We start from the raw sequence: 144,179 nt of genomic DNA, 5'->3' as shown, positions 1-144,179 counted from the left end.
TCTATGTTCGGGGCCAAGGCATTTACCTCAGCCCCGATGGATTCACCACTTGCCTCAAGAAAACTACCCGAGCTACTTGCTAGACATATTTCACTAAGGAAAAAAAGTAGACAAGGAGACTAAGACAGAGCAGGCGACTTACATAGGACCGAAGAGGGAAATGAGGTGACCTCGAAGACAAGGGCAAATAGCATCGACTTGGGAGCAGACGCGTGACCTTAGGAATTCGATAAGGCAAAGAGAATGAGACCCCAAGGCCCTATTTATAGCAATTGTGGCCGATCCTGGACGGTCTAGATCAATGCGATCCGACGGCTCTCGTGGAAACCGATTGCACGCCTTCCAAGGCCGAAGTAAGTTGAGCACGCTGTTAGCACCCGATTTTTGCTCGGTCCACTGCCTGAGCCTCCAATTCACCCCAAACACCTAATCAAACCCTTCCAACCTCTCCAAAACACCCAAAAACCCAAAGACCCAAGTTTTACCTCGAGAGCCCTCAGATCCACCATTAAACCTACATGATACCTATCCGATGGCCTCGATAAACCCTACTCACACCTCAACCATTAGATCAGACACAACCATCAGACCCAGGATCTCCCAAAATAGTTAATCATAAAATTTTACCTCAAGATTCCCCTGTTTACCCCCTCATCAAACGAAGATTCCATTTTGACCATCCTCATCAATATAAACATCTAGGGCCCAGATTACCTTGATCTTGACACATCCAAACCAATCAAGCCACAACTTTAGACTCCAGACACACCAAAACACCTTCCCATGAAGTTTTAACCCTAGATTCCCTCATTTTCCCTTTTATCACACATAAATTCCTCTCTAAAACGTCTCATTGACCTAAATTCTTTCAATCTTGGCCCTCTAAGACTGATCAGACCTCATCATCAGATCCCGGACACCCCCAAATACCTAGATATGAAATTCCAGCCCAAAACACCTTCGTTTACCTTCGATCACACAAAGATTCCATTTTGAGGCTACAGAGTGACCGGGTTATAAATCTGCCCAATCCGGGCCCAGTTGGGCCAATCTGACCCCACTAATCAGCTCAGGCTACCCAAAAACCCTAGCCTATAAAAACTTATACAAAGATACCCTCATTTACCCTTCCACCTAAAAAGATTCCATTTCAGTCGATCTTACTGAACCACACATGCACGTTTTTGGCCCAAAAATCCCCACCAATGAACCAGAAGACCCGGTTTGACCCTCCTAAGCCCAGTTTGACCCTTTTTTTCAAAATTACCAAAATACCCTCGAAACCCCAATATTACCAAACTGCCACTAGCCCTATTATAAATGCTAACCTAAATCCCTGGTTTGAGCTTATGAGAGACTATTCAATGTTCACTCTCCCCCACCCTTCGACAAATAGCGACGGGTCGGCGGAAATCACTCTCCATTGATCACTCTCTCTTACCTTCTTCTCCTTCTCCTTCTCCTCCTCCTCCTTCTCCTTCCTTTCACCCCATTTTCTCTCGGTTCACCTCTCGTCATCGCCGTTGTAGGTTGCAACAGTGATAGATCTGGACACTTCTTCCTCCTTTGGACTGAAACAGAGCAGCGGCCAATTAGCGGAGTGGTGGTTACTTCAGACTGGCCTCACCCACTCTTCTTCTCGTAATCTCATAAGGGAGATGGCTTCAGAGAGTTACTGTTCATCGTGAAGAGGTCGTTGCTTGGAGTCAGATTTTTGTTTTACTTAGTCTGATTTTCTGTTTTAATAAATCCTAGTTTTTAGGGATATTATTAGTTGACCTATTCCATTGCTTTGATAATCACGTAGCTAAGATAAGGCTAACGAGTACTGATTTTACGCTTTTTATTAGACTTGTAAATGGTTATAAAAACCAAGTACAGTTTCAATAAAATGGTAAGTCATTCAGTTCATTCTGTTGAGCTCTTGTTATTGCATTCGATAGTTGCATTCAATTGTCTCTAACACAGTGGTATTCGAGCCACATTGGGCCTGAGAGAGGAAAGCTGCAGTCTTTTGATTGACTTGTAAACACAGGAAAGTTTGAGAGAGATGATGAGTACAAGAGAAGGTTCTTTCGTCCAACCAGCCATTCCACGTTTTGATGGTCATTATGACCATTGGAGCATGCTCATGGAAAACTTCTTAAGATCCAAGGAATACTGGAGCTTGGTCGAGATAGGATATGAAGAACCGCAAGCAGGTGAAGCTGTGACAGAAGCGCAACAGAAGAGGCTCGAAGAGATGAAGTTAAAGGATATGAAGGTCAAGAATTACCTGTTTCAGGCAATAGACAGAACAATTCTTGAGACTATCCTACAGAAGGACACATCGAAACAAATCTGGGATTCGATGAAAAGGAAGTATGAAGGGAATGCTAGAGTGAAGCGGTCAGTCCTTCAAGCTTTGAGAAGGGAATTCGAGACTCTCGAAATGAAGTCAGGTGAATGTGTTACTGAATATTTTGGTAGAGTTATGTCAGTAAGTAACAAAATGAGATTTCATGGAGAGCAAATGCGTGATGTCACCATTGTTGAGAAGATTCTTAGGTCCTTGACAGACAAATTTAACTATATTGTTTGTTCTATCGAGGAATCTAAGGACACTGACACACTCACCAATGATGAATTACAAAGTTCATTAATTGTACATGAACAAAAGTTTCACAAGAATAATGGTTAGGAGCAAGCTCTAAAGGTGACCACAGATAAGGGAGTTAGAGCAAGAGGACGTGGTATAAACAGCTATAGAGGAAGGGGAAGAGGTAGAGGGCATCAAGCCTTCAATAAAGCCACAGTGGAATGCTACCGATGTCATCAACTCGGTCATTTTAAGTATGAGTCTCCTACATGGGACAAGGAGGCCAATTATGCCGAGTCGGATAAGCAAGAGGAAATGTTGTTGATGGCTTACGTAGAAAGGCATGAAGGAAAACGTGGTGATGTATGGTTTTTAGATTTGAGTTGCTCAAATCATATGTGTGGAGATGCTATGATTTTCAATGAATTAGATGAAAGTTTCAGGCAACAAGTAAAACTCGGGAATAATTCCAAGATGACAGTAAAAGGAAGAGGAAATGTCAGACTACAGTTGAATGGCCTCAACCATGTCATCACAGGAGTCTTCTACGTGCCAGAGTTGAAGAATAACCTTCTGAGTATCGGACAGTTGCAGGAGAAGGGGCTAGCCATTCTCATTCATGGCGGAATGTGTAAAATCTATCATCTAGATAGAGGTCTAATTATTCAAACTGCTATGTCAGCAAATAGAATGTTCATCTTGCTAGCCAATACACAAGAGAAGAAGGACGCATGCTTTCACACAAGTGCACAAGATCTCTCTGACTTATGGCATCACAGATATGGCCATTTAAGCCATAAAGGTCTCAATACCTTGCAAACCAAGAATATGGTATGTGGACTACCTCATCTTCCTTTTACTACTGTGGTGTGCACTGATTGTTTGAACAGAAAGCAACACCGAAACTCCATTCCTAAGAAGAGTGCATGGAGGGCAACCCAAAAACTGCAGCTCATACATGTAGACATATGCGGTCCATTGACTCCCACATCAAATAGCAAGAAAATGTATGTCTTATGCTTTATTGATGACTTTAGTAGAAAAAGCATGGGTTTACTTCTTTGTTGAAAAATCAGAAGCTTTGAATTCATTTAAATGCTTTAAGAAACTTGTTGAGAAGGAGACAGGAATGTATATCAAGTGTTTACACACTGATAGAGGGGGTGAGTTCAACTCAGAGGAGTTCAATGAGTTTTGTACACAGTGTGGTATCAAAAGGCAGCTTACCAATGTATACACTCCACAATAGAATGGAGTGGCCGAGTGAAAGAACCAAACAATGATGAATATGGTTCGTTCAATGCTCTCAAAAAAGGAGATCCCCAACACCTTCTGGCCTGAGGCAGTGAATTGGGCCATATACGGGCTAAACAGAAGTCCTACAGTGGCAGTCAAGAACATCACTCCTGAAGAAGCATGGTCCGGTGTAAAACCCACAGTGGAACATTTTAGAGTCTTCGGGTGTATGGCACATGTTCACGGGCCAAACGCCAGGAGAACTAAACTAGAGAACAAGAGTTCAAGATTGTGCTTTTGGGAGTTAGTGAGGAGTCAAAGGGCTACAGGCTGTATGATCCAATGGCAAAAGGGGTGGTGACTAGCAGATACATTGTATTCGAGGAAAATAGACAATGGGAGTGGGACACTAGCTATGAGGAACAAGTGTTGGTAGATCTTGAGTGGGGTGATGACAAGAATGACACAGATGATGAGCATGAAGCAGAAGGTGATGAGAATCTTGAAGCTGCTAGTGAAGAAGAAGTTGTGGGAGATGAAAATCATCCAGCAAACACATGAAGGTCTGATGTTAGAGAAAGAAGGGTCAGTCAGGCTCCTATTTGGATGGAAGATTATGTCAGCGGTGAGGGACTATCCGAGGAAGAAATTGAGCTCAATATGGCTCTTGTTGCTTCTACAAATCCCATCAACTATGAAGAGGCAGTGAAGAATTCAAAATGGAGATTGACAATGGATTCAGAGATTAACTCAATTGAAAAGAATCAGACTTGGAAACTTACTGACTTGCCAGTTGGTGCCAAAACCATTGGAGTAAAATGGATTTATAAAACGAAGTTGAACGAACTTGGAGAAGTAGACAAGTACAAGGCTCGGTTGGTAGCTAAGGGTTACTCTCAACAACAAGGGGTAGACTTCACTGAAGTATTTGCTCCAGTAGCTCGTATGGATACAGTGAGGATGATAGTGGCACTTGCAGCGCAAAAAGGTTGGAAGATTTAACAGTTGGATGTAAAATCAGCATTTCTCCATGGTGAACTCAGTGAAGACGTGTATGTGGAGCAACCAAAGGGCTATGAGAAAAAAAGGGAGTGAGCATAAGGTGTATAAGCTGCATAAAGCTTTGTACGGTCTAAAACAAGCTCCATGAGCTTGGTTTAGCCATATTGAAGCTCGTTTCATTTGAAGGCTTCCAGAAGTGTCCAAATGAACAAACTTTATTCACCAAGAGGAGCAGTGAAGGTAAAATACTGATAGTAAGTATTTATGTGGATGATCTGATTTACACTGGTGATGATGAGGATATGATGTCTGATTTTAAGAATTCTATGATGAAAGTTTTTGACATGACTGATTTGGGGAGGATGAGATTCTTTTTTGGCATTGAAGTGTTACAGAGACCGGATGGCATTTTCATCTATCAAAGGAGGTATGCCACTGAAGTGTTGAAACGTTTTGGGATGTTTGAGAACAAGTCAGTAAGCAGCCCGATTGTGCCAGGCTTCAAAATGGGTAGAGATGTTCATGGAGTCACAGTGGATGAGACGTATTTCAAACAAATGGTGGGAAGTTTGATGTACCTCACGGCAATTCGTCCAGATATAATGTTTAGTGTCAGTTTGATCAGCATGTACATGGCAAAACCCACTGAACTTCACTTACAAGCTGCCAAAAGGATTTTGTGATACTTGAAGGGCACTGCAAACTATGGGATTTTGTATAAGAAGGGAGGGGAAGAAGAACTGCTTGCTTTCACGGATAGCAACTATGCAGGTGATATAGAAGATCGTAAAAGCACATCTGGCTATGTGTTTATTTTAAGCTCAGGCGTAATATCATGGCTGTCCAAAAAACAACCCATAGTTACGTTGTCAACCACTGAGGCGGAATTCGTGGCTGCTGCTGCGTGTGCCTACTAGGCAGTATGGATGAGAAGAGTGTTAAAAAGGTTGAGTCAAGAACAGAAGGGTTGCACCACTATCATGTGTGACAATAGTTCAACGATCAAGCTTTCAAGAAATCCAGCTATGCACGGAAGGAGCAAGCACATTGGTGTGCGGTTTCATTTCTTGAGAGATCTTATTAAAGATGGTAAAATTGAACTAATCCACTGTGGAACACAGGATCAGGTGGCTAATCTGATGATGAAGCCGTTGAAGTTAGAAGCATTTCAGAAACTCAGAAAGATGATGGTGTTAGACAGTTTCATATGCCCTTAGCTTCAATCAAATTGATGTACTTTATGAGTTTATTGTAAATGAATAAAAGTGCATATTTGATTCATGTTCCCTTGGTATGTTTCTGTGTAATACCCTTAAACTGGACATTTAATGAGACTCGTGTTAGTTTAGAATGTTCACAGCCAATGGGTCGATCTGGGGAGGCCTATCCTGACAAGGCTGACACTGTGGTGCCACCAAGTCGGTTGGTGTGGCTTGTCTCAGCTACCGAGGTGAGAACAGCCCGGTTTGACTGATTCTTGTATTTCCTTTTATCAGTATTTAATTTTAGCTTATTTTCTTGAATAAAGGATTTAATTAAAAATCAAACCCTAGACCCATTCGAACCAAGATTGGTTCAAAACTGTTTGGACCTGTTTAATCAAGGCTGAAAGTCAGCCCTAATTTTCCCATTAATGGGCCTAAGGATTGATGTTTAATTAAATGGTTAATTCGGCCCAGCCTATAAAGGCCCAATTTTAAATAGTTAAAACTGCAAAAGCCCATTTTAAAGGATAAAGCTATATGGGCCGAACTGGGTAACCCTAATTCAGCCCATATACCTAGATAATATTAATGGTTAATATTATGGAATTTTAATGGGCTTCCAACGGGCCTTACAGATAATTAATTGATTGGATCAATTTATCCCTGCATGATATGTATGGATGTGTGATGTGCTGCGTACATGGGCCATAAGTACTTTGCCCATGCTCATTCGACAGTGGCTCTTGCGCACATCATGGTTGAATGCACATCATTGCCATGGTGTCCCTTTTGGTCATTGGATGAATTCCCTCAATGGTGGCCCCCACACCTCATCAAGTGGTCACGTGCGAAACCCTAGCTAATTTAAGGCTCACCGAAATCTGGTTTTATGAAAGTTAGTGGGAGCCACTTTGGTTTGACCTAAATCAAATTAGGGCGTAATTTTGTTCCCTCCAACTAATATGAGTGCATGTGATAGGGAGATTCATATGATGAACTCTCTAAAGGCCTTCCATCATTAGCATGAGGATGGGTCATTCAGTAATGAGGAAACACACCAGAAAATGGGCTATCCATTTGCTGTTGGGCTTGTCTGAATGTTTCATAAGATGATAGGGGCGTCATAGACCGATGTGGCAGGGGCTTCACCAGAAAATGGGTACTCTCTCACGGTACCTTGGCGTTCACGAATATGATGGGTAAGCACTCACTGGAAAGGTTTACCTGAAAACGACTCTAAACCTTGTCTGACAGAGGCCAAAGGGAAAACTCATATGATGAGTGGATATGATCCTTCACAAAAAGGTGGTGGGGTTATGACGCTGAAACAGTTGCCTCCATGCACCCTATGTGATTTCCCATATTTCCAGAGACAACCCGTAGTCTCCGTCACTGAAAAGGAGGGAAATCTCAGAGATGAATAAATGGAAATGGATCGTAGATTAAAATCCATATCTATGAAATAAACATGAATCAAATTAGGTTGTGGACTGATGTTTGCTCTTTTATCAGAAAATGGCAAACGGATCTTTTGCAAAGCTTCTTGATGACAACAAGCTTAAGGGCCCAAACTACGCCAACTGGTACAGGAACCTTATGCTGGTCCTAGCTTCAGAAAAGCTGGACAAAGCGGCAAAGAATCCTGCCTCGGAGCGTCCGTGAGACGGGGCTTCTGAGGCCCGAAGGAGAGACTATCAGAAATGGGAGGAGAAAAACACCCTAGCCCAGTGTTACATCATCGCTTCCTTGGACAACCCAATACAGAGGCAGTTCGATCAGATCGAACTTGCCAAGGACATATTGGACAGCCTAAGGACGATGTAAGAAGAGCATAATCGTTCTACTCGGCAAAAGGTCTTGAAACAGTTCATGACTACTCAAATGTCCAAGGGCCAACAAGTTCACGACCATTGTCTTCGGATGATGGGTTACATCAACGAACTGGAGGCTCTTGGATCCGGGCTAGAGGGTGAGCAAAGAGGAAAAAATTGAAGCTAAGCCTTTAGAAATGTAGAACTAAAAATTTCAAAAATTAAAAAAATTTCTTTCCATTAAAAGAAATTCCCAAACAAAAAAAGTTGAGGAAACTGATGGAAGAATATTGAATTTTGTAGAAATTGGTAACAAGTGATAGGAGTCAAAATTGGTCTTATTTGAACATTATCGAAACCGTTTAGAAATTGAAAAATACTCCCAAGTTTTCCCCTGTAAAAATAAGAAGAGAAAGATTGAGAAATTCTTCAAATTGTTAGAGATAGTGGACTACCCTGAACAGTGTTTCAAAAAGAAAAGAGAATAAAAGGTCAATGGACACCCTAGACTTAGTAACCAGATCTCTTTACCTAAGTTAAGTGTCGAGATTCGCATCAAACAAGAAAGGGAATGCCAAAGATAATCACCTAATACTTAGTAATCGGGTCTCTTCACCTAAGGCAAGTGTCGAGATTTGTGTCCAACGGTGGAAGGTAACAATAAAAATAAGTGCGCATATCAAGTTCAGGGGTAGAAATCCACTATCTAAATTGATAAGAAGAATACCCGCCTAATTTTAAAAATCAATCTCAGTTTATCGAGACAGTCAGCAAATGGAAGGGTATATAAGATTTTTAAGCCAAATTTCTGTAATGTTCAAAGCAAGACAGTTTTACCCCTTAAGCCCAATGCCGATCTATACAAAGTTTGAGAATTCTAAAATCAGGATACTTGGCCAATTTTGTCAAGGATGATCTTGCATTGGGAATGATCTCTTTACTGAATGTAATTTTAAGGGTATATAAGATTTTTAAGTCAAGTTTCTGTAATGTTCAAAGCAAGACAATTTTACCCCTTAAGCCCAATGCCGATCTATACAAAGTTTGAGAATTCTGAAATCAGGATACTTGGCCAATTTTGTCAAGGATGATCTTGCATTGGGAATGATCTCTTTACTTAGTGTAATTTTAAGGCTGCATTACTAAGGGACTAGAAATTGTTAAGTTGGGGGGTGTGATAACTCTATAATTTGATGCCTTAAGTGCATCATTTCAAAGCTATTCTAGGCCTTAGAATAGTCAAAATGTCCCCTTTTCCCAATTAAGTTAAATATTGTGATCTTGCATTCGGAATGATCTCTTTACTTAGTGTAATTTTAAGGCTGCATTGATAAGGGATTAGAAATGGTTAAGTTGGGAGGTGTGATAACTCTATAATTTGATGCCTTAAGGGCATCATTTCAAGGCTATTCTAGGCCTTAGAATAGTCAAAATGTCCAATTTTTCCCAGTTAAATTCAATATTGTGACCTTTGAGAGTCTCTGTGCAAATCTTGGGGAAAAATGGGGAAGTTTCAAGGCTGAAATGTAGTTTTTGGGAAGCTAGCGTGAATTCCAGTTAAGAGAATGGGTGTTTTTGTGAAAAAACTGAGCATAGGAGGGCGCCTCCTATCTACTAAACCCAGAATGGTGCCCCTCCTACTGTATTAGCATACTCCCGTCTCCCTAGTAAACCCTAGGGCACCTCTCCACTCATTCTTTTCATCTCTAACAAACCCTAGCCACCCCTAACTGCCCAATCCTCTCCTTCCATCCCTTCCTAACATCCAATCTCCACCCTCCATTCTAGGGCACCCTCTTTGAAGCGCATTCTAAACCTGGGGTGCCACCTAACTACTAATCCTCACCATTCAGCCTTTAGTCACTAGATCTCAGCCCTCTATTTCACTCTCTATTTCAGCCATTCATTCTAGGGTGCCACCCACTCCTTTTAGTCTTCACCTTTTAGCCCTAGGCGCCTAAATCTCTACCATTCAATTCTGGGCACCCAAATCTCAGACCAACATTATATTGGGTGCCCTCTCCTTCTCTTCTTAGCCTCAGGATCACCTTAGAAAAATCCTAACCCTCAACTCTAAACCCTAGGGCGCCCATATATCTGCTAAAACCCAACTACTGCCCTTTATCCACCATTCTCTATAAAAAGGACCCAAGGGGTCCTAGGAAGGGGTTGGATTTTGCCCCCAGGTAAGACAGAAGGTTGTTCTTGAGAAGTTCAAGGGTAGAGGAAGAGGAGAACACCCAGGCAAGAGGAGGGGTTCCTGCTTGCGATTCGCCTAGCCACTATTGCCACCTCTGGATCCGAATCCCAATCGATTTTCCATTAGTTTCAGATTTACTTTATGTTCTTTAATTTCCAGTCCTTACTTTTATTTTTGCAATTTACTTTTATATATTTTAATTTTTGTCTTCCTTTCTGCATATCTAAAATTCGGCCAAGTAAGACGGAAGGCCTAGCTCAAGGAATTCGAGGGTTAAAGGATAGATCTAGAGACTGCTACCACTAGCCGAGTTGCAGACATTCTATTTAGTTTTATTTATTTCTTCCATTTATTTATCTTTTTGCAAGTTTCACTTTCAGCATTGTTAGAATTTTATTTTAATGGATTCTAGTTTAATTAATTAAATTTTGTGTTTTTGCAATCTTGCTTCCCTATGGATATGACCCCTTTCTCACCACTAACTGCATTTGTAGTTATTTTGAGAATTAGAAAAATTTATAAATGTTGAAACTGGTGTTCCAAATTGGTTAACAACATGCTTCCCGAGACACCATAACCTAATAGTTAATCTCATGATTTCTTTTACTTCTTCTCTTCTTTATTATCAATTTTTTTTTTTTACCTCTGAAGTAATGGTTTGGCAGTAGTTTGGTTTTGTTATTCATCCTGCTTGTTTTAGAAGATAGATTTTAATTTGGTTGAAGATCTACTAGGATTCACAGTTCATTTGGTTATCTTCCTCTCTAACTATTTTATCGAGCCATTTGCTTATAGTTTTGTTGTCTGTCCTTCCCCCTTTACTATGATCATCTTTAGGGATTAGGCTTTTCTTCGAAGTTTAGAAGAATGATCATAGTACAGAAAAGGAGTTTAGCTGAAGGGATCAAGATTGACATGAGGGGAGGAGATGGTAGTAGTGAGTAGCATAGATCTGGAATAAAAAGAAAATAATAAGAGAAATAGTGGTAATGAGAATAAGATATTGGAAGCCTGGGTGGTCCGTTTGATGGGAAGAGTATTTGTAGATTAGGAAAGGGGAAGAAAAAGACATTTAGAGGAAAAGAGTAAATAGGTCAATAATTTGTAAATGAAAAATAAGTAAATAGCCCAACCTATTGGACTCAGGAGAGGGGTGCCTAACCCCTTCCCTCTCCCATCCATGTCTTACCCAGACTGGTTGGAATGGTGCCTTGGGTTTTGGAGTCACTATTAAAACAAAGCATTTTGAAAATCATTCGCAGAGGTCCCATCACCTCCATTTCTTAAACTGATGGTTGGAAACTCCAAATCCAGCCCAAGTAGCAAGTGAGCCGGTTTTTTTCGATGCTCACACATGTGTTTTGACGTCCGTAGAATTTATAAACCTGTGTGGCATCCGCGCGTCCCCAACATGCGATCTGGTTTCCCGATCGAGCCGGGTGGGTTATCGTGGTTTGACCGCTAGACCAAACATCAACTAGAGGGGAACCAGGCCAAATCCACCTGAGCTTGTCATGAACTCCCCTCACCGGTTCAGGACCCCTGGCACGAGGAGTGGGGCAATTGATGAGGGGTGATTTGGCCCGACCTAGTGAGTAGAGGACACGTGGACACAACTTAACACTTAAATTGTGAATCAACATTTATCACCACCTCAGCACCACCTACCACCCCGGGTGTCTCGGGTACCTCAGCAATGACCAAGATTCGGGTAGCTCGGGGTTGCCTAACTTACTGAGGTGACAAGCTAGACTTCTAGAAGCATGTTAGTCGTCTCTAAGCTCTTCGAGATCATGCCACACGATCGGGGGACTTATCCCGCCCGAATCGGACGAACACGATAGGCCTTATCGGCTAGCATGTTATCCACCTCCCAGGGTGGAACAGACTCCTAACGGTGCGGGCCGAGGATCTCAGAGGTGTTTTGTGAGACCCACGACAACCTAGTTATATAAGGGCATCAACTTTTGAGACTCAAGTACGCACGGTTTACTGCATTCTAGATCTCATATTCACTTGCTTTCAGTTCGTAACCAAGTTAGTACTAACTTAAGCATCAGAGTGACCACGTCGGGTTAGCCACCCCGGGTTCTCTAAGTACTTCTTCCTTGCAGTTCAACTGGCTAGCTAGGTGAGCTATCATCTAGCTAGGAGCCACCAGATCACGCACCATTAGTAACACCACTATCATTGAATGGAATGATGCGATACCGTACGTGGCATCACAAGTTTTTGGCATTTGCTTTGGCAGTGGACATAACCTCCACTGTAGGTTTTGTAATAGTTGCCCTTATGTTATTTTTAGGGTTTTCACATTAAATGTCCAACTAACCAAACCGGTCCGACCCAACCCAAGTTGGTCAGTTTTTCAAAACCACCGATCGGTTTCAAATTGTATGAGAAAATAAGCTGACAACTCGGTTCAGTTTCGGTTTTCATACATGAAAACCAAAATTAAACCGAACTGAACCAATCCTATATATTTAAGTAATTATTAATTAGTCCCTACCCTATATGTTAAATGTTGATATATTTTATTTGTGTTTTGTTTGAACATTAAAAAAATGGTTATTTATGATAAAAACTAAAAACGTAAAACCAATACAAATATAATACAATGGTACAATATTTAATTCAGTTTTGTATAAATTTAAATATATATTGACGATAAAATCAGTTTTACATAAAAATTTAATTAATTTAAATATATATTTTGATTTTGCATAAAAACTAAAAAGAAATAAACTTAAATATAAATAGATATTTAGAAATAAATATTTTAGTTTAATATATATATATATATATATATATATAAACCGACTAAACCAATAAACCGACCCTTCATGTTTGGATCAGTTTTGCTTCATGGTTGATCAGTTTTAATTTAATCAATAAATAAACCGACTAGGTTGGATTGATTAAAGAAAATGACTCAAACCAACCCAACAATACCCCTAGTTATTATAACCTTCATCGCAAATTTTGCGATGATTTCCTTCACGTACTTACATTTTACCCCTCTGCTTATTAACAGGAATATTCTATCAATAAACATAGGTTGTATTTTCCCGTTTTTCTTTTAGGTATGTTCTAATTAAATCGGTCTGGCAATTTTGGCACTTCCGTTCTTAATATTAATCCCTCGCTTATTGATAGAAGTATTCAATCAAAAAGTACAATTTATTATTATGGAGTGTGTTTGGCAATTGTTCATGGCGTGATGATGAAGGACACAACCATGCGGATTTCATGTGTTGGAGAGTTTAATTGGTTATATGTCTCTTCGTATATCATGGGGGATTTGTCATTTAAATTTGACAGGCTACGTGTGGGATATATGACAATGGGAGAATTAAGTGTTGACAACAGTTATCATGGGGACTAAGGGACCATTGTGTAAATACTGAAAATCTGCAAACCTACTTGAGAATACCATGGGGCGCACCAAACAGGTTATGGTACCATGAGGTGCATTGGCAAGTGTCATTAAAAGGATAGTTTGGGGGCAAAGGTTTTCTCCGTTTCGAAGAACATTACATTTCCTCCTTAATGTTTCTCTCTCTTTGTTCTTGTGCTTTTTCTCTTACCATATAGGACCCTCATCCAGAAACTAAAAAATGACCTATGCTCCAAAATCCAACCTTGCAATAAGAACACTTTAATCTGTGTCTATATTGCCTAAGCAATATTGCATTAAGGAAAACCCATAAAGTATGTTGTTGAAATATGATAGTGATGCCGCTTAATCAGAGGTAGTGCATGAATCGAGGATGGCAATCAGATTATCCTTGTTGACAGGTTGGGGCCAAGTTTCAAGGATGAGGCTGTGTTTCAAGACCTGTAATCAAGGAAGAAGTCAGAGGCCCGAGGAGTTATCCTTGGGTAAGTACTCCAACGCTCAAGTCAGTAGGAGGGGGTGGATGGTCGGGCCGAGCTATAGGGATGCTGGTCCGGGCTAATTAGTAGAATGGGTGCTAGAAGTTGGGGGTCCTTTACCTTGAGCATGGAGTACCTTTTTATAGCCAAAGGGTTCGTATCCTGGTCGGAGTAGGGTTCCAGGGAAATTAGGACAGTGCTCCCCGCTGAGGTTACAGGGGGTAGAGTCTTACTCCTTGGCGGAGTTGAATTCCCATCCCTATCCACTAGGCGAGCTTATCCGTGAAGCGCGTAGTTGACATGGTCAATGGGATCATGGTAATGCCGTAGCTCGGCCGGACATCGCCAACGTGGCCGAGCTGTGATAGATGGTTGTGGGCCTCCGGGCCAACTTAGCCATGTCTCCAACATCACTCTCCCAGTTCCAAAGTCGAGGGATGAGGTTTCCTAGGTTTGTTGCCTGGCTGAGGAACTTCCGGGCATGCGTATCGCCTGCGCCGTGTCAGTTGTTGCTAAGGAGTCCTCCGATTGCCAGCTGTAGAACTTAAATGAGAATCAAAATTTCCGTTCCTGAACCACTCCCCCAGTTCTGCTATTGAGGAGGGGGAGTGCTCGGCCAAGCTATTGCATGGCCTTTTGGCCTTGAAATGACCTAGTCGAGGACTTGAGTGGCCTAGCCGAGGATTTATGTCGAAGGCTAGACCGGTGCGGCGGGTCCCTGCGTCGAAGGTTGGATTAGTATTGTAGTCGAACCAGCGCAATTAATGGGCACAACCACTGCCTGTCGAGGGTGCCGCTTCAGTTTCTGAGGCTTCCTGTCATACGTTATTGGTCGCACCGATTGGCCTTCCAAGGCGATATCAAAGGTGCTTTATCTGCACCATTGATTTCTCCACGGTCTGTGCCCCTGATGGTTATAAAAGGGAAGATGGGGGGACCCCCTATCCTCAATATTGCTTGCAAGAAGGTGTTTGGCATTCATTGCTCGGTAGATTGTTCAGTCATATAGTTCGGCAGATAGTTCAGCAGCTAGCTCGGTAAATAGCTCAGCAAATAGCTCGGCGTCTAGTTCAGTGGCTTTCACTCTTTAGCTCCGCAAATAGTCCGGTATGTCCTTTTCATCTCATCGGTCCTCTTCCTCTTTCGGGCTCTCCAGTAGTTCCGGTTCCAGCTCTTCTCGCAGCTCAATCTATGAGCCTGAGCTGAGAGATTTCGTGGCTGCCAAATTTGAGGAGGCTGAGGCTGGTCCCTCTTGGATGGAGGCAGAGCTTCCTCTTTGGGCAGGTCGCCAGTTCAGTACCACGCCCTACGTCTTGGCGCCTGGGGATATGGCTCAGATCCGAACTATGCACGCCATTCCCGCAGAATACCAAATGAGGTGTCTGCTACCCGGGGAGATGACCACTGATGCTCAGCCCAGTGAGCTGTGTGTTTATGAGCACAGCTTGGAGGTTAGGCTAAGGTTCTCGTTGAGCGAGGGGTTCACCGAGGTGCTAAACTGGTACAGGGTGTTGCCAGTGCAGCTGATGCCAAACTCCTTTAGGTTCTTGCTCGACCTTATGTCCTATTGTGCTATCCGCGATATTGAACTAACCTTGGGGATGGTGAGCTTTATGATCAAACTAAAACACCACCAACAGGGGTATTATTACTTCTTCAACCGACGGAATATTTGGTCGTTGGTCGGGGCCCCTTCTTCTATGAAGCATTGGAAGGAGTTGTTCTTCTTTGTGCACATCCCCGGGGGTCTCCCTTTTCTTGCCATGCTGCGGGAGCTGAGGATGACTCTGCCGCAGCCCCAATGGTCGGCGCTTACTTGGGAGGAGATGGCCACTGATGCTCAGCCCGTTGGGTGACAATCTGGAGATGCTTGGGGTTCCCGAGCAATTACTACAGGGAATCATGACAATGTCAATAGCTCAAGAATCCGTCAAGCCGGTAGTGGAGCCTTGGAGTGTGTGCTGCTACGGTCTACTACCCAAGTAAATCATCTTTTCTTATTCCTTGTGTTTCACTCTCTTTTTCGGTACACTTATCATGTTCGTTTGTAGAATACTTGTGTGGCGGTCATGCTGGTTGATTGTCTTTGAGACCTTCGATCATCGTACGAACGGGAGCACTCCGAGTACCTGTGGCAGAAGGCCTAGTTGATCGAGCTTTAGGCCGCTGGGGAGCGGTCGGCTGTGCTGGAGAGAGAGGTGGCTGAGCTAAAGGTATAGTTGGCCAAGTAGGCTAGTTTCGTCCGGGAGCTGAAGCGAGAGATTGCCGAGCTTAAGGTTGAGAGAGACAGGTTGAGGCCGGAGGCTGCTGAGGAAGATGTCCATGAGTACAAGGCATTGGAGGAGATGCAACTACAAATGGACGAGTACACCAAGGCTTCCTTCAAGGTTGGGTTTAATCTCTTATGACGAAGGATCCTTCACCGCCACCCAGAGTTGGCCATTGAGTCACAGGGTTGGGGTGCCTTTGATCTGGATTCTCCGCAAGGATCCACCGAGGGAGCTGAAGATGAGGTCGAAGCTGTTGACAATGCTACTGATTCTACCACCAAGGATTGATCGGTTGCCTTCTATGTTTGTTATTTTTTGTGTTTGTTTTTTTTTGGGGCTTGGTATGTCGAGCCTTGAACGATGTAATGAACGATTTTTAGTTGAATATCAGTGTTGCTTTGTCTGATCATGTGTTGCTATACCTCTATCTTATATGTGTCGGGTTGTTGTGTGTGTCAGGTTGGCTACGCCTCTATCTTGTGCGATTTTGTTGGCCAAGGTATAGTCGACCAAGGTGTAGTTAGCCGAGGTATGGTCAGTCGGGCTATGCCTTGGCTTCCCCACTCTTACGTCGGCCGAGGTTTAGTTGACTGATATGCCTCAGTGTCCCCAGTCTTGTGCTTATCGAGGTGTGGTTGATCGAGGCATAGCCGGCTGGGCTATTACTTGGCATCCCCAATCTTGTGCCGACCGAGGTGTGGTTGTCCGAGGCATAGCCAGTCGGGCTGTGCCTTGGTGTCCCTAGTCTTGTGCTAACCGAGGTGTAGTTTGCTGAGGCATAGCTGGCTGGGCTATGCCTTGGTGCCCCTAGTCTTGTGTCGACCGAGGTGTGGTTGTCAGAGATCTTTCGACTCTCGAGCTCTCAGCCATGGGATGCTCAGTTTCTGGTCTTGGGGGCCTTTGGGGCCCTTCTAGGGCTAGTCGCTTCCCAACTAGCTCAGTCATTAAGCCGATAGTTGTGCGGAGTTTCTCGATCGCCCTCAGGCCTTGGTGGGTGGGGGTATTCTTCCTCCACATTTAGGCTAAGTCGTTGTCACCTGAGTCAGCTAGCTTGATTGGCAATACGCTGCCGAGTTGGGTGTGATGGGCTCAGTTGTTTGGGGATCGGCGGAGTCAACTCAGTTGGTAGTGTGACTTAGCATGTGTGCATGTGGTGTGTGCGGTGGGCGTGTGTGTGCCTTTGGGTCGGAGAAGTAGCTCAAAAGGAGACTTTTATTGCTTGTAGGTCTACTGGTAGTACATTTTGAGGTTTCACGAGTTCCAACTCCTCGGTATCAGACGACCTTCGAGGTCTTTCAGTCTATAAGTATTCGGTCCGAGGACTCTGGTGACTCTATACGGCCCTTCCCAGTTTGGTCCGAGCTTTCCTTCCTGTCTTGAATTCGCGTCTTCTTACCTTAGAATCGTAATGCCGTGCCATCTTTTGTTGTTGTGCAACCATCTTTACATGTGCTCGGTCCCGAGCTTCTTCTACTAGGTCCAACTCCGCATGTAGATCTTCGTCATTCAGCCCCTCGTTGAAGAGCTCGGTTCGAAGGGTCGGGGAACCTATTTCCACGGGGATCATGGATTCGGCCCTGTAGGTCAAACTGAAAGGGGTCTTCCCGGTGGCAGTCTATAGGGTCATCCTGTAGGCCCAAAGAATGCTCAACAGCTCCTCAACCCACCTTCCCTTGGCTTGATCTAGGCGTGTTTTCAGGCCATGTAGTAGGATGTGGTTGGTTACCTCGGTCTGCCCATTGCTCTGAGGTCGGTGCACTACGGTAGTCCAGTGATCGATCCTTAGGTTGACACAGAAGGCCTCAAACTTCTTGTTGGTGAACTGTGTTCCGTTGTCTAGGATGAGCACATGCAGGATACCGAAGCGGTAGACAATTCCCTGCCAAAAGAAATTTCGGGCATTGTGGACAGTGATGCATGCTAGATCTTCTTCTGCGCAACCGTAGTGGGGAAGGGCCGAGGATGTCCATTCCCCATTGGGCAAACGGCCATGGGCTGGTGATCGGCTTCAGAGGGGCCGCATGTTGGTGATTGAGATTAGAGTGACGTTGGCAACTATCACACTTTCGGACTGACTGGGCGGCATCCTGTTTCATCATTGGCTAGAAATACCCCTGCCGAAGCGCCTTATGGGCTAGTGTGCACACGCTAGGGTGATCTCCCCAAATGCCCTCATGTATCTCCCTAAGAACATAGTCTGCTTCGGCTAGGGGGAGACACTTCAGGTATGGAAGCATGTGGGAACGGCAGTAGAGTTGACCCTGTATTAGGTAGTACCTAGCCGCTCCGTGTTGGAGCTTTTCACTTCTACTCGATCCTCCGGGCGAGTGTCCTCTCGAAGATACTCGATTATGGGGTCCATCCAAGATGGGCCATGCTGCACTAAAAGGATGAGGATGGCTGCTGGTGCGATGATCGGCTGAGTCAGCGTGTTTATCCAGATGGATGAGTCAAGGTCATTTTGTGGCGAGCTATCCAGCTTTGAAAGGGCGTCAGCTCGGACGTTCTCAGCTCGAGGGATCTATCAGATATCAAAATGCTCGAGCTACTGAATGAGCTCCTACACCTTTTGTAGGTAGCTTGCCATAGAGGGAGTTTGAAACTCAAACTGACCATGGATTTGGTTGACCACGAGCTGTGAGTCACTAAAAGCCTCTATTCGTTGGGCCTCGAGGTCCAAAGCAAGGTGGAGCCTAGAAATTAGGGCCTCATTGTTGGATGCTTTGAACTCAAACATGAGGGCGTGTTCCAACACTACGTTACCCGAGCCGAGGAGGATAAGGCCAGCGCCGCTGCCTTGCTGGTTTGACGAATCGTCTACATAGAGAGTCCATACTAGGGGCAGTGGGGCCAGTTCCTCGGTGGTAAATGTACATTCTACGATGAAATTTGCCAACGTTTGGGCTTTGATCGCCGGCCGGGGTGGTATTCTATGTCGAATTCACTTAGATCCACACTCTACTTGACTAGGCGATCTGATACTTTCGATCTTTGTAGGACCTACTTAAGTGGCTGGCTAGTGAGTACTCGAATGTTGTGGGCTTGGAAATAGGGTCTGAGTTTTCTGGCAGCGGTGATGAGGGCCAAAGCCAACTGTTCAAGATTGGAGTATCGGGTCTCTGTGTCGCTGAGAACCTTAATGGTGTAGTAGATCGGCCTCTGTACCCGGTCCTCTTCTTTGACCAGTACTGAGCTGACAGCCTCATCTCCGGCCAAGGGGTAGAGCAATAGCTTGTCCCCTGGACTCAGCTTAGTCAGGAGGAGCAGCAGCTCAGGTACTGCTTCAGTTCCTGGAAAGACTGCTCACACTCTTCTATCCAATAGAAGTCCTTTGGCCATTTGAGGGCTTTGAAAAAGAGGAGGCACCGGTTTGCGGACTTGGACATAAACTTGCCAAGGGCGGCTATTCTCCCGGTGAGTCATTGCACCTCTTTGTGGGTCCGGGAGGATGGCATGTCAAGGATGGCTTTTTTCTTCTCTGGATTTGCTTTGATTCCTCTCGGTGTTACCATAAACCCCAAAAACTTGCGAGAGCCAACCCCGAAGGCGCACTTGGTTGGGTATAACCTCATCTTGTACTTTCTGAGTGTGTCAAAGACTTTGTGGAGGTCAGCCAGGTGATGTTCAACCTTTTTGTTCTTCACGAGCATGTCATCGATATATGCCTCCACGTTCCTACGGAGCTATTCTTTGAATACCTCATTCACCAGCCACTAATAGGTGGTGCTAACATTTTTGAGGCCAAAGGGCATCACCATGTAGCAACACAGGCTGCGGTCAGTGATAAAGGTTGTTCGGTCCTTGTTGTCCGGGTCCATCTAGATCTGGTTGTAGCCTGAGAAGGCATCCATGAAGCTTAGGAGCTCATGTCTTGCTGTTGTGTCAACGAGCTGGTCAATCCTTGGCAGAGTAAAGCTGTCTTTGGGACAAGCCTTATTTAGGTTAGTGAAGTCGATGCAGATTCTCCACTTTCCATTGGCTTTCTTCACCATCACTACGTTGGCTAGCCAACCGGGGTATTTAACTTCTCTAATGAATTTGGCGTCGAGCAGCTTCTGTACTTCATCAGCGACTACTTGCCACCATTCTATGGCGAAGTTTCTCTTCTTCTGCTTTACAGATCGGTAACGGGGGTCGACGTTCGCTGATGTGTGATAACTTCAGGATCGATCACAGGCATGTCCTCTACCGACCAAGCAAAAATTTGAATTGTTGTAGATCTGCAGTTCAAATCAATGTTCTGAGATGGAGTGTAGTCCAAAAATCCATTTTTTTGTTTGTATTTCCATTTATTTGATCTCCTTATTTTATTAATTTTTAATTTTATTTTTCATATATTTGTATATGCTTTTTTTTTCAATTGTTATATCTTTTTTGCTTTTTTGTTTACCTTTTATATTTTTTATTTTATCAATACTTTTGACTTTTTATTTTATTTTTAATTTTTAGGAAATTTTGATTGTTTTACGAAATTTATGTTTTGTTTTTCTTTCCTTTTCTTTACTTTCCTTTTCTCTTATTTTTCTATTTTTCTCTTTTTCATGTTTTTTCTTTTGTTGATTTTTTTTTAATTTCAAATTTCATTATTTTATTATTTTGATTTTTCACATATTTCTAATAATTTATTATTTCCCATTGTTATATATATATTATTTTATTTTATTTGGATTTTTTATTATTACTTGACACTTTATTTTTGGACTTTTTTATTTTTTTGTTATTATATTTTTACCTTTTCACATTTTGTTTTTCTTACATTTTTAGATTTATTATTATTATTATTATTATTATTATTATTATTATTATTATTATTATTATTATTACTTTTTTTTATTTCTATTCCTTTTTTCCTTTTCTTTTTTTTTGTTCATTTTTTAGTTTCTTATTTTATTATTTTTAATTTTATTTTCAATTGTTATATTATAACTTTTTTGCTTTATTGTTTTAGAAATTTGTTATCTTAATATAATTTTACTTTTTATCCATTTTTCTTTACATTTTTATATGTTTATATCTTATTATTTTTTTCCTATTTTCTTTTTTATATAAAAACTTCATCTTCAAATTTTTCGCTCTTTTGATTTTTTTGGATTTTTTTTTGTATTTTTGACTTTTTATTTGATTTAAAATTTTGGGAATTTTGATTATTTTATATATTTTATATTTTATTATTTTTCCTTTATTTTTTACTTTTTTCATTTTTCCCTTTTAAATTTTTCTATTTTCCTCTTTTTCAATTTTTTGGATTATTTATTTATTTATTTTAATTTTTTATTTTCTTGTATGTGTACTTGTTACTAAACTTCCTACCTCTCTTTTGTGAATTTTTTTCTTTCTTTTATGATTTTTTAAATTTTTTATTTTACTATATTTTTTTTGTTTTTTATCTATATATATTATCCTATTCTTCTATTTATATTTTTGTTTTATTCGACACTTGACAATTTATCTATGGTTTTATATTTTTATATTTTATATTATTATTTTGATGTGGGCCCCACAAGGGGTATGCAAGCAAAGTAATGTGGGTAGCTGACATCCTAAATGACTAGGTTGACACTTGGAGTGTGATGCATGAGGGGAGGGTTGACACCTAGACTCAAACAACTCCAACAAGGTTGCTAGCCTTCAAACCTCCACTCACAGGACAAATGGGCTTCTCAAGTTGGTCATTCGTTGAAAACCATCAGCTCGACCAATAGGTACTTAGACCTCGTGGCTTAGGCTTCCGACCCTCTCCTATAGGATGACAGGATCCTACATATAACGCGGAATGATGCGCAAAGTGTACATAAGTAAATAATGAAATAATAGAAATGGAGCAGTGAAGAACTATCAAACAAACATAAAGAGATAATTGTTATTTTTCTAACAAATATAAGCATGCAATATATACAAAATAGCAATAAAGCCAAATGGGCCCCACCTATGGTCCAAGAACTCCCTAATGGAGTCGCTAGTCTGTGAACATCAAGAAAACATCTCACTTGGGTTGGATTTAAAGTCACCACCCATCAGTTATAAAAATGGAGGTGATGGCACCTTCGAAAGTAATTTTTAAAACCGCTTTATTTTAATAGTGACTTCAAAACCTGAGGTATTGGCTACACTCGTCCAGGTAAAACTTAGATGGGATAGGGAAGGGGTTAGGCACCCCTCTCCCTGGTCTAGTAGGTGGGGCTCACATGGTAATCCCAAAAAGGTTAGGTTTTTGGACGTTTTGGGTTGATTGGTGGGGTCAGATTGGGCCAATTAGGCCCAAATCGGGCAAATCTAGAAAAGCACTAGTTCAGTCAATTTGTTGTTTCGAAATAGAATCTTGGTGCGATGAAGAGGCAAATAAAGGCAGTTTTGGGTGAAATTTCATATGGTAGGTTTTTGGACAGTTTGAGGTGATTGATAAGGTTAGTTTAGGCTAGCTGGGCCCAGATCGAAAAGATTTGGAATCCGATCAATCTGGCATCTCGAAACAGAATCTAGGTGTAATGGAGGGATAAACAAAGGTGTTTGGGGCTGAAATTTTACAAGTGGGTATTTGAAGGTGTTTGAGATCTTGTGGTAATGTCTAATAGGTCTAGGGGTCAACATCATAAGAATTTGGGTAAATGGGATGATATAGAATAAAATCTTAGTTTGATGAAAGGGAAAACATGTGAATCTAGGGTTAAAACTTTATGGGCAAGTCTTTTGATGTATCTAGAGTTTAATGGTGTGGTTTGATTGGTTTGGTTGTGTTAAGATCAAGGGAAACTGGGTTCTGAGTGTTTATGTCAATCAGAGGCATCAGAATGAAATCTTCACTTAATGAAGGGGTACATGAAGGAATTTTGAGCTGAAATTTTGTGGTTAAGTATTTTGGGTTGTTTGGGGTTTAATGGTGGTGTCTGATCTATATATTAAGGTATAAATGGGGGTTGATTGAGGACATTGGGTGGATTTAGGGGCTTTGGGGCTGAAAATTGTGATTTTTGGGTGTTTCAGAGAGATTTGATGGGTCTGATCGGGTGTTTGGGTAAATTGGAAGTTTAAGCAGTGGACCAAGAAAAAATTGGGTGCTAACACCTAAGTCACAAAAGTTCTTAAAAGTTTTTACCATTTTTACCATATTATAAAACAAAATTCATGACTAGAATGTTCAAACAGTTTGAGGCTACTACTTAACTTATTTTACATATCAAGGCAAAAGGTGTACGCCTTACAAAATTTGAGGCTACCACCCTACAGTTTCTTGTAGAGGCTACCAAGGCCAGGCAAATTTCGACCGCCTTGCCTTGATGCATATGCCTCACACCTCACCTTTAATGCCTTTTAAAACCATGGGCACATCACAAATCATTAATTTCTCCACTCCACAACATATAGATATTTTTGGCTTACTAGCACATCACCAATTACATGTATAGATTGCTCATAGCACATGAATTTTTTTCTCACTTTTACATATCACAAATCAATATTCCTAGCTCCATGGTAGTTTTATTGCTGCAATAGCACATAATTAATCAATATTTTCATCACTACATAGCACATGAGTTTTTTACCATGCTAGCACATCACAAATAACCTGATTTCTTCGCTCTATAGCACATGGATTTTTTGCTACATCAACACATCACAAATCACAAATCACCTACGTTCTTTGCTCTACAATACCAAATTTTCCTGCCATGTTGGCACATCACAAATCACCTGTGTTTGTTATTGCATAGCACTTAAAATTTTCGCTATGCTGGAACATTACAATTTTTAATCGAGATCTTATTATTGCTTTCATCGCCACATGGCACATTATTGATTTAAATTTCAAGTTTTCTCACCTCAAGGTGTATAACTAGCCTCACTCCAAAAGAGCATCCATACTTGTTGGAAAGGGCACTATTACTAAAATCAAACAGCCTTCAAGATGGGGTGATGCTACATGGGAATCATCCTTCCTCACCTCGACCATCTTCCTAGCTTACCCTTTCAAAAAAATCTTCGTATGCTTTTCTTTGTCTTTTTTGTTCCATAACCTGCTACCTCACAACAAAGAAGGGCAGCTGTTAGCATCCAATTTTTTATCGGTCCTCCTCTTGAACCCCCTAATTTATCCCTAAACACCCGATCAGACCATTCCAATTTCTACTACTATAACACAACAATTTTCTTCCTTCTCTCTCTCTCTCTCACACACACACACACACACACACAAACACATACACACACATCCCCCTACACCCTCTTCTCTCATCCTTAATCCTCCACACCTCATCATTGTTGCAAGTTGTTGCAACAGTATATTTAAGTCTCAACTACCACCTATCTCACCCTCTACCACCCTTTTCTCTTCCCCCTATTTGTCTTTTATCTCTTTCTCTCTCTCTCTCTCCCCTCCTACACCCTCCTCTCTCTTCCTTATCCTCCATCTTCTCCATCATTGCAAGTTGTTGCAATAGAAGATCTAAGTCTCAACTACCGCCTATCCCATTCTCTACCACCTTTTCCTCTTCCCCCTCTTTGTCGTTCTCTTGTTCTTGTTCTCGTTCTCATTTTCTCTCTCTCTCTCTCCCTCCCTCCCTCCCCTACACCCTTCTCTCTATTCCTTATCCTCCACCTTCTCCATCATTGCAAGTTGTCATTGCAGCAGTAGATCTGAGTCTCAACTACCACCTATCCCACTCTCTACCACCTTTTTCTCCTCCCCCTCTTTGTCTTTCTCTCATTCTCATTCTCTCACTCACTCACTCTCTCTCTCTCTCTCTCTCTCTCTCTCTCTCTTATTCCCCACTTTCCCTATTCTTCATCTCTACAGCAAGATCTAGACCGTCAACAAATGTCTTTCTTTGCTTTCCATCTTCAATGAATTGACAAAAACCCTGTATCAGTCATTACTGCCTAGAAATTCCTAACCTTTGTGTTCCCGTAACTAGCCTGTAACACCAAGTCTCATTTCATCTTCAACCTTTATATTTTCAAATCTTGATTCTTTGGAACAAGTTCTCGATTGCAAAAGATCCCTAGTTCTAGGCCACATCACAAACTTTGATTCGTGAGAATTCAATTCGGTAAACCAAAGTTTACTCGTGGATTATTGGTATGTTTTGTTTAATATTTTATGATTGGGCTATTTAATATAAATTTGTTTTTTGATACTTTCTTTGTTTTTAGGATACTGCTAACTGTTATTCAATGTCGTTCTTGGTGTTCTTAGGAAGTGTTGAAACAATAAAATATAAATATAAAAATGATAATACAAATATAAATAAGTAGATAAATAAATGAATAAATAAGCAAATAAATGTAAGAACAAAAAATGAATGAAATAAAAAATGATGATAAAAAAGTAAAGAAACAAAATAATAATAAAATACATATCTATAAAATATAAAAATATAATAAAAATAAAAAATAAATAATAATATAAAAATATATACATAAATAAGGGTGAATAAGAAGTAAAATAATATAATAATAACAATGTTTTAAAAAATGAATGAGATAAAACAAACAAGAAAAGATAAAAGTAAATAATAAAAATATGATAGGCTAAATAGATAATAAAAATGACAAAAGGGGGGAGTTTCTTATGGTAATTGTTCTTGCTTGCTTCTTGCAAGTACCTTGGACTTTTTTTTTTTGTTAAGATTAAGAATTTTGCAGTTATGTATGTGATTGCCTTGGGACTATCATGTGGCCCCCACTTATTGGACCTGGGGAAGGGGTACCTAATCTCTTCCCTCTCCCATCCGAGTCTTACCTACATTGGTTTAGCCAGTGCCTTGGGTTTGGTGTTACTATCAAGCAAAAATGATTTTGAAAGCAACTCTTAGTGGTCTGATCACCTCCATTTCCTTCAAATGATGGGTGGTGATGCTAAATCAGCTCAAGCTGTTTCTTGAGACTCACACATCACATGATGGAACCAAGTTCATCATGTAAAATTATTCATTGAGTTATGTCTTAGTTTGGAGGTAATACTCTACAATACACTCGAACAGTGAATCTTAAAGATAAGTTACCTACTTTACTTATCCTGAAGAAGAAATACCTTATTAAGCTTGTGGAAATTGCAAAAAGACTTGAGGTTACTATATAGTCGTTTCTTTTGTTTTATATTTTTTGTTCTTTTATTTTGGCAAGAAAGCTAATTGAATTAGTGATTGAAAGAGAAATTCTGGATGAGCCCTATGTGCAAGGTCCGTTAATGATCATAATTTAAGATACATATACAAAGAATACACATGTTATTTGTTATACACACTATAAATTTGAAGATGACTAACCGCTAAAATGGTTTTAAACTCCAATAAGGGGGATGACCCAAAAATAATCCATTCATCATGTGAATGTTTAGTATAAATTTCATTATAGCAGAGTTGGAACTTAATAAATACTTTCCATTTAAAATCTTCCACTATAGATGAAAGAGCAAATGCTCTCATTTAGGGTCAATTTTGGAGTGAGTACAACTGCAAATATGTAGAGTGAAAAGTCAACATGATAGATAGATAGATAGTAGAGAGAGAGAGAGAGAGATGGTTCCCATTCCCCCTTATCTCCTTTCTCCTTAAACACTCTCTCCTTTCTCCCATACCCCATCCCTGCTCTCTCATTGAGTCTCTACCTTGATTCCTTTCACCCTAACTAGGCATCTAAATAAGCCACGTGGCAAGAGAGTTCTCAAGACAAGAAAGAGATATTTGTTTCTCTAGTGTCTAGCCTAGCCAAGTGGCACCACTATCATCCAATTTCTCATAAATTATCTCTAATTCCAATTTATCTCCTAAATTATCTACAATTTAGTAGAGAGTTTCTCACTTAAATTATCTATAATTCCTATTTATCCTCTTCCCTACTTTTCACCTATATCTATCCAAAGATAGTTTGAATTAAAAATTTAAGAATTATTTAAATGTTATAATGAAATTATGTAATAACTTAAAAAATATTAAAAATACAAAAAATAATTATAATAGATTTAATAATATCTATATTATTAATAATTTTATATTTTTCTAAAATTCATAATGAAATTATGTAATAACAATATAAAATACAATTTTACAAATTATTCAATTTAAGAACTAAATAATTTTTTAAAAACCTTAAATAACAAAAATTATTTAAATGGAATTAAAATATTTAAATGGAATTAAAGTAATAAATTTCAAAATTTCAAAATAAAGTGAGAGACTCGAAAATCATATAGCTAGAACTACAAAGAATAAGATGGAGCAGAGGGGGGGCATTGAGAGGTCTAGGGTTTCTTGGAACACACTCTCCAACTGTAGTTTGTAAGTTTGCATTTTTATTATTTTCCTTTGATTGGCAGGTAGGCACTATAAATTTGCGTTTTGACATTTTTCATGTTTTGGTGAGGAGTATTGGCCAGTTGGCAATGAATCTCTGATGTTGGTTCATAAGGCTACAAGGCCATGCATGGATGAGCTTGAGGACTAGATGCAACACGAGAATGGAAAAGCCCAGGTGGGGGAATTAGAGGGAAGAAGAAGAAGAAGAAGAAGAAGAAGAATGAGAAATCATTGGGCATACACTCTATGCTTTGCCCCTTGGTAGTCCGGAAGAAAGGAAATCATTGGGCATACACTCTATGTTTTGCCCCTTGGTAGTCTAGTCTACAATGCTTGCAATCACTCCTAAAAAATTTACAATCCTTAAATGTTGGAAAAATGGGGTCACAGAAACTTGGAGGAGAAGCTTTGAGGCATGTCTAAAGGCATTTGTTTTTAGAATGTTATTTGTCCCTACTCATTTTTACTGAGATTGCTATTGGGTTACAGGCAAATCCATTCCCAGGATATAATAGAGCCTTGGGTGAGAATCTATAACCAATAAAGTTGAAGAGTATCTGAAGTAATCTTATGTGAGACAGGAGCATATTGAGCTGAGGGAGACAAGAGTGATTTTTGAAAAGCTTGTGTTCATTTGCTTGATTCATACTCCTTAAATAATTTCTAAAGAGTCATGGAGCATATGAAGACATTGGTTTAGAAAAGGCTCATTGAACAGTCACAATTTCAAACATTGTGACTGTTAACTTTGAAATCTACAACAAACCTAAAATAAAGCTGAAAACAACTGATAAATAAAAGAAAAAAACAGATTTGAAAAACTCCGAAATATGCAATTCAAAACCAACAAAACATAGAACTATAGAAGATGTGTGGAACTATCTCTAAAATTAACTCTGCAACTATATATCTTAGCTCATGTCTGCAATGTTGAAGAAAGTAAGAAAGAGGGAGAGACCGGTGGACTTTTGGAATACTAACATTTGAAACCAAAATTTTATGCACAAGATGCTTTGGAATTCCAAACATCTCTTGAGTGTGATTGGAGACGTGCTGACCTGGCATAGATTCTCTGATCAGTTATTTAATTTTGCAAAGAACCATTTGATCAATCATTTACTTACAATGCAGATGGGAACCCTTAGATAAAAATAAAAAAAAAAATTACAAGAAAGAGAACACACGAGCTTTGAAGCACCACAGCGCAACTGTGCTCCCAAAACAACTTGAGTGCAATAGGTCAGCACAGTGCCGTTTAATATATATATATATATATATACGGTGAAGTGGACAACTTCTTTTTTTTTGAACTTTTTTTTGAACTCACACAGGCATCTTACACCGACCTTTTACAGGTATATCCTAACATCTTCCGTATTTATAAGTTATTATTCACGGGGATATTCCCAATGCACGGTGATGTGCCTATGTGTGAGGAACAGATCACGTTCCGCTTTTAAAAGGGTTGTCGTTCAGCCGTAGCAAGTTTATACCAACTCAACCAACGCACTGGATCTGAAGTGGACTTTTCTCACCCAATTCTCAAAGCCACTGACATTGTGACATTGCCGTAAAGCCCTCCCAAATGGGCACTTCGCTGAGTTCGGATCAGTCCTCTTCCGGTGCTTTTCGTTTTTCTTGGCGGGAATTTGGTGAAGCCAATCCTCTCCCTTCTCTGTTGCAGGGTTTTTCTACTCCGAACTGAATCTGTGCTTTGGTTAGTGCTTCCTTATCTGTTAATACTCCACAACGCATCGATTATGCAAGTTTAAGGTTTATGTTGGTTTTAATATTTTTTCATTGTTTTCTTGAAGATTACAAGGGTTCATTTGTGAAGCAGTTGACATGCCGGAGTTGAACTGGAAGCACCACACTCTCATACAAGCTCTACTGTCACGGGGTCCTCTGAAGGAGGAGGAATTTCATTCCATCTTTAGGAGCCTCACCGGGAAAAGCCCAGGTCTTATATTACTTTATTTCAGTTTTTTTTTTTTTTTTTTTTTTTTTTTTTAAATTTTCCTTTTCCTCCTAAGTGCTTTCTGAAAATTCTGAAATTGGGAACGACGTTAATGTAGTTTCTTATTCATCCTCAACTTTTCTCTCTTTTTCTGTTACTTTAACTCTCTTTTTTAAATAGTCGTCTGTTCTTCTGTTTAAACTTGATTGCTTTTCAAAATTCTCAGTCGAATATATACCCTTGGTTTTGTTTGACATATATTTACCCTTAAAAAAAAAAAAAAAAAACGTTTTCTAGATTTTTGGGTTTCGAATGTGGTTCAATAATTCATATGGAGTTTTTGCTTTTGTGTATCAAATTTGTTGCAGGTAGCCATCGGCAGATATTGAATGATTATTTACTTAGAATAAATAAGGAGCTTGCTTATGTGCAGTTTGAGTTACGGGGCTGCCGTAACCAATATGATGGAATGGTTTATTATGGCGTGGTCAATAACGTAGCTGATGAACAGTCCAAGCTCGGGACAAAATATTCAGTTCCTCAGGTTGCATTCTATAAGGCTATTGTAAGTCTTGATACACATGGATTTTTCAAACGTTACACTCTCTTTCAGCAGTTTTGGTTAATAAATTGGACAAACATTTTTTCCTGCTTTTGTGAAACCAAAAAGAGAAGTACTGAGATTTGAAATAGCAAAACTTTTAATTTTGATCGGTAGATAGCAAAACTTGTCCCCACCTTTAACCCCTTTTCTGGGTCAGCATTTCTACTAAGATTGTGAAGGAAATGATAGTATCATGTCTTCGCTTACAATATAGTGGATTATCCAATTTCAAAGAAGTTGCTGTCTAGCTTAGTTGCACAAAATGAAAGAAAAGAGTGGGTGGGAATTCAGCTGGCTTGAAAATCTTTGGAGCAGGGGATCATAAGCAGAGTTGTCATTAAATTAAACCATGGTGATGCTTTGTTTGGTATTATTTTGATTAGACACCATGGGGCCTGGAAACAAGCAGCGGAAATGAAACTGCATGTTGTGGAAGCACTGAAAATGCTCTCATAGTTCATTTCTTTATTTTTATCATGTTATGTTTTTAAGACACAGAGGAGCATTGCAACATGAAATGTGAAACTAGGCTTCTTATCTTGACCATCATTGCAAATGCTACTGTATGTGGTATTGTGGTTGATTTAATTTTATCATATGAAAACTTTATTTCAGGTTGAGGCAATCGTGCATGAGGAAACTGGTCAGGGTACCATATCAAATCTTGCAGCTCTTAATCTCCGTTTGGAGAATCAGGTTTGGCAATTTTAGCTTTGGAGTTATATACCCTGTTGTGATTGATGTAACTTAAAAAATCTCTAGTGGTGGCAGAATCTTAACCAATTTGTCAAACCTGTGGGGATCTCCGTGGTTTTTTTTGATTGAGTCAGGTGTATTCGGATCTTATAATGACATAGAAGTACATGACACGGGACCTGACTATAACAGGGCTATTTTTGGACTTGAGAGTACTTTTGGGATCCTCTCTCTCTCTCTCTCTCTCTTTCTCTCTCTCCTCTTACACAGACATGCAGTCTTCCATCCTCATTCATAGATGAAATTGGAAAGGCATTAAGATTTGATTGGGAGGTTGAAGATGAGGGAAGATTCCTTGGTAGGGGTACTTAAATCCATTGCGGGACAAGTTTTTATTTATGGATAAGTTAAAGGTTGCTAGGAGGTATGGTGGGGTCTTTTTTCAGAGAGAGGTTGGGCATCATGAGGTCGGGTTCATGACATGTGGGAGCCCGGGGGAATTTCAAGACAGCTAGGGTTTCATTTGAAAAATGTTGAGGATAGAATGAGGTGCAACCAGTACTAAGAGGTTTTAATGAGCATGCAATTTTAAAGTTTGGGGTTAAAAAAATATGCATGTGATCTTGGTAGTGAGTAGGGGTGGTGGAGGATTTTGCAATGAGTAAGGTGGTACAGTGGTGCTAATTGAAGGACACTGAGAGGGGGTCTCCATGGTAAGGGTTCATATGTTGAAAAAACAAAGTGGCTCTGGGGGGACAATGTGGGGAGGACATTGGAAAGGTTTATGGAGTCTCTCCTTCATCAGTGTCTGCCATACAGACTAGTATCAGTGAGCTGGGGAAGGTTCATTCTGTTGCTGAAAATATCATTGATGATGCTGGAGTAGCAAGGAGTTTCACTCGTGGTGTGATGAAGGGGAAGAAAATAAAAGTTGAGGGAAAGTTCTTAAGAAAATCTGTAAAATGCCTAAAGAACTTTCCCTCAACTTTCGTTTTCTCTCTTATTTTCTGTCAAACCAAACACAGCCTTAGAGATGAAGACTGTGATGTTGTATATAAGCAATCTTAGCTTAGGGATGGTGTCAAAGAATTTGAGGTTTCAAGTGGTGCTTCCAATTTAGTGGTTGATAGATCTGTATCAATAGTCATTAATGGCATTTGTTTTGATGTTTTGTTAATTGAACACTGGAGCATATTGATGGGGGTTTTGACAGATGTGAATGCAATGAAACATTTGAGGCCATAAGTAGGTTAGAGGCAATATGCAGTGGATAGAAGGGAAGATTGGTTATGATGTATGGGTGGAAGTGGAAAGTGACAGAAACTTGTTAATTAGTAATGTTGAGTTTGATGAGTAGGGAGTAGATAGAATGAAGTTTATTATTGGAAGAGTGGGGTGGAGCTAGGTTGTAGAAGGGTTACTTCAGTGATTTAAAAGGCGTGGCTTAGGCGCGCCTAGGCACACAGGTGAGGCGCATTTTGGGGTATGCACCTCGCCCAGGTCCTAGCCGCATCCGTTTCAAAAGGTGCAGGCATGTGCCTTGTGCCTCAGCCTAGGCGTGCGCCTTTTTAAAAATTTGCGCTTTTTGTTGTTTTTTGTGTCTAACAGCTAGGCTGGGGGCTCCGCCCCTGGACCTCGACCATGCCCCTTGAGGCAAGCCCAAACAAGTCTATGTTAGGGTCTGAAATTATTTTCTCACATAAAAAATAATGATTTTATAACTTTCATTGCCTTTTAAGAAGATATTTTATTGCAATGAATGGATGGACAACATTAGCAAATAGGGGGTTCACTCGCTCACTGAAGCTCCGAGAACCCCCTATTTGCTAATGTTGTCCATTCATTCATTGCAATAAAATATCTTCTTAAAAGGCAATGAAAGTTATAAATCATTATTTTTTATGTGAGAAATAAGAATTTCAGACCCTAACATAGACTTTTTCGGACTTGCCTCGAGGGGCATGGTACAAAGGCATCTCATAGAATCAAGAATGCAATATGTTTTACATCACATCAGCTACTTGAAGCAATGCAATTAAGGAGAAAAAGAGATTGTGGGTTTTACACTTTACATGTTATGTTTATGTATTTTAATTTTAGACAATAGGTTTTTTAAAACATTTATTTTTAAATTTTCAATTGAATACACTTTACATGTTATGTTTATGTATTTTAATTTTAGACAATAGGTTTTTTAAAACATTTATTTTAAAATTTAAGTTTATATTTTTTATTAACATTATGTTTAATATTTTTTTGAATTTTCTGATTTTTTTTGATTTTTTAGACTTTTTTTTGTAATTTTGCGCCTTTCTTAAAAAGGCGCACGCCTCGCCTTGCGCCTTGTGCCTCAGGCGTAAATTGGCCCTTGCGCTTATTTTTGCGCCTTGCGCTTTTAACGCACTGGGTTACTTACCATAACATCTTTGGTGTACGAAAATTAAGAGTCTTGTCTTAATCTTTATTTGTTGAAGATCTTGGTGAGGTGGTGGGGAGGATATTTGATTTCAGGGGAATGGTAACAATAGTAACAATTCAGATGAGGAAAAGTGGGATGATGTTGAGAGGGATATTTGCAAGATAAAGATGATGGGAAGTGTTGTACAAGACCTGTGGAAGAAGAAAAAATGCCTATGAGTTGGAAAATAAAGAAACTGATGAAGTCACAAACAAACCCTTACTGAAGATGCTAAGCAAACAGTGGCTGAACACCAAAGAGACTGGGCGAAAAAACTTTCTAGCACATTATAGGCCTACAGAACCTTTATCAGGAAAGGAAAGAAAAAACTACCCCATACTCCTTGGTATATGGACAAGAAGTAGTGTTGCTCGCTGAAATACAAACATTATTAGTGAGAGTGGCTTACGTGATGGAGAAAACCTTTAGCATAAAGGAGATGGATTAGATGCTATTTAACAAACTTGAAGCCCTAGATGAAATTTGAGAAAAAAGCCTACAACACCAAGTGAAATGCAAACAAATCATGGCCTCAAATTTCAGCAAGATGGTGAAGACACAAATTTTCAAAAGGCAATAAAGTACTAAAAACGGCGCTACATGTTAGACAAAGCAAGTTTGTGAAGAAATTTTTTCCAAACTAGGCTGTCTCCTATACAATCAAGAAAGCACATTCATCCGGCTATTATGTACTTCGGAACCTTGAAACCAATGAAGAGGATGAAACCATTAATGGCCAGTGGGTAAAGATGTATTATGAATGGCAATGTACTTCGTATTTTATTGTCAATGAAATATTTATCTCCTCGTTTTGAGTATGCGCAACAACTTATGTACTTTTAAATATTGTTGTAATTTTACTGTCATCTTCGCAAACTTAAATTTAATGTATAATTCTTGAACTGTTTGTCTTCCATCGCAAGGTTACAAATGCATAACATAGCACATTGATTTTTCACTATTCATTACTTTCTACAAATTGCAGTTAATTGATCAACACCAGAGAAGAAAAATAGTCCAAAAGAATGAGAGCACTGATTTAAAAAGTGTGAAAGTAAGGTAAATATAAGCTACAAAGAGAGAAGAAGAAGAGATCGATTGTAATAGGGTTTAGGAGAAGAGCAGTTCGAACATTTCTCCCTTCCCTAATCTTTTCATTAAAAATAATTACAAATATTATATAATTGCAAGTAGGCCCTTAATTGGGCGATTAACTTAATTAAACAAGAAACATAAGGGCCCATTAGTAAAGGCCCATTAACAAAAAGAATAGAAACATATAGAAATAAGAACAACTTATGGGCCATTCATCCTCTCTAGTCGCTACACTCCCCCTCAAGCTGAGCATAGATGTCAATCATGCCCAGCTTGCCAGTGTTATGTTGTAGCTTGGCTTCCGAAGTTGACCACCTATCATCAATGTTGCCTGCCCAATCATCATCTGTATAAGCCTCCAGTTTCATATGACCATGCTTAGCCAGTGTTTTAAAAGCGCAAGGTGCAAGGCGAGGTGTGCACCTTTTTGAAGTAAGGCGTAAAAATACAAAAAAAAAGCTAAAAAATAAAAAAATGTCAAAAAATTCAAAAAATGCCAAAAAAAAAACAAAAAATTAAACATAATATTAATAAAAATATAAACTTAAAATTTAAAATAAATGTTTTATCAACACCCATTATCTAAAATTAAAATACATAAACATAAGATGTAAAGCATATTCAAAGGAGAATTTAAAAATAAAATCAAACATATAAAACATTTCAAGCACGTAAAACCTCTAATATCTTTTTCCACTCAATCGCATTACTTCAAGTAGCTAATGTAATGTAAAACATATTACATTCCTGTTTTTACGAGCCACCTTTGTGCCACGCCCCTCTTAATTCTCACAAAAAAATAATGAATTTATAATTTAAATTGTTTTTTAAGAAAATATTTTATCTGGATGCCACATGGTTGATTAGGTAGGTTGCAGTGAAAACAACATCCCCCCTAGAATCTTGTAGGAACATGTGAGGCAAATAAAATGCTTCTTGCAACTTCAATTATGTGACGATTCTTCCTCTCAGCTACTCCATTTTGTTTTGGAATACGAACACAAGAACTCTAGTGAATGACCCCAAAATCGGTGAGATAAGAGGTCAGGTTTTTCTCAAAGTATTCTTTGCATTATCGGATTTGAATATTTTGATTCTTGTATCAAACTGTGTAAGAACAAATTAATGAAACTGTAGATGGTTATATTGTTTAAATTTAAAGAAAGAAAATGGCAAAATGCATTGGAACTATGCAATTAAGTTGGTAATATCCAAACATTAAAGAAAAAATTGCAAGAGCTAGGTCTTTGTGTGTTTATGTAGAGTCAAGCATCTTGCTTTCCATTATTTAAATGAAAAAGTGATGGAATGTCTTATGCTGACTATTGTCTTTTAAAAATATTTCTAAGAGTAGTGGATTCTTCTTGTTAATTATAAATCCAATCAGCATATATGATTCATTTCTTTATTCTTTCATGGAATTCTTTGGATCTTTTGGTGTTTATAATTCTCTTGCTTTGTTTTCAGGTTCAGACTGGGTCACAATTACAGGGTGGTCTACCCCACATCCCTCCTGCACTTAAGAACTTCTCAATGTCTCAAAAGGAGAAAACAATTGATGAACTTGTGCGAGACCAGTGGCTTTGCTCTACCCCAGATGGTATTATCAGGCTTGGTATAAGATCCTTCCTTGATCTTAGGTTCTGGTTCCGCAATAATGACATTCCTTCATGTGACATTTGCAATGAGGCTGGAGTAAAGGTCTGCTCTCTTTTCTCTCATTCTCTGTATGTGCTTGTTTCCAAACTAATTATAGTGGCTAAGAAGAACCTTTGTCAACTTGGTCAAGTTGGAGATTTACTTAAATGGTTCCAACAAAAGGGGCTTCATAGAATTTTGGACTGTTTAAGAACTAATAAAACAAAGGAAATAGATCTAAGCTCTATTATTTAAGGAGAATGGGAAAAATAAATATATAAATAAATATAATGATAAAAATGTTTGAAAAAATGGTCAACCTTGAAGTTATCCTAGAGAAGAGTTGTTTGGATTGAATATGTTGAAGATGAATTGTTTTTTTAATAGCAATTGTAGGATGTTTTATTATCTCTTGACCAATGAAATACCTAGGTTTGCCTCTTGGAGCCAACCCAAGTGCTTGTAAACCCTATTATTTGAGAGATTCACCAAAAAACTTGCACCTTAGAAAATGAACTACATCTGTTCAGGAGGTGGGATAACACTAAATAGATCTGTCTATAGACTCTACTATACGTCTATTTTTAAGATCCCTAGGAATTTTGTGAAGAGATAGGAGAAAATTATGAGACGATGAGAGATTTTCTATGGGAATCATGAGAGACAAAAATAGTTCATCGTTGAGGTTGACTAGTGTGTGTGTAGGGTGATGGATGAAGTCTAGGCATTGGAAATTTGACCATTAAGAATTTGGTTCTTCTTACTAAGGTTGTGTTTGGTACCATTGCCATTTCAGGCTGAAACGTTTTGAGTAGTGTGGGTGGTGCAAGTTTCGATGGCTAGAAGAGAAACCAGTTTGGTTAAAGTAGTCGATCAAGACTACAGTTAGTCTTGGATTCCAAAGGATTTCAGATTGAGAAAAGTAGAAGGAAAGAGGGAGAAGAAGAAGAAGAAAGCAGAAGTACACAAGGGTTTTGAAAAGGAGGGACAAATCGAATGAATCTGCCGCCGCCACTCTCTCAATATTTATATGTTATGTTCACTAATTGTAGGAAAGGGCAGAATTGACCTTAATGCTTACATGGCAAATAAAACAATAATAAACTGAAATAACAAGCTGCCTAAAATAACTACCAACTAACACTGACATAACTAACAAAGATTACATGTGCTGTCATACGCACATAGTGGGGACCACAGCCGTGGGGCCCACATCAATGTTGTCTACACTCCCCCTCAAGTTGGGAATAGATATTTGTCATTCCCAACTTGCATAGGTCTGCCTCTAACTTCTTCCTTGGAACAACCTTGGTGAGAAGATTTGCGAGTTGCATGTTGGAGGTGATATACGGGAGACACACTTCTTGTGATGAGACCCTTTCTCTGACAAAATGTCGATCAACTTTGATATGTTTAGTTCTATCATGCTGCACCGGATTGTGAGCTATATTAATAGCCGCCTGATTATCGCAATACAACATCAAGGGCTTCTCATAATCAATACCCAACTCTTCAAGTAGTGATTTCAGCCACTCCATTAGCCATTGATCTGTATTCAGCTTCGGCACTAGAGTGAGAAGCAACACTTTGTTTCTTACTCCTCCAAGAGACAAGGTTACCTCCTACAAGGGCACAATATCTAGAGGTAGACCTCCTGTCATCAACACTCCCAGTCTAATCAGCATCTGTATAGACCTCCACCTTCATGTGATTATTATTCTTGAATAATATACCTCTACCTGGACATCTCTTTAAGTATGCTAATATTCTCTCAACTGCAAGAAGATGAATAGTTTTTGGGGAATGCATGTACTGGATGACAACACTGACTGCATAACTGATGTCTGGCCATGTGAGACAGAGATATAGGAGCTTTCCAACCAACCGTTGGAACATAGCTTTGTCTTCAAGAGGCTCTCCACCCTCTGCACTGATCTTGTGATTCTATTCAATGGGTGTATCTGCAGGCTTGACACTTAACTTTCCAGTTTCCACCAACAGATCTAGAACATACTTCATTTGAGAAATAAAGATCCCCTGTTTAGATCTAGCAACCTCAATACCCAAAAAATATCATAGTGCACCAAGATCTTTCACCTCAAACTCTTGATGAAGGAGCTGTTTGAGGGACTCAATCTCACAATTCTTATTCCCTGTCATTACAATATATTCCACATATACAACAACCAAGGTCAAGGAAGAGTTCACTCTTTTAACGAACAATGTATGATCTGACTGGGCTTGTACATAGCCGAATTTTCCAAGGGCTAGTCTGAATCTATCAAACCAAGCTCTAGGGGACTGTTTTAGTCCATACAATGCCTTATTTAGTCGACAAACCTTCTTACCTGTCTCTGCATCATAAAATCCAGGGGGCAACTGCATGTAGACTTCTTCCTATAAGTCTCCATTCAGAAAGGCATTTTTAACGTCCATCTGGAACAAGGGCTAAGAGTAACTTGCTGCAAGGGCTAATAGAACTCGAATAGTGGTTATCTTGGCTATTGGGGCAAAAGTCTCCAAGTAGTCTATATCATAAGTCTAAGTAAATTCTTTTGCAACCAATCGGGCTTTGTACCTTTCAATGGAGCCATCGGCATTATGTTTCACAGTAAATATCCATCTACATCCAACCGGTTTCTTTCCTTTGGGTAGGTCAACTAGCTCCTAAGTATTATTTTTCAAAAGGGCATCCATTTCAACTTTCATTGCATCTTTTCACTCAGGAACTAACAAAGTTTCTTGCACTGTTTTGGGGATAGGAATATCAGCAATGGAAGTAAGAAAGGACCTATAAGAAGGAGACAGACAATCATAGGATAGAAACTAGGAAATGCAGTGAACTGTGGATGTGGTGCAACACTGTTTCCCTTTACGGACCGCAATAGGGAGGTCAAGGTCATCCAAAGGAAGGGAAGTAGCAACAGTGGAAGGTATCTCAGTGGGTCCTAGACCTGATAAGGGGACTGTAGTACCTGGATTTGGATCCGCAGATGGAACTGGGGCTGGCCTGGACTGCTGATGACCGAAATCAACCTGCTTCCATCGCCTGTGATAGACTTTCAACTCCTGATCCCTCTGACAACCTTCACCATTACAGCCCTCATCACTCAATGGAATGGGTAAAGGAACCTTAGATGAGTTAACCCCACTCTCACTGCGCTTCCCCTAAGGAAAAAGACCCAAATTCTCACTACTCTCCCCCTAAGGAGAAGCCCTAGGATAATAGGGTACCTCCTCAAAGAAGGTGACATCCATTGAAACAAATCTCCTCCCCAAAACAAGATCATAGCAGCAATAACCCTTTTGAGGTTGTGCATAACCGAGAAAATGCATTTGGATGCCTTAGGGTCAAATTTGGAATGATGAGGTCCAAGAATCTGAACAAAGCAGGTGCAACCAAAGGTTTTAAGAGGAACAATAAACAACTCCTCGTCTGGATATAGAAGGGTAAACGGAGGCTTCATGTCAAGAACCCGTGAGGTAACCCGATTAATGAGATACACTGTCGTGAGGATAGCATCACCCCAGAAACAGATGGGCACATTGGAGTTAAACATAATGCTTCTAGCCACCTCCAAAATGTGCCTATTCTTCCTCTCAGCAACCCCATTCTGCTGTGGTGTATGAGGACAAGTGCTCTGGTGAATAACCCCATGATCGAGTAGATAAGAGGCCAGTGGCTTGGCAAAGTATTCTTTTGCATTATCAGATCTGAGGATTTTGATTTTGACCCCAAATTGGGTTAAAATCATCTGATGAAAGTTTTGGGTCAGAGCGGGAACTTCATCTCGAGAACGCATAAGGTAGATCCAAGAAAAATGGGTATAGTCATCAACAAACAATAGAAAATATCTGTACCCCCCATAGAAGGGATGTGATATGGGCCCCAAACATCGGTGTGCACAATATCAAAAGAATTACTACTTCTTTTATTACTCAAGGAATAAGATGTTCTACAATGTTTGGCAATCTCACAACTCTCACATCTCAAATTTGACATATCAACAGACTCAAATAAAGTAGGAAACAGACTCTTCAAAGACCGAAAAGATAAATGACCTAACCGATTATGCCAGATTCATAGACTCACAGACTGAGAGACAAAAGAACTTCTTATCCATAGGTTCTTTCCAATGAGAACTCTCTCCAAGTAGATAGATCCAATTCGTTTCACGGCCAGTCCCAATCACCTTTCTCGTCTCCAAGTCCTTAAAAACACATTGGTCAGGGAAAAAATTTACTGAACAATTTTGATGTTTTGTAATACTACTGACTGAAAGCAAATTAGTATCAAGTTTAGGAACATGCAAGACTGAGGATAAGGAGATAGTATCAGATAACTTGATGTCACCCTTGCTAGAAATGGGAACAAGGGAGCCATCAGTAATGGATACTTTATCTCTACCAGAAGATGAGTGATAAGTATTGAACAGTGATGGCAAGCTAGTCATATGGTCAGATGCACCTGAGTCTATTACCCAACAATGTTCAGTGTTACCTGGAGCTGAAGCATGGTAAACTGAGGCCTGAGTACCTGAATGAGCAAATGCTGATGTGGCAAGGGCTGATGGTGACTGAGATGACTGAGCTGAATTCCCAACCTCCTTTTCCAATTGTATTAGGGCAGCCCGAACAGCAGCTAAGGTATCTAGGGGTGTGCCTTTTGTGCTCGATGAGGATGCAGAATCGGTATTCACAGCCATATGAGCATTACCCCTTTTATTCCTTAGTTTTGCTGGGACTAAATGAGGGTGCAGCTTCCAACATGTATCTTTCGTATGCTGGGGTTTCTTACAATGTTCACATACTAGATCCCACTTATCTTCCTTCTTCATGTCCCTTTCTGTATCACCCCCAGACTTAGGTTTAACTGCTGCTAGGGCTGGGGGGAAGGGCTGATGCTGCATCATAACCTTTCTTCTAGTCTCTTCACTATGCACCAGGGAGTAGGCTTGAGATAAGGTCACACTGTCTCTTGTCAGTATTTGATGTCTCACAATGTCATAATCAGAATTCAGGCCAGCCAGAAATTCAAACACCCTATTGGTCTCGATTTGCTTTCTATGGGTCTGTTCATCTTTTGGACTTCCCCACTCAAGAGTCTCTAGATGGTTAATTTCATACCACTGAGATTTCAAGGTAGAGAAATAAACATAAACTGGTTTCTCTCCTTGTTTGAGGTTATTTACCTCACACTTCAGTTCATAGGCTCTAGCAACATTAAAGGGTTGGGAGTAGGTCTCTTTCATGACATCCCATATCTTCTTGGCTGTCTTTGTCCACAAGTAATTTCGGCTGATATGTGGCTGCATAGAGTTGCACAACCATGTCATAACCAAGTAGTTCTCCTGAACCCACTTGGTATACATTGGGTCCTCCTTGGAAGGTTCTTTCACATCTCCCAATAGGTAGCTAAGTTTTCCCCTTCCCCCAATAGTCATCATGGCCGATTGGGCCCATTCCAAGTAATTGGATCCGTCAAATCTCACAGTTGTAATCTGAAACGCAGTCTTAAACATATTACCAGAATTGCTGTTCCCAAAAACACCTTCCCCCTGATTTTTGAACTCCATTCTTGGTTAAGAATCAGTAATTAAGAACTATTAGGGCTACTGCAATAGAAAACAACACTTAAATAACTGATCACAGTCAGAAATCTGTATGAAATCAGTTCAGATCTGATCTGAAACCAATCGACAGTCAGAATATAATCAGTTCGATAACAGTTCTCACCCCCTAAACAGGCTTGGAAGCAGAAACAGGTCTAGAAACCACTTAGAAAACAACCTGTAATGCTGAAGCAGAATTAGGGTTTTAATCGTAGGGTTAGGAAAACTTTTGTAAGAACATAAATAGTGCTCAGCCGCACCTTCCAAAGGATTCACAGTCAAGTCTGGCCGTAGGGTTGATGACAAACCCTAAAAAAAAACTGATCGCCTTTGAGAAAATAAAGGAGAGTTCGGCCGCTCCTCCCAGATAGGTCCAACCTATCTTGACTGACAGCAATCTCAAGGGAAAAATAAAAACTTACCCAGAAAACTTTGATCGCTACCTTCAGTCGTGGCTTGAACCCTAACCTTCTCTGTTTCTTCCTGATTACCAAAACACTCTCCAAGCCTCTACATGCCTTCGGACATCTGCTAAACCTTTCTGGTAACCTCCAAGAATCAACCAACGAACAGTCCTTTGTAAGCTTCCGGCCCTAGACAGTTCTCATGTAGTCGGCTGGACTAGACACACATGAGAAACCCTAGATAGGCTCTGATACCAAGTAGTCGATCAAGACTACAGTCAGTCTTGGATTCCAAAGGATTTCAGATTGAGAAAAGTAGAAGGAAAGAGGGAGAAGAAGAAGAAGAAAGCAGAAGTACACAAGGGTTTTGAAAAGGAGGGACAGAACGAATGAATCTTCCGCCACCACTCTCTCAATATTTATATGTTATGTTCACTAATTGTAGGAAAGGGCAGAATTGCCCTTAATGCTTACATGGCAAATAAAACAATAGTAAACTGAAATATCAAGCTACCTAAAATAACTACCAACTAACACTGACATAACTAACAAAAATGACATGTGCTGTCATACGAACACAGTGGGGACCACAGCCGTGGGGCCCACATCTGTGTTCTCTACAGTTAACACTTGGTGTTTATAGTCCAAACCAGTGTTTTAAAAGCAAGCAGCGCATAAAATGCGTAAAACTCCAAATGAGCTTGAGGCGCACAAATTTTTTCAAAAAATGCAAAAAAAAAAAAAAGAAAAGAAGAAATATATAAAATAAATTAAAGAATTCAGAAAAATACAAAAGCAATATATCTATCTTTGTCAAAAAAAATAAAAGTCATAAGGCTTTTATTAGGCTTATTAGATAGTTTAGATTATTAGTTTAATTGGTTAGAGGCTTAGTTCATTCATTTAAGAGTTAAGAATCTTAAGATATGAGTATGACAACACAATCTAAATTTCTAATTTCTATTCTAAAATCTAAGTTCTAAACAATTAAATAATTAAAAGAACATAGTATCGGATTCAAATTATCAATGATTCAAATGATCATATTATTCAAATATAAAAGATGTTTGTCACAGTCAGATCGAAAAGTCAGAGAGAAGAGAACACAACAGATTGGTGGGTGTGACGCCCTGTATTAGTCGACACCCTAAAAGATATATTTATATTAAAAGATAGAAGGACAAATCTGAAAGGATGAGAGATCCATCATATGGATGGCCGAACCCTGCAGGAAGGTAGGGCGGAATTTAAAAAATTTTCTCTCTCTCGTCTGGGAATCACATTCCCTGTTTTAGAAAACTACTTTTCAAGGATCAATCTTGAACCAAGAACCGAACCAGATCTGAACAAATTCAGTAGGAGAGGGATATACCTGATACGAAGATGCAGTATCTCCCAGTGAAGGTGTTCACGCCCAAAGAAAGACTCCAAAGACTGCTCCCGTTGAAGATGACACAACGAATGGTGGAGCAGAATCAGCAGGGTCCGTCCAACGAACCGAATTCTTTAGCAAGAATTCATTGGTGGCAGTGAGCACGACTTCTGATCAGTCTTTCTCCAAAGACTGATATCAAGACTCTTCTTGATCGCTCCTACAATGGAGATCGAATTGGTAGTATGGCGGCAACTGGAGGAGAACGCAGGGAGAAGATGGCGCAGTCACACTGGTGCTGTCTTCTCTCTGTGTAAATTGAGATATGATCTCTGAGATTTTTGGATGCTTGGGATGAACTGAATGGTTCGCCCCCTCCTTTTATAGCCTTAAAGAGAGTTCCTAATCTCATTAGGAGTTTCCTAATCCAAATCTGTATTTGGATAAGGAGTTCTCTTTAAGAGATAAGGATAAGTCCTTATCTTATCTGCGGATTAGATCATCTCTCTCCTAATCTTATCAGGAGGTTTCTAGATTCAAATCCTTATTTGAATCTAAACTCTCTGAGTGGATAAGGATAAGACCCTATCCTATCTACTGATTTAATCCCAGATCCGCCCCCTTATTTAACTAATCAAATTAGGCCAATTCGAAATGGGCTTTAGGCCCAATAAGTCTAAGTGCTTAGAATGCTTCCAAACTGTTGCCCAGTTGGGCTTCTTTGTATGGCGTGGGACCTAAACATTGATCTACACATCAGCCACATGGGTTCAGCCTAGCTTCTGTTACAAGGCCTAGCCGAATTCACTGAAAAGACAGTGAACCCCCTGAAACTCATCACATGGACTCCTAATGGGCTCAACACTTACACTAAGTGGTTCCTGGGCCAAGCCACCTTATAAAAACCTAGGGACTGTGGGCAGATGCAAGATTAGCCCATCAGGTATTACCCTCAATGGTCTTATACTTAACCTCTCAGCCCATAATGATCAAACACTGCCCGACAAGAGATGACCTCTCCCTCGCCTGCAAGGAACAATGTTGCACTCTCTACTTACATGGATCCCGAGAATTAAAACCTTTTGCAAACGTTTAGAAACCGTAATATATATATATATATATATATATATATATTGTATGTATATCTTTATATAAATATATTTTGCAAAAACAAATTTTAACGATTGAAATCAACTACCGACAGTTTTGGTTTTCATCAGAGAGAGTGCATCCCCGATCATTACAAAGGGGCTGATCCTGTCACTATGATCACCCACTCAGATGAATTCTCGGACTGTCCCAACATACCCAGGTTTTGACCCCCACTAAGGATCTCACTGATTGGCATATCAAAGACAGTCCAATCCGATACTTAGTGTAGCACCATAATCAAGTCTAGGGGTCAAGTGTAACATTCCAGTTTTGCCCACTTATCACTTAGGTTCAGGGCAACACTAGAATTCTGGTCCGGTTCAAGGCTTCAAGTTAATCCTACACTACTTGTGCCTCGGGTCTCACCCTGGCGGCTGAGATAGGCCACCCCAACCAACTTGGCGGCACATCAGTGTCAGCCTTATCAGGATAGATCTCCCCAGATCGACCCACTAGCTGTGAACATTCTAAACTAACACGTGTCTCTTTATGTGTCCAGTTTAAGGGTATTACACAGAAACACACCACTATAACATGAATCAAATATGTACCTTATTCATTTACAATAAATGTCATAATGTACATCAATCCGATTGGAGCTAAGGGCATACACTATCTAACAAAATCTGCCCTTAGTGTACAAAAGAAAGAGTGTACAAAGGATAGTTATACAACAAATAAAAGTACAAAGATAGCCCTGCGACTAGATCTTCTCACAGTCTGTACACTCCCCCTCAAACTGATGCCTAGGAATAAGCATCAGTTTGTCCATGAGAAATAGATGCCAAGCCCAAGTCATTGCTTTAGTCAACAAGTCTGCTAGTTGGAGCCCGGAGGAGACATGAGGAAGAGATATGGTACCCTCAAGAAGGAGATCGCAGATGGAGTAGCAATCAACTTCTATGTGTTTGGTGCGCTCATGGAAGACGGGGTTGGAAGTAATTTTAATTGCACTAACATTGTTTGTATAGAGAAGAACAGATGATGGTGGTTCATGAAGTATTTCAAATAGAAGAGCCCGAAGCCATATGATCTCACTACACACGGAAGACAGCTCTGTATTCATCTTCAATAAAAGATTTGGACACAGTAGCTTGTTTCTTGCACTTCCATGAGATAAGAGAGTTGCTTAAGAATACACACCAGCCAGTAGTAGACCGTCGGGTGTTAGGGCATCCAGCCCAATCAGCATCTGCATAAGCTATAAGCCTAATAGAGGATGAAGAAGAGAAGAATATCCCATGTGACAGGGTGCCTCGCGCGTATCTAATGATCTGAGAATTGCATATAAATGATGTTGTCTTGGGAAAGGCACAAACTTGCTCACTATCTGAACTGCATAAGATATATCTGGCCGAGTCATGGTGAGATATATCAAACTACCCACTAATTGACGATAAAGGGTAGGATCTTCAAGGGAACTATTGAGCCTCACAAGGGAGCTGGGTGCAAAAGTGTATTGGTCTAGGAGGTCAACAAATGCTTTAGCTAACAACCTAGCAAAACAAGGGGTGAATCAGGAGTTTTTTTTTTTTTTTTGCACAGTGTTGTAAGATTTTTGTTATTTAGGGGTCACCTCTTACTTTGGAAGGTGATAGTTATTTCTTATGGTTTTATCTAATGAAAGTTACCGTTTTCTATAAAAAAGGGGTAGGATCTTCAAGGAGTGAACCATCATCTTTGCTTAGTTTCAAGTTCAGTTCTAGTGGGGTATCCACAATTTTAGAGTTACTAAGATTTGCTAGTTTGACGAGATCGGCCACATACTTTTGTTGGTTAACAAAGTAGCCCCTAGAGTTTTTGCTCACTTGAAGTCCCAAGAAGTATGTCAAAGGCCCCAAGTCCTTCATCTTAAAGGACTCACTGAGTAATTGTTGTAGCTTAGCAATTCCTTCTGTATCATCTCCTGTAATGAGAATGTGATCGACATAGAGTAATATCGTTACTCCCTGCTTCCGCCTTAAGATGAATAAAGAATAATCAGAAGAACTCTGAATAAAGCCAACATCAGTGATGATGGATCGAACTTCTCAAACCAGGCCTAGGAGCTTGCTTCAGGCCATAAAGTGACTTCTTCAGACGACAAACAAACTGCGGGTCTATACAATATCCAAGAGTCTTCATATAGATTGTCTCTTTCAACTCCCCACGGAGAAAAACATTATTGACATCCATTTGATGGATTGTCCACTGTTTGGTTGCAGATACAACCATCAGAAGTCGTACAATGGTCATCTTAGCTACATGAGCAAAAGTTTCCTCATAATCTATCCCATAATTCTATTTGTAGCCTTGTGCAGCCAGCCTACATTTGTACCTGTTTAGGCTTCCATCAAATTTGAGTTTTATAGAGTAGACCCATCTACTTCCTATGAGAGATGCTTTAAGTGGAGTTTTGATCAAGTCCTAAGTGTCATTCTCAAGAAGGGCTCGAATCTCAGAATCCATGGCATCTTTCAAGTGTGGTTCTACTACAGCCTGCTGGTAAGATTTGGGAATGTCAGTGGTAAATAAGTTCAGGTACACTTACTAAGGCAGTTGGAGTGACCAGATTAGCATAGGATAGAAGGTTTGCCGATTGAATAAAGCCTTGTATGGACTAAAATAGTCTCCCAGAGCTTGGTTTAATAGATTTAGACAAACCCTTGAAAAATTCAGCTATGTATAGGCCCAATCAGACCATACATTGTTCATTAAGAGAGTGGACTCTTCCTTGACCTTGCTTGCTGTATATGCGGATAATATTGTAGTGACAGGGAATGATAACAGTGAGATTGTGTCTCTTAAACAACTCCTTCATCAAGAGTTTGAGGTGAAAGATCTGGGAGAGCTACGATACTTGTTGGGTATTGAGGTAGCTAGATTTAAACATGGGATTTTTGTTTCTCAAAGAAAGTATGTTCTAGATCTGTTGGAAGAAACTAGAAAGTTGGGTGTTAAGCCTGCAGACACACCTATTGAATAAAATCACAAGATCAATGCAGAGGGTGGAGAGCCACTTGAAGATAAAGCTATGTTCCAATGGTTAGTTGGAAAACTCCTCTATCTTTGTCTCACACGACCGGACATCAGTTGTGCAGTTAGTGTTGTCAGTTAGTATATGTAGTCTCCTAGAGCTACTCACTTACTTGTAGTTGAGAGGATATTAACATATTTGAAGAGGTACCCTGGTAGAGGTATACTATTCAAGAATAATGATCACATGAAGATAGAGGTTTACAAAGATGCTGATTGGGCTAGAGTGTTGATGATAGAAGATCTACCTCTGGATATTGTGCTTTTGTAGGAGGTAACCTTGTCTCCTGGAGGAGTAAGAAACAAGGTTTCGTTTTTCGTTCCAATGCTAAAGTTGAATATAGGTCCATGGCAAATGATGTGGCTGAAATCCTATGGTTGAAATCACTATTTGAGGACTTGGGTATTGCTTATGAGAAGCCTTTAATGTTGTATTGTGATAATCAGGTTGCTATTAATATAACCCATAATCCGGTACAACATGACAGAACTAAGCATATTGAAGTAGACTGACATTTTGTTAGAGAAAGGGTTTCATCTCAAGAAGTGTCTTCCGTATATCACCTCCAGTATGCAGCTCGCAGATCTTCTCACCAAGGCTATTCCAAGGAAGAAGTTAGAGGCAAACCTATGCAAGTTGGGAATGATAAAATCTAAACAGTATAGCACACGAGGTCCAAATTAAATGAGGGTGTTTTGCCATAAAAAAAATTTCCCTAAAAGGTAATAGCACAATAAAATAATCAAACTTGTGTAAATTGAAAAGTTAAAGGCTTAAAACATACTTTTAAGCTATAAAAAATAGTAACAAACAACAATAAAGAAATTCTAAAAGCAAAAAAGTGTACTTGCTAAAACATAATTTGAAGAACATTCTTTGCCCCTATTCTCTCCACCATCTTGTCAAGTAATAAAAACAACCTTTCAACTGTTTTCACCACATTTGAAGCATCGATACTTTCTATAAACATGGTCCCAACATGACTATGGACCAGAAAGTTTGAGCGTCTTATTTTTTTGTCTGCTCACCATCAAACATTAAAGAACAACCCCATTTTTCCAAAGCCTCCTTGTGGTGTTGCAATAATGTCTTTGTATGTTCCACTTCCTTTTTCAAAAGATCCCACATCTCATAATAACTTGGGACTTTATTATCCCAGCCCATATTGTCCAATTGCCTCCACCATTGCCTCAAAACTTTTTAAACGAATGGTATTCAAAGGAATACCTACTTGATAGAACCATCTAGCAGTGTGCATAGAAACTTGTTCTCTTGCCTCTTTGTTGTATGCATCACTAATGGTTGTTTGCTTCAATCTTTTTCGCTCCCTTTTCATTTCCACAACTTGTTCTTGGCTAGGTACATAAATAAATCTATCTATGGGGCCCTTTGTCGTTTTATGGGTGGTGGCCTACTGGGTTTAGAATTGGATTCCTTAGACATAGACCCCAAAGGCCTAGTATAAGAAGCTGCATTTACACTACCACTATCAATAGAGGTATTATGATGCTTCACACCAGATCTCCCTTGGCCACTAACTCCAAGTATGTGGACATCGTATTCCAAATCATCTTCATCTTTAACCATGTTCTAGTCATAAAAATCTAAAATGCGAGTGCCCTCATCTTCCCCACTCATGCTTTCTTTCGTAGATTTTTTTTGTTCATATAAGCCAATATCTCTTCCCTAACATCTTTAGGACATTTAGTACAAAGTTTTGTATTCCTCATACCACTAATGATGTATTCCTTGGCTCTATAAATCCTCCATTAGTAATTTTTCCACAAAAATTGCATGTTGCTGCATTGGTGTTCTTGGGATCTTGCAAGCGACAATATTTCCAAGCGGGATCCCTTCTATTTCCTTAAGTTTCTTGGCTTTCTTCTTGACTAGCACCCACACCAGCCATTTTTTATATGGAACTACAGAAACACCTTAACCTTAAATCCATGAAAAAAATTAAATTAGCTATTAAGTTACAAGTATATTTGTATTGAAAAATATATAAACTAAAAACTACACATAAATACAATAGAACTATAGAAAATAAGTGTATTTACTTGAATTGAATGTGATGTGAATCCACAATACGTCAAGATCACAACAAAACCTATTATGAGTCTAAGAAAAAATCAATGTTTTAGTATAAAAATTGGAGAAAACTAAAATAAACCAATACAATAAAGAAAGAAATAACTTGTAAAATGATAAAATCAGTGGAAAAAAATAAAGAAAACACTAATGAATAGCCCTTGTCTTTGGTGTAAAACTGATGAAGAAGATAGGGGTAGATCCCTTGTTTTTAGGGTAAAACTGATGAAGAATGGAAAATCCGCCCCTATTTTAAGGTGGAAAACAATGGAAAGAAAAAAAAGAAAGAAATAAAGCAGGGAGGAAGAAGAAGGGGCGGAGCCCCTGTTTTCAGTGCAAACAACAACTATGGAAGAAAAAAAGGAAATGAAGAAATAAAGAAGATGGGGTAGAGCCCTTGTTTTCAGTGCAAACCAGTGAGGGAAAAAGAAAAAAAAAGTAAAGAACAGGGAAGAAGAAGGGCAGAGCCCTTGTTTTTGGTGCAAACCAGTGAGGGAAAAAAGAAACGAATAGGGAAGAGAAGAAGAAGGGGCGGAGACCCTGTTTCACATTCCAAACTAGATGAAATAAAAAAAGAAACTAATACAGAAAGAAAAAAAGAAGGGAAGAAGAAGAATGGGCAGAGCCCTTGTTTTATATTCCAAATCAGTGCTGGAAGAAGGGTTTGCAAATGTTGGAGCCTTGGACTTGGAGTTCGAAGACAACTGTTCTTACTTATTTAGGAAGTTTTTGATGGCTTCCCACTATTTTTCTATTATTTTTACTATACGGTATGCAATAGATGTAAAAAAATAAAAGAAAAAGACCTGTTATATATGAGAACAATTATCTATAAGCTAATAATACAAAAGTAATAAAAAAATTTGAAAACATCCATAAGGTGCTCACTTGGGTCGCCTGGCACTTGGCTTGAGGTGCACGACTAGGTGCAGAGGCGAGCTCCTTCTTAAAGTGCATGTGTCTTAACCAGGGTGGGGCGCATAGCTTGGAATGTGCCTTGCCTCTGCGCCTAGGCATGCCTCAGGTGCACCTTTTAAAACACTAGTCTAAACAGCAATGCTGACTAGGCATTATGTCCTGTTTCACATTGAAGTGTTTAAAGTAAACTTTTTAATTCTATGTAATACCCATCAAACTTCTAATTGTTGTTATGCCAATTGTGAATAGACCGATTAGTCCTACATTATTCCTAAAAGTCACTTCACCTAGCCGACCCACTTTGTATTTATACTCTATGTGTTGGATTACAAAAGACTATTTGTCAACAGACCCAGAGCAGAATACAAAATTCTGGGGATGAAGAATGGATGATTTGACCCTACCCCAAGGGTCCTTTATATAGAAAGTGAAATTTAATAAATTACATAGAGGCCCTTATAGGCAAGCACAATTTAGAGAATTTATAAATAGGCCCTTGGAGGGCTGAAGTGAAAATAATAAAAAATAAGAGAAACAATGCAATAAGGACTACAATAAAATGGTATGTCAGGGAGTTTCTTCACACTCCCCCCTCAAACTGATGCAGAGGCATGAGCATCAGTTTACTTACTAGAAATAAGTGTTAGGATCTCGTCATGCCCTTTGTGAAGTGTCAACAACTTGCATATCAGAGGCAACATGAGGGAGAGAGATAGAGTTTGCAAGAAACAGGGCGCGGATAAAGTGGCAGTCCACCTCAATATGCTTTGTCCTTTCATGAAAGACAGGATTAGAGGCAATCTTAATAGCACTACTGTTATCTGCATACAGAGGAATGGGTGTAGGAGAGGAATGTCCCAACTCCTGAAATAAAGATTGAAGCCAAACAACTTCACTACAAAAAGATGACATTGCCTTGTACTTTTCTTCCGTAGAGGACTTGGAAACAGTCTGTTGTTTCTTGCACTTTCATGATATTAGAGAGTCACCCATGAAGACACACCACCCTGTAGTGGGGCGTCGTGTGTCGGGGCATCCGACCTAATCTGCTTCAGCATAGGCCTTCAGTTGGAGAGAAGAAGATGAAGAGAAGAAAAGACCTTGTGATAAAGAGCCTTGAATATAGTAGATGATTCAATGCACCACAGTCAAATGAGGTTGACGAGGTGTAGAGACAAACTGACTAACAACTTGAACTGCATGTGAGATGTCAGGACAATTCATGGTCAGATAGATGTCAGGACAATTCTGCTTCAGCACAAGCCTTCAGTTGGAGAGAAGAAGATGAAGAGAAGAAAAGACCCAGTGATAAAGAGCCTTGAATATAGTAGATGATTCAATGCACCACAGTCAAATGAGGTTGACGAGGTGTAGAGACAAACTGACTAACAACTTGAACTGCATGTGAGATGTCAGGACAATTCATGGTCAGATAGATGAGAGGCCCTACAATTTGCCAATAGTGGGAAGCATCAGGAAGCAGGGAGTCTTTTGATTTGGATGATTTGACATTCAACTCCAAGGGAGTATCAACCTGTTTATTATCAGGGAGGTTGGCCAACTTAACAAGATCAGAGGCATACTTGTGTTGGTAGACAAAATAAGCTCGGGAGATCCATTGTACTTCAAGTCCCAAGAAATAGTTAAAAGGGCCGAAATCTTTCATGTGAAAGGAACTATGGAGAAGAGACTTGAGGTCCTGGATTCCTTCTATTATCATCTCTAGTCAACAATATGTCATCCACATATAGTAAGAGAATGGTAAGGCCCTGGGGTCTTTTTCGAACTAAGAGAGAGTGGCCCAATGAACTTTGGCTATAACGGCTTGCACGACAACATCTCTGAACTTTTCAAACCAAGCTCTTGGGGCTTGCTTGAGCCCTTAGAGGGACTTATTTAGCCGACAGACGAGGGAGGGACACTATAGTACCCTGGAGGAGGTTTCATATATATTGTTTCCTTTAGACTCCCATGTAAAAAGGCATTTTTCACATCCAGTTGAAAGATCGTCCAAGAGTGAGCAATAGAGAGGGCTAAAAGAACACGGACTGTAGTAATCTTGGCTACTAGAGCAAATGTCTCTTCATAGTCAATGCCATACTCTTGCTTATATCCTTGTGCCACACAATGTTTTAAAACACGGAGGCATGACGCAAGGCGTTCCACTACCTAGAGGCGTGAGGCGTAGTTCAGAACGCAAGAGGCGTAAGCCTCCCGAACACAAGGAGGCACAAGCCTCCTTAAGAGGAGGGGGGTTAGGAGGAGGATGAAGAGGAGGGTGGGGGGTCTCATTTTTTCTTTATTTAAAAAAAAATCTTTTATATTAAGAAGAATAAAGATGCCCCATCTACCGAAGGGGTAGAGGGAAAACCACTTTCTTTCCCCTTATCTTTTATTCCCTTCCCTTTCCTTTCCTTTTCTTTCCTTTCTCTTTTTTTCTTCTCTTTCTTTTTCTTTCCCTTCCCTTTCTTTTCCTTTCCTTTCCTTTCCTTTTTTTTTCTTTTCTGTCTTTTTATATCAGATGTGCATGAGGCGTATGCCTCTAGCACGCCTCATAAAAAAGCGTAGGAGGCGTACGCCTCTTGCACCTGAGTGTACACCTCAGAGGCGTTAGCGCTTCTGGCCTACGCCATAGGGCGTTTTGGGAGCGCTTCGCCTGGAGGCGCGCGTCTAGGCGTACGTGTCCCACGCCTTTTGAAACACTGGTGCTACAAACCTGGCTTTGTAACGGTCTAGAGACCCATCAGATTTCAACTTGATGGAATAGACCCATTTGCTAATAGAGCCATCTGAAGGTGCTGGGACAAGGTCCCAGGTGTCATTCTCATGCAAAGCTTGAATCTTTGCATCCATGGCTTCTTGCCATTGAGGGCTATTACTAGCCTATTGGTAAGAATGGGGAATATCTATAGAGGTCAGAACAGTAGAGAAGGAACTATGGTTTGAAGGAAAACCATAGCGGTCAGGTGGTCTAGAGATACGAGCAGAACGACGTAAAGGAACAGGAGGAATAATTGAGGAATAAAAAATTGGGGCATCACTTACAGGGTTGCATGTGATGGGTGAGAGATCCAGACTAGGAGGAAGAGGGGTCATATGTGTAGGAACTGGACCACGAACCCGCTTGCGAGAGAAGACGAGAAGTTCCTTCTCAGCAGTGGATGGTGGAGTATCCTGTTGTTTAAAATCATGTAAAACTGAAACAGAGGGTGCAAATAACTTGGCAATTCCTGAAAAAAAGGGGATATGCTCAAGAAAAATCACATTTTGAGAAATAAGAGTATGACGTGCTGAGGGATTGTAACAAATGAATCCCTTGTGGTTAGGGCTATACCCCACAAAGGTGCACATGACAAACTGAACTGAAAGCTTTGAACGTTCACGAGGAGGAAGATGAACAAAGCATAGGCACCCAAAGACCTGAAGATGGGAAAGATCTGGGGGGAAACAGGAAAGAAAGGTTCACTCTCATAAAAGGAGACATCCATGGAAACATGATGTTTCCGAGAGACGGGATCAAAGCACCGGTACCCCTTCTGATTTGTAGGGTACCCCAAGAATATGCAAGGTATAGCACGAGGATCCAATTTCCCACGAGTGGGTGACAAGTTTTGAACAAAGCAATGACAACCAAAAACACGGAGAGGAGTAGAGAAAACAGGAGCCTTGGGAAATAGAAGTTAATGTGGGGCTTTGTACTCTAACCACCGAGAGGGCATGCCGTTAATGAGATAGGCAACACGAAGGATAGTTTCAAGCCAAAAACATTTGGGGGCATTCATATGAATCTATAATCCCGGAGCTACTTCAAGAAGATGGCGGTTTTTTCTTTCAACAACACCATTTTGTTGTGGTGTTCGGGCACAGGAGCTACGACGGAGTGATCCACATGAAGCAAAGAACTCCGTAAGATCATTATGGAAATATTCTTTGGCATTATCAGATTGGAAGATTTGGATTTCGGTTTGAAATTGGGTGAAAATCATTCTTTGGAAATCTTGGATTATTTTTGGTACTCCATCCCTAGTTCGCATGGGATATACCCATGTGTACCTAGAATAGTCATCAATAAAGGTAATAAAATACTTGTAGCCACTTTCAGATGGTAAAGTAATTGGGCCCCAAACATCAGAGTGAATAATATAAAAAGGAAATTCAGATTTACTATTCTTTGAAGAAAAATGAGTTCTACAATGTTTATTCAACTGCAAGTTTGACATATCAACTCTGACACTGACACTGACTTAAACAACTCTTGAAACACAATCTTTAAGGAATCAAAGGATAAATGACCAAGACGACTATGCCATAAATAGGCCTGACTCTTAGACTCTGTGAGTGCAAGACCAGCCTTATTCTCCAGCAAGTAGGCACCATCCACCATATGCCCTCTACCAATCATCTTCCCTGAGTCCAAATCCTGAATCACACAATAAGAAGGGAAGAAGGTTACTGAACATTTTAAGGAATTGGTTATACTACTAACAAAAAACAAATTAATAGGGAATTGAGGAACATGTAAAATATTAGAAAGGGTAGGACCAAAAAGAAGAGAAATGGTTCTTTGACTAGCTATGTTAGAGAATGAATCATCAGCCAACACTTTGTCTCTTCTAGAGAGAAGATGATAGGTTTGTAAGTAGGTAGACTTACCGGTCATATGTTTTGACGCTCCAGAATCAATTATTCATGGAGAGCTATGGCAGAATTACTTGATGCAGATGCATATGAAGTTGATGGAGGAGGAGCATCCATTTGGAGAATTTCCCTACCATAAAGTTCTAAATGATCATGGAAGGAATTAATGATATCCTTCCTAGGGTCAGAACCAGAGGTGTATGCTTGAACTACAGTAGTAGTAGGGGGCTGGTTCTCCTGAGTGGCCATGTTTGTTGTAGTGAATTTTCTTGAACCTTTCTATCCTAACTTCTTATTCAGATCTGAACCTTGTTTCTTACTCAATTTCTGAGCCCATTTTGACTTCCCATGAAGGTCCTAACATGTGTCACGAGTGTGTCGAGTCTTCTAGCAATGGGTGCACCATAATTTTCTGTCATCCACCCTTTTTTGAGAGTTTCCCTTCTTAAAGGGATTTCCCCCACTTGTAACAACACTTCCTTTTGCTGCCAACACAACTGCATCTCCCCCAGAATTATTCATCAGATTACTTCTACTTTCCTCTGACTGTACTAGAGCATATACCTCTTGAACAGATGGGAGATCTTTGCTTCCAAGGATCTGCACTCTAATGGATTCATATATAGGTTTCAGGCCAAGGAGGAAGGCAAAGACCCTTTGCTGTGAAACAAGAGACTTATATGCTTTGGCATCTTCATACACTTTCAATCTACACTTTGATAGTGATCCAACTCTTTCCAGAAGAAAGACGAGTCTTAGTAGTACACAGGGAGACTCCTCTCCCCCTGTTTGCAAGTAGAGGATTATGCCTGTAACTGATAGATTTTTGCATAGTGTCTCAATTCAGAATAGGTTGACTTGGCTTGTTCCCAAATCTCATAAGCTGTTTCAGCCCATATAGAATTTCTTCTCACTTGAGGTTGCATAGACACTAAGAGCCATGACTTTACCATGCTGTTCTCCTGGTTCCATCTGTCATGCTCAACACTCCCAGAATTATGTTCTTTAATTCTTCCTTTTATTATCCTATTTTTCCCCTTGCAGTAATGTATAGCCTAATCCCCTTCGACCATTCTAAGTAATTTAGACTATCAAGAGATCTGACAGCCATAGAGAAGGATAAATCCATATCCCCACTCAGTCCATTCTGCATTGAGGAAACACTGAAGTGACTGAATCTTCACTATTCATGATAGCTGGTTTAGATCACACTAGAAGTGGTTGAATCTTTAGTAAAAAAAAAAAAAACAACCGACCTGTCCAACCTATTTTCCCTTTTGCACACTATTATTTCTGAAAAAAAAACTAATCTGCACCAGGAAACTACAGGCAGCCATTCTAGATCGACCACAATACTTAAGTCACCCAGAAAATTTTTTTTTTTACTGCTGTTACAGCACCTACAGGTCATCATCGACCTACAAACTACCCACTGCACTGCTCTCACAGCACACACAGGTCATCTCTGACCTACAAGCACTTCACAAAGCTGCTATTGCAGCACATACAGGTCACCTCTAACCTACAACCACCACAAGGCTCACTTGATCCTACAAAAAAGGAAGGTACAGGTGCTGATCACCTCACATCCGTTGATTTTTCCCCCTTTTTTGGGTCTGTCCTGATACATGATCAGGAAAAAAAAATAAAAAAAGGAAGAAGAAGCTTCTGAGATCAGTCCAAAGGTCTACCTTGGTTCTTCAGAGAAAAAGAAATCAGCAGCACGATGAGGGAGAAGACAAAGGACTCGATCTCCTTTCGGATCAAATGAACCCACTCTGATACCATCTTGTCCAGAAGCTGAAGTGAAGAGGAGAGAAAGAGAGAGAGGAGAAAAGAGAGATCTGAGAGCAAGAAGAATTGCTGGCGGTGCCAGCTTTTTGGTATTTATATTAGGGCGACCGAATCATAACATAAAGAGAGGAGAATTACAATAGTACCCCTGCAACACTAACAGAAATAAAAAGCAAAGAAAACAACTTATAAACAGCCTTTTAACATTGCTCAAGTGGGACAAGATGCAAATATATGGGTGTCATCCAAAGCATTGATAGAATCTTCTTCACAAGGACAACATCATAAACACAAAGAACACAACTCTTCTAATATCCTAATAAATACTATTAACATGATTACTTTAAACATAGGAAAATATTTTTTTGGTCTCTTTGTGGACTGGTATTTCTTGATTGACATTATGAGAAGGTGTGGGTTTGGGGAATTGTGGCGTAAGTGGATAATAGGTTGTTTGCAAACAAGTCGTTTTTCTGTCCTAGTGAATGGTACTACAGTCATTGAAGGAATCAGAGGCCTTTGACAAGGAGATCCATTCTCTCTCTTTCTCTTTACCTTGGTGGCTGAGGTTTTAAGTAAGTTAATCTCAAAGGCTAACTTGATGCACTTGATCAATGGTTGGACAGTTGGGAGATGAAGAGTTTTGGTCTTACACCTGCAGTTTGCAGATGATATTCTAGTCTTATGTGATGGGGAGAACCAAGAGGGTGTAGAAAATTTAAAGCTAGTTGTGAGCCTTTTTGAAAGGATTTCCAATTTGAAAATCAACTGGTCTAAGAGTTTGGTGGCTGGTATCAATTTAGAAGAAGGTGCCTTGAGAGATTTGGCTGATTTGTTGGGTTGTGAAAAAGGAGAATGGCCTTTGTGTTATTTGGGATTGCCTTTGGGTGGAAACCCTAGATTGGTTATCTTTTGGAATTCAGTAGTGGAAAGGTTTGAAAAAAGGTTGGCAAGTTGGAAAAGTAATTATATTTCTTTGGGAGGAAGAATCACATTGATGACGTCCACTTTGGCTAATCTTCTAGTTTATTACATGTTGGTTTTTAGGACGCCCCAAGTTGTGATAAAAAGAATTGAGAAGATTATGAGGGACATTTTGTGGGAGCCGGGGGAAGGAAAAAAAAAAGACCATTTGGTCAGGTGGGAGAAGGTGAGACAATTAAAGGGTGAAGGGGGTTTGGAAATAGGAAATGTGAAATTGAAAAATATGGCTTTGTTGAGTAAAAGGCTTTGGAGGTTCCCTAAAGAAAATGAGAAATTATGGACTAGAGTTATCTCAAGTATCCATTGGCTGTCAAGCAATGGTTAGGATGTGGGTTGTTTGCACATAGCTACTTTGGCTGCTTCCAGGAAGTCCATCCATGACATTCTTCCTCTGTTCCTTCCTCACATCAGGTGTGATTTGGTTTTGGGTTAGAAAATCAGATTTTGGAAGGACACTTGGATTGGGGACTCCCCCCTTTCCGATGTGTTCCCTTCCCTTTTTGCCCTTTCAGGTCTTAAAGGAAAACCCATTAGTGACTTTATTAGCTTGTCCTCTTAACCTACAAACTTGAGTTGGAATCTGGGTTTTGTTAGAAATCTAAGAGAATCTGAATTGCCTAGTGTCTCCGCTTTGGTTAGCTTGTTGAACATAGTGGTTTTCGGGGACAGTGGCTCAGACTCTAGGGTTTGGGCACTTGATCAATCTGGGTCCTTCTCTTAATCCTTCTTGAACTCCCTTGTTGCCACATCCTCTTCTCATTCCTTCCCTGTCAAGGAGATTTGGCTTCGCCCCATTCCTCCTAAAGTCGGTGCTTTCTGTTCGGAAGTGTTCCATGGCTCCATTAATACCTATGATCTGCTTCAAAGAAAAAGACCAAATTAGTCCTTGTCCCCAAATTGGTGCTCCTTAAGTAAGCTGAATGGTCAGATTGCCTTCCATCTTGTAATCTCTTGTCCTTTTGCTAATTTCATCTGGGAGTGGTTTTCCTCTCTGTTTGGTTGTGGATTGATTTCTCCTACTAATTTGGACAATTTGGGTACATAGTTTTCAAGGCGCCAAGGTGACGCTAGGTGACAAGGGGGGTGCCTAGCGCCTAGGCGTCGCCCAGGCGATGGATTTTTTTTTTAAGTAAAAACATATATCCTATGGTAGTTCCCTAGGTTCTATAATCATATTTCCCTTAATAAATATCCATAATTTTCATAAGAAAAGTATAAACTTCATGTTAAAGTATAGAAAATCAACATATTCCCACATATTCATTAGAAGAAAAAGAAGAAAGAAAAGAAAATAAAAAAAATATAGGGGCTGAACCCCTATTTCTGTTATAGGAAAAGAAGAAAAGAAAAGGTGGAAGAAGAAGAAGAAATTAGTATGTAAACACACAAAATTAGTAAAGATAAATAAGAAAATGTGTTGATTGGACAACATTTTATGTTCTTCCTTGCTTATTGGTTCAGGTTTTGAAGCCTTTGATGGTTCAACACAGCATTTAGCAATGTTCGTGTTGATTAAACCCTAACAAATAAGAAAATAATAAAAAGAAATTAGTATATAAACTGATAAACCCCGCTGCTGTGTGAAGGTTAGTGAGCTGTTCCAACGGAGCTCGCCCTCCTGAAATGGATGTGAGGTAGAAGACGAGAGAGAGAGAGAGAGAGAGAGAGAGAGAGGAGAGAGAGAGAGAGAGAGGAATATCTCAATGATTCTTCGCTTCATGTATTTCAGAAAATGGCCTATATAGCAAATGGCCAGCTGTCCTCTAACCGACTCTGACACTCTCAGTGCATGCTCTCAGTACATAATCAATTTAACAAATGTGGTCGTCGGTTATACACAAGGGTGATGGGTGGTGTCACTCGTGTGATCCTTGGACTGTTGTGGACAGGCGCCTGGGCCTGATGGGTCTGGTCCACACTGTGTGGCTCTTCTCCTCCACTGGGCCTAACATTCCTATCTCATTCAAGAACGACCTTGTCCTCAAGGTCGAGCGTAGGAAACTGGTGCTGCAGTTGTTCATAATCTTCCAATGTGGCATCTTCCTGAGGTAAACCACGCCACACAATGAGTGCTTGTTTAAAGACCTTACCGCCCCTGCGAACCCAACGTAGATCTCTGATTATTAGAGGCTCAAACATCACCTCCCCTTCCTCTGTGAATTGCGGAAGGGTGAAACTAGTAACACCGGTGGAAGCCAGGCATGGCTTTAGGAGGCTGACGTGGAAGACGGGGTGCAGTTGGCACCCGTCAGGTAAGTGGAGACGGTAGGCCACAAGCCCAATTCGCTCTGCCACCTGAAATGGGCCGAAGTACCTAGGAGATAGTTTCTGGGATGCCCTTCTCGCTAGGGAGTTCTGTCTATAGGGTTGGAGCCACAGATAAACCCAATCTCCAACTGAGAACTCCAACTCTCGATGTTTCTTGTCATAGGCTAACTTCATTCGTTGCTTGGCCTGCTGTAGGTGGAATTTGAGGAGTTTAATAGTATTGTCCCGGGCTTGTAACTGTGTTTCCACCTCTCCAACCAACGAGGTACCCAGCTCATACGGTAGAATGGAAGGGGGTTCATAACCGTATAACACCTTAAAGGGTGTCGTCCCGGCTGAAACCTGGAATGTGGTGTTATACCAGTATTCAGCCCAGGGCAACCACTGGGCCCACTGTTTGGGCCTATCACCCACAAAGCACCTTAGGTACGTCTCCAAGCAACGGTTAACGATTTCTGATTGTCCATCCGTCTGTGGATGGTAGCTGGTAGGATGCAACATCTAAACCCCTTGAGCTGTGAAATAAGCCTTCTAGAAGGCACTCATGAAGGGAGTCCCGATCCGTTAATATGGAATGTGGTGTCCTGTGTAGTTTGACTACCTCCCGGATGTAGGCCGGGGCCACTGTAGATGCTGAATAGGGACGTGAGAGGCTGATGAAGTGAGCATATTTACTGAGTCGATCCACCACCACCAACACCACTGATTTCCCTTGGGAGTGGGCAGCCCAGTTATAAAGTCCATAGTGACTTTGTCCCATACACGATCCGGAATAGGTAGAGGTTGCAACAACCCGGCCGGAGTCTGTGTGCTATATTTCTGCTGCTGGCAAATAGTACAACGGACCACAAATTCTTGCACCATCTTTTTTATACCCTTCCAATAATAATGGGCTGCCAAGCGTTTGTAGGTGCGGAGAGCGTATCCCCCTTGGGCCGAACTATGGAAGAGTTAAAGCAGCTCCTGGAGATGCTTGGATTCCCGGGAAACCACCATTCGGCCCTTGTGGAAGAGTATGTCGTTCCGGACAGTGTAGCCTTGGACCCGTGTTGCATCCTCAATGATCTGGGCCTGTATTTGAACTAAGTGAGGATCATCCTGGGCTTCCTGTTTCAGTTGGGAAGATAATGGATAAGTCAGTTGTGACAGGCCCATCAAGCTAAACTCACCAGCTCTAGAGAGTGCATCTGCTACTGCATTAAAAGCCCCAGATTTGTATTCAATTGCAAAGTCAAACCCCATTAGTTTGTAGGTCCATTTATGCTGATCTGGGCCCAAAACTTGTTGCTCCAAGAAATGTTTAATGCTGCAGTGGTCCGTCCTGACAGTAAACCTTCGGCCCAATAGATAGGCCTGTCATCTTTGGACCGCCAAGGTGATGGCCATGAGCTCCTTCTCATAAGTGGACTTGGCTTGGGCCTGGGCTGAAAGGGCCTTGCTGAAATAGGCCAAGGGCCTGTCTTGTTGCATTAACACAGCTCCAATTTCAATCCCCTTACCTGAGGCGTCAGTCTCTACTACAAACTCCAAAACGATGTTTGGAAGGGCCAATGTTGGTGGTGTGGTTACTGAGTCCTTGAGGGCCTGAAATGCTTCCTTAGCTTGTTGGTCCCATACAAATGAGTGTTTCTTCAATAGCCGTGTGAGGGGAGCGGCAAGAATTCCATACCCCTTAATGAACCGGTGGTAATAACCCGTCAGCCCAAGGAACCCCTTAAGAGCCCGTGGAGAGCTGGGGCGGGCCCAAGAAGTCATAAAACTAATCTTCTCCGGGTCTGTGTAAACCTGTCCTCCAGAAATAATATGACCCAAATAACTGACTTGAGTGAGCCCAAACGAGCATTTCAAAGCCTTGGCGAACAACTGATGCTGCCGTAGAAGGTCCAATACACACTGTAAATGTTCCAAATGGGAGGCCCAACTGGAGCTGTAGATGAGTATGTCATCGAAAAATACTAGGACAAATATGCGCGGATAAGTCTTGAAAATCCTGTTCATGAGGCATTGGAACAAAGAGGGAGCATTAGTCAGACCAAAAGGCATCCGTCAGAGGTCCTGAAAGCCGTTTTGTGAATGTCTTCGGGGTGGACCCAGATCTGTTGGTAGCCTGATCGCAGATCCATCTTAGAGAAGTATTTAGCTCGGCCCAGCTCATCAAATAGTTCCTCGATCAAGGGTATGGGATACCTGTCCTTGACCGTGATGTGGCTCAAGGCCCTATACACACAGAACATCCAGCTCCCGTCCTTTCTTACCAAAATCACTGGGGAGGAAAAGGGGCTTCTGCTGGGCCTGATGAATCCTTTGTGTAACAGTTCTGTCACCATATGTTCCACCTCTACCCTCTGATAATGGGGGTAGCGGTAGGGTCTGACTTTGGTGGGTGGGGCTCCGGGCTGGATAGGAATCCGGTGGTCATGGTCCCTGGTGGGTGGTAATGAGGTTGGTTCTTAGAAGATGTCAGAGTAGGACTACAGCAAGAGCTGGAGCTGTTGGGCTTGGCTTGGGGTGTGGATAGTGTCTCCTATGAGTGGAATGGGCCCAGTAGGCCTAAAGCCCATGCTCATCAGATATGGAATGGATTCTTGTTGATAGGTCTTGAGAACCACCTCTAGGTTGTCAGCAGTTATGGGTTGGGCCTTAATCCCCTTTAGCAGATAGGAGTTCCCTTCATAATTGAATTGCATTGTCAAGTCAGCCCAATTACATACCACTGGGCCTAGCAACTGAAGCCATTGTATACCTAAGACAATGTCTGCCCCAATGAATTCTAGTGGGTGTAAGTCCACGTGAAATTGGTACCCTTGGATCTTCAACTCTACTGACTTGCACCTACCATCACAAGAGATTTGGTGGCCGTTGGCGACATTCACTGCAAACGGGGAGACGGGTTCCATCACTAACCCAAGTTGCCTGGCCAGCCGTGGAGTAATAAAATTTAGAGAGCTGCCACTGTCAATTAAGACAACCACTCTCTTCCCTAAAATGAAACCTTGCACTCGCATGGCCCTCGGGGCCCGATATCCAGCTAGAGCTTGAAGTGATATAATGCAGTACTCTAGTTCTGGAATAACCTCCATTTGCTGAACCTCTAGGTCACCAGTTTGGGTCTCATAGTCATCCTCTCCTACTTGTAGAAGAAATACCTGCTGGGCTTTGCATTTGTGGCCTGGGACGAATTTTTTGTTGCAATTGTAGCAAAGGTCTTTCTCCCTGTGGGCCTGCATTTATGTCCAGGACAACTTCCGGTATGGGAGGGTCATTGCTCCCGGTCTTCTATTCGGCGGGGCTGGTAGGGGTACTGGGGTTGGAAGTAGAGGCCCAGGTCTCGGTTACGCTGTTGAGTAAGGTCCCTTCTGAGTCAGGCCCACCTGAGGCCCATTAGGTCTACCCAACTTCTTAAGTTGGTTCAATCTCTCCTCCTGAAGCTTGGCCAGCCCAACAACTGTCATCAGGGTCATAGGCTGCATGGTATTCACCTCTATTCGTATGTCTTCTCTCAGTTCCCCTATGAAGCACCCAACCAGAGCAGCCTCTATCCAGCCATGAACCTGGGTGGCCAACCGTTTGAACTCATTCTGATATTCTCTCATCGTTCCTGCCTGTCTCACTTGAGAGAGAGACTCATGGAAGTTTTCATATCCAGAGGGGCCGAACCTCACACGTAAAGCTTTGGTAAGGTCCAACCAGGTGGTCTGGGGATGGGTCTTACGGTACCACTAGTACCACATGATGGCTTCACCATCCATATGTATGGCGGCAATGGAGACCCTCTGATCTGCCAGGGTCTCATGGAACTCAAAGTACCGTTCGGCTAGATAAATCCAAGGGATGGGATCATCACCTAAATACAGAGGAAAATCTATCTTGGCCACCTTGACTAGGAATTCTCCTTGCCTAATGCCGCTATTGCTGGACCCTTCAGTCTCCTTGGATCTGGGAGTTGCTGACATCCGTTCGAATTGGCCTACCAGTGCTGAGAGAGTTTCTTTGATTTCCCTTAGTTCATTGGTAGTTTGCCGAACTTCTTCTACCCGGTCGATCTGTTCTTTGGCTAACGACGCTCTGGTGGACGACATTGCGACAAGGCTCTGATACTAGTTGATAAACCCCACTGCTGTGTGAAGGTTAGTGAGTTGTTTCGAGGGAGCTCGCCCTCCTGAAATGGATGAGAGAGAGAGAGAGAGAGAGAGAGAGAGAGAGAGAGAGAGAGAGAGAGAGTAAGGAATATCTCAATGATTCTTTGCTTCATGTATTTCAAAAAATGGCCTATATAGCAAATGGCCAGCTGCCCTCTAACCGACTCTGACACTCTCAGTGCATGCTTTCAATACATAATCAATTTAACAACATGGTTGTCGGTTATACACAAGGGTGATGGGTGGTGTTACTCGCGTGATCCTTGGACTTTTATGGACAGGTGTGTGGGCCTGATGGGCTTGGTCCACACCGTGTGGCTCTTGTCCTCCACTAGGCCTAACATAAACACACAAAATGATTATTTTAGTTTAAAAATGTCTATTTTATAATTACAACCTCAAAAAATGAAGAATATAAAAGTTTTTTATAACACGCTATAGAAAACTACTTGGCGATTAGGCGAGCCTCCAAGGGCGCCTTGTCGCCTAAGCACCCGCCTTGGCGTCGCCTTGACAACTATGTTTGGGAAGAAAGAAATTTGAGGATCTTTGATAACAAAGAAAGAAGTAAAGAAGTTGTAATTGAAGTGTTAGCTCTAAGGGTGGCACATTGGGCGAAAAGACTAAGTTTATTTGATGATTTTAAGATAGAAGACTTTTTCAGGTCTTGGGGAACAATTGCAAGCACTATCAGAATGTTAACTAGAAGTGTGATGAAGATGCAAAGGCATACAAATCACTTGTATCTCAACAACGGGTATTTGTCTTCCTCTTGGGGTTGAATCCTTCATATGAGTCCATTAGGGTGCAGATCTTGGGAAGTAAAGATTTGCCATCAGTTCAGGAGGTTTATGCCTTGGTTCAATCAGAAGAGAGTAGAAGAAATGTGATGAATTGTACAGAGGGGGAGCTAGTTGCCCTAGCTGTCCGGGGAAGTTCAGATACTAATGTTGGAGGTGGTTTTAAGAAGGGCTCTCAGAAGAGAACAGATGATAAGAGTAAGCTTTGGTGCACTCACTGCCAGAAGACAAGACACACCAAAGATACATGCTGGTATCTCTGTGGAAAACCTAAATGGGCATAGGATTTGGGTAAGAAGTCAACAATTGATCAGGGCAAGAAACCAAGTCAGCAAAATCATAAAAAGTATAACTCAGCTAATAGAGTTCAAACTCAACTACCTCCTCTACCTGACCCTCCTCCATTCCGTGTTTTTCTTCGCCGCCATAAAAGCCAATAGAGTTCAAGAGTCGTGGAACCTGACACTATGCCACCAACATCATCAGCTTCACCGGAGGTTGATTCTTCCCATCAGCCAGGTACACTTGCTCCTATTGATATGCTTGCTCCTCTTAATGTTATTCCCCTGTCATTAATGATCTTGATGTTCCTATTGCTAAGAGAAAAGGTGTTAGATCTTGTACCAGTAATCATCCTATCTCTCACTTTGTGTCCTATGATCATATTTCATCTTCATATCGTGCATTCCTCTCCTCTATTGACAGTATCCCCATTCCTAAGAATGTGGCAGAAGCTTTATCCAAACCTGAATGGACAGATGCAATGAAGGAAGAGATCGGTGCATTACACAAAAATGGCACTCGGGAGTTGGTGGATCTTCCTGAAAGTAAGGAACCAGTAGGGTGCAAGTGGGTGTTCACAATGAAACATAAAGCTGATGGAACTGTTGAAAGGTACAAGGCCAGACTGGTGGCAAAAGGTTTTACACAAGTGTATAGAGTGGCTATGCAGAGACTTTTGCCTCAGTAGCTAAGATTAACTCTATCAGAATTCTCCTTTCACTGGTGACAAATCTTGATTGGGAACTTCACCAATTGGACATCAAAAATGCTTTTTTGAATGGTGACTTAGTAGAGGAAGTGTACATGACCCAACCTCCAGGTTTTTGTGCCAAAGGCAATGAACAAAAAGTGTGCAAGTTAAAAAAATCTTTATATGGGCTGAAACAATCTCCTCGGGCCTGATTTAGTAAGTTCCACTTAGCAATTCAATAGATGGGGTTCAAACAATGCCAGTCTGTTCACACACTATTTGTGAAGAAAGGTGAAGGGAAAATTGCAACTCTAATTGTGTATGTGGACGATATAGTGATCACAGGAGATTGGGAGGTTGAAATACAAAGACTAAAAAAGTTCTTAGCCACTCAATTTGAGGTGAAAGATCTAGGCCCCTTGCGTTATTTCCTTGGAATTGAAGTTGCTCGCTCTCACATGGGCATCTTTATTTCCCAACGGAAATATGTACTAGATCTACTAGAAGATACGGGCAAACTAGGGACGAGACCAATTGACTCACCAATTGAACCCAACCATTGACTGGGTGACAGTCAGGGAGAGTTCTTGAAAGATGTGGAGAAGTTTCAGAGACTTGTAGGGAGACTCTTGTATTTGTCTATGACCAGGCCTGATATTGCTTATACAGTGGGTGTCTTTAGTTAGTTCATGCACAACCCTAGGACAACTCACCTTGAAGCTGCAGAGAGGATCCTCAAATACCTCAAGAAGTTTCATGGAGCTGGTTTACTGTTCCAAAAACATGGACATTTAAAGGTTGATGTATATAGTGATGCTGATTGGGCAGGGGCAGTTGATGACTGGAAGTCTACCAGTGGATATTGTGCCTTTGTAGGGGGAAACCTAGTCACATGGAGAAGTAAGAAGCAAAGTGTGGTGGCTAGATCTAGTGCTGAAGCAGAATACAGAGCTATGTCTCATGGAGTTACTGAAATCATGTGGATAAGAAATCTGTTAGGAGAATTGGGTTTTACAGTTAGCAACCCTACGTCATTCTATTGCGACAATAAGGCTGCTATCAACATTGCAGCTAATCCAGTCCTCCATGATAGGACAAAACACATTGAAGTGGATAAGCATTTTATTAGAGAGAAATTTGTAAATGGAGAAGTGTGCACCCCATGTCAGTTCAGAAGAACAACTTGCAGACATCTTCACCAAAGGTCTTCATCATGTGCGGTATAATGATTTGTGTGACAACTTGGGGGGGGGAGTGTTGAAATAATTGATTTTATTTTGTTAGGGTCTGTTTGGTTGATTAAAGCCTTTATTTTAATCTGTTATTGTAACTTTACTTAGTAGGGGCACAGGGTCATTTCCCTTCTTATTTTTTTTCCCTATATATTATAATGAAGCTGGCGCCGCCAGCACTGTTCCATTGCCTCTAATCCTTCTCCTTTCTTCCTTCTCTTCTCTTCTCTTCTCCTCTCTCCTCTTCTACCGTAATCTTCAATCGGATTTATTGTCAAGAAAGAATATAAAAGTTTTTTATAACACGCTATAGAGAACTACTTGGCAATAAGGTGAGGCGATCCTCCAAGGGCGCCTTGTTGCCTAGGCATCGCCTTGACAACTATGTTTAGTGAGAAAGAAATTTGAGGATCTTTGATAACAAAGAAGGAAGTAAAGAAGCTGTAATTGAAGTGATAACTCTAAGGGTGGCACATTGGGTGAAAACACTAAATTTATTTGATGATTTTAAGATAGAAGACTTTTTCATGTCTTGGGGAACAATTGCAAGCACTGCATCTAGGAAATCTATTGTGATTGCACCATGGTCCCCTTCGGATGCTGGGTGGAAGAAACTAAATTTTGATGGCAGCTGTTTTGGAAATCCGGGGCCATCGGGCATTGTTGTGGTAATAAGGGGAGAGAATGAAATTATGATAGCCATGTTGTCTGGTCCTATTTAGCAAGGTGATGTAGTGAGCACAGAAATGAAGGTGGCAGTGTTTGGTGTTGAAAAAGCCAAAGAAATGGGGATTGGTAGATTGATTGTTGAAGGGGACTCAAAAGCTGTGGTAAAGTGACTGAAGAAAGGGAGGGAATAATTTGGCAGTTAAGTAATGAGTTCAGGTGCTTCAAACAGGCTTCTAAAGACATGATGATTCAAATAAGGTGGATTAGAAGATCAGCTAACACTATGGCTCATAGTCTAGCTAAGCAAGGAGTTGAAAGACAATCTATGTTTTCGGCTATATTATAGCTAGGAGGATGTTTCTGTCGGGTTACCTCTTGGGCTATGTTGTAATTAAAGGGATTTGTTTGGGTTTGATTGGGGCTTTGATTTAGTGGACAAAGTGGAATGCTTATGCGCCACAACTTCTTGTTGTACTTGAATTTCTAATTAACGAATTTTCTGTGTTACTGATCAGAAAAAAGAAAAAAAAGATAAATATTGTACTTGTGCGCCTCAACTCTTATCAACTTTAATTTAGTGAATGATGATGGAGTTATGAGTTCCTTCCCCAACTTACAAATTGCCTCCACAACTCTTTTGAAATGGATGTTTATAGTCCAAGTGGAGTGTTGGAAACGTCCAACCATTATATGGTTCCTCTCATTTTGACCAATTGCCATTAGGAAGAACGCAAGCTTCAACTGTTGTATTACATATGTTCTTTAACAGTCCATGTATTCTAAGGAGGTTGGCAAAGTTTTTGTGAACATGGAGCTCCATCCTAAAACTTTCATAGCATCTATCTGGATTCTCAAGGTCATTTAAAATTTCATTCCACATATAAGTATGACCCCCAAGTGTAGATATCTTACATGGTTATTTGGTCAGAGCACTGCCATACCCGTATGTTTCTAACAACATAGGGAATACGGCCATTGAGATTACTTCCTCATTAGATGAGGAAGAATTGGAATCACCTTTTGAATCTGCAGATGAACCCATGTATGGTGAAGACAACAAGTATTGCAAAGACATCTATCAAAACAACAACATTTTCAAAGTTTAACAAGTACCATAACAAGAAAAGATAATCCAAAAAGTTGAAGAACAAGACATTTCCATCAAAGCAACATCATTTTATCCGAGAGTTCAAACCAAGTCCAAAGCTACCAATCTCCTATCCAAAAACAAGTATGTATCAAGGGACTAAATACCTATAAATCTACTATAAAAAAACAGATAGTCCAAAGCAAAAGCAAACTAAGTCCAAGTCAAACACAACTGTCTAATAAGCCATGAAGAAAACAAAATCAAGCACTTGGTGATTTGTTGCCCAATAAGCCATGAAGCCAATAAACACAACTGTAAGTGGATTTGGAGGTTCGGCTCTGAAAGAGATGCATGGTGGAGGTCTCTGATTGTTGCTAAATATGGTGTGGATTGGGGTAACTGGAGGTCTTTGGACCCTTTTCATACATGGGGCTGTTCCTTGTGGAAAGCTATTATGAGAAAATTCCCCTCCTTTTCAGAAGGTTTGGAATATAAGGTAGGTCTTTCCTAACCTCTTTGTGCCTATCCCCTGATGCATCAGTATTTGACTCCTTTGAATGGGAGGAGGGAAATGTGGTTTGGTGCCCCCTCTTTAGAAGGAATCTCTATGATTGGGAACTGGAGCAATTGTTGGAGCTACTAAAACTATTGCAGAATCAGCAAGTTTCTGTTGAAGTGGATGATGAGTGGAAGTGGAAATGGAGTGGTGATGGGTGTTCACAGTCAATCTAAGGCTGAGAAGCTGAGCCAAGGAGCTAATATGAGGTTCTCTAGCAAGCAGATCTGGGTCTCTACCTGGCCCTTGATAAATGTGTCTAGATCCAATTTGTGCAAGCGTGAGGTTCAGATCCCTGACCTGTACTGTAGCATTTGTGGACTGGTTCCTGGAACTAGTGACTATCTATGTATTCATTGCCCTCTTTCTGCTAAGTTATGGGAGCATTTCATCAAATCAGCAGACATCAGCTGGGTTATGCCTTGATCTGTAAAGGCATGGCGTTGCTGTGTGGTTGGAAGCTTCCTCGTCTGAGAAAGAAAGGGATGTTGGCCTGGAAAACAATTCCTGCAGCTGTCCTGGTCACGATCTGGCCTGAAAGGAACAGTCGTGTCTTCTGCAACAGAAGTAGAGCTCCTGAAGATCTGCTCAAGATGGCGGTTAATAGGCTTGCTTCTTGGCTATCTGTAATTTCTGAATTTAAAAATCAGAATGTCTTTCAGCTCCTGGAATCCCACCATTTGGGGTTTGTAGTGTAGTAGTTCTCCTGGTGTTTTCTCACCAGGTTGCTGTTGTACTGTAATTTTCCATCATCAATAAATCTTTTTACTTTACCTTCTCAAAAGAAAAAAAAATTCTTTGTTGGTCGCCGGTGTGAGGGCGTTGATGGTCATCAATGCAAGAGATAGAGGAAATTGATGATTGCTTTTGGTACAGCCTTGGATCATTGCTGCAAATGATGTTTGCCGGTGTGAGGGAGATGATGGCCACCTCCACCATAGTACTGGGTTGCTGTTGAGAGTAAACCCCTAGGGAAATCATTGAATGGGAGTAGGGGATAAACATGCCTTTTTTTTACTGTTTTTATTTCTTTTATTGTTTTATTTAATTTTAAATGACCCATGAACTTCTTCCTGGGTCAAATGATTTAATGGTTCAATCGTCTAGGTCAGTAGTTCTTTTACCATTTCAAAAGAAGGGGAGCCAAAAACAAAGGTCCAAAATTTGATATTTTTGTTGGAAAATCATTGGGTTTGTTCTTCTTGGGAGGTGAAGCTTTTGCTAGAAGGGCTATTGAGGAGTTTGAAAAGAGGAGGAAGGAAGAGTATCTTAAGAATTTCTCAATGGGGGAGAAATTTAGAATGAGGAAGGAGGGGTGGAAGATTGTTTTGTTTCTGAGGAATAAGTGTTCCTGCAGAAATATTTGAGTGTAGCTTTTCTGAAAATTAGATTATCTCTTGAGATGTTTTCTTGTGTTTTGTATTTTATCTGTTTGGTTGATGTTTGTTTTATGGTGTTCCTTGTGGTTGGTGCTATCTTGGCACTGATGGTGGCTGTATCATGCTCTTCTTTTTCTTTAATAAGTTTGCTTTTCCTTATAGAAAAGGTGTAATTGTAGTTGATGGTAGTTTTCTTTCATTTCTTTTCTTTACTTTATCTTGCAAGAGTGAAAATGGCCAATAACTTGTTCTTATGCTTTCTAAGAGATTTGCCAGTCATGCCAGCCAATGATTATTATCTTATCCATTATATATAGACAAGTTTTACATCTATATGTTATGTCTTCAGGCTGAGTTGTGCCAAAATGGAAGCTGTACCATTCGAATTCATAGATACTGTTTAAGGAAGAAATTCTCTCAGAAACGGGTATCCGTCTTATGCATACCTGTTGTCTTATTTTTAAGCCATTAGCTTGTGTTGTAAACTGCTTAAATTTGCAATTTCAATAATCTACAGGCTGAAAGAGTTTGTCCAGGATGTGGTGCTGCATGGAAGAATCTGGTGTCTAATGTAGATGGAGTGGAGGAGGTTCATGAGGAGATTGGACCAACTCAAAGTGAACCATCTTTTTCAGGACCTTCAATGCAAAAGAGGCTAAGAAGCTGCAAAAGAGAAGAGACAGATACTGTTGGAGCAGGCCTTTCTCAAACTACCTCATGTGCCACTGATATGAGGAGGACAACTCGAAGTTCTTCCCGTCAAAGGTAAATATGTTTGTCTGCTATTTTTTTATTATGAATTTTAGTGTAGTCTACTTGCCTTGTGTTTCATGATGCATTGGCAAGCTTTTTTGGGATATTGTCTTAATGAGATTCGATCATATCCCATTTAGAAGTGCCACCCAAATTAATTTTCTCTAGACGCTTTAAAATAAGGAGGTTACTGAACTATGGAAAATGAAAGCATGTTTCGGTATTCAGACGATGTGGTTTGGTCTATCATGCTTTGGGGGTTTAGAGCTGCATACAGCTATAAATCTGGTCCAGAGATGAATAAAAGGTAGGTTGGGTTGAATTTATGGTCAACCCAATTCCAACCTTTAGGAATTCAAGTATTGGGGATGAATCAGGCCTGGTTGGGTTGGTATCACTAAGTATACGAAACAGGTAAAAGAAAGAAATATGATGGCGAATCCAGAACAATCACCCAATCACAAAGCAAAATTTTAAAATACTATATCCAACTTTTGTTATCTTTACCTTTACATGCATCTCTTCCAGTTTAACACAAGTTACTTCTAGTGTTCTTAACAAGTATAGATTCCCCTCTGGTTTTTGAAATTGATTACATATGTAGCAAGATGTGATATATATAAGCAAGGAGAAAAAAAGGGAGAAAAATAGAGGAGAAGAAAATAGTATGGAGGCTAGGGCCATGTTTGGTTAAACTCTCTTTCTTTCTCATTTGTTCCAATAATAAAGTTCTAGAATGGACAAAAATAGGTGAAATGAGTGGAATGACAAAGTGCAGCTACGAACCAAACACTTTTTTCTTTTACAAAAAATAAATTCTTTTTGTGGCAAGAAAGAGAATAAATTTTGGACATGTTTGGTTACAGATTTAATTTTCATTAATTTTTTTCATCAACCAAAATAATAATATAGGTATACCTATCATACTCATTAAAAAATATGTAGCGGAACCATGCATTAGAGTTCATTTTGGGAAACTTGGTGTGAAAGGATAATCCCCCTTCCCATTAGAAGTATCCCTATTTATTGAAGGAGAGAAGGGTTTGTATGTGCATGGAATAAGAGATTCCAAAATTTTCCTAAAATGGTTATTTTCTTAGATGCCCATGTTTATTTGATGGGGAAACGGTTTGGATCGTAGAGTGGGGACCAGTTAGTTTGGGACCACAACTACTACTTCCTCTATGGTCTTATCACGTGTTGCATGCAGAGCATCTTTGCAGATTTTGCACAATTGTATGACATCTTTTCTTTTTTATTTACATGTTTTTGTGCTCATGTTTTTATACAATGGTTGTCTTCCCATGTATTTTGTTGAGGAACCTCGATTATCTTATAGGGAAGAAATGGTCGTAGCTGTCTCTTGGTATTACCATGACTATATGAGCCCATAATCTTACATTAGCCCCTTGCTCAATAAAGGGATTGTTTGTTATTGAGCAATAAATTGGATTTGGTCTTGTTACTTTGATATAAACACATTAGTCCCCAAAATTATGAAGAATTTTAAGAAAAAAATTATCTTTCAAAATTTTGAGGAATTTTTAAGAAAGAAATTAGAAAAGGAAAATAGCCCTAAAATTTTGAGGAATTTTAAGAAAGAAATTAGCCTCTAGAATTCCGAAGAATTTTAAGAAAGGAATTAGCTCTCAGAATTTCTGAGGTATTTTAAGAAAGAAATTAGCCTCCAGAATTCCGAGGATTTTTTGAAAAAGAAATTAGCCCTTAGAATTTCAAAGAATTTTAAGTAAAAACTAGCCCCCAGAATTGTGGGGAGTCCCATAGACGTATGTATTGCCTTGAGTGAATTCCCCTTTGTTATGGTGAGAATTTTGAACTGTCAATCCAAACTTAATGAGCAAACTATTGTTTCTTTTATTGCTATGTGAATGGTTGTGATTAGTCTTTTCTATTACCGTGACAATATATGAGTCCATCTTCTATCTAAAATTGTGTATTTTACAAATTTACCCTCAAATCATTATAATAACAATAACAATAATAAAAGTAGTTATTTAAATAATGTAATATTTTAATAAAATAATAACAAATTTTAAAAATATTAAAAAATATTAAAATGGAAAGTAAATAAAAATGATTAAAATGCTGTTATTATTAATGAAAATGAAGACGAAATGTTAGAATTATTATATTTAATCAAAATTAGGAAAATGGTGAAAATGATTAAAATGCTTATATTAATGAATAAATGATATAATCTGTATTTCATAAATTATATATTTTTTTGATAAATGAAGTAGTCCATAATTCATAAGTTGCATTTGTATTTCGTAAATTGTATGTGAAACAATATGTTTTTATCTAACTTTAATTTTAATAGGAACAATAAAAACATATTTATAAAAATCAATAAAAACATATTATTTTTTCATTTACACAACAGAAATCACAACAATATAATCATAGAAAATGACAATAAAAACATGTTTAGTTTCTTATTTCATACATGTAAGTTCATGATACCAATGTCATGATAACCATTATTTTTTGTGGCAAATGTAAACAACCCGAGCAATAAAATACTTTCAAACAATTTTGATTCATCAATAATGAAAAAAATTATAAAATGAAAACAATAATAACAAAAATTGAAGGAAGACACACCTTTGTCAAGAAGTAATGGTATAGATGTTGGATAGAAGACCATTTTAGAGAGGAAACCCTAGTTCGCGTTGCTATAGGTAGGAAAATGTTGTCCAGGTAGCCTAACCCAAGGGGGGGGGGGTGAATTGGGTTCTAAAAGGTTACCTCAACTATTGCCTTGCCAAAACAGAAATAATATAGAGCAATAATATGAAACACTGTGTGATAAAGATAGCAATATGTAGAGTGAATATTGACAAGTTTAAAGAACTGTTTCAAAGAATCAAAAGAACACAAGATTTATAGAAGTTTGGCCAACCTAAGCTTACCACTAAATCAGTTGGGACTTTCTAGGTGCTAGCGAAGCTTTTTATTGTAGTTGAATTGTTAGACAATGCATGCCCTTAGCTCCAATTAGGCTTATGTCTACTAAGATTGAATTAATAAAATCAATTCATTATTGTTTAATGTTGGTTTAGAATGTTCTCAATCATTCAATAAACTTGGGGAGTTTATCCTAACAAGTCTAACACTGATGTACTATTGAAATGGTGGAGCAACTTGTCTCAGTGTTGGGGTTAAACCCTAAATATAGTTAGTGGGTGTTTATAAGAAACGCCAAACATGAACCAAATTTCAGTTATGCACTTGACCTTGGAGATAGACAAAAACTAGAAAATTGCACTTGGCCTTGTATTTGATATATTGTACTAAGTTTTGGGTTGGGTTGTTTTTGACATGCAAATTAGTGAGATCCTCTTGGGATCAAAATACCTAGGTATGTTGGAGTAGTTCAGGATACTAAATGAGTAGGTGATCATTGTGAGAGGTTTGTCAGACAAAGAATATCAAGGTTAACTCTCTCTTTGATGGAAACCTAAACTACCGGCAGTAGATTTCATCTATTTCTAAAAATTTCTTTTCAAAATGTATTTATATTTATAATATGTTATTTTATGAAAAAGGTTTTAATCTTGTGATAATAGAGGGTGTAACACTAAATTTAGCAGTCAGGAATTGAATCACACAGAGGTAAGAGGCATCGGGGGAGCGGAGGAGATGGGGTGCGAGGGCTTCGTACTTGCAAGGAGTTGGAGAAGATCCACCAAGGTGGAGAGCAAAGAGTTTTTAATGGAAGAGATATTTCATCAGAATGAGTTCATAGTGAAGATTAGAGAAGGAAAAAGAGGGACGCTCTCTTTGGAAGTCAAAGTTCTCTTTTGGTTTCAAAGTTTTCTTGATGGCGTAACCAATGTAAGTTGGACTACGGGGTGGAAAGATACTCAGAACCTTAAGGAAAGAGTATGTTATAGAATGAAAGAGAAACTTAAAAGGTTGGTTTTTGAAATTAGAGAACCTTAAGGAAAAGAAACGCATGATTGTCATACCTGAGGACAAGAGTCTGGAATGCTGGATAAAAGTAGCAAATGATATACACCAATTTGTGGCAAGAAACTGGACTAAGGCAGCGCAGGAACAAACAAAGAAGCCTATTGTGGAGGAAACAACAACGAAAAGGAAAGAGGGTTTGAAAGAGCGGGGAAAGGTCCTAGAGAAATTGGGATTGAACAAGAGAAAGAAAAACTGAAGCTGTGTTGGTCATAGTTGTCAAGGCGTCACTTAGGCGCCCGCCTAGGCGACAAAAATGACAAGGCGGACGCCTTTTATAATATCATTTATATTGCTGTATCTTATTAATGTTTTATTATATGCTATATATATATCAATTATACTTTGTTTTAATGTTTTACTATTGAAATTTAAAAGATCAAAGGGTTTTGAGAAGATAAAAAGAAAGAAAGAAAGAAAAGAAAGAGGAAAGAAAGAATAGAATAATAAAGTTATTTTTTTTCTATTCTCTCTCTAATTAAATAAAGCAGAAACTCCTTCCTTGTTTTTTTTTCTATTTTACTTTCCATCTTGAATATTTATCTTATAAAGTTGATAACCATCTTTAGCTGCTAATTATAAATTTTCTCTATTAAATACTTATTATAGTAGTATTATTTTTGAAAATAATGAAATTAATATAAGTAAAAGCTTTTTATCTTTTAGATGTGATGATTTGCCACATTTTTAGAGGAAATTTAATGTTCTTAATAAAGAGAATTGCTATTTTTTCAATTAACATACATGCTGAATGGTATATAAAACTTGGAAACTAGCCAAAAGTCAGATTTTTATATTATAAAATTTTTATTGCCTAGGCGACTAGGCGCCCCAGTGTCGCCCAGAATCGCCTAGATGCCTTGAAAACTATGGTGTTGGTTGCACTCTTTGCATCTATACCAAAAATCTTGGTAGATGGGGAGAGAGGGGATTGGGAACAAAAACTAATATTATCAACAAAGAATGTAGTGAGGGACTGGAAGATGGTTCTGGAGGAGGTATCGAAGAAGCTTGGTCTGAAAAGGACAACCATTCTCACCTTGTTTGATGAAACGAAGACAGTGCTAGATTTGGGAAATGAGGAGGTGGAGTTCACGACTGTAGAAACAAAAGAGGGGTTGATAATGATCGAATACTGGTGTCCCTCTCACAACTCGAAGACTCTTGATGACGACTTCTTCTAATTGAAATTGATAGGATTGGCTTTCAACCTGTGGTAGAAACCAATTCTCGAAAAGGTAGTGGTTGCCATGGGAGGTGTACTTGTCTCCTTCAAGAAGCTGGACCTGAGAGCAGTTTGATTAAGAATAACTGGTGTCAAGCCTGAAGTAGTGCCATGTTCCCTTGAAAATTTTGTTGAAGGCTTCTTGTGCAAAGTTTGGGTAGAAGTGTAAGCGGTGCTTTGGTGCGGAAGCTCAAAGGTTGAAGAAGATGAAGACGTGGCGGGGTGGGTGATGTAGAGAACAGTGATGTGAACCCCACTGTGTTCGTACACAGTTAGTACTTATATTAGTTGTTTCAGTTTGTTAGTCAGTAGTGATTTCAGACTTATATTACTGATTTGTTTTATTCTTTTTTGCCATGTAAGCAATAAGGGTAATTTAGCCCTTCGCATTTATTTGGATATGAATATAAATACTAGTAGAGGGGCGACAATGGCTAGCTTTCTCACTTCTTTTCTGAAACCAATCTTCGAATCCTCCTTCTCCTCTTCTCTTCTCTCCTCTCCTCTTCTATCTTTGTTTGACTTTTCTCATCAAATATTTAAAATACATTGTAGTCTTGTTTGACTACTTGGTATCAGAGCATTCAATCTAGGGTTTCTCATTTGGATTTAATTCAGCCGACCACATGAGAATTATTTAGGGCTGGAAGTTTAGAGAGATCTTTCCTTCGGCTGATTCTTGGAGGTTACAAGAAGGCTTAAGCAACTGTCCAAGGATTGGAGAGTGCTCCTTGTAATCAAGAAGAATCAGACAGGAATTGAGTGATCAAGATCAATTCTTTGATCAAGATTGGAGGTGTCGATCAGTTTTTTCTTGATTCTTTGATCAAGATTCAAGGTGTCGACAGCAGTTGATTGATCAAGTTTGAAGACCGAAGGTAGCAATCAGTTTTCTAGGCAAGTTTCTTCTTTTCTTGAGGCTGGCAGCAGTAAGAGACAAGTTGGCATTCTGCTCTTCATAAAAGCAATCAGTTTTCTGGGCAAGTTCCTTCTTTTCTTGAGGCCGGCAGCAGTAAGAGATAGATTGGCATACTGTTCTTCATAAAGTAAGTTTTTTTCTTTGTGATTGATATTCTAAAGGTCCTTGTTGTTCATTCAAAGAGGTGCGGCTAGGAAAAAATCTCTTCTTTTTCACCTGTTTTTAGGGTTTTTTTGAGAGGAAAACCTAAAATACAGGTCATAGTTGTCAAGGCGACGCCTAGGCGACAAGGCACCCTTTGAGGCTCACCTCGCCTAATCGCCTAACAATTTTCTACTTCGTACTATAAAATACTTTGTTATTCATTCTTTTTTGAGGTTATAATTATAAAATAGACATTTTTAAACTAAAATAATCATTTTGTGTGTTTATATACTAATTTCTTTTTATTATTTTCTTATTTATTAGTGTTTAATCAACACAAACATTGCTAAATGCTGTATTGAACCCTCAAAGACTTAAAAACCTGAACCAATAAGTAAGGAAGAACTAAAAATTTTATCTAATAAGCACATTTTCGTCTTCCATATATTCTTCTTCTACTTCTTCTTCTTCTTCTTCTTCTTCTCTACTACTACTACTACTACTACTGCTACCAATACTTTTTCTTTTCTTCTTTTTCTATAACAAAAATAAGGGTTCAGCCCCTATATTTTTTGAATTTTATTTTCCTTCTTCCTTTTCTTCTCATGTATATGTTGATTTTCTATACTTTAATATGAAATTTATACTTTTCTTATGAAAATCATGAATAATTATTAAAGAAATATGGTTATGGTACCTAGGGAACTACCCTAGGATCTATGTTTTTAACATAAAAAATCCATCACCTAGGCACCTGCCTAGGTGACTAGGTGACTAGGCACCCCCTAGTTGCTTAGCCTCACCTTGGTGCCTTGAAAATTATGATCCAGGTCTGATATTAATTTCAGGACAGTAGTTGGTTCCCTCTTGCTCTTTGGAAGGTCCAGAAGAGTTGTTCTTGTTTATGGGTAACTGCAGAACCAAAATCATTGTCCTAGGTCGGCTGTTATCAGTCTTGGGGTATAGTTTTTTTTTTCTTATTACAGTGGTTTAAAGCCTTTTCTTAATCAACTCCTAACCTGGAATGGAGTTCAAGAACCAAGGGGAAGGTGTTTTTGGGACTGGTGGTTCAGGTAATATGACTGAGAACACCTTTCAAATTACAACTGCTAAGTTTGATGGATCAAACTACTTAGAATGGGCCCAATCAGCCATGATGGCTATTTGGGGTAGAGGAAAACTGAACCTCTTGCTAGGGGATGTGAAGGAACCAACCAAGGAGGACCCTACTTATGCTAAGTGGGTTAAGGAGAATTTTTTGGTGATGACATGGCTGTGCAACTCTATGCAGCCATACATCAGTCGAAACTACTTGTGGGACAAAACAGCTCAGGAAATATGGGATGTTATGAAGGAAACCTAGTCTCAGCCCTTAATGTTGCTAGGGCTTATGAGCTGAAATGTAAGGTTAAAAATCTGAGGCAAGGAGAGAAGCAGGTCTCCGTTTACTTTTCAACATTGAAATCCTTGTGGCATGAAATTGACCATCTTGAAACAATTGAGTGGGAGAGTCAGAAAGATGCACAGACGTACAGAAAGTAGGTCGAAACTAATAGAGTTTGAGTTCCTAGCTGGTCTGAATTCTGAATATGACATTGTGAGACAACAATTGTTGACAAGAGATAGTGTGACTTTATCACAAGCCTATTCCCTAGTGAACGGTGAAGAAACTAGGAGAAATGTTATGTTGTAGCAACAACCCTTTGAATCAGCCTTGGCAACAGTTAGACCTAAATTTAGGGGGGGAGGATAAGAAGAAGGATGTGAAGAAGGAAGCTAAGAAGGACCTAGTATGTGAACACTACAAGAAACCTAAACATACTAAGGACACTTGTTGGAAGCTGCACCATCATCTAGTTCCAACAAAACTCGGAAATAAGAAAAGGAATGCTAATATGGCTGTCAACACTGATAGTACAACCTCATCAGGCACAAGAGGCACTCCTCTAGATACCCTAGTTGCAGTCCGAGCTGCTTTGACTTAACTAAAAAATGAAGTTAGTAATTCAGCTCATTAGCCACCATCAATTCCTCCAACCTCAACCTTTGCTCATTCAGGTAATCGGGCCTCAGCATACCATGCTCCAGCTCTAGGTAATATAAAACATTACTAGGTAATAGGTTCAGGAGCATCTGACCATACGACAGGCTTACCTTCACTGTTTACTACCTATCATTTAGCCTCCGGCAGAGACAAAGTGTCCATTGCCGATGGCTCCCTTGTTCCTATTTCTGGCAAGGTAGACATCAAGTTGTCTAATGCCATTTCCTTATCTTCGGTTTTGCATATTCCTAAACTTGGTACTAATTTGCTTTCAGTTAATAGCATTACAAAAACCAAAATTGTTCAGCGACCTTTTTCCCTAATTGATGTGTTTTCAGGATTTGGAGACAAGGAAGGGGATTGAGATTGGCCGTGAGACGAATGGAATTTATTTGCTTGGATGGAGCTCAAATTGGGAAGATAGTGAAGATAGGAAGTCTTTTGTTTCTCAATCTGTTAGTCAGGTTATGCTTTAGCATAATCATTTAGGTCATTTAACTTTTCGGGCTTTGAAGAGTTTGTTTATCAGTTTGTTCAGATGTCCAGTTTAAAGTGTGAGAGTTGTGAGCTTGCAAAACATTGTAGAATAACCTATTCATTGAGTAATAAAAGAAGCAGTATTCCTTTTGAAATTGTGCATATCGATGTCTGGGGACCTTACCATACCACTGCTATGAGGGATACAAATATTTCTTGCTGTTTGTTGATGATTATACCCGTTTTTCTTCGGTTTACCATATGCGTTCTCGAGATGAGGTTCCAACATTGACCCAGATCTTTCATCTGATGATTTTAACCAAGTTTGGGGTCAAAATCAAAATTTTTAAATCCGATAATGTGAAAGAGTATTTTGCAAAACCTTTAGCCTCTTATCTTCTTGACCATGGGATTATCCATCAGAGTACTTGCCCTTATACACCACAACAGAATGGGGTTGCCGAGAGAAAGAATATGCACATATTGGAGGTGGCTAGAAGCATAATGTTTAACTCCAATGTGCCTATACGTTTCTGGGGGGATGCTATTCTTATAGCAGTATATCTCATTAATCAGATTCTTTCACGGGTTCTTGACATGAAATCTCCCTTTACCCTTTTATATCTAGATAAAGAGTTATTTACTGTTCCCCTTAAAACCTTTGGTTGTATTTTCTTTGTTCAGATTTTTTGCCCTCATCATTCCATATTTGATCCTAAGGCCTCAAAATGTATTTTCCTTGGTTACGCACAAACTCAAAAGGGATATTGCTGCTATGAACCTACTTCTAGGAGGAGATTTTGTCTCTATGGATGTCACTTATTTTCCTAAGGTTTCTCCTCAGGGGAGAGTAGTGAGGTTGGGGTTGACTCATCAGAAGTTCCTTTACCTGTCGCATTGAGTGAAGAAGGATGTAATGGGGATGGTTGTCAGAGGTGTCGAGATTTGAGAGTCTATCATAGACAGTGGAAGCAGGTTGATTTTGGTCATTAGCAGTCCAGGCCAGCCCTAGTTCCTTTTGCAGATCTAGATCCAGGCGCCACAGTCCCTTTGTCAGATCCAGATTCCACTGATCCAGGTACCCTAGTCCCTTTATCAGATACAGTTTCCACTAAGATTCCTTCCATTGTTGAGCCCCTACCTCCATTAGATGACCTTGACCTTCCAATTGCAGTCCGTAAAGGCAAAAGGCGCTGCACCACATCCACGGCTCACTGCATTTCTCAGTTCTTGTCCTATGATCACCTGTGCCCTTCTTGCAGGTCCTTTCTTGCATCCATTGCTGAGATTCCTATCCCTAGAGCAGTGTAGGAAGCCTTGTCAGTTCCTGAGTAGAAAGATGCAATGAAGGTTGAAATGGATGCTCTTCTGAGCAATAATACTTGGGAGCTAGTTGACCTGCCTAAAGTGAAGAAACCAATTGGATGTAGATGGGTGTTTATTGTGAAACATAATACTGATGGTTCCATTGAAAGGTATAAGGTCCGGTTAGTTGCAAAGGGATTTACTCAGACTTATGGTATAGACTACTTGGAGACCTTTGCTCCAGTAGCAAAGATGATTAGAGTTTTATTATCGCTTGCAGCTAATTACTCTTGGCCGTTGTTCCAAATGGATGTTAAAAAATGCCTTCCTCAATGGAGACTTGTAGGAAGAAGTCTACATGCAGTTGCCTCCTAGATTTTATGATGTAGAAATAGGATAGAAGGTTTGTCGGTTGAATAAAGCCTTGTATGGACTGAAACAGTCTCCCATAGCTTGGTTTGATAGATTCGGACAAGCCCTTGGAAAATTCAGTTATGTGCAGGCCCAATCAGATCATACATTGTTCATTAAGAGAGTGGATTCTTCCTTGGATGGTATTGTAGTGACAGGGAATGATAATAGTGAGATTGAGTCTCTTAAACAATTCCTTCATCAAGAGTTTGAGGTAAAAGATTTGAGAGAGCTACGGTACTTCTTGGGGATTGAAATAGTTAGGTCTAAACATGGGATTTTTATTTCTCTAAGAAAGTATGTTCTTGACTTGTTGGAAGAAACTGGAAAGTTGGGTGTTAAGCCTGCAGACACACCTATTGAACAGAATCTCAAGATCAGTGCAGAGGGTGGAGAGCCTCTTGAAGATAAAGATATGTTCCAACGCTTGGTTGGAAAACTCTTCTATCTTTGTCTCACACGACCGGACATCAGTTATGCAGTTAGTATTGTCAGTCAGTATATGCACTCTCCTAGAACCACTCACCTACTTGTAGTTGAGAGGATATTAGCATATTTGAAGAGGTGCCTAGGTAGAGGAATACTATTTAAGAATAATGATCACATGAAAATAGAGGTTAACACAGATGCTGATTGGGCTAGGATTGTTGATGATAGAAGGTCTACCTCTGGATATTATGCTTTTGTAGGAGGTAACCTTGTCTCTTGGAGGAGTAAGAAACAAAGTGTTGTTTCTCGTTCCAGTGCTGAAGTTGAATATAGGTCCATGGAAAATGGTGTGGCTGAAATCCTATAGTTGAAATCACTATTTGAAGACTTGGGTGTTGCTTATGTGAAGCCCTTAATGCTATACTGTGATAATTGGGCTGTTATTAATATAACCCATAATCCGGTACAGCATGACAGAACTAAGCATATTGAAGTAGATCGATATTTTGTTAGAGAGAGGGTTTCATCTCAAGAAGTCTGTTCCAAGGAAGAATGATAAGAACCCACTAGACGACCAGCTCTAGGAACTCTTGAATCAAGTTGTTATGGGCACCCAGAAGCTAGAAAACAAGTTGTAGTTGATCAGATTAGAACCATAAGGAAATTAAGTTCTTAAAGAATCCAATCTTGAAGATGCCACAAAGGTTGATCACTCTCTTGATAAGTCAAGATATTGTAATCTACCAAGGACACAAGAAGGCAAAGCTAAGCTTGTTGAAAATACCTCTATATTATTGATGATTTTCGTTTTACATAGTTGTAGCCTTTATATAGGCATGTAAACATCATTATCTTATAAGGAAACTCCTAACTAATGAAGATCCCTTTAATTTAGGAAAACAAATCTGTCTTGAAATAGGAATCCTTCTAAAAGACTATAACTAATGACAACTAAGCATAGAAAAGTCAAAGTAAACAAAACAAGATAAAAGCAAGCCCAACAAGACAAAAACAAGCCCATCAATACATCTTAGCATGTGAATTGGGCATTTTCTTATCATGTCCATGCGCCAAGCCCATCAATACACCTTAGCATGCAGATTTGGCCTTTTCTTATCATGTCCATGCGCCTTGGTCTTATGTCATGGATTCTAAGCTTTGTTCTTCAAGATCTAAGCCTTGCACATCGTCTTGCACATAAAGATAGGTGATTATCCTTGGTGAAGTTTTGAAACTTCTAGAACAGTCTCTTTGTCATGCACTTCCATGATTAAGCCTTGTAAAGCCTCTTTCATCCTCTTTGTCCTTGTCCTAGTCATTGGACCACCGATTCCTTGCAAAGGATCTTGAGAATATTTGGGAATATTAGCTTGAGCCATTTGGCCAGCACTTCGATCTCCATTGTTGAAGTAGGCAGAACTAAGCATATTGAAGTAGACCGATATTTTGTTAGAGAGGGTTTCATCTCAAGAAGTCTGTTCCAAGGAAGAAGTTAGAGGCATACCTATGCAAGTTGGGAATGACAAATATCTATTCCCAACTTGAGGGGGAGTTTAGAGAACAGTGATGTGGACCCCACTATGTTCGTACACAGTTAGTATTTATGTTAGTTGTTTTAGTTTGTTAGTAGTGATTTTAGACTTATATTACTGATTTGTTTTATTCTTTTTTGCCATGTAAGCAATAAGGGTAATTTAGCCCTTTTGCATTTATTTGGATATGAATATAAATACTAGTAGCGGGGTGGCAATAGCTAGCTTTCTCACTTCTTTTCTAAAACCAATCTTCGAATCCTCCTCTTCTTCTCTTCTCGTATCTCCTTCTCTTCTATCATTGTTTTACTTTTCTCATCAAATATTTAAAATACATTGTAGTCTTGTTTGACTACTGGTGACATGTGGGGGAGAAAGGAAATGGGAGTGTGGACACATAAGCAAACAAGTGGAGAGTATGGCAATGAAGGGTGAGTTGACACCAAAGGATAAAACGGGCCACATCCTAGAAAGGATTTTTTTCAAATAATGCCTCATTTAAGGTGGGGTTTTACTCATATAGGGAAGCTATAGCTGTAAAGCTGGGAGGAGTCATTTGGTGTGCGGGGCCCACTTAAGAAGATGTGGATAGGTCGTCCCTGGATTCAGCCAGTTGGGTAGAGGGAACTGGTAGGACAAATTGGGGGCAGTCTCAACCAAAGTTCTTCTGGGGTGAGTTGATGACAAACCACAGTTCTTGTCTATCTTCGTCTCCAACCTCAAAAGCTTTGGCCAAAGACAAGTAAGGGGTCGAACTAAGGTGGATCTCCAAACTTACCACTTTGATAGAGCATCCAAACCCAAGGTTTTCTAGGAAGAAAAAGGGGTGGAAAGATGATAATGATATGGATTAAAGTAGTTCAGAAGAAGATTATTTGAGTTTTGACCCCTTCCAACAACATTGGAAATGTGAATGAATAGGAGTACAATGCATTGTTGGAGATGGAGAACTTTCTTCTGGAACAATTTTTTAACCTCTGTTTAGACGATTGAGGCAGGCACAACCAGTTGAATAGTAAACACTGAGGTGTGGTTTAGTCAAGAGGATAACATGAACTCAGAAACGGGAGAAATCGACCGGACCTAGGGTCTGAGCATGTTGAATGGGGAGAGTAACTCGAGGATGAACACAGAAGTACCAACCAGGGCCAAGGCTCCATCACCAATTCAATTTCTCTATACTGCATTGGTAGAAGCCCAACTCAAAACATCTACTATTGTGGGGTCTAGGGATGTTGACAAGGGTTTTCCTTTGAGCCCTCCTATTATAAACCTAGTTCTTCATTGTACTACTGTGAATTCTGATTTGGTTACTAATGGTTACTCTATTGCCTTTGTAGATGTCACAAAATCCCACCAGCCTTTGAATGAGCCTTTGATTGAAAAGAATGCCATTGAAGGAGGAGTTGGGAGTAAAGGTGAGGGAGAGTTAGAGGGACCGGGGGAAAAGGTGTGGAAGGAAGGAGAGACCATGGAAGGGAAAGTTGTAGAAAAAGGAGAGGAAACAAAATAAGGTCGATTAAAGTAGCAAGTGAGTGTTGAGGTTTCTGAATCTAGTAAAATAAGAGGAAAAAGGAAGAGGAGAGAGGTGAGAAAACTCAAAGGCAACAAAGGGAAGGGCATGGAGATGGGAGAGAAGAGTGAAAGGAGGAAAGGTAGTTAATAGGAAGGACAATATAGAGGGCGTCTAGTGATTTAGGGTGAAGGTGAAGGTTTTGAGCTGGACTATTAGACAGTGGTTTAAAAGGCGCACCTCAAGCACACCTAGGCGCTCATGCGAGGTGCATTTTAGGGTAGGCACCTCGCCCAGATCTTAGGCGTAGCCCTTTCAAAAGGTGCATGCCTAGTGTGTCTTGTGCCTCAGCCCAGGTGCACGCCTTTTGAAAATTTGACACTTTTTTGCTTTTTTTGAGTCTAGCGGCTGGGCTTGGGGTGGAGCCCTCGGACCTCCATGCCACACCCCTCAAGGCAAGCCCAAACAAGTCCATGTTAGGGTTTTAAATTCTTAGTTCTCACACAAAAAATAATGATTTTATAGTTTTAATTGCTTTTTAAGAAGATATTTTATTAGAATGAATGAATGAACAACATTACCATAGGGGCGTTATTGTAGATATTTTATTAGTTTTAATTGCTTTTTATTAATATGATAATGTTGTTCATTCGTTTATCCTAATAAAATATCTTCCTAAAAAGCTATTAAAATTATAAAATCATTATTTTTTTTTTGTGTGAGAACTAAGATTTGAGACCCTAACATGGACTTGTTTGAGCTTGCCTCGAGGGGCGTGGCACAAAGGTGACTCGTAGAATCAGGAATGTAATATGTCACATTATCTAGGTGAAATAATGTAATAGAGAAAAAGAAAAGAGATCGTGGGTTTTATATGCTTGAAAATGTTTTATATGTTTGATTTTATTTTTAAATTCTCATTTGAACATGATTTACATGTTATGTTTATGTATTTTAATTTTAGATAGTGGGTTTTTTAAAACATTTATTTTAAAATTTAAGTTTATATTTTTATTAATATTATGTTTAATATATTTTTTTTAATTTTTAACATTTTTTTTAATTTTTGTGCCTTGCTTAAAAAGGCGCGTGCCTCGCCTTTTACCTTGCGCCACAAGCGCAAATTGACCCCTATGCCTTTTGTGCCTTGCGTTTTTAAAACACTGATATTAGGGGATTGGGTAATGCGAATAAAAGAAGGATAATTAAGTGATTGGAAGAGAAAAGCCAGAGGTGGTATTGTTGCAAGAATCAAAAGTGTAGGAATTTGATAGGAGATGGATGAGGAGTATTTGGGGAGGCAGGGTTATTGGGTGGGCTTAGGCTCTATCATGGTGAGCTTTTGGGGGGATTATTACACTTTGGAGTGAGGAGTTAGTGCTGTGCTTAGATGAGCTAATAGGTAGATTCTAGATGTTAGTCAAGCCAAGAAATGTGAGTGATAATTTTACTTCGGTTATAACAAATGTTTATGGGTCGAGTTCTTACAAGGAAAGGAATGAATGTGGGAAGGACTGTGGTGTGTAGGAGGTGGTTTCAAATTTTCAATGTGATTAGACAAATGAATCAAATAACCCACGACAAAGGGTGACCACCAGCATGAGGAGTTTTAACTGCCTTATAGAAGCCTTGGAATTGAAGGAAGTTATGACAGGCCAGAATAGATTCACATGGACCAATTGTTAGGAAAGTCCCATTCTATCTAAATTAAATAGATTCTTAGGCTATGTTTGGTTTGAAGGAAAAGGTAGGGAAACCTACACAAGGTTTGTAAAGGTTTCTCTACCTTTCCCTTCCTTTTCCTACTTTTTCCTTCAAACAAAATACAACCTTAGTGTCACAAGATTGGGAGAAGCATCGGGGCAATTTATCAGGAGGTAGGATATATTACCTAGATTCACATTAGATCACTTGCCAATTTGTCTTGATCGAGGTAATGGGGGTGGGCCAAAGCCCTTTCTATTTGAAACTGTGGCTTACAGTTCCAGGCTTTGTGCAAAAGATTAGAAACTGGTGAGAAGACACCTCCGAGGCTAGATGAGAAGGGGCTAGGATTCATAGAAAGATTAAGAATTTGAAAGAAAAAAAAAAATTAAGGAATGAAATTCCAATCAGTTTGGGAGGATCGAAGAGAATCTAGATTGATCAACTGGATTGAAGAAATTGATAGAAAAGAAGAGGAAGGACAAATGGGCATGGGAGAGAAAGAGGAGATGGTAAATTTGAAAAAAGAATTGGAAGCTACACTTATGAGAGAGATGTCATGGAAGCAGAAGAAAAAATTTTATCTCCATGCTGGAATGGGAAGGTGGATCCATCACACAAGATGACATTGCAAAAGTGTTGTGGATCATTTTAAATCAATCTATAGAAGGTCAATGTTGAGGAGGTGGACCTTAGAGGGTATGACATGGCTATCATTAGAAAGCACATTGAGTAGAGGGATCATCAACAAGGGGTGTTAATGTTACTTTTATTGCTTTGATCCCTAAGAAATTTGGAGCCTGTCATAACCAAGGTTCTTTCCATCCGCCTAAAAAAGGTCCTAGTATTTTAAAGCACAAGGGCCAATTTGCGCTTGAGGTGCAAGGTGCAAGGCGAGGCACACCTTTTTGAAGCAAGGGACAAAAATACAAAAAAGGCTAAAAAATGTCAAGACATACAAAAAGTGCAAAAAATGCAAAAAAAAAAAAGATAAAAATATTATAGTATTAATAAAAATATGAACTTAAATTTTAAAATAAATGTTTTAAAAAACCTATTATCTAAAATTAAAATACATAAACATAACATGTAAAGCATATTCAAATGAAAATTTAAAAATAACATCAACATATAAAGCATTTTCAAGCATGTGAAACTCACACTCTCTTTTTATCCTTAGTTGCATTACTTCAAGTAGTTAATGTGATGTAAAACATATTGCATTCTTGATTCTACGAGTCACGTTTGTATCACGTCCCTCGAGGCAAGCCCGAACAAGTCCATGTTAGGGTCTTAAATTTTTAATTTTCACATAAAAATAATGATTTTATAATTTTAATGGCCTTTTAAGAAGTTATTTTATTAGGACGAATGAATGAAAAACATTAGCAAATAGGGGGTTCCCTAAAATGCACCTTGCCTGTGTGCCTAGGTGTGCCTTAGGCGCACCTTTTAAATCATTGGGTCCTCCCATCAATTATCTCATAAATTGAGATCAATTGCTCATCGCAAATGAATGTGTAGAGGAAAGAAATCTGAGAAGAAAGGTATTGCTTGCAAACTGGATCTAGAGAAAGCTTTCGATCTTGTGGATTGTGGTTTCTTGATTGAAGCTTTGAGTAAATGTAGCTTTGGTGCTAGATGGTGCAAGTGGATTAGAGGATGCCTCAAATCTTGCCACTTTTCAGTCTTGGTAAATAGGGTGGTCAAAGACTTTTTTAGTGCTTCGAGAGGTGTGGGACAAGGGGACCAACTATCACCTTTTCTATTCACTATTGTAGCGGAGGTGTTATATTTATTACAAAAGCGGATGAAGTGGGCCTATTAAGAGGGTGGAGAGTGTGAAGAGATAAGGTGGTGGTGAGCTTGTTTGAGAAGAGGCTAGGAATTTGACAATGCTAGTGAGCTTGTTTGAGAAGTTGACAACTTTAAAGATTAATCTAAATAAAAGTGTAGTGGCTGGGGTTAATATGGGGTGGGAAGAGATTGAGGTGTGGGAAAGGGAACTAAGGTGTTTGTCAAGTGATTGCCTTATAAAATATTTAAGACTCCCTTTAGGTGCAAACCCTAGATCTTTGACTTTTTGGAAACATGACAGTGGAGAGATTTGAGAAGAAGTTGCGACTTGGAAGAGAAAATACATATCATTGGGCGGTAGGATAGCCTTGATCAAATCTACCTTAGCTAACCTTCTGGTCTACTACCTATTGGTGTTTAGTATGCCTCAAGCAATTGTTAAAAAGTTGGAGAAAATTATGCGTAGTTTCTTGTGGGAACTAGGTGAGGCAAAGGACCATTTGATCATATGGGAAATAGTTTGCAGAAGGAAGGAATGTGGAGGATTGGGCTTAGAGAAGCTGAAAGAAAAGAATAGGGCTCTTTTAGGAAAGTGGTTGTGGAGATTCCTGAGGGAAACAAATGGGGGTGAGCAAATTGTAGGTTCTACTCGGAACCGAATGGAACCGACCTTGAACTGACCTTGAACCAACCCTACTCAATTTGTTACAAGGTAGGGTCTGGTTCCAAATTCTTGGAACTGGCCCCCACTCAGGTAGGTTCCAAGTAGGGGTGGATTCGAGCCGAGCCAAATACTTGGCTATTAAGAAGTATAAAAATTATTTACTATTATACATAAAAAAAAGTATTATATATATATATTATTTTCTAGGCTCGTGAGCTTCACGAGCCAAGCTTCATTAGGCTTGAGCTTGGCTTGAAGCTCGGTTTAAACCGAGCCGAGCTCAAATAGCTTGTGAGAAGCTTGGCTAATGACCACCCCTAGTTGAACCAACCCAATGAATTATTGATCTTGGTTGGCCTTGGTGGAATTGACCTTGGTGTAACCTTCCTTAGAACCAAACTTATAATTTAAATTTAAATTATAAGTTTTGAACCGTTATCTACATATTAATTTACTCAATAAAAATAATGTCTTAAACTATATATTATATTTATTGAAAATCAAGTTTTTAAAGAATATGCTTCTATTTTTTTTTTTTTCATTTTGAAGGGGGAGGTGAGTAAAGAAAGAACAGGTTCCATGGGTAGACCTTTAACTGACCCTGAAACCACCAAGGCCAGAATTGACCTTCACAGGGTGGGTTCCGGTTCCAAAAACCTAGAACCAACCCTTATAGGGTAGGTTCCAGGTTCTGTCCTGAAACCGAACTGAACCGACCCATGCTCACCCCTAGAAACAAATAGGTTACGACATAAAGTGGTGGTTAGTATTCATGGTCTCTCAGAGAATGGATGGAACGTTGGACCCTCTAGCAGGGCCTCTTGCTCTTCACCTTGGAAAGCGATTTAGAAGTGTCTCCCAATTTTCCTCAATCATGTCAGACTTAATATTAATTCAGGTAACAAAATGAAATTCTGGGAAGACCTTTGGGTGGGTGAAGTCCCTTTGAAGGATTCATTTCCTTCATTGTTCGCCCTATCTTCTCTTAAGTGCAAATTGATTTCTGAGTTTTTGCTCCCTTCTCCTTCAGTTAATGGGTTTTGGTGGAACCTTGGCTTTTGTAGAAATGCGAGGGACTTAGAACTGGGCCTTGTTTCAAACCTACTACACATTCATCAAGGGGTTTTCCTTGACCTAAACAAACAGGATGCTAGAATTTGGACTCTACATCCTTTTGGGGTTTTTAGCTGTGCTTCTTCTTCAAGTTGTCCTTGCCTCCTCAATCAGTTGTGCCATTTCCATCCAAAGAGATTTGGTGTCACCCGATTCCCCCCAAAGTGAGTGATTTTTGTTGGGAGGTCTTCCATGGTGCAATTAACACTTGCAATATACTACAGAGAAAGAGACCTAGATGGTGCCTTTCCCAAATTGGTATTTGTGTGAATCTTCTCATCACATTTTCATTTCCTTCTCGTTGGCTTGTGGTATATGGGATTGGTTTTTCTCTTTGGGTGCAGGTGGAACACTCCAGACAGATTGGACATGTTGTTTGATCTCTCTAACTTTAGCTAGCCAAAAAGAAGGGGAAGACTAATGTGGAGGTGTAAAAGGGTAGCAGTGATCTAGACTTTATGAGAGGAAAGAAATAAGCGTATCTTTGAGGAAAAGGAAAGGAACAAGGAAGCCTTAATTGAAGGGGTTATGGAAAAAGTGGCTTTCCGGGTTAAGCACTGGAGTTGTTTTCAGCCTTCTCCTTTGATGACATAATAAGGAATTGGAGAACAATTGCACCCTCAAGTTCAGGCAAGAAGGCACTAAAGTTTTGGGACCCATTGGAGTTAGGCTTCCTGAAATTAAACTTTGATGGATGCAATTTTGGGAATCCTGGTTCGTCTGGAATTGGAAGGTTTTTAAGAAGTGAAAATGGTTCGTCTAGCTGACCAACTAGCAAAATAAGGGATAAATAGGGCACAATGTTTTTGAGCTTAGTTGTAAGATTAAAATATTAAAATTGTTACCGTATTTTCTGGGAGGTAACTAAGGCTGGCAATGATTTGTATGTTCCTCTTTCTTTAAGGTATACATTTTGATTTTGGTTCTAATAAAAAAAAAAAAGAATGTCATTCCTTATGAACAGTGTTTGATCATTTTGGGTTGAGAGTTTAAAAGTAAAAGACCATTAAAGGGCTGAAACTTGATGGGCTTTATCTTATATTAATCCATTATCCTTGGGTTTTATTGGATGGTTGAAACCAATGATCATTTAGACTTAAGTGTTGGACCCATATTGAGCTCAACTTGATTGGCTTAGGGGTTCACTAGGTTTATTCAGTGAATTTGACTCGTGTATATTTTGGCATGGGCAAAACCTATATGGACTGATATATGACCATTATGGGTCCCACACCATACATTATTCAAGCCCAATAAGCCTTGCAACAGTTATGTTATTGAGCGACTTAAGTAACAAGCCTTAGCCCATTAGCTAGTTTGACTAGTCACGTGACAAATTTGTCAGGTGCAATGGGTTGAATATGGGTATGGATCTCGTTAATATCTAAAGTAATTAGAGTCCTAACCAAATCAGATTTGGATAGTCATAATTAGCATATTCCCGGTGAAAACTACTATGACCGTGTAGAGTACAAGAGATGATATTAAAACATAAGTTGGTTACAACATTGTAGATATGTAGAGTAACAATGTTATTGCCCGCCTAACTTTCATGATTACCACTTTGCGCTTGTTCAATATTCATTTCAAACATAAAGTTAAATATTAGTTTTTGTTTGTGTAATGGATTATTTGGTTGATTTATTACAACCATTTACATTTTTTGAGTTTAAGTTTTGCTTTTAACTCAATCTATCATGAAGCTCTAAATCTTAAGGTTTATAGGGCAACTTAAGAATGTATTGTTTTGTCTATAACTTTAGTTTCTTTGCTTTATTTGATGATTTGGAACGAGATAATAATCTAAAAGGGTTTACTTATATTTCCTTTATCATTTCATACTATATCATCCTATACTTTTGCATATTTTACAATGTTTTCACCATGTCTATAATTTTTACAATACTTTTATACGACATTTCTAACATTTTCGACATATTTCTTATATTTAGACAACTAGTATTTGCAACGATACTAACATTTTAAACCTTAATTACCCCTCAAACTGGACACTTATAAGGTTTATGTTGGTTTAGAATGTTCTTAACCATTGGAAAAAACTTGGGGAGTTTATCCCAGTGTTTTAAAAGGCATGGAAGGCGTACGCCTGGAGGCGCGTCTCCAGGCGAGACGCTCCCAAACCACCCTGAGGCGTATGTTAGAGGCACTGACACCTCTGAGGCTTATGTTGGTTTAGAATGTTCTTAGCCATTGGAAAAACTTAAGGAGTTTATCCCAATGTTTTAAAAGGCATGGGAGGCGTATGCCTATTGGCGCGACTCTCCCAAAATGCCCTAAGGCGTATGTTAGATGTGTTGATACCTCTAAGGCGTACGACTCAGGTGCAATAGGTGTACATCTCATGCGCTTTTTTCATGAGGTGTGCTAGAGGCGTATGCCTCATGCAGACCTCAAATAAAAATATTGAAAGAAAAGAGAAAAAAGTAAAAAGGAAAAAAGGAAAGGAAAGGAAAGGAAAAGAAAAAAAAGTGAAGGGAAGAAAAGATAAGGGGAAAGAAAGTGGTTAGTCGCCGACCCCTTTGATTAAGCCCCCCAGACCCCTTGTCCCCCTTTCAATTAGTGCAATGCATCTTTATTCTTCTTAGTATAAATGATTTTTATTAAAAATAAAACAAATGAGATCCCCCTTCCTCCTTTATCCTAAACCCCCTCCTCTTAAGGAGGCTTATGCCTATTACGTTTTGAATTACACTTCACGCCTCTAGATAGTGGAACACCTTGCATCACGTCTCAGCGTTTTAAAACATTGGTTTATCGAAATGGTGGAGCAACTTGCCTTAGTGTTGGGGTTAAACCTTGAGTACAATTAGTGGGTGTTTGTAAGAAACATTGAACATGAATTAATTTCTAGTTATGCCCTTGACCTTGGAGGTAGATGGACAAAAATTGGAAAGTTGCACTTGACCCCGATAGTGTACTATGTTTTCGACTAGTTTGTTTTGTTATACGAATTAGTGAGATTGTCTCGGGATCAAATACCTTGGAATGTTGGAGTAGCTCGGAATACTACTAAAGTGGGTGATCATTGTGAGAGGATTAACCCATTTGTTGGATCGAAAGAATATCAGGGTGAACATTCTCTCTAATGGAAACCTAAAAACTATTGATAGTAGATTTCAATTGTTTCTGATTTTTTTTTTGTAAAATGTATTTATATTTATACTATGTTATTTTATGAAAAGGGTTTGCAAAAGGTTTTAATCTAAGCATCCATCTAAATAGAGGGTGTCACATTGTATTTAGTAGTCAAGGAAGAGGCCATTTATTGTGGGCAATGTTTGATCATTTTGGGTTAAGAGTTTAAGAGCAAAAGACCATTAAGTGTTGAAACTTGATGGGCTTTATCTTATGTTAATCCATTATCCTTAGGCTTCATATAGGGTGGGTTAAAACCAAGGTCACTTAAACTTAAGTGTTGGGCCCGTACTGAGCCCAATTCAATTGGCTTAGGGATTTATTAGATTTACTCAGTGAATTCAGCCTATGTGTATTCTCGTATGGGCTGCACCTATATGTGTTGAAATAAAACCTTGGCAACAGTTATGTTATTAAACCACTTAAGTAATGGGCCTTAACCCATTAGCTAGTTAGTTCGTTAGTCACATGACAACTTAAGTTGCCATGTGTAATGTGTCAAATATGGGTATGGATCTCCTTAATATCTAATGTAATTAGTCCTATCCAAATCAGATTTGGATAGTCATAATTACATTAGAATTGGCACTATATATGAGAGTAAGAGGTAGAGATCTTGCACCTTTCTTTCTACTCTCATGCTACCCAAAACCCTAGTTCGACCTAGCCATAAGAAGCGTGCTTTCTATTTATTTTTTGTAGTGTTTTCTTTAGCAAAACATCAAAAAATTAAGTGGTTAGCTACAAATATCCAAGCAAGTTGGAAAGGGAAATTGACTACAACTTGTTGCAAGAGCAACCTCACATCAACTACGCCATCTTTAGTTGGGAGGACGATTTGAGCTTGAATTTTGGATGTGAACCACCATTCTAAGGGATGCACTTTGTGGTCTCCGTATTCTGTACAACATAAATTATTTTGAAATCAAATATGGCTCTGTCGATCCATGGCTAGATCGATCTTAGGAGAATTTAATTCTCCAAATTTAGGGAATCCAATTCTTTGGTTTCAGATTGAAAAAATTTGAAATTCGGCCAATAAACCCTAGTTGGTTCAGCCTACATACTAACGTAATTGTTTGTTCAACATAAACTTCCTAGGTGCCAACAAGATCTTTACAACAGTTTGGCTTCCTAGGTGTCAACAAGACCTTAAACCGGATAGATTTACAGGTGCTATCCCTATTTCTATAGTGTTCAATCATTGAGCATTCACCAACTATTAGTTAGAAACCACTAGTTGATCAATTATATTAAGTATAGCGAATAAAGTACAATACAATGTTTCTATTAAGAAGATATGCAAATATAGATTAAACTATTCAAATGCAAGAATGAGAACAAACAAATATGGGCTATGCACTAAAGAGATTAATGATTTTTGGATTTTCAATTGTTCTCTTTTTGTTCAAAATCTCTTTAAACAAAGTTGTTATCTTGCTTTTGCTCTCTTTTTCGCTTTTCACAATTTAGTTCAATGCACTTATTTGAGATTTTCAGTTTAAATTCATACATATAAAGCAAGATTTGAGCTTAGAGCGATCATATTGTTATAGAGCCACTTGGAAAGGATTCCATTATTCTTAGAAATGTTTAAAGCTTGTTTCCAATATTTTTGAAGGCTTACCAAAAGTGGAAAGAGTCGATGAATTTTTAAATGGTCAAAATTCTTCTTTGTGAAGTAGTCAACTGTTTTAATCTTGTCAGAAGTAGGTATTTCAAGTAGTTCACTACTACTTGTAGGAGAGAATCTTTTTTCACTTGTTGATTACCATTCGATGTATCTTGTTCTTGGTTGTCAGACTGAAGGAATGGGAGATCCATCATATGGATGGCCGAACCTTGTAGGAAGGTTAGGTGAAATTTCAAAAATTTCTTTACTCCCATCTGGGAATTCTATTCTCAATTTAGAAAATTGCATTTTCAATGATCAATTTTGAACCAAAATCGGACCAGATCTGAAACAAAAAGGAGGGGGATATACCTGATATGAAGTAGCAGTAATTCCCAATGAAGGTGTTCACGTCTAAGGAGAAAACCAAAACTTGCTTCCATTGAAGATGATACAGTGTGTAGTTCAGCATGATCAGTAGGATGGCTCTTCAGCAAGAATCGAATTCTTCAGCAAAAATGGAGTAGAGGGGTGGTGAGCACGACTTTAGATTGCTTTTTCTACCAAGAAGCAATGTCAAGAACAATTCTTGATCACTCCCACAAGTGGAGATTGAACTGGGTAGGGGTGGCAAGAACAATGAAGAACTCTGCAGATTGCTGTGTTGTGTAATTGAGGAATTCACCCCCTTTATTTATAGCCTTATCAAGATCAGCCTCCTAATCTACTTATGAGAGAGTTCCTTAATCCAAATTTGATATTTGGATATAGACTCTTGAATGGATAAGACTTATCTTATCCTTCAGTTAATCTTAATCAGATTATAAATCCTATCTTGCCTCCTTTTAATTAACTAATTTAGGCCCAGTTCGAATTGGGCTTTAGGCCCATTAAGTTTATGTGCTCATTTAATTTCTTAACCTGTTGCCTAATTGGCTCTTTTTGTATTGTTGAAGTTTGACCTGCCCTAGAATTCTGTCTTGTTCGTTGACTATAAAGTAAAATAAAGTAAAGTAGGAGAAGAAAGAAGAGAGAAAGATTGGTTCGAATTAGAGAAAAAGATATCTCCCTAGATTCGGGCAGACCTGCTATTATATTATTAACTGAATGAAAAAGACTTAAGTGCCCTTTTTTAAGTAAGAAGCACTCGAACTAACATAACAGTACACATCAACCTTCTCAACAAGTACAAAGACCGAAATACCCCTTCACTAACACCATTAACACTCCCCCTCAAGCTGGTGAGTATATATCATATAATCCCAGCTTGTTACATATGTAGTCCACTCTCCCCTGACTCAAACCTTTTGTAAACGAGTCTGCCCATTGGTTTCACGTACTAACATATGCAGTTTCTATCACCCCATTCAGCACATTCTCTCACAAAATGACAGTTAATTTCGATGTGTTTGGTTCTTTCATGAAACACTGGATTGGAAGAAATATGAACTGTTGCCTGATTGTCACAATAAAGCTTCATTGGAGTACTGACGTCATATCCTATCTCCTGTAGAAGGTTCCTTAGCCACACAAATTCACAAGCAGTATGTGCCATGTCCCTATATTATGCTTCTGCACTGCTTCTTGCCACAACTGTTTTTCTTACTTTTCCACGTTACCAGGTTACCCCCCCAGAAAGGTGCAATAGCCTGTGGTGGATCGTCTCTCAGACATAGAACCTGCCCAATCAGCATCGGTGTATCCTTCTATTACCAGTTTTCCACCACTCTTGTATAGCAAACCACTACCAGGAGCTCCTTTCAGATACCTCACAATCCTTAGCACTGCATTCCAATGTGGGACCAAAGGTTTCTACATGAATTGACTCACCACACTAACTGCAAATGAAATATCTAGTCGAGTAATGGTTAGATAGTTTAATTTGCCTACAAGTCGTCGATATCTATCAGGGTCTTCAAATACTTCACCTATATCACTACTCAGTCTCATATTTGTTTCTATAGGTGTCTCAACCGGTTTAGTACCCAACAACCTTGTTTCTTCCAATAAATCGAGCATATATTTCCTCTAACACAAATTAATGCCATGCTTAGATTTTGCTATCTCTGTGCCCAAAAAGTATTTCAACTTGCCAATGTCCTTTGTTTGAAAGTGTTCCTGTAGGAATGCCTTTAATCTGTCAATGCCCATTTTATCATTCCCAGTCACAACGATATCATCCACGTACACCACTAATATTATTTTGCTTGCTGAAGAGTCAAAATTGAAGACAGAGTGATCAACTGGGCACTGTTTCATACCAAACTTCTTGACCACCTCACTGAACCTACTAAACCATGCTCGAGGGGATTGTTTAAGTCCATAAATAGCCTTCTTAAGTTTGCATACCTTACCAGGCGCTCAACACGACCATCTGGCAAGTACTTAACACTATACACCCACTTACAACCGACAACATGCTTCCCAGTAGGAAAAGCGATGAAATCCCAAGTGTGATTATGATGCAGAGCAGAGAGCTCTTCTTCCATAGCACGACACCACTCTGGAGAGGTAAGGGCTTCCTGGACATCCTTAGGAACAACCATGGAGGATAACAAAGAGATGAACTGGCGATGGGAGGTGGAGAGGTGGGTAAGTGAAACAAAATTGGAAATAGGGTGAAGGGTGCAAGTACAATTACCTTTTCGGAAGGCAATAGGAAGATCTAGGTCAGAGGCTGGTGTCGGAGCTGGAGCTGGATCTATCGACGGTGATGAAACTGGAGGAGCTGCAGCTGGTACACGCGGGCGATGTGTATACACGTGACGGATAGGTGGACAGTCAACCGACGGTGGCACCAGAGGCAAGGACGTAGGCATGACTGGAACCAGAGGAGGTGGATCAGCCACGGGAAGAGGAAGAGGAGGTGGTGATGAGGAGGAAGCAGCAGAACCGGACCCGACGAAGAACGGAGTAGACTCGAAGAATGTAACATCAGCACATACCAAGGAACGACGAGAACTGGGATGATAACACTTGTACCCTTTCTGAGTTCGGGAATAGCCAAGAAAGATACACTTCAGGGAACGTGCATCTAACTTGTCAGTCCCGGGACCCAGATTATGAACGAAGCAGACACACCCAAATACCCGAGGAGGAAGCGGAAATGGAGACATGTTGGGGAATAAGACACTAAAAGGAGAACGGCCATCAATGATAGACGTGGGCATCCGATTAATTAAGAAACAAGAGGTGAGCATTGCATCGCTCCAAAAGGTTTTGGGAACATTCATGTGGTGCATGAGGGAGCGTGCCGTTTCTACAAGATGGCGGTTCTTTCTCTCAGCCACCCCATTTTGTTGCGGAGTGTAAGTACATGAAGTTTGGTGTATAATGCCATGTTGGTCCAAGTATTCTTGAAAAGATGAAGACAAGTATTCACGTCCATTATCAGAACGGAAAATTTTGATGTGAACGCCAAATTGATTGCGGATCTCAGCATATAATTTTTGGAAGATGGAAAATAATTCACTTCTTTCTTTCATTAAATAGAGCCACGTCATTCTTGAACAGTCATCAACAAAAATAACAAAATATCGGTATCCATTATATGACATCACTTTATAAGGACCCCAAACATCTGAATGAATTAAAGAAAAAAGACTCAACACACGGTTATTGACCCTAGAACGAAAGGGAACACGATGGTGTTTCCCAAATTGACACGATTCACAATCTAAAACAGAAAGTTGACTCAATGAAGGGACTAAGGACTTCAACACTTTCAACGAAGGGTGACCAAATCTACAATGCCACTGGAGAGGAGAAATGGATGACTGAAGGGCCGTCGACGTTCATCCATCACCATCAAGATAATACAGTCCACCGGCTTCATGCCCTCCACCAATCTTCATCCCCGTCTTGAGATCCTGAAAAACACACAGAATGGAGCACTTAAGGGACTTGGTCAGCTTACTAACAGACATAAGATTAAATAGAAGCTTAGGTACATTTAAAACAGAGGATAGGGATACAGGGTCTAGGTCAACATTACCAACACCACAGATAGATGATGTGGATCCATTAGCAAGGGTAACAGATTGTGATGTTGAGCAATGAGTGAGATGAAAACACACCTGCAGTTCCCGTCATGTGATCAGAGGCTCCAGAATCAATAATCCAGGGGTTGGGTGTGGATGCCAAACCAGCCATACCTGAGTGTGCAAAATAAGCTGTGTTCTGTTGCGACTTGGATTGAACAAACTTCTCATACTCATCCCGAGGAACACTCACCATCTCCTTGCCTCGGCCATCTGAGGGAGTAGAATGCATCGGGTCAGTTGACCAGTTCTCCTGTCTAAGGCTGAAACTAGTGTCACTAGTCATGGCATGGTTGACCCACGTCGAGGGAGGACCATGTAAGTCGTAGTAGTAGTTAATGGTATGTCCATCCAATCCACAATGAGTACACTTCCGTGGACCCGAGCCATGTCCTCTACCACGAGCTCCCCCTAAATCTCTGCCTCCAGTATGACCACCACCACGGGTATGTGTAGATCGACCACTACCATTTCTGCCAGGCTGGGCTCCTCGAGCCACACTTCTGCCACCTCGACCTCTCGACACTGCAAATGTTGACTTATCAGAGACATTAGAATCCATAGATCCAATGGAAGCCCTCCGAAGACGAGCAAACATCTCATCTAAAGATGGGAGAGCAGATTCCCCTAGTATCTGAGCTCGTACTGGTTCATACTCAGACTTCAGCCCCATCAGAAACCGTGTCACATCAAGCTGCTCTCGTTGTTGCTGTTGAACTTTGACATTAGAAGTGAGAGGATGATAGACATTTAACTCATTACGAATATTCCTCACACTGGCATAGTACTCCTCAAGGCTCTGACTTCATTGTTGCAGATTGAAGTATTCCTGATACAGTTGATATACCCTAGTGGTATTATCCTAACTTGAATACAGTTTCTTAGCATGATCCCACACCTCTTTGGCTGTGTCAAGAAACATGAAGTTCACACTGATCTTGGGTTCCATATTGTTCCATAACCATGTAATGGTCTGTGCATCTTCCTGTTCCCAGTCTTCATACTCTTGAGAATTAGCGGGGGGGGGGGGGGGTTTCTCCTCTCTTATATGCTTCACTTTCTTCTTTGCTTTCAGAAAAACCTCTACAGATTTGGCCCAAGGAACATAATTCACCGAAATCTGACTGAAATAACAATGCAAAATAACTATTTCAGAAAAACACTAGGTTTACTATCACTGTTATCTGCCATTGCCGAACTCCCTTATCACTGAATTCTGAGCACTACACACTACACATAGACACTTCACCGAAATCTGCACACTGATTTCAACAGTAATAAATGCTGAGAACTGCAACACCACAAACCCTAATCATCGAAATCTGCACACTAATTTTAGTAGTATTAAATGCTGAAAAAACTGCAACACCACAGCCCCTACTCACCGAAGTCTACAACCTGATTTCAGCGATATCAAGTGCTGAAAACCACACTTGTAACACCACAAACCCTAATCCACACTATTGCCCTTTGAATCACACACAAACCAGAATAAACCCTAGCATAAACCCTAGCACACTGCAATCGAAACCCATCATGCGAACTGTACTACACCTCTCATGTATTCCATAACAGAAAATATGCATAAAAAAAACTTTATCTCATTGCCTGAAGGCCAACCACACGAAGGGCTGAGACACCACTGCACCACACGTACCAACCCTAACTAGGGCTTAGAAACCACAACAACCAATCACCAACGACACAATCGGAGGCATAGGAACCTCCTAGGGAAGAGGGCGATCACTCATCTTCTGCCCTTTTCCCAGTCTCCAACTCACAACTGAGAAACCCAAGAGAAACCCTAATTCGAATGTGCAAAAGACAGAATTCTAGCAAGTCTGATTTGTTGAACCTCGCTCTGATACCATGTTGAAGTTTGACCTGGCCTAGAATTCTGTCTTGTTCGTTGACTGTAAAGTAAAGTAAAGTAGGAGAAGAAAGAAGAAGAGAGAAAGATTGGTTTGAATTAGAGAAAAAGATATCTCCCTAGATTCGGGCAGACCTGTTATTATATTATTAACTTAATGGAAAAGACTTAAGTGCCCTTCTTTAAGTAAGAAGCACTCGAACTAACATAACAGTACACATCAACCTTCTCAACAAGTACAAAGACCGAAATACCCTTTCATTAACACCACTAACAGGTGTGGGACCCAAACATTGATCTACACATCAGCCACATGGGTTCAGCACAGCGTTTGTTACAAGGCCTAGCCTAATTCACTGTAGGAGACAATGAACCCCTGGGTCCATCACTATGGGCTCTTAATGGACCCAACATTTACACTAAATGGTCCTTGGGTCCAACCACCTTATGGAAATCCAAGGACTGTGGGCAGATGCAAGATTAATCCATCAGATATTATCCTCAATGGTCTTACATTTAACATCTTAGCCCATAATGATCAAACACTACCGGACAAGAGAAGACTTTTCCCTCGGCTACAAGGAACATTGCTACACTCTCTACTCACATGGATCCTAAGAATTAAAACCTTTTGCAAATATTTTGATCAACTGCCGACAGTTTAGGTTTCCATCAAAGAGTGCATCCCCGATCATTTACTTTGTCCGACAAAGGGGTTGATTCTGTCACTATGATCACTCACTCAAATGAATTCTCGGACTGTCCCAACATATCTAGATTTTGACCCCCCTCTAAGGATCTCACTGATCAGCACATCAAAGATAGTCCAATCCAACACCTAGTGCAGTTTCATAATCGAGTTTAGGAGTCGGGTGTAACATTCAAATTTTGCCCATCTATCTCTAAAGTCTAGGGCAATATTGGAATTTTGGTCCAGTTCAGGGTTTCAAGAAAACCCGCACTGCATGCACCTTAGGTTTCACCTTGACAGTTGAGATAAGCCACCCCAACCAACTTGGCGGCACATCAGTATTAGCCTTGGCAGGATAAATCTCCTCAGATCTATCCAACAACTGTGAAGATTCTAAACTAACACGAGTCTCATACGTGTCCGGTTTAAGGGTATTACATAGAAACATACAAAAAATACATGAATCAATTATGTATTTATAATAAATTCCATCAATTACATCAATCTGATTGAATCTAAGGTCATACAATGTCTAACAATACTTAGTTGAATATTACGTTTTCATTAGTCAATTATAGGTTGGACTAGTGTGACATTAGATTCGATTGTCAAAGGTAGTTGATTACTTCATTATATGTAGTTGGCCACTATGTCCAACCTTTGAAGCTTTAATTGGACAACTCCTATGGTTTAGGAGTCAATTTCTTCGGCATCAACACTTAGAATTTTGGAAATTAAGTAAGTGTAAAATTTGGGGAGATCCTAGTCACCTTTTAAATCTAAACCATTGGCTCCTAAGGTTTTAGTAATGCCAAGGTAGGTGTCAATTAAGTCCATTGTAGTGCATCTTGCAAATGATTACATTAAAAAGAAATGAAACAAGTGGAAAATTCTAGTGCTTGACGTTTTCTTGGTAGATAGCTTCTTATTTGGAGAGAGTTTAGTCCATCACTAGATAAAGCTACTCCTCTGTGTCTCAGATCATCATGATCTCAACGAGTTTGTTATCAATTCTTTTTAGATAACTGAGAAAGCCGTGTATGTATCTTTTTACAACATCATCAAAACACATAGGATCAACAAGGAAGATAGAGATAAATTTATGCTTTATGAACAAAGTTAAAATGAGGATATCAAAAGTTTAAAAGGTACATTGTGGGGTTTAAAATTTTGTCCATTATGTCTTTGTTTTAAGAGGTAGCAGAGCAGCCTAAATTTTGATGAGGTGTTTGTGGATTCAAGAGGGTCCGTTAGAAGTTGCTACCAAACAACCTCCAAAGCTATCAAAAACACAAATATCAAGTTCCAGTGGTCCATTCGGCAACTATTAAACAACACCTAGATGTCAATTGGGCCTTGGATATTTCTTAAGTAATTTGAGTGTTTGGCGTCAATGAAAGTATCTTTCTTTTCTTATTGACAACGAGATTTGTAAATTATTATCTTTAGAATGTATCATTATAGTATTTTGTTGTCCTCTAAACTGAGTTTTTGATTAAAACGGGTGTTTGTTCTAATGATATCTGTTACATGAAATTTTAGACCCAATAGTAATGTAAATTTATGATTTATGGGCAGGTGATTGCACTTTGTAAACTTTGCACTTTTTGGCCTGTGGTTGTACAACTGTTGGGATTAGATTGGAGGGGAGAAGGAACTACGTTTGATCACCACTCCGCACGTTGGAGCCTCCATGATGGCTTTTTATATTTATAGTATAATTGCAGTTTATGTTATTGGACTAAGATATCTCTTCATTTTTTGTCGTTTAAATGTTTACGTCGGTTACTGCATTTTATTATTAATGACATTTTGTCCTAGAATATCCGCTCTTTCAGTACAAGAGAAAAACTTGTAATGACATATAGATGTAAATAAGGAATTAGAGTTGGGCAGAAAATCTCCATTGAAAGAGCCAGTTGTTGGAATCTTATTATAAGAAACCCCGTCATTGAATGCAAGGTTCAGAATATCGCAACGTATCGGTCCATATTGGCTGATACGTATCGTTCGACAAGAATTTGATATGCGGAATGTATGTAAATTATTTGTTTTGTTTCTTTTCATATGTATTGGCTGATATGAGCCCATATCGGCCGATATGGGCTTGATACAGTTCAAATCTCTATCGTTATTTGTTAATCCATATTTAATACCGAGTCTCTCATTAATGTCATTTATTTAAGTCTAATTTCTTTTTCATTAAGTAGTCAATTACTTCAAGGCAAATTTAATTTTAAATTTGAATTTTAGTGCTTAATTCAATTTATCTCATTAATTCCTTTAATTAATGATCCCTTATCATTAATTTCATTTTGTTAGTTTTAAAACTTCAAATTTTTTCTATAACAAGATTCAAACCTTGGTCACTTGATTTTAAGTTTTAACAACCACAAGTTTGCTAATGAATCACACATATTTGTTTGATATGATTATATGTATTTTTAATTTTTAAGTAAATTTTCACTTTTCTTAATAAGTGACAAGTTTTTATTAATAAATGTTAGAATTAATTATTAAAATTTATAATTTATATACTAATAAATATTAAGATTAATTATATTGGTTTTTGAAAAATGGCATTCACATTTTAGCTTTTTTTTTTACATTTTAGTTATTCCATCATTTTTTCAATAGTTATGATATGTCACACTTTATATAAATCATTAAATTACGTTTTTTTACATTTAAATAATTTATTTACAATCATATAAAACTTGTAAATATAGTTAGTTATATATTTTTTATGACTTATTTGAATTTTTTACCATATTTATGCGTATCTTGATTTTTCGTTTGTATCCATACATATCCAAAGCGTATCATGATATGTCTCCTAAAATTGTCTTTCTAATACATCTTGCGTTTCTGATACTTTGGACCTTGCTTGAATGAGAGTTAGTTGTGACATTTTGGCCTAGAATATCCATTCCTCTCTCTCTCTCTCTCTCTCTCTCTTCATTGAACCAGATTCCAACCAACCAAGCTTCGCCTTGATTTTTCTCTATGTTGGGAGTCAAACCTCCTTATCTCTTTCTAATATCTCATTCCATTGTTCAACTAGCCCAACTCTCTATTTTTACCTTATCCCCATTTTTCCTGTCATCGGTCTTTAATACATTCTTTTTCGAAATTGTTGAGTGGGCAGCCATCCTAACTGTTTTATAATCAAGCACAACTCAATAAATCAAAGTTTTAATCGAGGTTCAAAGTATCGGAAACACAAGGTGTATCGGAAATAATTTTAAGAGACATATCAGGATACGCTTTGGATACATATGGATACAGACAAAAAATCAAGATATGCATAAATATGGTAAAAATTCAAATAAATCTTAAAAAATATATTACTAACTATCAAGGTTCAAAATTTTGTCACGTATCGGCCCGTACTGGCCAATACATATCGTTCCGGTAGAGATGCGGCACGATACATAGTACCAAATTATATGTGTCATATCTATTCGTCGTATCGTGGCTATATCAGCCATTACCGGCCCATTTCGGCACCGTATTGACCGATACGCTATGACTTTACTGTGCGCGAATAGCGAATAAAAACCCCTTCGAACGAGGGCTTCTAAACCTATTTTAGAAGCCGTCTTTCTCCAGAAACGCTCATATCATTGCTAGAGACTCAGATCTACTGAAAATCCACCAAAAAATCTACAAGTTTGCAAGATCCAACAACTTTTTCAAGGTTGTTAAAAAAACTACAAAAATAGGTATGTTTTATCATTTTCTTTTGTTGTTTCAGCCAATCTTTTTGTGTTTTTTTTTTTTTTTTTTTTTTTTAACTTGGATGCTTGAAAACGTATTTGTGTGTTGATCTACTATTTTTGTGCAAAAAATCACATGTATTTTGATGCTATATGTAGATCTTTGTCAACATTTCAAGAAATTCCAAAATAGTAAAAAATCCAAAAAAAATAAGAATTTTAGTTTTTTCTTGTGATATACCTCTGGAAATTGACTATGTTGTAGATATATGGATGATCTACCATGTCCATAGATCAATTGAATTTTTTCTAAATAATTGTTTTTTTTTATTTTTATTCTAATTTTCGGAATAAAAAATAAATATATAATTTCTTCAATTTTATGTGATCTAAGTATCTAACCCTATATGTTGAGACTTCAGTATGTTGTAGATCTAAGATTGATCTAACATGATATATAATTCCATAAGATTGATCTATCATGTGAAAAATTTAGTTTGTTTATTTTTTATTTTTTTTAGATTATAATTAATTATTTATTTATCTAATTTTTTGCTATGATCTAAATTTTAATAATAAATATTTACAGATTACAGTAAATATATGGATGATCTATTATGTGATTATGTTCATAAATCCATTCAATTTTTCTGTTATATATTTAATTTTAGAATAAAATGTGCAAAGTAATTATTTGAATAAAATTAAATAATTATTTAGTTTTTAGAATGAAACATGAAAAATAATTATTGGATGTATTATGTGCATAAATCCATTCAATTTTTCTATTACATCTACAATATTTCATATTTTAATTTAATTTTTAGAATAAAAAATGTAAAATAATTATTTGAAAAAATAAATAATTACTTAGTTTTTGAATGAAACATGCAAAATAATTACTTGATCTATTATGTCCATAAATCCATTCAATTTTTCTGTTATATATTTAATTTTTCAAATTTTAATTTAATTTTTAGAATAAAAATGAAAAATAATTTTTGAAAAAAAATAAATAATTACTTAGTTTTTAGAATGAAACATGCAAAATAACTACTTGATCTATTATGTCCATAAATCCATTCAATTTTTCTTTTATATATTTAATTTTTCAAATTTTAATTTAATTTTTAGAATAAAATGTGCAAAATAATTATTAATTTTAGAATAAAAATAATAGATGCCCATGAAGCCATTTAGAAAAAAAATATTTGTTTAATTTTTAGAAATTAGAATAAAACATGCAAAATAATTATTTGAATAAAGATAAATAATTATTTAAAAGATAATAAGATATAGAAAAGTGTTTGATTAAATAATTAGAAATTTTACATATTTATTTGATTCAATAGTTGTTAGTTGTTTAATTAGATTAGATAACATTTGTTTATTAACACATTAATATTTAAAACTGGATAATTTATATAATAATTGAATTTTTATGTGGTTCATGGTGGATATTTGTGATTAAATACATATATATGATGGATAATTGGTTATTTGATAATTAATGATTGTTATTTTTCAATTATATAATTTATTTAAATAGTTGTTAAATACTTAGATTTATGATTAATTATTGCTTCTAAATTCTAATTAACTTTTGTGCATGTGCATTATGATAGTGTAACACTGTGAACCTGTGAGGCTGTGACACACCGCTACTTGGGAGTTGGGATTTAGAATTTGACCATTTAACCCTTCGACATGGCACCCATAAAAAAGGAAGAAGATATTGGTTGGAAATATGACACTAGGGTTCATGGGAATCGACTCCATGCAAAATGCAAATTTTGTGGGCAAGTTATGAAAGGTGGTGGTGTGACCCGTTTGAAACATCACTTAGCAAGATGATATCCTAATGTTGTTAATTGCCTTAAATGCCTACAATAAATTTCTAAGGCGATGCAGAAACATTTCAAAGAACAAGAGATGTTGAGAAAGCAACAAGAAAATGATAAAAAAAAAATGATTAGAACATTGGGGCCTAGAGATGATGATGATGAAGGAAAGGAGGACATAGAATCAAGGCATCAATATTTTAACATTGATGATGATGATGCAGAGCAAAGAACAAATAACATGGGAAGACATGCATCACAAGCTACATGGTGGGAAGATGTGTAAGTACAACGATTTCAGAAAAGTAGGTCTGTATTTGTAGATTCAGAGTATCAGGGGGGTGGTGGCCCATCACAAGCGTCATTGTCAAGGAGTAAAAGTAAATTATTTCGTAAACCGAGTATGGAGCATTTTCAAAGCTAAATCCATTTAAAAAATCCTCATCAAGTAGGCACACTCCTAATATTGAAGAGATTTATAGATATTTATACAGAGACGGGGATGCTACACAGAAAAACTTAAGGAGTGTTATGAGAAAAACTTTAGACATAATATGAAAAGAGCAATTGCAAAGTTTTTATTATACAATCACATTCTTACAAATGTAACAACCTCCCGATATTATCAAGTTATGATAGATGAAATGGCCAATGTAAGAAAAATGTTTGAAGGGGCCTATAGCTCATGAGGTGATGGGAAAGTTTTTAGATGAAGAAATGGTTGGGTTACAAGACCATTTCAAGGCATTCTATAAGAAGGCTGGCACTTATAGGCTTACCATCATGTGTGATGGTTGGACAGGGCCAATTAGATTGTCCATCATAAATTTTATGATGTATTGGAATGGACAAACAATATTTCACAAATCTATTGATGCATCAAGTGAGTGCCATAATGCACAATATTTTATATAAACGGATGAATTCAATTATTGATGAAATTGGTCCTGAAAATGTTGTCCAAATCATAATTGACAATGGAAATGCTTACAAAGCAGGTGAAAAAATGTTGAAATGAAATAAAAAACACATATATTGGACACCATGTGCAGCCTATTGTATTGACTTGATGTTAGAAGATATCACAAAATTATCTAAGGTGGTTAGTCTTATTGAAAAAGGGCAAAAAATTATAACTTTCATTTATAATCATGTCATAGTTATCAACTTGATGAGGAGATTTACAAAAAGCAGAGAAGTTGAGAAAATGTAATACGTCCAGGGCCCACCATTGCTACTCATTACATTGCACTGCAAAAGTCTTTTGAAGATTTGTTAAGTCTTTTGAAAAAAGTGGTCGCAAAGTTGGAGCTTAATGAAGATAAGGCTGCCATTGCAATCAAGAGGTAAGTGTAATTTTTTATATAATTATTAGTTATTATTTATTTATTTATTTCTCATTAGTTTTTACAAATATATAAATTATATAAATTATTTGTTTATTTATTGCTCACTAGGAGCATTTGGAGATAGTTTGGCACAGAGAGCAAGAGATAAAACTAACCCAGGTATGATAGAGTTTTAAATTTCTAATATATTTTAGAATTATTAATATTTTATTAAGTAATTTTTTGTTTTAATGACATATGATACTGAAATATTTTTACTTTATATTTTTCAACTGAATGGTGGTTGATGTCTGGTCAAGATGCCCCATATCTTTGAAAGATTGCAATAAAGGTACTATCACAAACTGTTTTATCTAGTGGTTGTGAATGCAATTGGAGTACCTTTGGTCTCATCCATAAAAAACAGAGGAACCATCTATCCTATGAGACTCTTGAAAAGTTGGTATATGTGCATTACAATATGAAACTAATGGTTAGACATCTTACTAGAGATAAGAGGCATGCAAAAATTTATTTTGACCCAATTAACCTTGATGACATATATAATGAAGATGATCTAGTATTGTCATGGTTGGCAGAGAAAGAAGATACATTAAGGGTGTTAGATGAGTCAAGTGATCCACCAAGACCTGATGCCTTTATTGCTAGTCAAATGGGGGTAAATGTTTATTAGTGGGTCAAAGAACAAGAGAAAAAAAAATACAACTACTGATAGTGATGATGATGATGATGATGATGATGGTGATGGTGGTGGTGATGGTACTGGTGGTGCCGGTAATGGAGATGGTAACACTAGTAACAATCAAGGTGTTGATTCTAGAGGTGGTCAACATCAAGGTGATCAAAGTGGTGAATATCTTAAATATATACCACCAATATATGACTCAATGCCTTTTAGTGAAGAACAAAACCGTCCTAGGCGTAAGGATTCACAGTTAATGGGCAATTATGGTTATGAAAGACAAACCTTTCTAATACGCATACCGTTTCCGATACTTTGAACCTTGCTAACTATATTTACAAATTTTATATGATTATAAATAAGACATTTAAATGTAAAAAACCATAATTTAATGGTTTATATAAAGTGTGACATATTGGGACACAATTAGTAAATGTTAAAAAATGATGGAATAACTAAAATGTAAAAAAAAAACTAAAATGTGATTGTCAATTTTCAAAAACCAATATAATTAATCTTAATATTTATTAGTATATAAATTTTAATAATTAATTTTAGAATTTATTAATAAAACTTGTCACTCATTAAGAAAAGTTAAAATTTACTTAAAATTAAAAATACATATAATCATAACAAACAAATATGTGTGGCTCATTGGCAAACTTGTGGTTGTTAAAACTTAAAATCAAGTGACCAAGGTTTTAATCTTGTTATATCTAAAATTTGAAGCTTTTACATTAACAAAACGAAATTAATGATAGAGGATTGTTAATTAAAGGAATTAATGAGAGAGTTTGAATTAGGTGCTAAAATTCAAATTTAAATTTGCCTTGGAGTAATTGGATAATTAATGAAAGAGAAATTAGACTTAAATAAATGAGATTAATGGGAGATTCGGTATTAAATATGGATTAATGATACAGATCCGAACTGTATTTGATTGTATTAGACTGTTTCAGGCCCATATCGGCCAATACAAATCCGAAATAGCTTGATATGGGTTCGTATTGGCCGATACATATGAAAAGAAACGGAACAAATGATTTATACATGTTCCGCATATCAGATTCTTGTTGGAACGATATGTATCGGCTGATATGGACCGATACGTTGTGATATTTTGAAACTTGGTTTTAATAAATAAACTTGTATAGTATTAATTAGGTCACACCAAACAATATATGCATATAACACCAACTCCATATAGTTTATTGTGCCTCTTACTCAAAACAAACCCCTATAGTTAATTGAATATGAGGGCTTTGGATGTTTTTGAATATCTCTACATTACTTTTTCTATACATTACTTAATAGTTTATTAAGCATCTTGCATGATGGACAGATTTCAACTAGTTGTATAGAGAGAGAGAGAGAGCAGGAAATTGAGAATGGGCATTTTGGGTAGGGTAAATTAGTTGTGTCCAATGTGGATTAAGAGATTCACGTTGGCCAAAACAGTTGAATGACTTTTTGAATTTTATAACAAGGCAGGGTTTCTTCTAACAAGATTCCCACATCCAGCTCTCATTGCTTATAAGTTTCTGCCCTTGCAATCTAATCCTTATTTACAGTCAGCTGCCAGTATAATTTTTCCAACTTATTTTTGCTGGCAAATTAGGCTACACAATTCGGGTAGATTGTGTAGGGAACTCACCACTAAATCCAATGAAGATTTAGAATGTCAATGTTGGAGAAACCCAACATTTATCAAAAAAAAAGTTGGAGAAATCCAATTTTGAAAAATGTCAAAGTACATCTTTTTAGATGTATATATACAAGGTTTAAAATATCGTAATGTATCAGGCCGTATCAGCCGATATGTACAGTTCCGATAAGAACCCAATACACGTAGCATGTATAAATCATTTGTTCCATTTCTTTTCATATGTATTGGCCGATACGGGCCCGTATCATACTGTTTCAGATTATGTATCAGTTGATACAAGCCCGAAACAAGCCGATACAAACCGAGTCGTTTTGGTTCCCCTTCTTTCATTAATTTGGTTAATTTATATTTAATACCGAATCTCTCTCATTAATATAGTTTCTTACTCCTATATTTATGTCTAACTTCTCCTTCGTTAATTAGTTAATTAATCCTATATTTAAATCAAATTTGAATTTTAACGCTTAATTCCAATTCTCTTATTAATTTGATTAATTAATGATCCTCTCTCTCATTAATTTCATTTTGTTAGTATAAAAATTACAAATGTTAACAATAGCAATACTTAAACTTTAGTCACTAGATTTTAACACCCATAGTTTTGCCACTAAGCCACTCCAATTTGTTTGTTACAATTATATACATTTTTAGTTTTAAGTAAATTTCATCTTTTCTTAGTGGTACTTATTGATAAATGCTGAAATTAATTATTGAAATTTATATATTAATAGATGTCAAGATAAATTATATTGATTATTTGAATATTGATTATATATTCACATTTTAGTTTTTTTTTGCTTTTTTCACATTTTAATTATTCCATCATTTTCAATGGTTATTAATTAAATCTTGAAATGCCACATTTTATAAAAACATTAAATTATGGTTTTTTTACATTTAAATGACTTATTTACAATCATATAAAACTTGTAAGTATTGTTACTAATATATTTTTTATGATTTATTTGAATTTCCTATCATATTTATGCATATCTTGATTTTTCATCCATATCTATACGTATCTAAAACGTATTCCGAAACATTTCTTAAAATTGCCTTTCTGATACACCTTGCGTTTTCGATACTTTGAGCCTTGTATATATATTTGATTGAATTATGATTGTGGTGTGCTGTGCATCAGCTTTAATGGTCCAGCATTACATGGAAAACCATAGAAGTTGTGGTAAAGTGATGAAAAGAATTAACAAAGCTCTTATTACATTAGATTGGATCTACATCATTGCTTGCGATGTTTTGTAATTTGTCATTTGTAATGTAGCATTCTCGTTTTTCAATAATTATATATATATATATATATATATATATATATATATATATATATATATATATATATATATATATATATTTAAACAAAGCGATCAAGAAATTTTCTCATTTTTCTAAATATTTTGTTTTTTTATTCCATGTCACTTTTGAAACAACCAATGAGATGCACTTTCCCAATAAATAATCTCTTCTCGTAGAATTTATCCTAAACTACCTCCCCCACTTTCTCCAGAAATATAACTAATCCCTATTTATCTTCTAAATTATCTCTAATTCCTATTTATCCTCTCCCCTACTTGTTATCTATATCTATCTAAAGGAAGTTTGGATTAAAAAATTTAAGAACAAAATTATATAATAACTTTAAAATATTTATTAAAAACACAAAAAATAATTTTATGTTTTTATAAAATATATCACGAAATTATGTACTAACAATTTAAATTATATTTTTTTGGATTATTAATTTAAAATATCTATTAATACGTAATAGCTTTAAATAAATAAAGTTCAAATAGCAAAAAAAAATTAAATATTTTATACATTATTTAAATATTTATCATAACTAGATTTTAAATAGTTATGATAGCGGAATCATGTAATAAATTTAAAAAAATTATTCAAAGTAGAAAAATAATTATAACATAATATTGAAATTAATAATAATTTAACATATTATAAAATTAATAATGAAATTATGTAATCTGTATATATATATATATATGTTTTAAACAAAGAAGTCTAGAAAATTTCTCCTTTTTTCTCCTTTTTTATTTTTTTTTAATTCCATGTCATTTTTGAAACAACCAATGAGATGCACTTTCCCAACAACCAAAATAATTTCTTCTCCTAAACTACCTCCCCCACTTTCTCCAAAATTATCTATAATTACAATTTATCTCCAAAATTATCTCTAATTTAGGGAAGAGTTTCTCTCCTAAATTATCTCTAATTTGAATTTATCCTCTCCCCTACTTTTTATCTATATCTATCTAAAGAAAGTTTGGATTAAAAAATTTAAGAATTATTTAAATATTCTAACAAAATTATATAATAACTTTAAAATATTTATTGATGGAGGATGATTTGGCCCGACCTACGAAACGATGACACGTGGACCTGACTCAGCATGAGCAAACAACTCAGCATCATAGCCTGGTAACGGCAAAGTGACGTGCCTATAAAGCAGCTCGCTACAACACGAGCTCCGGGTTCCCCGAGTTACCCCGAAGGGGATATCCCAAGGCTACTTTAGCTCGCGAACTAGGGAAACCAGCTCGCTCGAGCCCCTAAGCAGATAAGTCATTTGAGAGACCAATTCTAATAAGGGTAACCCTGAAGTATTCCTAAGCTCGCTACAAAGTATGCTTGCAAGTGAGCAGTGCGGGCGTTTCTCAAGAAGCTTCTATTTGACAGACCATACCAAACAGACTGCACCACGTCCCTTGACAGATGGCGCAATCCCTGTCCTTTCGGCAGTCTGGACCCACGTCCCTCAGCAGGCGGAGGAGTGCCTGCCCTTTGGAGACGTGTCACCCCTCCAAGCAAGGAGTACGTTGCAACGGCCACCTGCGCAGCCCTGGTAGGTAACGGCTGTAGCAGGGGCCCAGTGGCGGTTACGCCCGATCTGACAAGAACGCCCTATAAAAGCCCTTGAGGCAGAAGGGAAATGGTTTTCTCTAAGACTTTTGAATATTTCCGCACCCTCACACTTGAAGACTGAATATATATTTGCTCACGAGCTAATCTCTCAAGCACAATGAAAAAGCGTGACCTACACTCTTAGCTTTCGCACTCTCCCTTTTCCTTCCCCAGCGTTCTGACTTAAGCATCGAAGTATTCCCACCAGGTATATCCCCCAGAATCCTTCTTTTCCATCTTCTTAGGTGTCGTCCGTCATCAACAAGGAGCCAGTTAGCAGCCAACTAGGAGTGCCCGGATTGCGCACCATCATTTGGCGCCGTCTGTGGGAAACGCTTCAAAAAGCCTCCCCTTAGTTTCTACAACTCCCTTTTTAAGACTTCACACCCATGACTTCTTCAAGCAATGCCGGACGTAGCATGGAGATGGACATCGCCGGGGAACAACTCTAGGTTCCTATGGTTTGCATTGGGCAGTGCACTATTCCTGTCTCCACGGATGGAATCCCTAGCCTGAACGTGCCGCAAGTAACGGCACTCTTGAGCGTCCCCCTACCTTTTTCAGTCAGGACAACCTTCACTAAGCCTTCCATCATCCCTCCGACGACAAGCCAGAACCAATTCGACAACTTGGTGCAGTCCATGCAGGCCATGCAAGCCCAGATGCAACAGTTTCAGCAATTTCAGCTCTATCAGCAGCAGGTGCTGCACCAAGTCTCTCAATATCACTATCAGCTACAGTTCTCTCAGCTACCTCAGCCTCAGCCTCAGCTCCCTCCTCGGCACCTGGTCTCGCGACAAACTAGGTCTCGTCGCCAGAATGAGCGCCCTTCTCGCCAAGAAGAGGCTTCCCAGAACCCCCCTAAGAGCCAAGCCTCCTCCTGCTGCAGGAAGGAAAGACCAACCATTCCGGTCTCTCCGCAGGTAGTCAGGTCAGGAGGATCCCAACTTGCCAGGCCTGCGTCACCCCAGCAATCAAAGTTCGAAGCCCCACTTCTAGAGAACCGGTTCAAGATCCTAGCTACAAACTCTAAGTAGGACCCCTCCATCTGCAGCCATCACTAGCAGCCTGAGTCGCTTCATGTGAAAACTATCCGTGACAGTATGGAGGCAAGCAACACCAACGCGGAGCCCACCAAGAAGCAAAGACATCGCCGCCGAGCTTGCCGAACTGCCACCTACGACTTGCCCGAACCTAGAGGCAGGGAAGAGGTAAGCTCAGGTGAATTAAAAGCTCCTCTCCTTTCTGTTCCATCCCCCCTGTCTCCCGAGCTCCTGGCCGTTCTAATGCCCAAGGACTTCAAGCTCCCTCCTCTCGATAAGTATGACGGGTCGTTCAACCCGAATGATCACGTAGACGATTTCCAGTCATAGATAAACCTGGCAAGGGCCAGTGAGTTTGCTTGTGCGTGGCCTTCTTCACCACTTTTAGAGGAGTGGCCCACACGTGGTATCAAAACCTTGCACCCAGGTCGATGAGAAGTTGGGCACAGTTCACGCAAGCCTTCACGTCCCACTTCGTCACTAGCAAGCGATGTCCACGAACTGAGGAAAGCCTTCTCAGTATAGTGCAGAGAGAGGGAGAGTCCATCCGGGGCTATATCAAGTGGTTCAACGATGCATGCATGCAGATACCGTGCCTAGACCCCGTAGTGTGCCACGCAACAACCAAGAAGGGTGTGACGCACAAGGAATTCAAGTGGCACATGGTTGTCAACCAGCCAGTGACCATAACTGAGTTCCTCAAGCTCGTAAACAGGTTCATTGCCACGGAAGAGGAGATCAACCAAAAGGGCGAGAGCATGCTCGAAAAGAGAAAGAGAGAAGGGGAACTTTCCGGCCAAGGAGACAACTGAAAGAAGGACTTAGCTCGGGGGGCAAAGCCGAGTCAGCCATTCTGAGCCTCTGTAGTGGACCGAATTGACTACACCCTACGGAATGCTAGGCGGGCCGAAATCTTGATGGCAATCAAGGATGCCCCGTACATGAAGTGGCCACCCCGCCTGAGGGGGAACCCTAATGAAAGGAATAAAAATTTATATTGCAGCTCTCCGCGACGAGATAGAGGAACTCATTTGTCGCGGATATCTAAGGAATTTTTTACAGAATGATAATAATAATAATAACGATAATAACAAAGCAAGTCGGTAAGGGGAGCGCGGTAAGGATGCTCCTGAGTCCAGCAGTAGGCCGGAAAAGCAGTCACAGAGGCAGCCCCCGGAAGAAAGGCTAGTTCGGGGCTCCATCCACGTGATAGTTGGAGGCTCAATCATTGCGGGGTGTACCTCGGTGGCAGCTCGGACATCAATTCGCGAAGTTGCCAGAGAAGAACAGAATCCTCTGAAGTGGCCGAAGACAGAGGAACCGATCTTCTTCATGGAGGACGATGTGCCCAAGGTCCACTACCCCCACGATGATGCGCTCGTCATAAAAGTAAGGGTCAATGATTTCGAGGTCAGGCGCATCCTCGTTGACTCAGGTAGCTCAGTGGATATCCTCTTCAAAGCCGCATTTGACCAGCTTCAGCTGCAAGGAAGTGACTTGAGACCCATGAATACTCCCTTGGTAGGCTTCAGCGGAGAAGAAGTCAGGCCTCTGGGGAAAATAACAGTACCTGTGGAAGTCGGCGCATGGCCCAACGTAGTAAGGCTCAACCATGACTTCTTAGTGGTTGTGACCCCCTCCTCGTACAATGCCATAATAGGTCGGCCGATCACCCATGCCCTATGGGCGGTGGTCTCCACTTATTATTTCGCGATGAAGTTCCCTATAGACTTCAGAGTGGGGGTAGCGCGGGGTGACCAACTTAAGTATCGCAAGTGCTATGTCGCCGCCCTCAAGGGAAAGACTAAGGTGGCCGACAACCACGAACTAGAGTGACCTATGGAGCAAGGTGAAGAACAAGCTGCACCCACGAAAGAAACGGTTGCTATTCCAGCTTCAGCGAAAGACCCAACTCAGACACTTCAGATCGTTGTTTCAGTCCAGGAACCCCTGCGATCCAAACTAGTAAGTTTCCTAATTCAAAACTTAGATATTTTTGCATGGTCCGCGATAGAGATGCCCGGCATAGACCCTAATCTCATAACTCACAAACCCAATATTGATCCTGTGGTTAGGTCCGTTAGACAGAAGAAACACAACCTAGCCCCAGAGCGATGGAAAGTAGTCGATGAGGAGATCGGAAAGCTCCTCGTATCCGACTTCATAAGAGAAGTCCATTACCCGAGTTGGGTAGCCAACCCCGTTCTGGTAAAAAAGGGTAATGGCAAGTGGCGCATGTGCGTCGACTACACCGACCTGAACCGAGCTTGCCCAAAAGACTACTTCCCCCTTCCTAGAATTGATCATCTGGTGGACGCGACCTCGGGGCACGAGTTGCTGAGTTTCTTAGACACCTATTTGGGCTACAACCAAATCAGGATGGACCCGGTGGATGAAGAAAATACTGCCTTCATAACAGAGTTTGGTCTGTATTGTTACAAGGTTATGCCCTTCGGATTGAAAAATGTTGGGGCAACCTTTCAAAGGCTTGTAAATAAAATATTTGAGCCATTAGTTGGTATAAAAATATAGTGCTATGTAGACGACATGGTCGTCAAAACCCAATTCTCACATGAATTAATACAAGACTTGCATTCTGTCTTTCAAATTCTGCGACAATTTAACATGAAGTTAAATCCAAACAAGTGTGTCTTCGGTATTACCTCAGGTAAATTCCTAGGGTACATCGTCAACCGGCGCGGTATTGAGGCCAACCCGGATAAAAATAAGGCCATCCTAGATATGAGACCACCCCGGAAATTGAAGGAGGTTTAGAGGTTGAATGGCTGCATAGCTGCCCTGAGCCACTTTATGTCCAAGTTGGTAGACTGTTGCTTGCCTTTCTTTATGGCAATTAAAAGCAAAGGTTTTGAGTGGACCCAAGACTGCCAGCTCGTATTTGACGAGCTCAAGAAATACCTCACTAGTGTACCAATCTTAACCCGGCCCGAAGAGGGCGATGTTTTAGAGCTGTACCTCTCGGCAAGTGACGAAGTGGTCAGCTCAGTACTGATCAAGGAAGTAGATCGGGTCCAACGACCCATCTATTATGTTAGTAAAGTATTGCAGGGAGCAGAGACGAGATACCCTGAGATAGAGAAGCTAGCCTACGCACTGGTCATCGCAGCCCGAAAGCTCCGCCTGTACTTCCAAGCCCATACTGTTACAGTCCTCACTAACAAACCTGAGGCAAGTCTTACTTAAGCCCGAGGTCTTTGCTCGACTGAAAAAGTGGACCGTTGAGCTCAGCGAGTACGACATCCAATACAAGTCGCGAACTGCTATTAAGGCCCAAGCCTTAGCAGATTTCTTTGCGGAGTGCACTTTCAGCTCCGAAGTCCCTAGGCCAGTTGAGCACGAGGCCCCCAGTTCGGGCAAGCCCAAAGCTCCCAAGCCAGCTGAGTCCGAGCCCCGTGAGGTAGCAACCAGTGCGGCATCTCTCCTAGTTAGGCTAAGTGCAAACTAGGATGAGGAGTCCTAGATCCTTCACATAGATGGCTCCGCGAACCAACAGGGCAGCGGAGCCGGAAAAGTTCTGCACAACCCAAGTGGCACAAAACTGGAGTACACACTACGCTTCGAGTTCGCAACATCCAACAATGAAGCGGAGTATGAAGCATTGATAGCCAGGCTAGCTTTAGCCAGAGAAGTAAAAGCCAAGCATATTGTCATCTGTAGTGATTCCCAGCTCATAGTCAACCAAGTCACAGGAGATTACAAAGCTCGTGAACCAACCATGATTGCCTACTTAGCCAAAGTAAGAGAGGCTCTGCTCAACTTCCAGTCACACTTCATCAGGCAAATCCTAAGGTCAGAGAACGTTGAGGCTGATGCTCTGTCTCGGTTAGCCAGCACCAGTGATATCACCATGAGGACCATGAACATAGAGGACCTGCCTCGGCCTAGCATTCTTGGGGGGGGGGGCGAACAGAGGAGGTCGCTCCCGTCGTTCAAGCATAGTCGAGATAGATTGACCCACTCGCGAGCTTCCTACTACACGGGACATTCCCTACGGACCGCAATGCCGCCAGAAGGGTAGAGCATTAGGCGGCTAAATACATCATAATAGACGGACGGCTGTACCGAAGAACCTATACGCTCCCCTATTTGCGCTGCCTGTGACCTTCCAAAGCCGAGTTCATACTCCGCGACACTCATGAAGGCCTGTGCGGCGGACACATGGGGGGCAGGGCCCCTTGCCCCAAAAGCACTGCAACAGGGGTACTACTGGCCAACGATGAAAGCGGACGCTGTTGAGTTTGTTAGAAAGTGTGACAAATGCCAGAAGCATGCCAACATCCATCATCAGCCTGCTGCCGACCTCAAATACCTCACCAGCCCGTGGTCTTTCGCACAATGGGGTATCAACATACTTGGGTCGTTCCCACCAGTGACAGGCCAGAGGAATTTCTTAGTGGTAGCGGTAGATTATTTCACCAAGTGGGTAGAAGCTGAACCCGTTGTAACGATTACAGTCCGAAATGTTCAGAACTTCTTTTGGAAGAACATAGTGTGCCGCTTTGGTCTACCTCGGGTGTTAATTTTTGACAACGGCAAGCAGTTTGAGGACATAAAATTCCAGAACTGGTGCTAAGATATGGGAATACGACAGAATTTCACTTTGGTTGTGCACCCTCAAGCAAACGGACAAACAGAGGTTACGAGCAGAGCTATTCTTCACAGACTGAAAGCGCGCCTAAATCAAGCTAAAGGACTGTGGGCAGACGAACTGCCCAGTGTTCTATGGGCTTACCGAATTATAGAAAAGACCGCCACAGGAGAAACTCCCTTCAACCTCACTTATGGCACCGAAGCATCATCCCAGTCGAGATTGAGACTCCCTCGTTACGACTGGAAACATACGACGACAAGGAAAATGAAGACGAGTTACGTACCAACCTCGACCTACTCAATGAGGTAAGGGACCTTGCATATATCAGGACTGCAACTTACCAACAAGGAGTAGTCCGGTACTATAATGTCAGGGTCAAGAAGCGAAACCTCCGCGTTGGCGACCTGGTCCTTCGGAAAGTTATGGTACCCGAACCTGGCGTTGGGAAGCTCAGACCGAATTGGGAAGGGCCTTATCGAGTGAAACGAGTTCTCGGAGAAGGAACATATGAGCTCAAGACCCTCAAAGGGAAACAAGTACCTCGGGGTTGGAATATTGTCAACTTAAGACAATATTACCTGTAACGACTGAGTAGACCACGTGTCACTCTCAAAGCCTAAGGGCCATAATGCCGAGCTAACTTTATCTAGGCACAATAAGACCCAGTCGCCTCTATGGCACGGGCGAACTACTGAGTGGACCATGAGTCACTCTCAAAGCCTAAGGGCCAAAATTCCAAGCTAACGTGATCTTGGCGCAATAAGACCCAGTCGCCTCTATGGCACGGACGAACTACTGAGTAGACCACGAGTCACTCTCAAAGCCTAAGGGCCAAAATGCCGAGCTAACATGATCTCGGTGCAATAAACACATAGCTCAGGCATGCGTGGCACCATAGGGATGCCTTAAAACGTCAAAAGATGGCTCGGAACAACCATTGTCGAAGGGTCCTACTTCGAGTTAGTAGCTTTAGGTTACTTAAAACGATGAGATCATTTTGGCCAAAAGGAAAATTCATCACTGTTCCAAATAAATAAATAAATAAATAAATAAATAAATAAATATATATATATATACAAGAAAGAAAAATAGCAAATGACAAAGCAATAACCGAGCTAAATAGCCCGGGAAAGTCTGACAGAAGGTGAAAGGGCACAACCGCCTAGCAAAAGATCTTTTCAAGACCGGGTTTATGGCACCCGGGAGCCACCAGAAGTGCAGACAAATGCTGTCGAAGCCTCAGGGATCCACCTCCTTGTGCTCGTCCTCCAGAGAGTCAGGCTCTTCTTCCTCCGCCTGGTCCGCCGTCTTGGGAGACAGACCCTTCATAGTGATGCTGTCGTGGTTGAGCCCAGAGAATTTCTTCCGGCTCAACCACCGATAGAGCTTGAACCCAGAGCGATACGAACTTGAACCGTACTCTAGCTGGAGGTCATGATATTCTTGGGAATCTTTGAAGTCCCAGACCGTCTTCTCTCGCTCGAAATTCCAAGTTCAATCCAACAGAGTGGACTTTGAATCCCAGACCTGTTGGTAAAGGAGCTTCCTCTCCGCTGCCACCCTTGACTCCTCCTCCTTTTAACGCGTGCTCTCTTCAAAAAGCCTGGCAATTTGTGCCTCCTGGTCTCGGACGAGCAGCTCCTGGGACTCGCTCCCCTTGCGAGGGTGGAGGAGCTCGCCCCGAGTCTGGTCGAGTTCGCCCTGAAGCTTCTGAATGTTGACCTTCTGGTTATGAGCATCACAGGAGTGGACGTGCGTTTGGAGGGCCATGGCGTGTATGGCGGTGTTTACCTACCAACAAGAGACAGGAGTCAAAAGACGGAAAAAAAGGAAAGGAGGACATAAGAAGATAGAAGAACCACTTACCACCATATAGTGAGAAGCAGCGAGCGCGACAAGATCCCCAGGCTCCACCGCTCCTTACTTAGTGACCTCCTCATTGTAGATCGCTCTTTGTCTCCTCTTGCGAGCCACGACAAAGTCATTTATGCCCTCCCAGTTCCCCACTGGGAGCCGCGGATAGGGAAACGACCGAGAGGGACCCAGGGGGACTACCTCTTGCTGCGGGAGCTCACCCTCCTCGAAGGTGGCCCCGTCGGCACCCCCTTCGAATGGAGGTGGAGGAACATCGGGCGGCGGAGAGGTGAAGTCTGACTCGGTAGACCAAAACTTAGTACCCCCGGAGGGGGGAGTCTGGTCGGGGTGCGACCTCTTTACTTTGTGCCTCTGGTTGCTTAATAGAAGGTGGCATGAATCAACACCAGACATGATGGCTGCCAAGAAGAAACCATAAAGTATCAGTTCGGTAAGAACAGAGTATGTGTATATACACAACATTGTGACAAGGTACTACGCGACCTAAAGAGGCAACCTACCCGGGCTCAGGCCGGCCTGCACGAGCTTCTCCTTGGTCAACTAATCTAAATAGAGGAAGCCAACTGATGCCCAGGACAGCATCATTTTTTGAGTGTCAGGGTCCAGCTAGACCTCAGAGTCCTGGATAGCGCCCCTCCAAGAAGTAGGGAAGGGCCACCCCTCAAGGTTGCGGACCAAAAAATAATCCCTCTTCCAGGCAGGAATTTTATTTGGAAGCTCGTATAAGAGCTTGTAGCCACGACGGGGAGAGAAGTAGTAGAGACGCCTCTCCGGTGGAGACCTAGGAGTGGCATTCTTTATACAAAGGATAACAGAAAAAATGCCGAGGTTCAAGGGAAGACAATATTCACAACACAAGGATATAGTCCCAACCATGTTCCGAATGGCGTTGGAATGAAGCTAATCGATGGTGACGTTGAAGTGGTTTAGCACCTCCACTATCAAGGGGTACAGGGGGAGACGCAGGCCAGCCTTGAGCTGCTCCTGGTAGATAACTATCTCATTGGGACCATGCTCCCACAGAAAGTTATCAGTGGGAAGGCATTAGATGAGGTCCCTGGGAAGGTGGAAATAGCTAATTAGAGACCTAAGTCTCCCCTCTGTCATGGAGGAAGGGACGAAAGTGTTGGGCTCCCTTCCTCAGGAAGTGGAGGCTCCGTAACTGGAGGCCTCCCGGGCGACGAGTGTGGTACTGGTACCCAGACATGACTAATAGTAATCGAGACTCACCGAAAGGGACGGGACGAAGTGAACTGAGGAACTCGAGTAGATTTGACACAAAGACAACAAGATGGCATGAGGGAAAATGAGACCCAGAGGGCCCTTCTATTTATAGCCTCCACGCCTCTAAATCAATGACCTAGATTCAAGCAGATCCGACGGTTTGCAGGTGTACTGACCACATGCCTTTTGAAAACCGAAAAATGATTGGCTGCATGTCTCCCATGATTGAGGTAACGATGGCTGCACGACATCTGGAGTTAAGAGCCACTACAACACGTCTGTGAAATTTGAAAAGTCAGAAAATCTCCTCATTCCCGCAAACGCATTTAATGTGAATAGTCAATCAAGTTTGAATTTCGGTCAAATCAGTCCATCATACTTCATGAACTCCTTGCGTTGAGGCAATGCTTTCAGCTCAAGGAGTGGGGGGCAATTGATGGAGGATGATTTGGCCCGACCTACGAAATGATGACACGTGGACCTGACTCAGCATGAGAAAATAGCTCAGCATCATAGCCTGGTAACGGCAAAGTGATGTGCCTATAAAGCAGCTCGCTATATCATAGCTCGCTGAAGAAGGAACTCGCTATAACACGAGCTCCGGGTTCCCCGAGCTACCCCGAAGGGGATATCTCGAGGCTACTTTAGCTTGTGAACTAGGAAAACCAGCTCGCTCGAGCCCCTAAGCAGATAAGTCATTCCAGAGACCAATTCTAATAAGGGTAACCCTAAAGTATTCCTAAGCTCGCTACAAAGTAAGCTCGGAAGTGAGCAACGCAAGCGTTTCTCAAGAAGCATCTATCTGATAGACTGTACCAAACAGATTGCGCCACATCCCTTGACAGACGGTGTAGTCCCTGTCCTTTCGGCAGTCTGCACCCACATCCCTCAACAGGCGGAAGCGTGTCACCCCTCCGAGCAAGGAGTACGTTGCAACGGCCACCTGCGCAGCCCTGGCAGGTAACGACTGTGGCAAGGGCCCAGTGGCGGTTACACCTGATTTGATAAGAACGCCCCTATAAAAGCCCTTGAGGCAGAAGGGAAAAGGCTCTCTCTAAGACTTTTAAATATTTCCGCACCCTCACACTTGAAGACTGAATATATATTTGCTCGCGAGCTAATCTCTTGAGCATAGTGAAAAAGCGCGACCTACACTCTTAGCTTTCACACTCTCCCTTTTCCTTCTCCAACGTTCTGACTTAAGCATCGGAGTATTCTCACTGGGTATATCCTCGAGAATCCTTCTTTTCCTTCTTCTCAGGTGCCGTCCGTCATCAGCAAGGAGTCAGTCAGCAGCCAGCTAGGAGTGCCCAGATTGCGCACCATCATTTATTAAAAACACAAAAATTAATTTTATATTTTACAAAATATATCACGAAATTATGTACTAACAATTTAAATTATGTTTTTTAAGATTATCAAATTAAAATATTTAATAATACGTAATAGCTTTAAATAAATAAAATTCAAATAACAAAAAAATTTAAATATTTTATAGATTATTTAAATATTTATTGTAACTAGATTTTAAATAGTTATGATAATGGAATCATGTAATAAATTAAAAAAAACATTCAAAGTAAAAAAATAATTATAACATAATATTGAAATTAATAATAATTTAATATATTACAAAATTAATAATGAAATTATGTAATCTGTATATATATATATATACAACCAATGAGATGCACCTTTCCAATAACCTAAATAATCTCTTCCCCTAAACTACCTCCTTCACTATCCCGCACTTTCTCCAAAATTATCTCTAATTCTTATTTATCTCCAAAATTATCTCTAATTTAGTGAAGAGTTTCTCTCCTAAATTATCTCTAACTCGAATTTATCCTCTCCCCTAATTTTTATCTATATCTATCTAAAGAAAGTTTAGATTGAAAAAATTAATAATTATTTAAATATTCTAATAAAATTATATAATAACTTTAAAATATTTATTAAAAACACAAAAAAATTATTTTTTATTTTTACATGATATATCACGAAATTATGTACTAACCATTTAAATTATGTTTTCTCAGATTATTGATTTAGATTTTTTCAAATATTTAATAATATGTAATAACTTTAAATAAATAAAATTCAAATAACAATACATTTTAAATATTTTATAGATTATTTTAATATTTAAATAACTAAATATTTATCATAACTAGATTTTAAATGGTTAAAATAAAAAAATTATGTAATAAATTTAAAAAATTTTTCAAGGTATAAAAATAATTATAACATAATATCAAAATTAATGATAATTTAATATATTACAAAATTAATAATGAATTATGTAATCAGTGTATAAATTATGATTTTATGGATATTATCAATTTAAATGTTTTTAAAATATTTAATAATATGTAATAGCTTTAAATAAATAAAATTCAAATAACAAAAAAATTAAATACTTTCTAGATTATTTAAATATTTAAATAAGTAAATATTTACCTTAATTAGATGTTAAATAGTTAAAATAACAAAATTATGTAATAAAATTAAAAAATTTCTTCAAAGTAGAAAAATAATTATAGCATAATATTAAAATTAATAAAAAATTAATATTTTACAAAATTAACAATGAAATCAAGTAATAATAGTATAATTTAGGATTTTATCGATAATTAAATTCAATAAATAATTAATATTTTGAAATTTAAATATTTTACATATTATTTAAGTATTTAAGTAACTAAATATTTTAAATAAATAAATATTTAACATAACTAGATTTTGAATAGTTAAAATAAAGAAATTATGTAATAAATTAAAAAAATTATGAAAAGTAGAAAAGTAATTATAACATAAAATTGAAAATAATAATAATTTAATATTTTTACATAATATTGTAAGTGACTAGTTCCACTTATATCAAGTAATAATTCGAAAAAATAACTTTCAAAAAGATTAATATTTATTAAGAATGATTTTAAACTCTTAATATGTATATATTATATAATTATATATACTAAAATTAATATTTATTGTATTTCAATAATTATTTATTGTTTTTTGTGATAAATGTATTTTTAATGATTATGTAATACTTTATTTTATTTTGTTATTTAACAGAAAATTTTCAATAATTTCTAGAGATTAAACTACTATTTTTGAAAATTTTAAATATACTTTATTGATTTTTGTTATAACTTATTGATTATTATTTATTAGAGATTAAACTATTATTTGAGATTATACTATTTATTGAATAAGTTAATATATTTTTAGTACTTATTGTATTTTTGTAATTATTGTATTTGTGCATTATCAATATATTTTCAATAATTGTGTATTTTCGTTATAAATTTTCAATAATTATTGGATATGAGACTATTAATTTAGATGAAATTATGAGTGTTCATAAGTTGGTTTAGTTCGGTAATAGGTTATTTGGCAAACCAAATTGACTTGGTCAGGTTGGGGAGTTGGTCAGATAAAACCAACTGGCCTTTTGTGAAAACTGACCCACTCAAATTGTACTAGTTTTGGTCTATTTTTTGGTTTTGTCAGTCAGTTCAAAAGATTTAAACATAAAAAATTAAATTAAATTTTAAAAATTACAATGCAATTATTAATTTTAAAATGTTTTATACTAAGAAATATGGGAAGCTTCCCACTTTTCATGTTAAAAATTATATTCAAAATATAAAATATTAATATATCCATGGTTAGGTTATTCAATTTTGATCGATTTACAAATGGCCAAAGTGAAACTGATTCAACGTGGTTGAATTGGGAAATTTTTGAACCAAATTCGACCTAAAATACTAGAGAACTGACCAACTTGGGTCGAGTTGGCCAGGTTAGTTGGTTTCATCAGTTTGATGAATAAACCTAACTGAAATTAATTATTGTTATTTTTGTATTATAAAAAATTATTAAAAGTAGTATATAAAATATGAATAATTATTAATTATTTAAAAAGTTGAAAATATAAAATAACTGTATATTCTTATGTGTTTTTATTTGGGTCATTTACTAGAATACACCTTATAGTTTTACGTATTTACTTAAACCTACCTTTTCATTTTACTAAAACATGTCATATATTTTATTGTTTTTCCATTAGGCCCATGATTTTTTATTCCAAAAAATACACTTAACACTTTTTTTGTATAGAAAAAAATTGACCAAATATAGCCAATAGAGTAGTTGCCCATGTCTTATTAAGGGCAAAAATGGTATTTTATTTTTATTTTCTTTTGATTAAATTTATTTAAATGAACATTAGGGTCAATACTATCATCTAATGAAAGATTGATTAAATCCATTACAAATTATAAGTGGTGTTTTAGTAAAATGCTAACTATAAGATAGATTTTATTAAATCCATGAAACTACAAAGGGGTATTTTAGTAAATAGCCATTTCTATTATTTAGCTTTCGCTTAATAATAGTTATCGTGATATTCCTTCTTCTTGAGTATGCATTTAGCCAATGTCATTATTATTGGAATGGATGGTGCGATGTAACAAGTGTCATTGTGGACTCTTGTAGTTTGGTGAGCTTGGGTTTAGGGAGAGCATGGGTTTGCAGTTCTATTTTTGAAGTGTGTGGTCATTTTATGTATTTACATTTAGGTCCCTTGCTTATTAATAGAAGTCGTTTGTCAATAATGCATAAATCATCTTTTCCTTCTAGATGTGTTCTAAATTGTGCTATATGGGTTTAGCAATTTTGACATTTCCACTCTTGGTATTAGCCCCTTGTTTATAGATGGAAATATTCTATCGATAAGCATAAATAATCACTAGGGGCTGTATTGGACAATTGTTTTTTTAGGAAGTATATTGGACAATTGTTGGTGGTATGATTGTGAAGGATAAGAGTGTAGACTCAAAGTGTTGATGGTGGAAATTGTAAGTGTCTCTTTGAATTAGGGGGTTATTATCATTTGGATTTAAATATAGGGTCTGCTCGTTTTCTCTTAACTCTTATATCTTAAGAGGAATCTTTTAATTTTAAGAGAAAATTAGTTGTTTGTTTCCTCTTATCTCTTATCTCTTAAAGTGCAATCATACAATTTTTTGTTTTCTAATGATATTCCCAAAAAGACAAATAAAAACTTTCATATATGGAGTCAAAATAGATATTTAATAGTTTTTAGAATTTAGAATTCAGAACAATATTATCTGCATTCAGAATTCAGAGGAAAGAAAAGTTCATCAATACTAATATATCTCTTAATATAATTATTACACTTCAAAATATCAGACTTCGGATCAAATAAATATGCCTTTAATGATTTGTTGGGCTGCACATAGAAATAGAATTCTTGATAATGGGAAAATTAAATTTTTGGCAGCAGTCATCACGAGGATTAACCGATTAAGGGACTATCGTGTACATAGTGAGAATTGACAACCTATTTAAGAAAACCACGAGGTGTGCTAACTACGTTGTGATGCCACGTGGTGCGTTGGCATGTGCTTCGTGTTGTGAAAGGTAGCTTGAGGGCGAAAGTTACATTCATTCTTGAAAATCATTTCATTTCTGTTTTTCCTTCTCCAACTCTACACTCTACATTTTTGGAAAGCGAAGTCCTCTACTGTACTTTCAGTCAACAAGATGGCAAAATAAAGACCGATTACCGTTTGTCCTTTCGTTAACTATGTTAAGCTTATGGATGTTGAGGACTTGTGTGCTCAGGGAGGATAGGGGCATGGTTTCTGGCAAAGTTTTCAAACTGTTATTGATTCGGATGGTCAGATTGTTTGATTGGGGAATCGTTTTGACAATCGGTTTTATCTTACCCTAAATTCGGTGTTTGATTAAAAACCGTTGAAAAGTCAATAATTTATTGACTCAAATGATCAAACCTTTGACCCATCAACCCATTTAACGATTTTAACTGTTTTTTATTTTTAAATTTATTTGTCAGACTGTCTATTCAAATCAAATAGTTAAACCGTCAATCCAAAAACCAATAATCATAACAATTCCATTTCCGGATCATTTTTTAAATCGCTGGTTTGGGGACGATGATAAATTTGATTTGATAGATGGGTCAGATCTATTATACTTTCACGACTTCCCAGGAAGTCTTTTTGTTAACGTATGCATGCCATTCCTATTATTCTTTGAAACGGTTGAAGTTGAGTGTCACACCCGCGGAGTTTAGGGCATAGTACATAGTAACCCAATGGGTGTGCGTCTTTGATTATTTATCGGCCAATGGGTGAATTTCCCAAAAGACTTTACTTACCGTACATGAAACACTATTTTTTACTTAGTTACTTTCCTTAAAGATCTTTGGCTTGACCATTTTGTTAAAATTTGAGGCCATGATCTGCTTGTATTTGCTCTACTTCTACAAGCATTTTTCTTGGACCTTGTCAAGTGTGTTTATCCTATTATAGGTAAGTTGTTCCATGTCTTCTATACTTCATGTCTGAAAGTTTTCCCCACCACATAAGCTACTTTGGTAGACACTCCTTAAATTTCGGTTAGTAAAACAACCTCATGTATTTCCTTTTTAATGGAGGTTTTGTATGCCGAAAGTGTTGTACAAAGTTCGGAGATTGTTTTACTCAATATCTTTAAAAGTGCCTTATTTGTTGCTTTAACCAGCTCAATGCCCTGGGGATAATAAGTGGTGGAAGTGCCAAATCATGCCCCATATTCTCATTGGGATACTAAATCGATGGAATGTTTGTTAGCTAAGGAAGTTTGTGATGTTGTTTGCAACTATCTTCTTTAGGGAATGGCTTTGGCTCACTTAGTGAAATAGTATGTGGTGACTATAATGAAACAATACACACTCAGAGGCTAGTTTGGTATTTCCTATCAAATATATTCCCCAAGAATGGAAGGGCCATGGGGCGATGGTGGGGTGTAGTTCATTGGAAGGTTGGTGTATTCTTCTCCCATGTATCTAGCAGGTGTGGCATTTTTTACATATTTTGTTATGTCATCTAACATGGTGAGTTAGTAGGATCCAAGGTGTAGGATGTGATTATATATGGCCATTTGTACTTGGTGAGTGTCTAGTTCAAGACCATGATAAGCCTCCTAATGGAGATTGAGGTGCTGGCCAAATGGCTCAAGCTAATATTCCCAAATATTCTCAAGATCCTTTGTAAGGAATTGGTGAGCTAATGACTAGGGCAAGGGCAGAGAGGATGAAAGAGGCTCTACAAGGCTTAATCATGGAAGTGCATGACAAAGAGGCTGTTCTAAAAGATTCTAAGACTGTTCTAGCAGTTTCCAAAGCTTCACCAAGGATAATCACGTATCTTTATGTGCAAGACGATGTGTAAGACTTAGAACTTAAAGAACAAAGCTTGATGGGCTTGGCGCATGGACATGATAAGAAAATGCCCAATTCACATGCTAAGATGTATTGATGGGCTTGTTTTGTCTTGTTAGGCTTATTTTTATCTTGTTCTATTTACTTTGGCTTTTCTATGCTTAGTTGTCATTAGTTGTAGTTTTTTAGAAGGATTCCTATATCAATGCAGATTTGTTTTTCTAAATTAAAAGGATCCTCATCAGTTAGGGGTTTCTTGATAAGATAATCATTAGTTATGTGTTTTCTAATAAGATAATGATTAGTTAGGTGTTTCCTGATAAGATAATGATGTTTGCATGCCTATATAAAGTCTACAACTATGTAAAACGAAAATCATCAATAATATGAGGTACTTTCAGCAAGCTTAGCTTTGCCTTCTTGTGTTTTTGGTAGAATACAATATCTTGACTTATCAAGGGAGTGATCAACCTTTGTGGTGTCTTCAAGATTGGATTCTTTAAGGACTTAATTTCCTTAAAGTTCTAATTTGATCAACTACAACTTGTTTTCTAGCTTCTGGGTGCGCATAACAACTTGATTCAAGAGTTCCTAGAGCAGGTCGTCTAGCGGGTTCTTATCACCTCTAGTATCTACTCTATTTCATCCCTTGCTAACCATCTTAATGGTTTATTAGAGTAGGACTTGCGATAGAGGAAACCGTCTTGGAGGTAAAATCTCTTGAATCTGGAAAACAACCTCTTCCCTAGTACTATGTTGATAAGCAATGTCCCTTCTATCAAGTATGCGATTTAGGCCATTTGAGACCATTTTTCTTGATGGGGACTATGTTGGCCAACCACTTAGAGTGTGTTATGGGCTTGAAAAAGCCTATTTTGAGGAGCCTTCTACTTATTATTTAATGGGAAATAAATCATTATAAAGTGAAGATGATGGGAGAGACAGAGGGTAAGCCCCCTAAAAACCCTATTTTGCTGCTATTCTTACTTTGAATTCCAACTGCTTTCCTACGGCTCTAGACCCACTGTTGGTGGGATATTGCCATCAAGTGAGGAGAAACTATGGTTATGTTTTCTGATGAAGAGATAGGGAAATGTCTCCATCTTCTTCATTTTGCGCTGGTTGGGTAAAGTGTGCATGAAAGACCTTCTCTGGGTGTGATCAAAGAGTTCTAATAGGGATCTTTCATCTGAAGAATGTGGTGGTGGTAACTATTGTAGATCCAAGGCATGTTCTTGTCAGATTTGCAGATGAATTGGAGTTTCTAAGGGTTTAGGTGTGAGAGGTAATCCATCCTAAGGATTATCTTTTTCGATTCCTTAAATGGACGCCTAGAATGGAACTGGGGAGCCTATGGTGTTACCAGTGTGGATCTCTTTACCTAAACTCCTAGTAAATCTGTATAATGAGAAATTTGTGTGATAGATAGCACAAGTAACTGGAAGAGTGTTAAAGGTCAATCAAGCTACGACACAACTCACTAGAACCATAACAACTCATGTTCGTGTAGAACTTGACTTGCTAAAGGTTTCTGGCCATAAATATTTTATGAAAACCTTCCTCTGTACTATAATTTTTGTTTTAAAAATGTCCATGGAGAAAAGGATTGCAAGCAAAAGAAATAAAAAAAGAAAAAAAGATAAATCGGAAGGGCCTACGTACGATGAAAAGGAGAATTCTCACAAGGAAGAGGTAGTGAAGAAATCTACTACTACTGTTGGAAAGGGTATTAACTAGTTGTGAGACAGATTTATCAAGACACTGGCAAGGTGCTCAAAAACCAGTTGGTGGTTAAAGAAAATATGATGGAAATCATCGAGATTGGCAATGAATGATTAGGCGAAGATGGAAAATAAAATTAGAACAAAGGCTGATGCACTGGCAATGAATGGAACTGAGGCTCTTCAAGGGTTCAATCTAGATACCTGACTAGTTGTTTTTTTTTGAGGGGCTCAAAGGAAGATCTTCGTTAGGTCACTAGTAGGAATGTGTAGAACTTTAGAAACAATTCACTCTTAGCCAGGAAACCAGATCGGATTGAGAACTTAGAAGACCTTAAACTTGCTCAATCAAACCTCGACTGTAGATTGGAAAAATGATTAGAAGGATGAAGTGCTTTGTTAGATCAAGATCTGTTGAATAACTTAACTTCAAAGGAGATGGGATCCTCATGTTTGGCTTCAAAGGAGAAGAAGGGAAATGGATGCAGGTCAAAATGAAAAAGAAGAGACCAAGAAAAGTTTACTCAATTAATGCTATACGTCCAATGACTAGATCACAACCGATCCAAGTTATGTCTCAACCCTCTGTGTCCCAATGGATGGCATGTTTTGGAATGTGTGAAGGGTAAGCAATGACCCCCAGCTATAATAGATTAAAAAAGCTAATACGGTTGCAGAGTATTGGTGTTTTAGCTCTTGCAAAAGCAATGGATGGTGATAGAAAGGTTGAAATAGTTGCTACAAAAACTAAACTATCATGCTTTATTAAGAATATCATGAAGAATTTTTTTTAATGTGGTTATCATCTTTGAATGTTGTTCTGGTAGCAGATAGTGAACAATGTTTGATAGTTAGAATCACTTTGAATGATGGTAGCTCCTTTTATTATCAGTCGTATATGGTAAATGTGATAGATAGGAAAGAAGAATCCTTTGGGTGAAGATTAAAAATCTGGCGTTACAGTTTGTGGAGCCATGGATAGTAGCTAGGGATTTTAATGTGATTACGGAGGTAGGTGAAAAAAATTAGGGGAAGGAATCTAGACAAGTATGCAATGATGCAATTTGTTGACACTATTAATTACCATTATAAGTTGATTGATATAGGCTATTGTGGGAAGCATTTTACTTGGTGTAACAACATTAGAACACATTTGGGCCAGATTAGATTGAATATTGGTGAATACTTTATGGGTGTAGGAGCTTACTCTAATACCATCCTCTCATCTAAACATGACCTGTTCAGATCTCTGCCAACTGTTTTTTTTTTTTTTTTTTTTGAGGAGGATGTGTAGATAGGTCCCAAATTGTTTAGGTTCCAACAGATGTGGTTACAACATCCGAGTTTTTTGGACTTAGTTGCTCAAAACTGGAGGGAGCCAATTTGCACAACTCCACTAGCCAAATTGTTTTTAAGATTGCACAATTTAAGAGGGGTTTCAAAGAAATGAAACCATGATTATTTTGGTATTGTTCATCAGGCGCTAAGAGATGAGAAGATGAGGTTCAAAGGGCCTAGTTGGCATACTTACATGTTAATTTAGAAATTTCCTTTCGGTAGTTGAGAGAGAAAAGTTTGCTAGACAGATGTGGTTAAACATTTATGAATGAATAACATAAGTACATTATTGTTTTATGTTAAAATTGCTATGTTTTTGTTGATTATTCATTAAATTGGATATTTATGAGATTTGTGTTACTTTAGAATGTTTTCACCCATTAGATAGACTTAACAAGTTTATCTTGATAAGGCTAGCACTGATGTGCTGCTGAATTGGTGGAGTGGCTTGCCTCAAATGCTTGGGTTAGACCACAAGCATAGTAAGTGGGTGTTTAGAGGAAACATTAAGTTTGAACCAATTTCCAGTTATGCCTTGGACTTTGGAGATAGATGGGCAAAATTGAAAAGTTGCACTTAACACCCAACTTGATTATGATAATACATTAGGTCTTTGATTGAATTGCTTTTGATATGCCAACTAGTGAGATCCGTTAAGGGTCAAATAATTGCGCATGTTGGAGCAATTTGGGGAATTATCTAAGTAGAAGATCATAATGATAGGATCAACCCTTTTGTTAGATAAAGTGAATATTAGGGTTTACACTCTCTTTGATGCAAAACCTAAATTGCCGATAGAGGATTTCAACTGTATTTGGAATCTGTTTGCAAACTATATATAAATGTTATACTATTATTTGTAGTAAATTCCTAAAACCTTCATTGGAGTTTAGCAATTGCAATCACCTCCCTTGAACTTTTTGATATAGCTATAAGTAGAACCCTTTGGTAGAATCTTTTGGAAAAAGGTATGAAAATGTTCGAAGTACCCATGCATTTACTATTGAAGCTATTTTCTATGAAAATAATAATACAAACTTTATAAATAACAAAAACAAAGAGATTTAAAGTTGCAACTTTACCTTTAAGTGATTGATATAAAGGGCAAATTTGGAAAATATATCAATTTCAAAAAAAAGGAGTTTGGGGTAGTGATTCATATGAAGAAAAAATTTAGAAAACAAACATATTTGTAAAACTACATGGGTTTTTAGAAGATTCTACTAGAAGGGGTCTACTTGCAACTATGTCAGAAAGTTCAAGGAAGGTGATTTCAATTACCAAACTTCAAGGGAGGTTTCAACAACAACCAAAAACATTAGGGGAGGTTTCATCAATTTACCTTATTGTCTTATGAAAAATGTTTTCCAAAGGTTTAAAATCAAAGGTCCTTTTGAATAGAGTGTGACAATACATTTTGTAGTCAAGGAAGATGTCCTTCCCTGTGAGCAGTGTTTTGATGACTATGGGTCGAGAGATTTAGGCAATAGATTATTACTGGGATAATTACTTGATTTGCTTCATCTTGCATAAGTTTATTATCCTTAGATTTTTCATAGGATGGCTGAATCCAAAGACCATTTATGTTTGAATGTTGGGCCCAAATTAAGTATAAGCTGATTGGGTTAGGGGTTCACTGCCCTTAGGCAATGAATTAAAGGGATGAGAGATCCATCATATTGATGGCTGAACCCTGCTGGAAGGTTAGGCGAAATTTAAAAAATTTCTCTCTCTCCCATGAAAATCACATTCCCTATTTTAGAACTGATGGATGGCTGAACCCTGCTGGAGCATTTTCAATGATCAATCTTGAACTCAAATCAGACCAGATTTGAAACCAAAAGGGAGTGGAGGGATATACCTGATACAAAGTAACAATAACCTCCAATGAATGTGTTCACACCCAAGTAAAGATCCAAAGACTGCTTCCACCGAAGATGACACGGTGCAGGATGAAGTAGAATCAGCAGGATGGTTCTTTAGCAAGAATCTGATGGATGGCTAGTGAGCACGACTTCTGATTACCATTTTTGCCAAAAGGTAATATCAATAACACTTCTTGATCGCTCCCACGGGTGGAGATCGAACTGATATGGTGGCAAGAGCAGGAGAGAAGGAGACAGTGCAGTCTAACTGTGTTGTCTCTCTCTGAATTTAGTAGTCATATTGGTTTTTGTTGTCTCCTGAGGGTTTGCCCTGCTCTCCTATTTATAGCCTTAAAGAGAGGTTCTCCTAATCCCATTAGCAGTTTCCTAATCCAAATCATGTATTTGGATCTGGGCTCTATTTAAGAGATAAGGATAATCCCTTATCTTATCTACAAATAAAGATCAGCCCTCCTAATCTAATTAGGAGTTTCCTGATCCAAATCTTTATTTGGGTAAGGACTCTCTGAGTAGATAGAGATAATCCCTTATCCTATCTGCTAATCTAAATCCTAGAACCGCCCCTTTTTAATTTATCTCATTAAGCCAATTCAAATTGGGCTTTAGGTCCATTAAGTCTATCTTCTCACATACCCTCCAAACTGCTACCCAGTTGGATATCCTTATATGGTGTGGGACCCAAACATTGATCTACAGATCAGTCACATGGGTTTAGCCTAGCCTCTGTTACAAGGCCTGGCCGAATTCACTGTAGGAGACAGTGAACCCCTGAGTCCATCACCATGGGCTCTTAATGGGCCCAACATTTACACTAAATGGTCACTGGGTCAAACCACCCTATAAAAACCTAAGGATTGTGGGCAGATGCAAGATTAGTCCATCAGGTATTACCCTCAACGGTCTTACACTTAACCTCTCAGCCCATAATGATCAAACACTGCCCAACAAGAGAGGACCTCTCCCTCGGCTGCAAGGTACTGTGCAACACTCTCTACTCACATGGATCTTGAGAATTAAAACCTTTTGCAAACATTTTGAAACCATAATATATATATATATATATATATGTATGTATATCTCTATATAAATAGATTTTGAAACCATAATATATATATATATGTATGTATGTATCTCTATATAAATAGATTTTGCAAAACAAATTTCAACGGTTGAAATCAACTGCTGGCAGTTTAGGTTTCCATCAGAGAGAGTGCATCCCTGATCATTCACTTTGTCCAATAAAGGGGCTGATCCTGTCACTATGATCACCCACTAAATGAATTCTCGGACTGTCCCAACATACCCAGGTTTTGACCCCCTCTAAGGATCTCACTGATTGGCATATCAAAGACAGCCCAATCTGACACCTAGTGCACTATCATAATCGAGCCTAGGGGTCGGGTGTAGCATTCCAGTTTTGCCCATCTATCTCCAAAGTCTAGGGCAATATTGGAATTCTGGTCCGGTTCAGAGTTTCAAGAAAACCCTCACTGCATGTACCTCAGGTCTCACCCTGGCAGCTGAAACAGGCCACCCCAACCAACTTGGTGGCATTCCAGTTTTGCCCATCTATCTCCAAGGTCTAGGGCAATACTGGAATTCTGGTCCGGTTCAGAGTTTCAAGAAAACCCACACTGCATGTACCTCAGGTCTCACCCTGGCAGTTGAAATAGGCCACCCCAACCAACTTGGTTGCACATCAGTGTCAGCCTTGGTAGGATAAATCTCCCCAGATCTATCCAACGGTTGTGAAGATTCTAAACTAACATGAGTCTCATATGTGTCCAATTTAAGGGTATTACACAGAAACACACCATAATAACACGAATCAAATATGTACTTTATTCATTAAATGTCATAATGTACATCATTCTGATTGGAGCTAAGGGCATACACTGTCTAACATCTTCCACTTGCACTTAGCTCCAACCAGGTACAAGCTGGAGTTCCAGACTTTCCATGTGTTTATCAAACACTTTCTGTGTCAGTGGCTTAATCAATGAGTCTGCCACATTCTCCGTTGATGCTACCTTTTAACATCAATCTTTCGTAGATCCAGTATTGTCACACAACAGTGAAATGGGTGATGTGTTGAATTCCAAATTCCAGAATGAACACCTTCATTCATTAGGCAGCCTCACATACGGCAATGTGTTCGGCTTGGGTTGTGCACTATTATTCTTACTACTTAGGACCTCTGTTTGCTGCTCTTCCAACTAAGAGCACATGATCCTATCATGTAGATATAAATGTAAACTTTCTATTATCTGGATCTGACTAAAATCGGCATCAGTATACCCCTGGATCTGTAGTGAACTACCATCAAATGCTAGACAAAACTCTTTTGTCCTTTGAAGGTATTTTAGTATGTTTTTCACAGCAGTTCATTGCTTCTGCCCTGGGTTTGACTGGGATCTGCTTACCACACTCACTACCTGAGAGATGTCAAGACGAGTGCATAGCATGGCATACATGATGCTTCCTACGGCTGAGGCATAGGAAACATCCTTCATGCCCTCAATCTCTTCGGGAGTCTTGGGAGGTATGCCCTTGGAGAGAGTGACTCTATGCCTGAATGGAACATCTCCTTTCTTGGAGTTCTACATGCTGTATCTCTTGACTATTTTGTCAATGTAAGCAGATTGGGGTAATCCTATTGTCCTCTTCGATCTATCTCTATAGAGTCGAAGGCCTAATATGTAGGAGGCTTCTCCAAGATCTTTCATGGATAATTGTTGTGAAAGCCATACTTTCACCGTAGTTAACATTCCTACATCATTCCCAATGAGTAGAATGTCATCTACATACAGAACCAAGAACGTAACCTTATCACCACTATTTTTTCCATAGACACAGGGCTCATTCGGATTTTTCTCAAAGTCAAATTGTTTGACGGTAGAGTCAACCGGATGTTCTAACTCCTAGAAGCTTGCTTAAGTCCATATATGGATCGGTTTAGTTTACATACCACGTGTTCCTAACCCGCAGCTATAAACCTTGTAGTTGCTGCATATCTTCACTAAGATCTCCATTCAGGAATGCAATTTTGACATTCATTTGTCAAATCTCGTAACCATGGTATGCTGCTACAGCTAGCAGGATCCTAATGGATTTAAGCATGGCCACCGGTGAAAAGGTTTCCTCGTAATCGATTCCTTCTTTATAAGTGTATCATTTCACCACAAGATGAGCCTTGTAGGTCTCAACCTTACCATCGGGGCCCTTCTTCCTCTTATAAATTCATTTGCAACCAATTGCTTTTACCCCAAGGGGTGGATCTACTAGAGTCCAGACTCCATTGGTTTCCATTGAGTCCATCTCAACTCTCGTGGCATCTACCCACTTCAAGGAATCTATGTCCAATATAGCTTCCATATAAGTCACAGGATCATCCTCACTGGTCGTATCTTCCACCAAGTAACTTTCTTGGTCATAGTCGAAACGAACTAGAGGCCTGGAAACCCGAGTAGATCTTCTAGGTTGGTCATTAACTGGAGCTTATGGGACATCTCCCACTACGCCTGAGCCTTTCTCATCAAGAACAACTTCTTGATGATAATTGTTTAGGATGTAATCATCTTCCAAGAAATGGGCATTTTGACTACAGAACACCTTCTATTCTCCTAGGTAGAATAAGTAACCCATAGAGCCTCTGGGGTAGCCTATGAATAGGCAACGACTGGTCTTGGATTCCAATTTGTCTATACTCGTTCTTTTAACATGTGCCGGACAACCCCAAATCTTCAAGTGTGTCACACTTGGTTTCTTACCGGTCCAAAGCTCATAGGGAGTCTTCAGAACTTATTTGGTTGGAACCCGGTTTAGCACGTATATCGTAGTCTCTAATGCGTAACCCCAAAATGATGTGGGTAACTCTGAGTGTACGAGAAGTGATCAGACCATATCGAATAAAGTCCAATTCCTTCTCTTAGACGCACCGTTTAGCTGTGGTGTAGCAGGAGGAGCTAGTTGTGATACTATCCCATTGTCTTTTAAGTAGTCCCTGAATTCGTCAGAGAGATATTCGCCACCTCGATTCGATCAAAGGGTCTTAATTTCTTTCACTAATTGCTTCTCGACCTCTTGTCTAAACTCTCTGAACTTTTCAAAGGATTCAGACTTGTGTCTCATTAGGTACATGTAACCATACCGTGAGTAGTCATCGGTAAATGTTATGAAATAAACATGTTGGTTACCTATCCTAACACTCATGGGGTCACATACATCAGTATGTATAATGTCAAGCATGCTTGTACATCTTTCAGGCTTATTGTTAAATGGTCATTTCGTCATCTTACCCTGAAGGCAAGGTTCACAGGTTGGAAGATCTTCTACAATTAGAAAATCTAAAGGACCATCCTTTACCAACCTTGTGATACGATCTTTGTTGATATGACCAAGTTGGTAATGCCACAGGCACATGGGATTGACTGTATCACGAGTTCTTTTCTTGGGGATATCATCCAATGTAGTTTTGGTTATATTTGTTTCTAGAGAAGGATGGAGAACATAGAGACCATTCTCAAGTTCTTCGTATGCGAGAAATTTGTTATTTCTTTTGATAGTAATCATATTACTAAAGAGAACAAAATATTCATCCGCACACAGTTTTGAAACAAAAATCAAATTTCTTCTCAAAGTGGATACATAAAGACAATTTTTTAGTACAATAATTCCTTCTTTGAAAACTAACTCTACAGTTCCTATACCTGTAGCTGCAACACTTGCAGAAGTCCCCAAGTAAAGAGTCACCTCTCCGTCACTCAGTCATCTGCTTGTCCTAAACCCCTGTAGTGAGTTACATGCATGAGTTGAAGCCTTGGAGTCAATACACCAGGAAGCAGAAGTTACCAACAAATTGGTCTCTATGATAAAAGATTCAAAATTACCTTTCTTCTTAGTATCCAGAAACTGAGGACAGTTCCTCTTCCAGTGGCCGGCCTGTTTGTAGAAGTGACAACCATCCGATGCCTTATCCTTCTTCTGCTTCTTGGACTTGATAGCTTTCTTTTGAGGCTTTTTCTTTGCCTTCCTCTTATTCTTGCCCGATTTTCCAACTTCAACAAGCATGGAAATGGGCTCATCCTTCTTTATCAGTTCTTCGGCCCTCTACAACATATTGTTGAGTTCCTGGATGCTAACATTTAGCTTATTCATGTTGTAGTTCATGATGAACTGATTGAAGGAAGGGGGCAAATAATTTAGGATGGCATCAACCTTGGTGACATGATCAAGCCCGGATCCAAGAGCCTCAAGTTCATTGATGTATCCCATCATCTTAAGACAATGGTCATGAACTTGCTGCTTCTTGGACATCTGCGCGGTCATGAACTGTTTCAAGACCTTTTGACGAGTAGAATGATTCTACTCCTCATACATTGTCCATATGATGAGAGATCCATCACTATGGGCTCTTAATGGGCCCAACATTTACATTAAATGGTCCTTGGGTCAAGCCACCTTATAAAAACCCAAGGACTGTGGGCAGATGCAAGATTAGCCCATCAGGTATTACCCTCAATGGTCTTACACTTAAGCTCTCAGCCCATAATGATCAAACACTATTTGACAAGAGAGGACCTCTCCCTCGGCTGCAAGGTACAGTGTTGCACTCTCTACTCACATGGATCCTAAGAATTAAAACATTTTGCAAACATTTCGAAACCATAATATATATATGTATATCTCTATATAAATATTTTACAAAAGAAATTTCAATGGTTGAAATCAACTGCTGGAAGTTTAGGTTTCCATCAGAAAGAGTGCATCCTTGATCATTCACTTTGTCCGACAAAGGGGCTGATCCTGTCACTATGATCACCCACTCAGATGAATTCTCAGGCTGTCCCAACATACCCAGGTTTTGACCCCTCTAAGGATCTCACTGATTGGCATATCAAAGGCAGCCCAATCTGACACATAGTGCAGTATCATAATCGAGTCTAGGGGTCAGGTGTAATATTCCAATTTTGCCCATCTATCTCCAAGGTCCAGGGCAATACTAGAATTCTGGTTTGGTTTAGGGTTTCAAGAAAACCCACATTGCATGTACCTCAGGTCTCACCCTGGCAGCTTAGACAAGCCACCCCAACCAACTTGGTGGCATATCAATGTCAGTCTTGGTAGGATAAATCTCCCCAGATCTATCCAACGACTGTGAAGATTCTAAACTAACACAAGTCTCATATGTGTCCAGTTTAAGGGTATTACACAGAAACACTCCATATAACACGAATCAAATATGTACTTTATTCATTAAATGTCATAATGTACATCATTCTGATTGGAACTAAGGGCATACACTGTTTAACATGAATTTGGTCTACCCCATTTTAGGGGTGGGGCCGAATCCTTGTAGATAATTGTGTGACCTTTGTGGGTCTCATTCCATACAATATTTAGGCCTAAAGTGTCAATGAAATGCCTTGAAATGTGAACCATTAAAGGAAATGGGTCTTAGGCCCAATAACTAAAAAGATTAACTAAGTGATCACATGTTACGTGACTTGGATTGAAAATGGGTATGGAACACCCATTCTTTTAAGAAGATAATGCTTATATAATAAAGGATAAGTCATGTTCCAAATATGATTTGAATAAGCTCCTAATAGGATTAGGAGAGTGCTTTATATAAGGGATGAGAGTGAGGGGCAAATCATCTAATTTCTCCCCACTCTTTTGCACTCCTTCTCTTCTCTTGCACCCCAAAACCCTAGTTCGAACCTGCCACTATAGAAGCAGATTCTCTTTAATTCCTAGCTAAGTTTTTGGAGAAAAATATCACTCACATCAAGGTCCACACATATGCATCGATCCAAGGAGGTTAGAGTTCAAGTTATGCTGAAATTGCATTTTTTGAATCAACTTTACACATACTACTACACCATCTTCAGCAAGAGGCCGACCTAGGTCTAATATTAGGCATGAACTACCACTATGGGAGTGCTTTTTTGGGCTCTGTATCAGGTATGGCCAGCATTTAATTTGGTTTTCAAATCTGGTCCAGTTTAGTGCAAGTTTGATTTGAAAATTCAAATTTTAAATTACTGAAAAATTGGTTCCTAGGTTAGGTAATTTTTTTCTTATAATTTGGCCAGCCACCTAATCTGGTTCAACCATGTTATATTTGATTTATAACCTAACCAGTAGTTGTATCAGAGCGCTAGGTTCAATTTTTGGACTAAAATTAATCAAATTTGAAACAAAGATAAAATCGGTATAAATTAGTCTAGCCAATTTGACCTAATTAACATGTGAACTAAGAATTTGGTTCTTAGTTGGGCCAATGATCTGAAATATAACCTTTACGTTTCATACTATTATTTGGAATGATCATGTTGTTGAATCTTGAAATTATGGGCTGGAGTGTGATGGAAATGAAATTCTTTTTTGGGTGCAAAATTGATGCACACCATGCGATTTTGTGTTCATATAATTTGTAATTAATCTTTTTATTTTTGTTAGACAAATTGTATTAGGTTTTTTTACGTAAGCACTAGAAAATTAGGGTTTTTTAGTTAGTTTACATTGGATAAACAAGTAGAGATGGCGATGCATGGAGAGAGACAAGTTTGATAAGCATAGGAGAAGCCTATGCATGTTCTGTTGTTTTGTCCACATTGGATTTAGACCATCACACTCCTAGCCCTAGTATTCTTTTCTTTTTTTTAATTTTGGCCATTGATTGTGATTAATAGCCAAATACATTCCGATCATATATTGTTGAAATTGGATCATGTTTTGGACACCAAACCCTAGGCTGATTTGCCCTAGTTTTGGTCCAACCATTATGTGCCAAACTTGGGATTCTCTTGGGACTGTTAACAGCCCCTTAGATCATTGATTAAGTGATCAATTTCAGACCTAGGCCAAGGGTTTGATGGGTTATTACATAGACCAATTCGGCCCATGCTTGCAAAACCTAGTTGAGTTAGATTAAAGCAAGAGAAGCCCATTTCAACATTGATTGCTACATGGGCCAATTTGCTTTTTGCAGTTGGGCTCATATACCAAGTCAAACTTCATTGGATAAATATGTTCTATAATGGGCTAATAATATGTTAATCTAAATGAGCTTTGGCTTTACAAGTTTTAAGTTATTTTTGATCAAGTACATGTGCTGATATGTGTTATGTGAATGTGATTCATACATGGGCCATAAGTCATTGGCCCATATCATGACTTTATGTGGCTCTCTATGTCCATCATGGCTGAATGAACATCAATGTCATGATGTCTCGTATATCACTGATTGATCTTCCACATTATGGGCCATTCTCTTATTTCCTCTCCAAAGAGGGTAACTCCATAGAAAGCCTAGCCCATTTGGACCCATTTAAACTTGACTTTATGAATTTTAGTAGGAGCCACTTTGATATGGCTTAAATTGACCTAGGGACTATTAATATTGTACCCTCATAAATAATATAAGTTTTTAATGATAGTGATTATCATAGAATGACATCACTATAGGTCCTCCCTCATTGGCATGAAAATGGACCGAAACGATGGGTAGGGATGCACCATAAAATTGGGCTACCTGTTTCACTGAGATAATCAATTGGGTTGTTTCTTGTAGTGATAGGGGCGTCATAGACAAATAGGAGGACTTATTGTAAAATGGAAGACTTTCTCACAGTAC

The 144,179-nt window shown here is 39.0% G+C and overlaps 1 protein-coding gene across 5 annotated transcripts; it reads left to right on the top strand.

Annotated features, from left to right (window-relative positions):
• Positions 1–28,757: 28,757 nt before the first annotated feature.
• EMB1379 (embryo defective 1379) lies at positions 28,758–104,296 on the top strand. 5 transcript variants are annotated; one of them, XM_088985495.1, is made up of 8 exons: positions 28,758–29,186; positions 29,284–29,429; positions 29,795–29,991; positions 30,646–30,726; positions 35,747–35,980; positions 71,354–71,431; positions 71,522–71,769; positions 103,975–104,296. In XM_088985495.1, the coding sequence occupies exons 2-8, from the start codon at positions 29,315–29,317 to the stop codon at positions 103,976–103,978; spliced, it is 957 nt and encodes a 318-aa protein (XP_088841621.1). In that variant the 5' UTR covers positions 28,758–29,186; positions 29,284–29,314; the 3' UTR covers positions 103,979–104,296. The 5 variants fall into 5 exon arrangements, with proteins under 5 accessions (XP_088841621.1, XP_088841622.1, XP_088841623.1 ...); XM_088985497.1 differs by having other exon boundaries at positions 28,953–29,186; positions 29,310–29,429; XM_088985498.1 differs by having other exon boundaries at positions 28,953–29,186; positions 29,795–29,970.
• Positions 104,297–144,179: the final 39,883 nt, after the last annotated feature.

The sequence above is a fragment of the Nelumbo lutea genome, chromosome 4, assembly GCF_056320005.1.
Source record: "Nelumbo lutea isolate HS-2025 chromosome 4, American lotus-T2T, whole genome shotgun sequence".
Taxonomy (NCBI): Eukaryota; Viridiplantae; Streptophyta; class Magnoliopsida; order Proteales; family Nelumbonaceae; genus Nelumbo; species Nelumbo lutea.
Note: the sequence above shows the minus strand (reverse complement) of the source record. Positions and strands in the feature narration are given on the sequence as shown.

What these genes read in the sequence shown, in the direction of transcription:
- EMB1379 (XM_088985495.1), top strand. Translation starts at nt 29,315, where the DNA reads ATGCCGGAGTTGAACTGGAAGCACCACACTCTCATACAAGCTCTACTG. An exon ending in ATCTCCGTTTGGAGAATCAG is followed by an intron (nt 30,727 to 35,746) that starts GTTTGGCAATTT and finishes CTTTGTTTTCAG; the next exon opens with GTTCAGACTGGGTCACAATT. An exon ending in AGAAATTCTCTCAGAAACGG is followed by an intron (nt 71,432 to 71,521) that starts GTATCCGTCTTA and finishes AATAATCTACAG; the next exon opens with GCTGAAAGAGTTTGTCCAGG.